General features: G+C 45.0%; 3 protein-coding genes across 3 annotated transcripts in view; 2 read left to right on the top strand and 1 right to left on the bottom strand.

Moving 5' to 3' along the window:
- Window positions 1–30074: 30074 nt before the first annotated feature.
- Window positions 30075–102096, bottom strand: CDC45 (cell division cycle 45). The gene is made up of 19 exons (XM_044289899.1): window positions 101961–102096; window positions 88666–88725; window positions 84134–84226; window positions 83586–83723; window positions 83329–83478; window positions 80948–81006; window positions 79488–79536; window positions 76802–76863; window positions 76426–76476; window positions 66647–66766; window positions 59011–59142; window positions 58763–58861; window positions 54418–54579; window positions 44020–44158; window positions 35543–35626; window positions 31851–31969; window positions 30984–31060; window positions 30558–30623; window positions 30075–30255 (listed from the first exon to the last, which is right to left on the bottom strand). The coding sequence occupies exons 1-18, from the start codon at window positions 102009–102011 to the stop codon at window positions 30559–30561; spliced, it is 1710 nt and encodes a 569-aa protein (XP_044145834.1). The 5' UTR covers window positions 102012–102096; the 3' UTR covers window positions 30075–30255; window position 30558.
- A 134-nt stretch (window positions 102097–102230) lies between these two features.
- UFD1 (ubiquitin recognition factor in ER associated degradation 1) lies at window positions 102231–127674 on the top strand. The gene is made up of 12 exons (XM_044275560.1): window positions 102231–102364; window positions 104208–104340; window positions 111328–111360; window positions 112826–112947; window positions 114388–114518; window positions 114745–114817; window positions 117680–117748; window positions 120474–120539; window positions 120723–120770; window positions 124771–124859; window positions 125171–125252; window positions 126440–127674. The coding sequence occupies exons 1-12, from the start codon at window positions 102362–102364 to the stop codon at window positions 126512–126514; spliced, it is 924 nt and encodes a 307-aa protein (XP_044131495.1). The 5' UTR covers window positions 102231–102361; the 3' UTR covers window positions 126515–127674.
- A 13291-nt stretch (window positions 127675–140965) lies between these two features.
- The window catches only part of C1H22orf39 (chromosome 1 C22orf39 homolog), an 8300-nt gene continuing 5086 nt past the window's right edge, over window positions 140966–144179 (top strand). Inside the window, exon 1 of the mRNA XM_044275558.1 lies at window positions 140966–141026. Within this exon, the coding sequence (XP_044131493.1) occupies window positions 141009–141026 (18 nt within the window). The 5' untranslated portion in view covers window positions 140966–141008. The remainder of the gene's footprint in view (window positions 141027–144179) is intronic.

Here is a 144179-nt window from a genome sequence, read left to right as displayed (position 1 = left end):
ACCCCTCAGTTATATTATATAACTGAGGGGTATCATGGTACATTATACTGGGGTAATATAACTGAGGGGTAGCTATCAGGGTACATTATACAGTGGTAATATAACTGAGGAGGGCTATCAAGACATAATACAGGGGTGAGGGGTAAGATAAGTTATATTACCCCTGTATAATGCCTGATAGTAGCCTAGCCCTCCTCAGTTATATTACCCCTCATGTTACCCTGATAACCCTAGTTATATTGCCCCCTGTATAATTTACCCTGATACCACTCAGATATATTATATAACTGAGGGGTATCAGGGTAATACAGGGGACAATAGAGAAGGCATAGCACTGTGGGACAGGGGGGTACAATGGAACATACTTATTTTTTATATGCCCTCACCTCACCAGCTAGCAGGCGCGCGAGGCTCAGGCACACAGATGCAGCGTGACGTGACGTCAACTCCTCCTGCGCCGCACAGCATGACCCGTACTGCTCCCTCTCTGCGTCAGCTGGGTCCAGGACTCCGCCCCCCTATGTGAATACTAGCCGCCGCCCGCCGGCAGCTCACAGCCAGGTATTGTAGATTAATTTATGTGCGGTGGGCGGCGGCAGCCAGCATAACAGACAGGGGACTAGGGCAGTGAGCACGGAGGTGACGAACCTATGCGCACGCCTATGTAAACATGTAATGGAGCGCCCTGATGGGGGCCCGGCATTGTCACTGTACTTCATGCTGGGCCCCGTCACAGCGCTTCATTACATGTTAGTACAGCGGGCCCCTCCCCCCGCCGGGCCCGGTCGCAGTCGCACTCCCTGCGACCGCGATCGTTACGCCCCTGCTGTCGCCTAAGTGCACCTGAGGAAGGTGTTTCATTTGGGCGTGTAGCTGGCACAGATCAACCATGTCCTTTCCCTGCAACAGGATCTCCACCAACACCAGCAGCACCACTACCAGGGCCACGTCCTTTATTTGATGCTCTCCTCATTCTTTGAGGTCACCCACCGAACTAAGGGTACTTTCACACTTGCGGCAGGACGGATCCGGCAGGCTGCTCACCCTGTCGGATCCGTCCTTCCGCTGTTTCGCCGTGCCGACGCTCTGTCCCCATTGACTATAACTGCGAACTACGGCAGTTCGCAGTCAGAGGCCGCAGGACTAAAAAGTCAGACATGCAGGACTTTTAGTCCGGCGGCCTTTTGCCGTGTACTGCCGTACTGCGCCGGAGCTCCGCCCCCATCCCCATTATAGTCAATGGGGACGGAGCGGCTGAAAGGATGGATCCGACAGGGTGAACAGCCTGCCGGATCCGTCCTGCCGCAAGTGTGAAAGTACCCTAAACAGACAGATAACCTACATTAAAATGGGTATATGTCACCCACCGAACTAACAGACAGATTAACTATTATATTTTTGTATCAGGGGTGCAAAGATGGTGCATTGCACCCACAAAGAAAATCGCTATAGGTCACCCACAGAATCAACAGCCAGATTAATTATTATATTTCTGTGTCAGGGGTGCAAAGCTGATATATTGCACCGACAGAATAAATAGCCAGATGAAATTCCTAACACTGTCTCTAACTTCAGCTGTCTGTCCCTGCACTACTCAGAGCTGATGGGCGGTGCTACACATGATCAGGCTTGTATAGAGGCTGGTTCACATGATGCACCAGCCAATCACAGCCATGCCATCACTAGGCTTCAAAGCTCGTTAATTGGCTGCTCTGCAGCCTTTCAACAAGTTTTATTAACTACCCGAACACCGAACTTTTGCTGCAAACTTCGGGTTTGGGTACCCGAACTTGCAAAGTTTGGTACGGATCCGAACTTTGCAGTTCGGGTTCGCTCAACACTACTTCCCACTCCTCAATGTACAGTTACGTTGTGGGAATGGTGTGGGCTCCTGCTGAAACCCGTGAGGTGCCAATGGTTGCTACGGAAGCCAAAGACCTAAAGACGGCCTCCATATCTGCCCAAGTACGGGAAGTCTATTAGGACCTGACCTAATAAGCTGCTTAAAAAACAAAAAAACACAGGTCAACTTAAATCTTATGCACCCCAAAACTGCAAAAATACAAACCACACACAGCCTTGTCATTTGAAAAATAGTTATGCTATTAGAACAGGGCGACAAAAGATTTAATTTTTTTTTGTAAAACAGTGGTAGCATGACTACTAAATTTTCATATCTTGTTAATCATATCAAAATTTACACTGCATGTAAGCACTGTAAATTAAAATAAGAATTCTAAGGCTACATGCACATGACCGTATGTGTTTTGCGGTCATCAAAAACAACGGATGACATTTCGTATAGCATCTGTTTTTCTTTGCGGATCCATTGTAATGCCTATCCTTGTACACAAACTAGAAAAAAATAAAAATAGGACATGCCCTTTTTTTGGCCGGGCAATGGAATGACATACTGATGTGGACAGCACACGGTGTGCTGTCCGCGTTTTTTTGCGGACCTATTGAAATGAATGGGTCTGCATCCTATCCTCAAAAAAATTACGGAACGGACACTGAAACAAACTACATTCGTGTGCATGTAGCTTAACACTGCTGTGTGGGCGACCCTCTGCAGAAAAATAAAATAAAAAAAAAATAAAATAAAAAATTCCTAAGTGCTTCACACAGCTCAGTCAAGCAAAAAAATAAAAAGTTAAAGTCTCATAATATATCGACATAACATAGTATTTGTTTTCTTTGCACAATAGTGAGGGGGGGGGGGTGATGGTGTGTCTTCTAGGCTGAATAAAGGGAGGAAAAAACAAAACAAAAAAAACACCTTTTTGCATGTGGCCGGCACATCGCAGGCTGTACTGCATAAGGTCAGCAGCCTACCAGCCTACGTCTTCCCATGTGACTGCTGCAGTGTACATGTGGCCTGTACAGTAGTAGTAATCTCTACAAAAGTGTCTATAATGTCTCTACAGTGAAAGGACCTCTTATTAAAGTGCCCCCCCCATAAGTGTGTCACTGGATACCCCCCAATAAGTGTCAGCCATCTCATAACAGTGTGGCAGCAGCAGATCCCCCAATAACTTTGCGTCAGAGCATGGAAACAGGGTAGCTGAGATCGCCTCCAAGCGAAAAAAAGTAAAGTATTCATGAATAGAGGAAACAAGAGGATGAGCTGCAAATAGACAATAAAAGTAAACATACTCATAGGTGTGCGGCAAAATGGCTGCAGATAGACGTGGAAATGAAAGTAGATCACGTGTCACAGGAACAATGGCTTTTCAGTCTCTACCAAAATGATCATTTATGAAGCCAAGCATCTTGCTGCAGAGAAAGGCATTGACTACTTTACTGGATCACCATCATGGTGCTACAGATTCATAAAGAGATGTGGCATTGCTATGCGCACTAAGACTAGAATTGCACAAAAGATGCCTAAGGAATAAGAATCCAAAATTGTGTCATTTCACAAATTTGTACTTGATGCAAGGAAGAAAAATGGCTATGAAATGGGTCTGATTGGGAACATGAAGTCCCGTTAACATTTGATGTTCCATCGAACAGGACTGTTGACGTCAGAGGTGCAAAAATCGTAACTGTGAAAACCTCAGGACTCAGGACTTGAGAAAACCCATGACAATGTTGTGCTATCCTGCTGCTCAGATGGCACCAAGCTGAGAATTAGGGAAAGTTCCCCATCTGATCACCTACAGCTGTGTCTACAGCACTGCCCTATCCTGTAATTTGGAGTACCGATTATTATATTAATTTACTTATTTAAAATAAATTAGCACTTATATTAAAGGCTACGTTTTAGATTAGGGAGGTAGTCTGTGAATTATTTAGAATTCACAGCATGTTCTTGAATCCACATGGAATTTTTCTGCTGATGAATGTGAATGGAGCTTTAAAAGCTCATTCATAGGCATTTTACAGTATTTTTGCTGACCAATCAGTCTGCCACCATCCAAACTAAACAACAAATTATGCCATGTGTGAATATGGCTTTATTGCATCTACTTAAAGCTTCACCCTACTGTCCTATACAAATCTAAAATTTATGAAACTGATATAGAACTGTAGGGTATTTTGGGTGCCACTCCATGGTTCTGCAATGGGCATGATATTTTATTTTAGATTTTAAGGACTTCTTCCAGTTACACCAAGACAGGTGATTATGTGACCCTACTATATATATTCACAATCTCTTTGTATAAAATGTATAATTACTGTACTTTACAGTGGCTAGGAGAACTTTCTTCACGGCTTAGCTTGATGAATAAGCAAGACTAATCCCCATTCTATTAGCTGTTAGCTCCAGGCACCAGGCTTGTTCTGTGCCAAATACAGGCACTTTAAGCCATTCATGCAACTTAATTAGTTGATTTAGGTTCTACAACCCACATCTCACATTCCAAATAGAGATGAGCGAATTTCATATTTTGAAATTCGTTCACACTTTGTTTGTTGGTAAAAGGTGAATTGCGTTATGGATTCCATTACCATGGACCATAACGCAATTCTATGACGGAATGCATAAAGGAATGGCTTTAGAGGCATTCCGTCATAATAGAAGACTATGGGCTGCATAACGGATCCGGCCCATGGAAATGACGGAATGAATAACGGAATGCTTCTAAAGGCATTCCGTCATAGAATTGCGTTACGGAATCCATAATGCAATTCACCTTTTACCAACAAATGATTTGTGAACGAATTTCATAAGCGGAAAGTCACTCATCTCTAATTTCAAACAGTAGTCAACTACAGCTCCATCCCAGACTTTTTTTTTAGACATAATAACAACCGATTAACTTTTTGGGAGATGGGAAAAAAGCATGACTTTTGTCAGTGTTCTTTTGCGCCATTCACACTGCAGCATAAATAATTTGCAACCTTTATTTTGCATTTCAGTACCTTGTACATGAATACTAGTAAAGGTTTTTAGCTAGAGAAAATCTTTGTATTGACAATAGTGGGTTGTGTAGTACACTGGTAAGGTGTCTGTCTCCAATACAAAAGGTCTTGGGTTCAAGACCCTGCAGAGACAATCTAGAAAAAAGAGGAATACATTTTTTTTAAATACACAGGGGTGTCCACCACTATTAGAATGCTGAAAGCCCATCCCTAGCTATATGGGGTAGAGAATGATTTTTATTATAACCCCTTCCTGACTTCCACAATAGATGTACAGTGGAAATTGGGACTTTACACATGGCGTTAAGAAGCTAAGCAGGCACCATAGGTGCCGGGTGCATGCTGTATTACACGGCAGACACAAAGGTATTGTCTTGTGATAGATGATAACGGCAGTCATGGACATTTAACCTCTCAGATGCTGTGGTCAATTTTGGCATATGAGACGTCTGTCCTCGGGAACTCTGTGCTCCTGAGACCCAAATGGCTCCCCTGTGCTGGAATCGAGGGAGCCTTTCAATTGCTTCTGAAGGCTCCAAGACCTGCCACAGCAATGCTCTATGGCCACCTGCCTAGGTTTTTAACAACATAAAAAATAGGAAATATCAAAAAATTTAAATCACCCTCATTTCCTCATATTAACCCTTTCGAGACCCTCGGCTAATTACCGCGATCGGCATTATTGCTGAAGAGGCTGAGGGCATTGAAGCTGCAATGCTGCAATTCTTATTTTGTCCACCAAGTAGCAGGCCAACGTAAGCATTGAGCAATCCAGAGCAATTACTGGATTTTAAAAATCCATGATTGAATAAAAATATTTTTTTATTTTTTATTTTGTATGCTCAAATACAAGCTTCAAAATCATTACAAAAAATAAAAAAAAACTGTTAAATATATAAAAAATTAAAACAATATAAAAGTTTAAATCACCCCCCTTTCCATATAATAAAAAAATAAATACATAAATAACTAAAAATATAAACATCATGGGTATCACCGCAACCGAAAATGCCCATACTATTAAAATCCAAAAATATTTTTGCAATTTTTTTCGTTGCTTCTCTTACCCACAAAAAATTAATAAAATGTGATCTAAAAGTCAAAACACACTCCAAAAGGGTATCAATAAAAACTACAGATTGTCCTGGATAAAATGACCCCCCATACAGCTCAGTAGATATAACTATATAAAAGTTATGGGGGTCAGAACATGGTGATGAAAGAATATTTTGTTATTTTTTTTTTTTCAAAGTTTAAATTTATTTTTACACTATTAGACATAAAAAAAACTATACATATGGGGTATCATTGTAATAGTACTGACCTCTTTTTCTTGCAGACAATTGAACCTCAACCCCGCTTCCGTGCATTCAAGCTGGACAAGATTGAAGCAGCAGAGGCCAACCTATTTATGTCACCAGAGGACAAGGCCATGTTCAGATGGTTTTCATTTCTCAACTAAAAAAACGTTCACAAGACACCAACTTGAAGACAGAAGAGCAAGCTGTGTACCTGAGCCTCGAGAAGACCAGAAGATGTCCAGCATTGACCAGGGACCACCTGGTCAATGCTGGACATGTGAAATGTGAAGACACCTGTCTGGGAAGAAACACCAAAAGGAGACAGTAGGGGAATCAGGCTTAGCCACCCAGCAGGTGGCAAGTAAGCGCTGTAACACCTGGACTATATATCATAGGCATTGGCAATACATTTTATACGTACAGGTAAATGGATTGATTTCACCAAGTTCATTATAGCACCAACTTATAGTGCTATCTTGAGCATGGGGGAAATACAACAATGTGCAATGGCTGGCTATTAAGGGATAGAGGAGGCCCGAATTTTTTTTTTTAGACATAACATCTAAGCACATGCCTATGATAATTTTACATTTACCAGTAATTAGATTTCCTCATCCAGTTCTGACATGGGTGAAAAGGTGTATAATGCCTGGCTAGTAAGAGATAAGGAGGAGGCCGGATTTTATTATTATTATTTTTTTTTTTTTAGACACCAGGTCAACAATGTCATCAGAGCAAGTGGTGTACCTGAGCCTCTAGAAGACAATCAAGAGAAGAAGAGACACCAGCAGATCCACCCAGTTCCTGGTGCTAAGAGTTGCAATATCTGTGCTATATGTCAACAGCATGTGTAACACATATTGTACTTACCTACATTCTAACTGAATTACACTAAGATCATGATAGCACTAGCTAATACTGTAGTGCTGACCTGGGCATGGAGGAAACACCAGTGTGTGCGGTGGCGAGCTATTAAGTTTCGTTAAAGGCTGGATTTTTTCCTTTTTTTTAAATAAATTTGGGAAAGCGCAAAGAGAAAGTGCGCTGGAGTATAACAATGGCTGGGTACGGCCGCTATACTTGTCTACGTACGTAGTCCTGTGGGATTTTAGTGAACATAAGCTTATCCACGTTGGCTGTGGACAGGCAGCTGCGCTTGTCTGTGATCACCCCCCCTGCTGTGCTAAACACTCGTTCAATACACTGGCCGCAGGGCAAGCCAGCACCTCCAAGGTGTAAAGCTCAGGTTATGTGCCCAATTTGGAGACCCAGAAGTTGAATAGGGTAGACCCATCAGTCAGTACGTGTACTGTTCCACCATGTTGCTGAAATGCTGCCTCCTGCTAAGACATTCTGTATCAGCTGGTGGTGCTGGTTGTTGTGGTGTGCTGACAAAGCTTTTCCACATTTAGGCCATGCTAACCCTCCCATCTGAGGTGCTGGCAGTGCCCCAGCTGCGTTGACTACTTCTTCCTCCTCCTCTGCCTTCGCCTTGTGCTTCCACTGAGCCCCCGCTGTCAGGTGGGAATGCCATCAGCAGCGTGTCTACCAGCGTGCGCTTGTACACGCGCAACTTCCGATCACGCTCCAGTGACGGAATTTAAGACAACACATTGTCCTTGTAGCGGGGATCCAGCAGGGTGGCCATCCAGTTATCAGCACTGGTTAGAATGTGGGCAACTCGGCGGTCGTTGCACAAGCACTGCAGCATGTAGTCACTCATGTGTGCCAGGCTGCCCAGAGGCAATGACAAGCTGTCCTCTGTATCCCCCCAGCCACGTTCTAAAGATGCCGATGAGCTGCTATAGGTGCCACCCTGCTGTGAACACGGTTCCTCCTCCTCATCACCATGATCCTCCATACAGTTACGTACCTGGCCTCTGTTGGTGCAGGAACCCACTCTCAGAGCCACTTGTGACTGGCCTGATAACCGTGGAAATGATCCCTCTTCCTCCGATGCCACATCCTCTTCCATCATTGCCCGAAGCGTTTTTTCAAAGAGACCTAGTGGGATAGTAACGTTGATGACGGCGTCATCGTCACTGGCCATGTTGGTGAAGTACTCGAATAAGGGCAACAAGGCACACACGTCCCGCATGGAGGCCCACTCTTTGGTGGTGAAGTGGTGTTGTTCAGCAGAGCGTGGTGCGTGCTGCAGCTGAAACTCCACTATCGCCTGCTGATGCTCGCACAGTCTCTCCAGCATGTGCTCGGTGGAGTTCCACCTTATGGGTACGTCACTTGTGAGGAGGTGAGCAGGAAGGTCGAAGTTATGTTGGAGCGATGACAGGCGAGCAGCAGCAGGGTGAGAACGCCGAAAGTGCGCACAGACAGCCCACACTTTCTGCAGCAGCTCTGACATATCGGGGTAGTTTTTCAGGAACCTCTGCACCACCAAATTCAGCACATGCGCCAGGCAAGGAATGTGCGTCAAACGGCAAGGCCCAGAGCTGCTATGAGATTTCGCCTGTTATTGCACACCACCATGCCGGGCTTTAGGCTCAGCAGCACTAACCACTCATCAGGTCTGTTGTTCCATGACCGTCCACAGCTCCTGCGTGGTGTGTTTTTTTCCCCCCTAAACTGATGAGTTTCAGAACAGCCTGCTGTCGTTTCCCCCTGGCTGTGCTGAAGTTGGTGGTGCAGGTGTTACACTGAACGGATGAGGAGGAAGCGGAGTAGGATGCAACAAGAAATGTCCTGCAATCCCCAGTGGCGGTAGAACATGCGCCAAACTGCTATCCGCCTCATGCCCAGCTGCCACTGTATTTACCCAGTGTGCTTACTGGTCCACGTATTTGTGGTAATGTGGACCTTGCTACAGATGGCTCTGTGCAGTGCACACCTGATTTTGTCCACCACTTAGTTGTGCAAGGCAGGGATGGCTCACCTAGAAAAGTAGAGGCGACTGGGAACCACATACTGTGGGACAGCCACCGCCATAAGGTTTTTAAAAGTCTCAGTCTCCACCAAACAGAATGACAGCATTTCAAAGGTCAGGAATTTTGAAATGCTTGCAGTCAGAGCCAGGGATCGCGGGAGGTGGGGGTACTTTCTCTCCAGGATTTGGGGAATGGACAGCTGAACGCTTCCATGGGACAGTGTGGATATGCTTGGTGGTGGTGTTGTGCCACATCCTCTATTTGCGGGGTGGCAGGTGCCACCATCACTCCAGAGGGGAAAGGAAGAGGCTGATACTGCAGCAGAAGAGGGATCAGGGGGAGCCTGAGATCTTTCATAGTTTTTCAGTTGTGTACTCCACTGCAGCTCGTGCTTTGCATTTAGATGCCTGTTCATGCAGGTGGTGCTCAGGATTAAAACATGTATGCCTCGCTTCAGGCTCTGAATGCACAGCGTGCAAAACACTCACGTCTTGTCATCGGCACATTGTCTGAAGAACTGCTACGCCAGGCAACTCCTTGGAGCTGGCTTTGGTGAGCTCAGTCCCTAGGTGCAGTGGGCAGCAGCAGGCGTACTGGCTAGGGGACGGCCACTCTGTTTTTGCACCCTTCTCCCTCTTTTGCTGTGCGGCTGGCACTGTGTGACCACCACCTCTTCCTCTGAGCTGCACAAGTCACTCGCATGACCTTGATTCCATGTGGGGTCTAGGAAAACATCCACTCTTCACCCCTGCCCTCCTTGCCAGTCTGCACACTGCAGAAAGCCACAACAGTTGGCACCTGTGTTTCGTCGTCATCAGAGATGTGCTGTGGTGGTCCTCCCCTGTCCACATCCTGAAACATAAGTGGTTGAACATCAGTACACTCAACCTCTTCCACTTCTGTGGTAGGGCTAGGTGGATGGCCTATGGAAACCCCGCCAGCAGAGTCATCAAAAAGCATAAGAAACTGCTGCATGACTTGGGGCTCAGACTGCTTGGCTGATTTGGAAGGGGGTGAAGTGAAAGACAGATGTCCATGGGCTGCAGGTGCCAATGTGAAGGAACTGGAGGCACTGTCAACCATCCAATCTACTACCGCCTCTACTTGTTCTGGCATCAAGATTTGTATACCGGTATTCGGGCCTACAAAATGACGCTGAACATCCTGTCGCCTAAGTGCACCTGAGGAAGGTGTTTCATTTGGGCGTGTAGCTGGCACAGATCAACCATGTCCTTTCCCTGCAACAGGATCTCCACCAACACCAGCAGCACCACTACCAGGGCCACGTCCTTTATTTGATGCTCTCCTCATTCTTTGAGGTCACCCACCGAACTAAGGGTACTTTCACACTTGCGGCAGGACGGATCCGGCAGGCTGCTCACCCTGTCGGATCCGTCCTTCCGCTGTTTCGCCGTGCCGACGCTCTGTCCCCATTGACTATAACTGCGAACTACGGCAGTTCGCAGTCAGAGGCCGCAGGACTAAAAAGTCAGACATGCAGGACTTTTAGTCCGGCGGCCTTTTGCCGTGTACTGCCGTACTGCGCCGGAGCTCCGCCCCCATCCCCATTATAGTCAATGGGGACGGAGCGGCTGAAAGGATGGATCCGACAGGGTGAACAGCCTGCCGGATCCGTCCTGCCGCAAGTGTGAAAGTACCCTAAACAGACAGATAACCTACATTAAAATGGGTATATGTCACCCACCGAACTAACAGACAGATTAACTATTATATTTTTGTATCAGGGGTGCAAAGATGGTGCATTGCACCCACAAAGAAAATCGCTATAGGTCACCCACAGAATCAACAGCCAGATTAATTATTATATTTCTGTGTCAGGGGTGCAAAGCTGATATATTGCACCGACAGAATAAATAGCCAGATGAAATTCCTAACACTGTCTCTAACTTCAGCTGTCTGTCCCTGCACTACTCAGAGCTGATGGGCGGTGCTACACATGATCAGGCTTGTATAGAGGCTGGTTCACATGATGCACCAGCCAATCACAGCCATGCCATCACTAGGCTTCAAAGCTCGTTAATTGGCTGCTCTGCAGCCTTTCAACAAGTTTTATTAACTACCCGAACACCGAACTTTTGCTGCAAACTTCGGGTTTGGGTACCCGAACTTGCAAAGTTTGGTACGGATCCGAACTTTGCAGTTCGGGTTCGCTCAACACTACTTCCCACTCCTCAATGTACAGTTACGTTGTGGGAATGGTGTGGGCTCCTGCTGAAACCCGTGAGGTGCCAATGGTTGCTACGGAAGCCAAAGACCTAAAGACGGCCTCCATATCTGCCCAAGTACGGGAAGTCTATTAGGACCTGACCTAATAAGCTGCTTAAAAAACAAAAAAACACAGGTCAACTTAAATCTTATGCACCCCAAAACTGCAAAAATACAAACCACACACAGCCTTGTCATTTGAAAAATAGTTATGCTATTAGAACAGGGCGACAAAAGATTTAATTTTTTTTTGTAAAACAGTGGTAGCATGACTACTAAATTTTCATATCTTGTTAATCATATCAAAATTTACACTGCATGTAAGCACTGTAAATTAAAATAAGAATTCTAAGGCTACATGCACATGACCGTATGTGTTTTGCGGTCATCAAAAACAACGGATGACATTTCGTATAGCATCTGTTTTTCTTTGCGGATCCATTGTAATGCCTATCCTTGTACACAAACTAGAAAAAAATAAAAATAGGACATGCCCTTTTTTTGGCCGGGCAATGGAATGACATACTGATGTGGACAGCACACGGTGTGCTGTCCGCGTTTTTTTGCGGACCTATTGAAATGAATGGGTCTGCATCCTATCCTCAAAAAAATTACGGAACGGACACTGAAACAAACTACATTCGTGTGCATGTAGCTTAACACTGCTGTGTGGGCGACCCTCTGCAGAAAAATAAAATAAAAAAAAAAAAAAAAAAAATTCCTAAGTGCTTCACACAGCTCAGTCAAGCAAAAAAATAAAAAGTTAAAGTCTCATAATATATCGACATAACATAGTATTTGTTTTCTTTGCACAATAGTGAGGGGGGGGGGGGGGTGATGGTGTGTCTTCTAGGCTGAATAAAGGGAGGAAAAAAAACAAAAAAAACACCTTTTTGCATGTGGCCGGCACATCGCAGGCTGTACTGCATAAGGTCAGCAGCCTACCAGCCTACGTCTTCCCATGTGACTGCTGCAGTGTACATGTGGCCTGTACAGTAGTAGTAATCTCTACAAAAGTGTCTATAATGTCTCTACAGTGAAAGGACCTCTTATTAAAGTGCCCCCCCCATAAGTGTGTCACTGGATACCCCCCAATAAGTGTCAGCCATCTCATAACAGTGTGGCAGCAGCAGATCCCCCAATAACTTTGCGTCAGAGCATGGAAACAGGGTAGCTGAGATCGCCTCCAAGCGAATTCATGAATAGAGGAAACAAGAGGATGAGCTGCAAATAGACAATAAAAGTAAACATACTCATAGGTGTGCGGCAAAATGGCTGCAGATAGACGTGGAAATGAAAGTAGATCACGTGTCACAGGAACAATGGCTTTTCAGTCTCTACCAAAATGATCATTTATGAAGCCAAGCATCTTGCTGCAGAGAAAGGCATTGACTACTTTACTGGATCACCATCATGGTGCTACAGATTCATAAAGAGATGTGGCATTGCTATGCGCACTAAGACTAGAATTGCACAAAAGATGCCTAAGGAATAAGAATCCAAAATTGTGTCATTTCACAAATTTGTACTTGATGCAAGGAAGAAAAATGGCTATGAAATGGGTCTGATTGGGAACATGAAGTCCCGTTAACATTTGATGTTCCATCGAACAGGACTGTTGACGTCAGAGGTGCAAAAATCGTAACTGTGAAAACCTCAGGACTCAGGACTTGAGAAAACCCATGACAATGTTGTGCTATCCTGCTGCTCAGATGGCACCAAGCTGCCACCAATGCTGATCTTCAAAAGGAAGAGCATGCCAAAAGGATTTCTTATATTAGCTTGCACTATTCAATTATAGGGAAAAAAAAATATTAAACAGCAGTTAATCTATAAAAGTGATGCTGGTGACAGCAGCTGAGCAACCGAACAATATTAGTAACTTCACCGATTTGCCTTTTTCCCCTGCTTTTCTATTTTATTTTCCAATAGAATGACATTCTGGAGGAGATTTACTAAGCATGCTGCACCTGAATTATGGCATAAAATGCACCAAATATATCAATGGTTTTCTCCAGAATTTTCACCATAAATAATGCATGATGCCAGAAATAAGTTATAAATGTCAAAGTGGGCGTGGCTATGAAACTGGTGGGTGGCTCAGTGGTTAGCACTGGTGCCTTGCAGCGCTGAGGTCCTAGGTTCGAATCCTACCAAGGGTAACATCTGCATGGAGTTTGCATGTTCTCCCCGTGTTTGCGTGGTTTTCCCCAGGGTACGCTGGTTTTCTCCCACACTCCAAAGACATACTGATAGAGACTTTAGATTGTGAGCCCCATTGGGGACAGTTGTCTTGATGCTAATGTCTGTAAAGTGCTGTGTACTATATAGTAGCGCTATATAAGTGCATTAAATTAAATAAATATTACACCTCATTTATCATCCTCTTATGGGCAGAAATGGCTCAAATTGTTGGACAATTAGGCCAGCTTATGTGTTGGTGGATCTACTGCATAAAGATGCAACTTTGTCAAAAAGTCACATTTGTGAAAAGGGAAACCAACTGGTTGTGGGAGAAAGTGATAGACAAGTATTAAAACAGGATGCAATTATTATTTTCTAATATGAGCTAAACAGGTTTTTGTCAGTAAACTGACATCCAACAAAAATGTCCCAAGTGTGAAACAAAAGTCGCAATTATGCTTTAAAAAAGTCTCAAGTGTAGTCTGGCAGGGGGGTGGCTAAAATGGCACATTTTGGTTTAAAAAGATGCATTTTAGTGCTGTTGGTGTTAAAATGTCGCAAATCAAGAGAAATAGGCGGTTAATTAAGTTGACATTTTAAAAAATGTCACATTTTACAAGTGGTATGCGCAAAACACTGGTTTTGATTTGTAAATTTAGTATATTTTTTTGGGAGCAAATTACACCATTATTGATAAATGTCCTCCTCCGAGTAATAAATAGCTCTACCAAAGACCCTCGCACTTAAAGCTTCTACCAGTCAATATGACAGCTCCATAGGTACTGCATTATGTCACTGTGTAACATCTATAGTATGACATGTTGATATGCCTTTATTTTGTTTCTCATGGATTTTTATGTACAGTCGTGGCCAAAAGTTTTGAGAATGACACAAATATTAGTTTTCACAAAGTTTGCTGCTAAACTGCTTTTAGATCTTTGTTTCAGCTGTTTCTGTGATGTAGTGAAATATAATTACACGCACTTCATACGTTTCAAAGGCTTTTATCGACAATTACATGACATTTATGCAAAGAGTCAGTATTTGCAGTGTTGGCCCTTCTTTTTCAGGACCTCTGCAATTCGACTGGGCATGCTCTCAATCAACTTGCTGACTGATAGCAACCCATTCTTTCATAATCACTTCTTGGAGTTTCTCAGAATTAGGCCTCATGCACACGACTGTTGTGTGCATCCGTGGCCGTTGTGCCGTTTTCAGTTTTGTTTTCGCGGACCCATTGACTTTCAATGGGTCCGTTGAAAAATCGGAAAATGCACCGTTTGGCAGCCGCATCTGTGATCCGTGTTTCCTGGCCGTGAAAAACATAGGACCTGTCCTATTTTTTTCACGGCCAACGGTTCATGGACCCATTCAAGTCAATGGGTCCGTGAAAAATCACAGATGCACACAAGATTGTCATCCGCGTCCGTGATCCGTGTCCGTTTTTTCTTATCATTTCAATGGCAAACTTGACTTAGATTTTTTTTTCATTTTTCATGTCCGTGGAGCCTCCAAAAATCAAGGAAGACCCACGGACGAAAAAACGGTCACGGACCTACGGACCCCGTTTTTGCGGACCTTAAAAAAAAAAACGGTTGTGTGCATGAGGCCTTAGTGGGTTTTTGTTTGTCCATCCGCCTCTTGAGGATTGACCACAAGTTCTCAATGGGATTAAGATCTGGGGAGTTTCCAGGCCATGGACCCAAAATGTCAACTTTTGGTCCCCGAGCCACTTAGTTATCACTTTTGCCTTATGGCACAGTGCTCCATCGTGCTGGAAAATGCATTGTTCTTCACCAAACTGTTGTTGGATTGTTGGAAGAAGTTGCTGTTGGAGGGTGTTTTGGTACCATTCTTCATTCATGGCTGTGTTTTTGGGCAAAATTGTGAGTGAGCCCACTCCCTTGGATGAGAAGCAACCCCACACATGAATGGTCTCAGGATGCTTTACTGTTGGCATGACACAGGACTGATGGTAGCGCTCACCTTTTCTTCTCCGGACAAGCCTTTTTCCTGATGCCCCAAACAATCGCAAAGAGGCTTCATCAGAGAATATGACTTTGCCCCAGTCCTCAGCAGTCCATTCACCATATTTTCTGCAGAAGATCAATCTGTCCCTGATGTTTTTTTTGGAGAAGTGGCTTTTTTGCTGCCCTTCTTGACACCAGGCCATCTTCCAAAAGTCTTCGCCTCACTGTGCGTGCAGATGCGCTCACACCTGCCTGCTGACATTCCTGAGCAAGCTCTGCACTGGTGGCACTCCGATCCCGCAGCTGAATCCTCTTTAGGAGACTATCCTGGCGCTTGCTGCACTTTCTTGGATGCCCTGAAGCCTTCTTAACAAGAACTGAACCTCTTTCCTTAAAGTTCTTGATGATCCTATAAATTGTTGATTGAGGTGCAATCTTAGTAGCCACAATATCCTTGCCTGTGAAGCCATTTTTATGCAACGCAATGATGGCTGCACGCGTTTCTTTGCAGGTCACCATGGTTAACAATGGAAGAACAATGATTTCAAGCATCACCCTCCTTTTAACAGGTCAAGTCTGCCATTTTAACCCAATCAGCCTGACATAATGAAATCCAGCCTTGTGCTAGTCAACATTCTCACCTGAGTTAACAAGACTATTACTGAAATGATCTCAGCAGGTCCTTTAATGACAGCAATGAAATGCAGTGGAAAGTTTTTTTTGGGATTAAGTAAATTTTCATGGCAAAGAAGGACTATGCAATTCATCTGATCACTCTTCATAACATTCTGGAGTATATGCAAATTGCTATTATAAAAACTTAAGCAGCAACTTTTCCAATATTTATGTAATTCTCAAAACTTTTGGCCACGACTGTACATCCCAGTACACTGAAGTACAGGAGGGGTCTAACAATGGGCACCATATTTAGGCTATGTCCAGAATAAGGATCAAGCTCAGATTTTTCCAACAGGAAGACGGGCATGTAGTCCATAACTGAAAACCAGATGTTTGTTAGAAATAGATTGCCGCAATCAGATATGCAATATCTCTTGTGATTCAAATATTAAGTGTGGCAATCGATTTCTGAGAAAAGTCTTCTTTGATATGCTAAATAACCCCTTCCCATTGAAAAAAAATGTGCCCTTAATACAATATGGCAGCTTTCAAGATGGAGGTCATGTTCTGGACATAGCCTAAAAGATGGGCTACTCACCCATTACTTGCTGGGGTATTCAGATATTACATTTTCCTTTTCGCCTCTGGAATAAAAATGTGTCTTGAGACTTGACTCACCCTGTATTGTGATTGCCCATATTGCTAGCTTGATATTTTTCATCATATTATACACTGATAGTTTCCAGGGTTTACAACCACCCTGCCATCCAGCAGCGGCTGTGCTTGTACAACTACAGGAAAAAGCGCTAGTGGCCAGGATCATGGACTGCACATTGGACGATGCTTTTTCCTAGTGTGCAAGCACAGCAACTGCCGACGGATTGCAGGGTGGTCATATCCCCCAGAAACAAGCAATGTATAATGTAATTGAAAATGAATCCAGCCAGCAAAGGAAGCAATATGGACAATCACTATACATTAGTAAGTACCGTGTATTAACTTTATCTACAGGATAAATGCCATTTCCTGAAGTGAGACAACCCCTTTAACCACCTCTCGACCGCCTAACGCACCGATGCGTCCGGGAGGTGGTTGATTTGTTCCTCCTGGACGCATCGGCGCGTCATCTCGCGAGACGCAAGATTACGTCACAGCCGGCCCGCGCATCGCGGGCCGGCATTTCGCAGCAAAATATTTCGTCAGCAACCTGCCGGCCATGATCATTGGCTGGCAGGTTGCTGATTTTTAAAAAATCCAATCAGCAGCCATTTAACCCATCATATTAGTAAATATGATGGGGTTATATGGCTGCTGTGCTCCTCTGCTCCTTCTTTTGGTCGGTTGGTTCCAGCAGAGGAGCACACATCACTGTGAGTACCCACTACACCACACTTAGCCCCCAGATCACCCCTATTAACCCTTTGATCGCCCCTGTCAATCACTAGTGAAAGGAAAAAAGTGATCAGTGCAAACTGTCACTTTTTTTTCACTGGTATTGACCGTTAGGTTTTAGGTATAGTTTAGGCCCCTTGGTTAGGTAGTTTAGGAATCAGTTAGCGCCCAGCCCACCGCACCGCAGTCCGTTATTCGCTGATTAGCGTATCGCTAATCAGCATTTGTACTTTTATAGTATCTGGAAGTGATCAAAACTGATCACGGTCAGATCTATAATTGTATAAGTGTCACTTTAGTTCGCCCTCCACCCAAAACGCAGTGTTTGCCCGATCAGGCCTGATCGGTCGCCCACACGTGCGTTCGCCCACGCCCGCTCCACCGCAGTGACCAAAAAAAATTTTTTTTTTTGATCGCTGCACATTCACTTTACACGCACTGCGGCGATAAAAAAATCAGTTTTGATATTTTTTTTTATCAACCGCAGCGGCCTCCGGTACTTCGCTAGCCTCCCATTTGTAAGACAGGCTTGCTTTTTTTTTCTTGGGTAGTCTCAGGGAATACCCCTAAATTTAGTTGCCCACATGTCAAACAGGGGGTATTCCTCTGAAGAGGCCTACAGGCTTCTGACCCAGTCGGGTGAGGAGTGGGAACCCTCATCTGATGAATCTAGCGGGTCAGAATACGAACCTGTAGAAAGCAGTGGCTCTCTGACCCAAAGTTCGGACGAGGAGGCTGAGGTCCCTGATCGCAGCAGGCGTACCCGACCCCGTGTCGCTAGACCGCAGGTTGCGCTTCAAGAGCAGCAGAGTGGGGCTGGTGCTGTCGGATTACGTGGTGAGGCATACACCAGCAGCCCAGCCCTTCCTGGACCTAGTACCAGCACTGCCGTAGAACATGGTGAAGTAGCGAGCACCAGAAGGGCAGTTGAAGCTGGTACGGTGGCACGTGCAGTAGTGACCCCGTCGCAGCCACCGCAAAGACGTGCCCGTAGAGCCCCTAGAATCCCTGAGGTGCTGGCAAACCCCGATTGGCAGTCCCCAACTTCAGCCGCACCTGTAGTTCCCCCTTTCACCGCCCAGTCTGGAGTTCGGGTTGAGACAGCTCAGATCGGTTCGTCCCTGGGATTTTTTGAGCTGTTCTTGACTGCGGAGCTCTTAGACTTAGTTGTGGCAGAGACAAACCGGTATGCCACACAATTTATAACCGCTAACCCGGGAAGCTTTTATGCCCAGCCTTTCCGGTGGAAACCAGTCCAAGTTTCCGAAATTAAAACTTTTTTGGGCCTCCTCCTCAACATGGGTCTAACTAAAAAGCATGAATTGCGGTCATATTGGTCCACGAACCCAATTCATCACATGCCCATGTTCTCTGCTGCTATGTCTAGGACACGACTTGAGACCATCCTGCATTTCCTGCACTTTAGTGATAACAGCACCTCCCGTCCCAGAGGCCACCCTGCTTTTGACCGGCTCCACAAAATTCGGCCCCTCATAGCAACCTGAAATTTGCAGATATGTATACCCCAGAGCAAAACATCTGCGTAGACGAGTCCCTTATACATTTTACCGGGCGCCTTGGCTTCAAACAATACATCCCAAGCAAGCGCGCCCGGTATGGGGTCAAATTGTATAAGCTCTGTGAAAGGGCCACAGGCTATACACACAAATTTCGTGTCTATGAGGGAAAAGATCAGACCCTGGAGCCGGTCGGTTGCCCTGACTACCTGGGGAGCAGTGGGAAGACAGTTTGGGACTTGGTGTCACCCTTATTCGGCAAGGGGTACCATCTTTATGTGGACAATTTTTACACAAGTGTGGCCCTCTTTAGGCATTTGTTTCTAGAATGGATTGGCGTCTGTGGTACCGCGCGAACTAGTCGCGCGGGCTTCCCCCAACGGCTCGTTAGCACCCGTCTTGCAAGGGGGCAGAGGGCCGCACTGTGTAACGAAGAACTGCTCGCGGTGAAATGGAGAGACAAGCGTGACGTTTACATGCTCTCCTCAATTCACGCAGACACGACAATACAAATTGAGCGAGCAACCCGTGTCATTGAAAAGCCCCTCTCAGTCCACGACTATAACCTTCACATGGGAGGGGTGGACTTCAATGACCAGATGTTGTCTCCGTATTTAGTTTCCCGCAGAACCAGACGCTGGTATAAGAAGGTGTCTGTATATTTAATTCAATTGGCTCTGTATAATAGTTTTGTTCTCTACAGTAAGGCTGGGAGAACTGGATCCTTCCTCAAATTTCAGGAAGAGATCATCGAGAACCTCCTGTATCCAGGAGGTTCCGTGGCCCCATCCACCAGTGTAGTTAGCCATCTACACGAGCGACATTTCCCCAATGTCGTTGCTGGTACCTCAACCCACCCGTCACCCCGAAAAAGATGTTGTGTCTGTAGCAGGAGTGGAATAAGGCGTGACACCCGCTATTTCTGTCCTGACCACCCTGCCCTATGCGTAGGGGAGTGTTTCTGAAAGTACCACACACAGGTACACCTAGCATAGGGATCATCTCACCAGGACAGGCACACAGGGCTATTAGGGCCCATTCACTCACTGCTGCTGCAAACGTCTCCTTTCACCTGGGACAAAGTGCATAACGCACTTCGCCACATCTTTGGGCGATTTGCACTTTGCACATTGACCCATGGGGAAGGAGAGGTTTGTTCTATAAAAGGTAAAAAAAAACAAAAAAAAACACACCAGTAAGCAAACACGTTAATGTTTAGTTAAAAAAGTTAAAGTTTACATGTTCTGTTCCAAAGTTAATAAAATTATTGCGTTGCGGCCTGGTTTTTTCTTTTTTTTACCTTCCAGGTGGACCAACCGATCTACTAGCTGCAGCACTGATGTGCATTCTGACAGAAGCATTGCGCTGCTGTCAGATTACACGCAAGTCGGTGTATGCGGCGCTGCAAGACGAGATTTTCTCCTCTGCAGTAACAGATACGTTTGCCGAGGCATACGAGCTGAGGAGGAGGCGGCGTTCCTATGCTTTGGCGAAATAAATAATATATATATATATATATATATATATATATATATATATATATATATACACATACATACACACACACACACACACTATATAAAAAAAAAAAAATCCCGGCAATGATTTATTCATCCACATCGATTGATGTGAATGGAGAAATCTGGTTTGCCAGGGCATACGAGCTAAGTGGGTATGGATGTTGGGCGGAGCTCCTTTTTTTTTGGCAGAGATTTTTTCATCCACATTGATCGATGCGAATGAAGAAATCTGTGCCGTTCATTTTTTTCTTTCAGTCCAGAGGCTGAACAGAAAAAAAAAAATCTCATTACCTGTATGCTCAATATAAGCAGGATAGCAGGAACTCCTAATGCTGGCCATACATGTAATGATTGCGGAGACCCTCAAATGCCAGGGCAGTACAAACACCCCACAACTGACCCCATTTTGGAAAGAAGACACCCCAAGGTATTTGCTGAGGGGCATATTGAGTCCATGAAAGATTTAAATTTTTGTCCTAAGTTAGCGGAAAGTGAGACTTTGTGAGAAAAAAAAAAAAAAAAAAAAAAATTCCGCTAACTTATGCGAAAAAAAAAAAATTCTATGAACTTGCCAGGCCCCTCATTGGATACCTTGGGGTGTCTTTCCAAAGTGGGGTCACATGTGGGGTATTTTTACAGCCCTGGCTTTTTAGGGGCCCTAAAGCGTGAGAAGTCTGGGATCCAAATGTCTAAAAATGCCCTCCTAAAAGGAATTTGGGCACCTTTGCGCATCTAGGCAAAAAGGTGTCACACATCTGGTATCGCCGTACTCAGGAGAAGTTGGGGAATGTGTTTTGGGGTGTCATTTTACATATACCCATGCTGGGTGAGAAAAATATCTTGGTCAAATGCCAACTTTGTATAAAAAAAAAAAAAAAAAAAAAAGGGAAAAGTTGTCTTTTGCCAAGATATTTCTCTCACCCAGCATGGGTATATGTAAAATGACACCCCAAAACACATTCCCCAACTTCTCCTGAGTACGGCGATACCAGATGTGTGACACTTTTTTGCTGCCAAGGTGGGCAAAGGGGCACATATTCCAAAGTGCACCTTTCGGATTTCACCGGTCATTTTTTTACACATTTTGATTGCAAAGTACTTCTCACACATATGGGCCCCTAAATTGCCAGGGCAGTATAACTACGCCACAAGTGACCCCATTTTGGAAAGAAGACACCCCAAGGTATTCTGTGAGGGGCATGGTGAGTTCCTAGAATTTTTTATTTTTTGTCTATGAACTCACTATGCCCATCAGCGAATACCTTAGGGTGTCTACTTTCCGAAATGGGGTCATTTGTGGGGTTTTTCTACTGTTTGGGCATTGTAGAACCTCAGGAATCATGACAGGTGCTCAGAAAGTCAGAGCTGTTTCAAAAAGCGGAAATTCACATTTTTGTACCATAGTGTGTAAACGCTATAACTTTTACCCAAACCATTTTTTTTTTTGCCCAAACTTTTTTTTTATCAAAGACATGTAGAACAATAAATTTGGCGAAAAATGTATATATGGATGTTGTTGTTTTTGCAAAATTTTACAGCTGAAAGTGAAAAATGACATTTTTTTGCAAAAAAATCGTTACATTTTGATTAACAACAAAAAAAGTTAAAATGTCAGCAGCAATAAAATACCACCAAATGAAAGCTCTATTAGTGAGAAGAAAAGGAGGTAAAATTCATTTGGGTGGTAAGTTGCATGACCGAGCGATAAACGGTGAAAGGAGTGTAGTGCCGAAGTGTAAAAAACGAGATTTTTGTATTACTTACCAGTAAAATCTCTTTCTCGCTCTTTCCTTGGGGGACACAGAAGACCTTGGGTATAGCTCATCTCCATAGGAGGCGTGACACTAAGTGAAGACTGTTAAGCCCCTCCTCCACAGCTATACCCTCAGCCTGGAGAGAGAGGCTGCCAGTTGCGTGTCCAAGCAGTGAGAAAAGGCAAAGTCCAACAAGGAACCAACAAGCCAACAACCCGACGGGTAACAAAAAACTCGGAAACCGTACAGAGAAAAAACAATGAATGGGTGGGTGCTGTGTCCCCCAAGGAAAGAGCGAGAAAGAGATTTTACTGGTAAGTAATACAAAAATCTCGTTTTCTCGCCCAGTTTCCTTGGGGGACACAGAAGACCTTGGGACGTTCAAAAGCAGTCCAAAAGGGGGAGGGACCACAGCCCAAGGTGAAGCACCCGAAAGGCATCAATGAACCGCCGCCCGCAACCCCAGGCGGGGCAAGGCAGCATCCGCCAAAGTCAGAGTATGCACCCTGTAGAACACGGCAAGGCGCAAGGTAGACCCGTGGCCGCCTTGCCCAAATGCATGGCCGAAGCCCAATGCCTCCGGCCCAGGAGGCCCCAACCGCTCTGGCGAAATGAACGGTGACACCAAAGACAGAAACCTGCCCTCGGTGCGGTAACCTCAGCAATAGCCAAACTGATCAAGCGGAGGAAAACCACCCTGGAGTCAGTCAACCCTATGCACAGACCTCCTGGAAACCCAAGAGGCCGAACGGCTACAAGAGTCGGAGATCCCCAAATAAAAGCGGCAAGGCCCAAACAGGTGAGGTGTTGAAGCGAAAGGCAAACACCACCTTCAGAAGGAAGGAAGGAAGGAAGAAACTGAACGTAGAACAGCCCTGCCCTGGAAAGGACAGAAGGCTTGGAACAAAAAAAGGACCATTCCGGCACCCGTCAGAGACACGACTGATACGGAACACAACCGAACAGGACAGAAGGGGTAGAGAGAACTTCTGTAACGGCTCCAAGGACAAGATTGGAGCACCGAGAGCTCAGTATAAAGTCCCCAGGGCGGTACCGAAGGACAGCACAGAGGAACCAAAGAGCCACTCCGAGGAAGAAGGTCTTGGCAGGCCCAGGGGGCCGAGAACGCTGGAAGAGGAAGACAGCGCCGACACTTGACACCTCAAGTAAAAGACCGAACCATGGGGAGAGAAATTCAGAGTGGGGAATGCACAGCTTCCCACAGAACCCCAGACAAAAAAACCTAAGCCCTACGACAGATCCTGGACGAAACACTGCCAGGAGTGGACAGTAGCGAACCCGCTAGAGTCGCCTGGCAAGCGGGCGAAAACCCAATGTGATCAGGCGCAGACCAGCAGCACAGGCAGAAGGGTCGACAAAAATAGCCCCATCGGCCCTCGAACAACGTTATCCCGTATCCACCCGAATGGGGAAGCAGAAGGACAGATGGAAAGAACCCAAACGATCCGCCAGATGCCAGGAGAAGACAGGCTAAAATCCATGCTGACGTAACCACGTCGGACCGTCCCGGTGTGGGAGATCAGGAGAATCTGGAATGAAAAGGTAGTCCCCCCAAGTTATCGAGAAGGTAAGTCTACAGCAGGACCATCGTCTTAGAATGGGCCACGCAATCTGCACTCAGCGGGAGAACAGAACGCGGTAGACTCGGTAAATAGGCACACAGCTAATACAGCCAGTGTGAACAAGGGAGACAGTACGAGGCCAAAAGGAACACCGGAACCACCCACATGAACAACCATGCTCTCCCCAGAAGGGAGGACAACGAAGAACAGCCTCTGAAGTCAGGCGGGAAGCCACATTGGAGCGATCTGTACCGAGCGGGAGCCAAACAAGGCCGGCGAGATAAGGCAGTCGAGACAGAGGCCGGCATAACACCCTCCCACCGAAAGGAGGAGGAGTGGGCAACAGGGAAGCCATAGGACAGCTCAAGCAGAACCCACTATACTGTGAGACGCCCGGTCCACCGCCTCGCAGAAGGCGAATACCGTGAAGAACCCAAGGCGAAGGTCCTCCGGACCCGGGTAATCGAGCACCCAAGAGAAGTCGGGTGACCTTCCCGAGAAGAGCAGCCCGAACCTGGTAGCAGATCAGACAGAAGCGTAAAGGCGCCAAGAGGAAGGACTCATACCACACTGCATCCGAAGAGGAGGGAATTGCAGCAGGCAAGGGAACCGCAGTCCTGCCAGAGCCAACGAAGAATTCGAGAGGCGCTGCAGACAACAGCACTCTCGACCATGTGACCACCAGCGCAGGGAAGCAATGCCGCAGAAGGACGAATGGGCATGCATCTAGGACCCACGAACACTCCCTGGAATGAAAAGCCCACGAAATGAATGAGCACCACCCAGCTCGGTGCAGCAGAGAGCAATAGAACCTGTTCGGTCAGGAGGACAGAATGAACTCCTTAGGGACGAGTGCAAGGCTTGCGGCAAGCAACGCATCCAAGAAACAAAGATATGCCGCAGGAAGCAGGTGAGGCATACGTACGAGCAGCCCCGTAAGCAGCGGGAAGGCCAACCCACCTAGAAAAAGGGGGGCCCGCCCCAGAGTGCCACAGCATGTACGGAATTGCAAGTGCAACCTGAAAGGGAGTTATGCACAAACCTAGCATAGAATGCGATGGAACGCAACCAGTCCACCCCGAAAGGGGGAAATGTACCAGGTCAACAGCAGTCGGTAAGAGTGCAAAGGCCCGTCCCAAAAGGAAGTGATGCCTAAGGCCGTACCTACTTCAGAGAAGCAGGACATACCCTATAAACCAGCCGGAACGCAGGAGGTCCACCTAGCGAAAGGGGAACAAGCACAGGGTATCCCAGCATTAAGTGAGTGTGCCACAATGCACCCAACACTGAACTCAGCGAGAGTGCAACTACTCTGCTAACGAAGGGGGACATGTACAAGTCCAGCACAGCCATATAAGGACAGCCGTGAATCTCATGAGCGTGTCAAATTCTGCCCTTGAAATGAGAGGTGGTCACGCACAAGGCCAGCACCGTATCCAATGGAAGTGCAAGCGTTCCACCCCTGTTAGAGGGCCATTCACATGGCCAGCAATGTATCCGGTGAGAGTGTAGCATGCCGCCCAGAAAAAAAGGGGGGTAAAGCACATGGCCAGCATCTCATCCAGGGAGAGTGCGAGCACACCGCCATGCATGGGAGTCATACACATGGCCAGCAACGTACTGGCGAGATACAAACACAGTCACTAAGAATGCGTGCATGTCGCCTGAGGAAGGAAGGCAAGCCCCTGGCTGGCAGCGAATCCAGCAAGAGTGGGTACACCGCCACGGAAGAGGGGTCATGCATATGGCCGACAGCGGATCCAGCGAGAGTGAAAGCACCCTGCCATGTATTGGGCACACGCACATGGTCAGTGACGTACCTGCGAGGAAACAACCACAGACAGGGGGATGTATGTACGCTGCCTGAGGGAAGGAGGCATACCCAAGGCCGGCAGGGAATCCAATAAAAGTGCAGCATACCGCCTAAGAAAAGGCCGGCAGCGAAACCAGTGAGAGTGCAGCATAATAACACAGCACCTAAGTACAACATAGCACATCATGCAGCCTTCCGCCTATAGAAGGGGGTCGTGCACATAGCCAGTACCGTATCCGGTGAGAGTGCAGTATTCCGCCTAAAAAAGGGGGTCATGCACATGATCGGCAACAGATCCAGTGAGAGTGCTGCGTTCCGCCCAGGAAGGGGGGTCACGCACATGGCCGGCTCACGCACACGGCCGGCAGCGAATCCAGTGAGTGCTGCGTTCCGCCCACGGAAGGGGGTCACGCACATGGCCGGCAGCAAAACCAGAGAGTGCAGCGTTCCGCTTATGGAAGGGGGTCGTGCACATGGCCAGCACCGTATCCGGCGAAGATGCAGTATTCCGCCTAAGAAGGGGGTCATGCACATGGCCAGCCAGGGAGAGTGCAGTAGCCCGCCTAGGAGGGGGGGGGGGGATGCACATGGCAGGCACCATAACTGGAGAGACGATGAATGCTGCCTACAGAAGGGCCGAACGCACTTGGCCAGCGCCGTACCTGGAAGAGGCAAGAAAACCGCCTAAAAGGGGAAAATGCCCTAGCAGCGACGCAGGCTGGGAGCGCAACACCATGCCGCCCGTGGAAAGAGGTCATGCCGACATGCAGCATTACTGATGAGGCTGCAGCGTCCTGCGCAGTCTAATAGAAATCATGATCTATTATTTAATTCATATATATTCTTCTTTTTTTTTTTAAATTTATTTATTGAAACACAGCCTCTGAGGCTAAAGGGGAGCCACCATATAGGGGCACCTGAGAGGCAGGAGAAAAAAGGGGGGCCCACTAAACAGACCCATTTTTTGGGGGCCGGCCTGTACCCAAAGGGTTAACAGGAATCCGGCCTGGAGGGCGGCGTGCGATCCCCTGGGGGCGGAGGAACCTCCAGGCGGGAAAAATTCGCGCCCGGAGAAGTTCCCGCCCCCTCCACCAGAGACCGGAATATTGCGGCCTAGTAGGCCGCGAAGCCGGGGGCTAAATTGCGGCGCCCGGCCCGTTATACCGCCGGGACCTGAGGCGGAATGCTGCAGCGACCTGCCGCGGGAGCCCACCCCGCGGGCCGGTCAGAAATGCGCCCAGCAGGCCGCGAAGCATGCGACCAAATTTGCGGAGCCCCGCCGACCGGCACCCGCTGGGGCATAGTCAAGCCCAATGCCGGCCGCGGGAGCCCACGCCGGCCGGAAGAGACAGGGACCCGGAATGGCGGTTTGCCGGCCGCGGGAGCCCACCCCGCCGCCGGACGAGACAGGGACCTGGAATGGCGTTTTCCGGCCGCGGGAGCCCACCCCGCCGCCGGACGAGACCGGGACCCGGAATGGCGTTTTCCGGCCGCGGGAGCCCACCCCGCCGCCGGACGAGACAGGGGCCGGAATGACGTTTGCCGGCCGCGGGAGCCCACCCCGCCGCCGGACGAGACAGGGGCCGGAATGGCGGCTTGCTGGCCGCGGAGCCTAATTTTCGCGGCGCCCGGCCGCACCGGAATATCAGTGCTGGCCGGAGGCGAGGCCTTACTCCACTGCAGCGTCCTGCACACTCCGGTAAGGCCCAATAGGCGAGATGGCCGTGAGGAGAAGGCAGGCGACGGCCGACAGCCACTAGCTGCATCGCCGTATCCTGGTCCTATGAAGGCCAGGAAAAAAAGGCAGGGAGCAGATTGCCGCACTGCGGCACCCCAGGGGCCAGCTTAGGTCCAGCAGGGGAAGGGTCCAGAGGCCCAGTATGGGGGGTCCAGAGGCCCAGTATGGGGGGGGGGGGGGTCCAGAGGCCCAGTATGGGGGGGGGTCCAGAGGCCCAGTATGGGGGGGGCCCACCCCTCAGGCGCGCAGAAGACCATTGGGTGGGGGGTGGGGGACGTAGGGCTGGAGAAGCCACTCTCTTACCACAGCCGTCTTCACCCTCGGTCCACTCCAGCAGGGTCGCCCCTTCAGCTACTGGCACCGTAGTGGCAGGACGCTGGAAGAGGGACTTGGCGTGCGGGCGACCCTTGCGCTGGCGGGATGTAGGGGAGCTGGGCTGCCCTGATCCACCTTGCCTTCTGTGGGGGAGGCAGCAGTGCGGATGACCGGCACTGGTGCAGCTCAACCCCGGGAGAAACAGAGAGGTCTAGTGCGTCTCTGTTGTCCCTGATGTTCTGGAACAAAAAGAAAAGAAAAAAGTAAAAATCAAAAATTTAAACAAGGAGAAAAGAGCCCTGCAGAGCAGGGAGTGTCTTGCCTCCTTGGACACTAAGCAAAAACTGGCAGCCTCTCTCTCCAGGCTGAGGGTATAGCTGTGGAGGAGGGGCTTAACAGTCTTCACTTAGTGTCACGCCTCCTATGGAGATGAGCTATACCCAAGGTCTTCTGTGTCCCCCAAGGAAACTGGGCGAGAAAGTGCTCTGGTCATGAAGGGGGTTTCAGCTAGCGGGGCTGAAGTGGTTAAGATTGTCAAAGCCATGTGTAGAAATTTTAAGGAAAAATAAAAATAAAAAATACCCCAAAGAAAGACTCTGGGTCACTATTTCCAGAGATCATGCCTTCACCAGACTAGAAATCACCTGGTATTACGTAAAGCTGTCATAAATGCCAGTCTTGTCACAGACCAGTATGGATACCTTATTTATACATGACTGTGCTGCTCCTTACCCCCTGCTTTTAAAAGAGTCACCACAAAATTCAGGGCGATCAGCAGGCAGCATGTTATAGAGGAGGAACTGAGCAGATTCATATATAGTTTGGGAAAAGATTTGGCTAAACCTCTCAATTTATACACTTAAATCTCTGCTCTTTTAAACAGAGAGCTTCAGTTTCTACACTCTTGTGTAGGGGCACAAAACAGTCTTCTTGATAGCTTCAACATCAAGATCTACTGGTCTCAGCTGTGAGGTCAACTGGTAAGCATGAATATAACACTAGGCAGCCTTAGAGGCACCAAACTTGTTAAAATGGCAAAAACACTGAATGAGAAATTTACAGCATTTTTAGTGATTTGAAACTACCTATTATCGGTCACGCCTCCTATGGAGATGAGCTATACCCAAGGTCTTCTGTGTCCCCCAAGGAAACTGGGCGAGAAAGTGCTCTGGTCATGAAGGGGGTTTCAGCTAGCGGGGCTGAAGTGGTTAAGATTGTCAAAGCCATGTGTAGAAATTTTAAGGAAAAATAAAAATAAAAAATACCCCAAAGAAAGACTCTGGGTCACTATTTCCAGAGATCATGCCTTCACCAGACTAGAAATCACCTGGTATTACGTAAAGCTGTCATAAATGCCAGTCTTGTCACAGACCAGTATGGATACCTTATTTATACATGACTGTGCTGCTCCTTACCCCCTGCTTTTAAAAGAGTCACCACAAAATTCAGGGCGATCAGCAGGCAGCATGTTAGAGGAGGAACTGAGCAGATTCATATATAGTTTGGGAAAAGATTTGGCTAAACCTCTCAATTTATACACTTAAATCTCTGCTCTTTTAAACAGAGAGCTTCAGTTTCTACACTCTTGTGTAGGGGCACAAAACAGTCTTCTTGATAGCTTCAACATCAAGATCTACTGGTCTCAGCTGTGAGGTCAACTGGTAAGCATGAATATAACACTAGGCAGCCTTAGAGGCACCAAACTTGTTAAAATGGCAAAAACACTGAATGAGAAATTTACAGCATTTTTAGTGATTTGAAACTACCTATTATCGGTTGACATACTTGTCTAAAAGTCATGAATGTGGGACAAAGTATGTACGCCACATTTTGGCAGTAACAGACAGAATTTCCCCAGTGCAGAAATTAGTGGTTGCCAAATAGAAAACTGTAGTTAGAGGTCTATATACTATATGCATATCTCACAGACCAGCACACAGTGTACACAGTCTGAAAACAGCAGCACTGATTGAATAGAGTGAGTTTGTGCAGGTACCCCACACACACACACAAACTACTTACTACACCTCTGTACCCTTACTGCAGACTGCTAGCAATTTACTCATAACTTCTAGTAGAAATTATAAAGGAATGGCACAACATAGAGCCATAAGAATAGATGCTCCAGAACGGTTATTATATGGGGAATGCATGAATCTATTAAAACAGGCATGTCAGGAGTGGGGACAGGTTCTCTTTAAAGCTAGAGAGTTCAAACACCGTGAATTATGTCAGTCTGCCCTAGGTTCCCTTTAAAAATAAAATAAAGGTTAGAAGATAGAAAGCCACCGCCCAATTACATAATTTAAAAAGATACAAAAACAGTGTCTGTCAAGTAAGTTGAAACATTAAAGCCACAATAAAAATGAAAGGAAAACCAGAATTCTTGAAGGCTTCAAAGTTTTATTTACATTATTAGGGACTAGTAAAGACGCTAAAATATTATTGCTGAAAAGTCTCAGCCATAATTTAAAGTTTGCACATAAAAAACACGTTAAATATAGATAAAACAGCACATTTACATGGGGACAAGTGTGATATGACATCATGGTCCACTTGAAAAGCACAAATTTCTGGAAAGAAAGAAAAATGTTACAATTTATTTTTCGCAGATTAAACGATTGTATGCATATGTAGCGCATTAAATAAAAACTTTTGAAATACTGATGATTACAAACATCCTACCATTTTGCATATACAGCGCCTATGCATTCTGTTTTATTTTATATGTATTTGTGCAATAACAAAATGAAAACTTAATATGAACTCACTATTTCCAATCACATGTACAACTTATCATAAAAAAAGTTATACTAAAAATTAAGATAAAGATATGACTCGTTACTGATTATTAAGTTTTTAATTTATGACATACCTTATGAGAGGAGGGAAATGAGAGCATCTAGGAATTTGCTGCGGTCTTCGGTCCGAAGTTCAATTACTAAAAGCAAATTGGACAAAAATTTTCCATCAATTTTAAGCATTTTCATGTTCTACTGGAAAAGGATTTTGAGAATACATTAGTCAAGAGGAGCTGTATATTCTAAGAATGGTGAAGTGCCTCTTCTAAACAAAAAGCAACCCCCCTCCTTTCCTCTCTGCAGTGTAGCTGGTACAATTCCAACCACTAAAGACATGTTAAGAGGGACATGGGTCAACCTGAACCTCCAGCCTGACCTCATTAAAGCCAATGCAGCGGCTTCTGTGCAGCCAACCAAGTTCAAAAACAAATCTGAAAAGCCCAACTTCCATCATCTTGCTGCAGATTTTAACTCAGATATACATAATGGTTGTCACTTACTAGACATATCAAATTGATTATGAAGTGTCCGAGAACTAGTACTCTCTGCAGCTTTCTCAAAGGCGCGACCAAAGAAACTATGTAAAAAAAAAAAAAGTTACAAATAAAAAAAAAATACAATTGTGCACAAGTATACTAATACATAGGAGATTATGGCATTATGCATATATAAATTACACCAATGTTTTTTTTTTTTAACTCATGCCTGCCCTTTAAAGGGGTTGCCCATTACAACTACTTATGCCCTTGGCCAAAGGAAGAACATAATACAACAATCAGGTATCTTTGACAGCCCCATAGAGTTGAATGGAGTGGCATGCTCATACACGTCTGCAGCCCTATTTATACAGGAGGAAATGATCCCCTGTTCAAATAATAAGGGCTCATGCACACAAACGTATTTTCTTTCCCTGTCTGTTCCGTTTCTTTGCGGACCATTTACTTCAATGGGTCCGCAAAAAAGAAAAAATACAACGGCAGTTACTCAGTTTGCATTCCGTTTCCGTATTTCTGTTGCGGACAATAATAGGACATGTTCTATTTTTTTGCGCATTACAGACAATGATCGTACACAGTTCTATGAAGGGCCAGCTGTTCCGTTAAGCGAAACACAGAATGCACACTTATATCAGCTGTATTTTTTGCGGATCTGTTTTTTGCGAACCACAAAATACATGCGGTCATGTGCATGAGCCCTAACCTCGAGTGTGTGCTGCTCATGGAAGAAGGGGTTAAACTTTCCTGAAGAATCTAGTGGGATGGGGGAACCCAGGGCGGACAGCTAAGCCAGCAGATCGGGTAGTGCAAGGGGCATGGCTTGTCACTACAGCAAGTATAAATCGGGAAATCTGTACCCCAATAGCTTACTTCTTTTTGTCAGAACTCTCCACTTCTGGAGGAATTCCCACCATAATCACCGTCCCCTTCTCAACATCCAGTGGAGCAGCCAGTATCAGGGGGAGCAGCTTACAGCGCTTGTTTTTAGTCTTTAAAAAAGACACAAAATAGAATTAGTTATTCCATACTCCAGTGTCATCATATTCAATGTCAGCATCCTCCATTTAGAAACACAAAGGGCGATATAACCACAAAAAAACTAATTTGGGAAACCATTCACCAAAACTGAACTGCAGTTCAAGATCCAGGATGTGAAGACTCAAACATTGTATATCACCCTAACAGAACTTTTGAACCCTTATCATGTACAGATGACAGGAGGATATCCCTTAAGACTGGAGGAAATATGATTTTCCAGCCAACGGAAAGAAGGCTTCACTGTAGAGACAGGCAAGGAAAAACTAAACAATTAAAGGAGAGAGCAGCGCATTTCTTCAAAGTTGTACAGTTTGAGAAAAATGAAATTTGTAAAGCTGGAGGAGCAGCAATAAATCACAGAGTCCGGAAAAACCTCATCCTCTTTCTGACAAAACCAGTAATTGTCCTCCAAGTTTACTATGACTTAAAATCTCATAGGGATAAAACTTTGCTACTGCAGCACACAATTTTGTAGATAAGAAGCTCTGCCCTTAAATTCAAGGGGTTATGTGGATTTTTAAAATTTGACCATGCTCAAAGAAAAATATTTGATCACCACGGGTACCTGGTGATCAGTTCTCTTCACTAACTGTGGCAGTGCAGTGGCCGTATCTGGCTCCTGTTCACTGTAACCTTTTGCCAACTCCATTACACACTTCACCCTGCATTGTGTATACATTTTTCTTTATGTACCATCCCCATAATGACCATTTTTCTGTGCAATTTTTTATGGTTTACTGAATTGGGTTTAACTGTATTAAAAAGAGCAGAAATATTAACTAAGGGTACGTTCACACTAGCTTTTTTATATTCCGGCAGGCAGTTCCGGCAATCCGTGTAAAAACTGAAAGCTTGTTTTTCCAGATCAGTTAGACGAATCCTGTGAAACACTGGATCCATATCACCCACAATAACTGACCCGGTATTTAAAGATCAAAAGCGAAAATAGCTCCTCCTATGTCCCGATGCAGGCGCAGACTGGAAAACAGTTTCCAGCATTTTCTTGAACACTTGGTACAGAACCCGGCATTAATATATCTCTATGGAAGTTAATGCCGGATCCGGCAAGTGCGGTACTCTGAGATTTTGTCCGGAAAAAATACTGCAGCATGCTGTGGTATTTCGTCCAGTCAAATACCATACAAGGGACAGAACGGAAGACATCCTGATGCATACTGAACGGATTGCTTTCCATTCAGAATACATTAGGACAAAACTGAAGTGTTTTTTTCCCCCAGTATTGAGACCCTTTACCGGATTTAAATACCGGAAAAGAATAACGCTAGTGTGAAAGTACCCCGACTTCTACTATTGGCTAATGTAGGTGATGTGATGGATAGGAACAGTACGTGCTAGAGAGCTATGACCGACAAGATTTCTTTCCAGGAATGTGTTGAAAATCAATGGTTGCGTTTTTGAGTGATCATGGAAAAAAATAAAAAAATTTATATATATATATATATATATATATATATATATATATATATATATATATATATATATATATATATATATATATATATATATATATATATACACACACACACACACACACGTCCTTCTAAAAAAAAACATATTGTGATAAAGTTCATTATTTTCTGTAATGTACTGATAAACATTAGACTTTCATATATTTTAGATTCATTACACACCAACTGAAGTAGTTCAAGCCTTTTATTGTTTTAATATTGATGATTTTGGCATACAGCTCATGAAACCCCAAATTCCTATCTAAAAAAATTAGCATATTTCATCCGATAAATAAAAGAAAAAGTGTTTTTAATACAAAAAAAGTCAACCTTTAAATAATTATGTTCAGTTATGCACTCATTACTTGGTCGGGAATCCTTTTGCAGAAATGACTGCTTCAATGCGGCGTGGCAGGGAGGCAATCAGCCTGTGGCACTGCTGAGGTGTTATGGAGGCCCAGGATGCTTCGATAGCGGCCTTAAGCTCGTCCAGAGTGTTGGGTCTTGCGTCTCAACTTTCTCTTCCCAATATCCCACAGATTCTCTATGGGGTTCAGGTCAGGAGAGTTGGCAGGCCAATTGAGCACAGTAATACCATGGTCAGTAAACCATTTACCAGTGGTTTTGGCACTGTGAGCAGGTGCCAGGTCGTGCTGAAAAATGAAATCTTCATCTCCATAAAGCTTTTCAGCAGATGGAAGCATGAAGTGCTCCAAAATCTCCTGATAGCTAGCTGCATTGACCCTGCCCTTAATCAAACACAGTGGACCAACACCAGCAGCTGACATGGCACCCCAGACCATCACTGACTGTGGGTACTTGACACTGGACTTCAGGCATTTTGGCATTTCCCTCTCCCCAGTCTTCCTCCAGACTCTGGCACCTTGATTTCCGAATGACATGCAAAATTTGCTTTCATCTGAAACAGTCCAGTGCTGCTTCTCTGTAGCCCAGGTCAGGCGCTTCTGCCGCTGTTTCTGGTTCAAAAGTGGCTTGACCTGGGGAATGCGGCACCTGTAGCCCATTTCCTGCACACGCCTGTACACGGTGGCTCTGGATGTTTCTACTCCAGACTCAGTCCACTGCTTCCACAGGTCCCCCAAGGTCTGGAATCGGTCCTTCTCCACAATCTTCCTCAGGGTCCGGTCACCTCTTCTCGTTGTGCAGCGTTTTCTGCCACACTTTTTCCTTCCCACTGAGGTGCCTTGATACAGCACTCTGGGAACAGCCTATTCGTTCAGAAATTTCTTTCTGTGTCTTACCCTCTTGCTTGAGGGTGTCAATGATGGCCTTCTGGACAGCAGTCAGGTCGGCAGTCTGACCCATGATTGCGGTTTTGAGTAATGAACCAGGCTGGGAGTTTAAAAGCCTCGGGAATCTTTTGCAGGTGTTTAGAGTTAATTAGTTGATTCAGATGATTAGGTTAATAGCTCGTTTAGAGAACCTTTTCATGATATGCTAATTTTTTTAGATCGGCATTTGGGGTTTTCATGAGCTGTATGCCAAAATCATCAATATTAAAACAATAAAAGGCTTGAACTACTTCAGTTGTGTGTAATGAATCTAAAAATATATGAAAGTCGAAAGTTTATCAGTACATTACAGAAAATAATGAACTTTATCACAATATGCTAATTTTTTTAGAAGGACCTGTATATATCTATCTATCTTAGGACTAATGTGTGTTTCTGAGCCTTTCGTTGAAGGTATATGCTTTCAACATATAGCTCCGATGGATGGCTCTGAGGTGGGGCATATCTCCCATTAAAAAAACTAAGGCCATAGTTTTGTTATGGCTCTGTATAGAAAGTACAACGTACAGTTTTCTTTTCTATATAAAAAGAAGAAAAAAAAGGTATGCCAACACATATCGAACATGAGTAAGCCAAAAAGGACACTTTTGGCTTCCATTCGGTGAACGGATCTTTCCGTATACATTTAACATATATGCTGGAAGCTTTTGCCAGTTAATGCTTGAAACACAAGGCTCAGATGTGTGGTGCATCGTACCAGAGTAATATTTTTTTTTTAATATAATATCAGCGATATACTCACAGAACTGACAAAGGATTTTAATAAGTATTTACAGAGCAGACTCAAGGACACGGGCTTAGAAAACATCTTGACATCTGGAGTTCCCTAGAGATAAAATAAAGAAGCAATCTTAGGTTAAAGAGTAACGCATCCTACACCACAACCTCACATTAAGGCCTCATTCAGACGGCCTCAAATTGCGGAACGCACACGGCCGCAACCATAATAGAAAATGCCTATTCTTGTCCACGGACAAGAATAGGACATGCCCTATCCGTTCTGCAGAGCCGCGCAACTAAACCACACATGCGTACAGCATAATGTGTGCTGTCCGCATCTTTTGCTGCCCCATTGAATTGAGTGGGGTCGCACCTGTTCATACGGCTGTCTGAATGGGCCCTTAAACTAAACTAATGCTTAAACTGCACCTAGCAGGAGAGTGGGGGTGCTGGAATGGTCACTGCTGACTCTGGGTGTGCATATACACATTTATAGTGTTCATATACTAAAAGGAGGGACACAGTATGCATGACTGACAGTACGTGTGATTCTTTGTCAATTTTGATGTAATTTGTCACTGTCTACTGTGGCCATCTCTATTTGTTTGCTATAGTTCATTTGTTGAATCTTAAAATGCAAAAAGACTTCACACTAGGGGTGGGCGGTATAGGTGATATGCAATATAAATTTGTGCCACGATATGGATTTTGTGCATATCGCCGGACTGCGCCACACAGACCTATGAGAAGAAGCGCCCGGCGGCCACGAGCTATAAGCATTAGCAATGCACCGCACGGACAGAAGGAGCGCCCGGCAGCCACGGTGCACGTGAGCTATAAGCATTAGCAATGCGCCGCACAGACAGAAGGAGCGCCCGGTGGCCACGGCGCACGTGACTATAATGCTGCTCACTGACATACCATGGCAGCCAGGACTTCAGTAGCGTCTTGGCTGCCATGGTAACCGATCGGAGCCCCAGCATTACACTCCTGGGACTCCGATCGGAACTGATGCTGCCACCAATGATCAATACTGGGGAGGGAGGGGGGGCAGATCAGAGGCTGGGGGGTGGATCAGAGGCTGGCTGCTATGGTCAGCTCCCTGCTGTTGTGTGCACAAAGCACAGGGCAGCAGGGAGAGTGTAAAGTCCTATTCACCCTAATAGAGCTCTATTAGGGTGAATATGACAAGGGTTCTAGCCCTTAAGGGGGCTAATAGTTATTAACCACTTAAGGACCACAGGTTTATACCCCCCTAGTGACCAGGCCCTTTACAAATCGGCACTCCACAACTTTAGCGGTTTATTGCTCGGTCATGCAACTTACCACCCAAATGAATTTTACCTCCTTTTCTTCTCACTAATAGCTTTCATTTGGTGGTATTTCATTGCTGCTGACATTTTTACTTTTGTTATTAATCGAAATTTAACGATTTTTTTTCACTTTCAGTTGTAAAATTTTGCAAAAAAAAACGACATCCATATATAAATTTTTCGCTAAATTTATTGTTCAACATGTCTTTGATTAAAAAAAAAAAAAAAGTTTGGGTAAAAGTTATAGCGTTTACAAACTATGGTACAAAAATGTGAATTTCCGCTTTTTGAAGCAGCTCTGACTTTCTGAGCACCTGTCATGATTCCTGAGGTTCTACAATGCCCAGACAGTAGAAACCCCCCACAAATGACCCCATTTCGGAAAGTAGAAACCCTAAGGTATTCGCTGATGGGCATAGTGAGTTCATAGAACTTTTTATTTTTTGTCACAAGCTAGCGGAAAATGATTTATTTATATATTTATTTTCTTACAAAGTCTCATATTCCACTAACTTGTGACAAAAAACAAAAACTTCCATGAACTCACTATGCCCATCACAAAATACCTTGGGGTGTCTTCTTTCCAAAATGGGGTCACTTGTGGGGTAGTTATACTGCCCTGGCATTCTAGGGGCCCAAATGTGTGGTAAGTAGTTTGAAATCAAAATCTGTAAAAAATGACCGGTGAAATCCGAAAGGTGCTCTTTGGAATGTGGGCCCCTTTGCCCACCTAGGCTGCAAAAAAGTGTCACACATCTGGTATCGCCATACTCAGGAGAAGTTGGGGAATGTGTTTTAGGGTGTCATTTTACATATACCCATGCTGAGTGAGAGAAATATCTCTGCAAAAGACAACTTTTCCCATTTTTTTATACAAAGTTGGCATTTGACCAAGATATTTATCTCACCCAGCATGGGTATATGTAAAATGACACCCCAAAACACATTCCCCAACTTCTCCTGAGTACGGCGATACCACATGTGTGACACTTTTTTGCAGCCTAGATGCGCAAAGTGGCCCAAATTCCTTTTAGGAGGGCATTTTTTGACATTTGGATCCCAGACTTCTCACACTTTCGGGCCCCTAAAAAGCCAGGGCAGTATAAATACCCCACATGTGACCCCATTTTGGAAAGAAGACACCCCAAGGTATTCAATGAGGGGCATGGCGAGTTCATAGGAAAAAAAAAAAAAATTGGGCATAAGTTAGCGGAATTTTTTTTTTTCTCACAAAGTCTCCCTTTCCGCTAACTTGGGACAAAAATGTCAATCTTTCATGGACTCAATATGCCCCTCACGGAATACCTTGGGGTGTCTTCTTTCTGAAATGGGGTCACATGTGGGGTATTTATACTGCCCTGGCATTTTAGGGGCCCTAAAGCGTGAGAAGAAGTCTGGAATATAAATGTCTAAAAAAATTTACGCATTTGGATCCCGTGAGGGGTATGGCGAGTTCATGTGAGATTTTATTTTTTGACACAAGTTAGTGGCATATGAGACTTTGTAAGAAAAAAAATATATATATATATTTCCGCTAACTTGGGCCCAAAAAATGTCTGAATGGAGCCTTACAGGGGGGTGATCAATGACATGGGGGTGATCAGGGAGTGTATATGGGGTGATCACCCCCCTGTAAGGCTCCATTCAGACGTCCGTATGTGTTTTGCGGATCCGTAAAACACATACAGACGTCTGAATGGAGCATGACAGGGAAGTGATCAATGACAGGGAAGTGATCAATGACAGGGAAGTGATCAATGACAGGGAAGTGATCAATGACAGGGAAGTGATCAATGACAGGGAAGTGATCAATGACAGGGAAGTGATCAATGACAGGGAAGTGATCAGGGAGTCTATATGGGCTGATAAACCCCCCCCCCCCCCGTCACTGATCACCCCCCCCCTGTAAGGCTCCATTCAGACGTCCGTATGCGTTTTGCGGATCCGAGCCGTGGATCCGTAAAACACATACGGACATCTGAATGGAGCCTTACAGGGGGGTGATCAATGACAGGGGGGTGATCAGGGAGTCTATATGGGGTGATCAGGGAGTCTATATGGGGTGATCAGGGGTTCATAAGGGGTTAATAAGTAACAGAGGGGGGGGGGGGGGGGTGTAGTGTAGTGGTGTTTGGTGCTACTTTACACAGCTACCTGTGTCCTCTGGTGGTCGATCCAAACAAAAGGGACCACCAGAGGACCAGGTAGCAGGTATATTAGACGCCGTTATCAAAACAGCGTCTAATATACCTGTTAGGGGTTAAAAAAATTAACATCTCCAGCCTGCCAGCGAATGATCGCCGCTGGCAGGCTGGAGATCCACTCGCTTACCTTCCGTTCCTGTGAACGCGCGCGCATGTGTGCGCGCGTTCACAGGGAATCTCGGCTCACGCGAGATGACGCCAATCGGCGTCGGTGTAGCCTGGGAGAGCCGCCGCAATGATGCCTTTCCCCCAAATATAGAAAACAATATCGCGATATACATCGCATATCGCAAATGCTTAAAATTATATCGCAATATAGATTTTAGGCCAAAAAAAAAGGGGGGAAAATTTAAATACATGCAGACTGAGCGTCACATGCAGAAAACCCATGCACTTAATGCCTTGGCATGCTATTAATGAGGTTATTAATGATTGTCTGAGTAATGTTCTGCCATGCAAATAAAGATCCAAAGCTGGCAGCTCAGTTTGCAACTGACAACTGTGAAAGAAATGAAGTGGTTAATTATTAAGCACTGTCCATTTTTAAGTCTTTGTGCTTAAATAATCTGCTTATGAGTTATGCAAAGCGTACAATTTTTACAAACTTCAAGGTTTCTGTATTGTGCAAGTGAGGAAACTGCTGACATAGGCAGATCATTAAATTTCGAAAGGGGCTTTTTGCAAGAACATTAATCACATGCACAGATGATGTTGCTGACGTAATTATAACATTCGTATGTTGCTATACAACTTTTTCCATTTTGATATACATCCACGATTGATCATTTTGGTCCTTTGTCTGAAAAGGGGTGTACCCCCAGGCTTTATGGCAAATAAAAAAGGTATTTGTGTCATCTTTGTTGCTCCCTCTGGTGACAGGGGTCTCCCTCCATCACTAGGGGAAAATACCAGCTAGTGAAACTAAAAAGCTTTACAGACCACAAACCAAAAACATTCCAGATGTGCTCAATGGGAGACCAGTCTGGAGATGCTGCAGGCAATGATAATGAAGGCTGCTCACAGTAGCACAAGCAACCTGGAGTTTCCCTGCTAAAAAATGGTTCCTGGGACACTCTGGAAATGGAAAGATTTAACAACCAAATCAATGTAATGTCAAGCTGTTAGTGTACCTAAAATGAAGACTAGAGGGGTCCAGCTACTGTACATTATGCCACCACACCACAATCCCAGGGTAGGACTTGTGTGACGTTCCCTTGTAAAGGCCTCTCTTCACGGTGTTGTCCACATTGAGTCCAAAACAATCTCCAGCTGTCATTGAGGACAGACCTCCATTACAGCCTCCACTGCCATCTTGCTGTGCACCATGATAACCTTCCGTGGAGGGATGACAATGAAACACCTGTAGCGGAACATCTGGCTCGTAACCCAATGTCGTGCAAACACCTGTTTGCCGCCCTAGGTTTGGGATGTCAATTTCACTTGCCGTACAGAATGGATCACTAAGCACCATTCTTCTAATCAGACGACCTGTCCCTGCAGAGGTTTGCCTCTGTGCACCTCTTGCTGTAATTTCAGCTAGTCATTCTTTTAACCACCATGACACACAAGGTTGAACAATGCTGACATATCGGCTTAGACACAGCCATCTTCTGGAACGATAAAGCATGGTCTCTCACTTCAAGGATTCTTTTTGACGTTTCATATGGCTAAACAAAACTTTGCTTTCGATCCTCAATCTTGACAATCTAATCATCTGCAGATCTTAGCAACACCAACTACTTGCCTTATATAACCTTATAGCTTGTCCTTTTTGGTTTTGTAATTTCAATGTTAAGTGTAAATTCTTATTGGTTTAACACAAATTTAGTTTAAATGGGTGCTTATGAGCTGTTAGCAAAGAAATAAAAATAAGGGCTACAGATACACCCAAGCCGTCAGAGCAACTCTAAGGCTCCATTCACCCGTCCGCAAAAATTTACTCTCTATGGGCACGGACATGAAGCAGAGAGCACACTATGAGCTATCCACTTACACATTTGCAGAGCGCGGCCCTGAACTTCCGGTCCGCAGCTACGCAAAAGATAGAACATGTCCTATTCTTGTCAGCAGTTGCGGACAAGAATAGGCATTTCTATAGGGGGGGCCCGACCAGGTGTGTTGCGGATCTGCAATTTGGGGGTCCGCAACACACCACGGACGTGTGAATGGACCCTAAGACTGTTTTCACTGAGAAAGAACAGTCTGCAGATGCAGTGAACTAAATGCTGTTAAGTGCGAAAACCCTCATGTTGTCCCACTTATATCGACATAGGACTTCTCATTACAATCTACTTACCCGCAGCATTAGTCAGTGCCCACCGAACACCACTTCCTCCCATTTCACCACCCCCCCCCCCCCCCTTAAAATTCTCATTGCTCAGACTAAGTTGGGCGAGTCTATTAACCTGGAATAAGATTAAGATCTTCATACATATACATACATACATACATACTATATATATATATATATATATATATATATATATATATATATATATATATATATATAATCTTCTGACTGGCAAAAATCCTGATATTTTCCTACATGATGTACTAAATGTGACCCTTCTCTTCATTTGGTCCAGTGTATTTGTGTATATATATTATATGTTAATTGGAGGGGGGGACATTTCCACTGTAACTAGGGTTACCAAGTAAGCCCCTGTTACAGGAGAAAAATCAATAGTGGGGAAAAAAAATATATATAATAATTAAAAAGTGTAAAATCCAAAATTTAAAAAAAAAATATTTAAAAAAGTGTTTTGAAAAAATAAAAAAAAAATAATTCCCCCCCTTCAAATCAGTTATTTAAAAAATGTTCAGATATATTTGTTATCGCCACCTCTGCAACAACCGGCTCTATAATATATGATCTACCCCAGGGATGCTCAACCTGCGGTCATATGTACCCCAAAATGGTAGCAATAAAAACCTCACCTGATCCCGCAAAAAATGAGCCCCCAGACGAGACCTTAGCCAGAAAAATAAAAAAAATATGGCTCTATAAAAATTGCAACACAAAAACATGTTTTTTCTGATATGCTCTTGTGTAAAATGTAAAAAAAATAATAATGATATTCGTATTGCCGCATCAGTTACAATTGGCTCTACAAAAATATATCTACCCCACAAGTCAATGGTGTAAAAAAATAAATTAAAATAAAGCCAAAACTTTTGTCACCTCACAAAAAAAATATCAATTAAAAAGTCATGTACCCCAAGGCTCTAAGAAAATGGCAAAACAAAAACATGAATTCTTCTTCATTGTGTAAAACTAGACCTATTTGGTATTGTTGCGTCTAATGACCAGATCTATAAAAATATCACATGATCTACCCCAAATGAACAGTGTAAAAAAAAAAAAAAAAAACACACCAAATAGCTTTTTGTTACTTCACCTCCCAAAAATTAGATAAAAAGCAACCAGAAAGCCAAATGTACCCCAAAATGGTGGCAATAAAAACTACAGCTCGTCTCACAAAATAAGCCCTCACGCTGCTCATTCAACAAGAAAAAAAAGTTACTGCGCTTAAAAACCATGACAGAAAATTCCATGTTAAATAATCCAGATGCCACTCCTTCCCTTCTAAGCCCTGGCATATCCCCAAATAACAGTTTACGACCACAATTGGGGTAATACTGTATTCAGGAGAAAGTGGGTAGCAAATTGGGGGGCCATTCTCTTGTTATCTTTTGTGAAAAAGAAAGTTTGGGCCTAAAGCACCATTTTCTTAGAAAAAAAAAGTTATTTTTCATTTTCACACCCAAGTATTACAAATTCTATGAAACAGCTGTTGAGTGAAGTGCTCGATACATCCCTTAGGGCTGTTTCACACGAGCAGATGCCGTGCGTGACATCCGCTGCGTGAATGACAGCCAAGACCTGATGCGGACAGCAGAAGCACGGAGCATTAACATGATTCATAATACTCCGTGCCTCTCTGATCTCTTTACTAGGAAATCACAGTGAGACAAAGTTGTCACTGATTTCATAGTAAAGAGATCACAGAGGCACGGAGCATTATCAATATCATGCGTGCTTCTGCTGTCCGCATCGGGTCTTGGCTGTCAGGCACGGCATCCGCTCGTGTGAAACAGCCCTTAAAGATTCCTTGGGTGGTGTAGTTTACAAAATGTGCAGAATCAAGGTAATAAATATTGAAGTTTGTTTTGTTGCTAACACTTGATGTGGAATACCTAAAGGGTTAACAACATTTCTAAAACCAGTTTTGAATAGTTTGAGGGGTGTCATTTCTAAAATGGGGTCATTTTTGGGTTGGTTCTATTATGTAAGCCCCACAAAGCGACTTCAGAACTGAACCTTAAGAAGTGGGTTTTGGAAATAGTCTTAATTTTAAGAATTGCTTCTAAAATTCTAAGCCTTCTAACGTCCTAAAAAATAAAAATAAAATGACATTTCCAAAATGATGCCAACATAAAGTAGACATATGAGGAATGTTAATAAATATTTTATGAGATATCACTTTCTGTTTTAAAGGGCAGAGAAATTGAAATTTTGAAGATTTGGGATTTTTGCCATAAATAAAGGCGAAATATATTGACTCAAATGTATGACTATCATGAAGTACAATGTGTCACGAGAAAATCTCAGAATGGCTTGGATAAGTAAAAGCGTTCCAAAGTTATTACCACAAAGTGAAACATGTCAGATTTGCAAAATTAGGCCTGGTCAGTAAAGGGGTAAATGGCCTGGTCTGGAAGTGGCTAAACACAATTGCCACAAAAGGAGTCCAAATCCTTTAAATAGGTATTCCAGTTAAACAATGGATGAAGTTGTGTATTAGTAGTGACAGAGCTACTTCCGATCAGCAGGGATGCCAGGTACCCACCGTTCTGATATTGATTACTATCCTGAGGATAGGCCATCGATATCAAAATACTTGAAAACCCTTTTAAGAAATAGTCTAGAAAATTATGGACTTACATTAAAAGACTAATCATGCTGGAAACCCCATACCAACCTCCATAAGATAACAGTAGAGGAAAGGGCCCTGGGATAGAATAAGATTAGTGCATATGCAACTGGCTACAGTCTGTTGAATGGCACGCAATAGCTTCTTAGAGAGATCCAGGCCATGGTGCAGTTTAGCAAGGTTGCTCCTGTAAATTAAAGAGAAGGATATCTTAATGTTACAAATGGTAATTGCTATATGTTGCTAATACACAAATCTTTATTAAAGGGTGTTTCCAGGCTCCTCAGGATAAGTCATCAATATCCGGAGCCTGGAAAACCCCTATAGTGTGAAGAAGCCTTAAAGGGGTTGTCCGAGTTATGGAAAAAAAAAAAAAAAAAAAATATAGCACTGAAAATCTGATATAACCGAGCTAAGCAAGTTTTATGCAAATTTATATTTATATATATATATATATATATATATATATATATATATATATATATATATATATACACACACATATATATATATATATATATATATATATATATATATATATATATATATATATATATATACTATATATATATATATACATATACACACACACACACACTCATTTCCCTGGTTCTTTTCTGGCCCTTTGTTTACATGCAATAAAAACAATCTCTGCCCCTTCCCCTGCTCTGCTAAGGGAGTGAATACAAGTGCTGCCCTGAGTGACATGTCTGCCTGCTGGGAGAGACTGCAGCATGTTGTATGTGTAGGACTACAAGTCCTACCTGTATAATGACACTGCTAATACACACAGGATCTTCCCCCTACCTTCTTGTGCAATTCTCTCTAGTATGTATTGTCTCCTCACTGCCTGCAGAGCTGTGCAGCTGAAGGGGTTAAGAATCCTAGCAGAGAGTAGACGACACAGCACAGTGACGTCTCGTTTACAGGCTTGTAAACGACCTTTAGCAGCAGCATGTGAACCTCAGTGAAATCTGAGAAACCAGCCACTGGAGATAGTGAATTGGAAAGCTGTTACATTTGCTTAGTTAGGGACATAGAAAGAACAAAAAAATAAACTCGGATAAACCCTTTAAAAACACAATTTATTATGACCATTACCAATTGACGAACTATTAAAAAGGTAGAGCACAACTATTACATTTTTGGACATACCATAAATATTACCATGGGAATTCAGTGTTAGGGAATAGAAACAGAGTGGTGGTAAATAAAACACTAACAAAAGGAGTGGGTTACAAATGAATACCTTTTGGATCAACATTTGACCCAAACCTGGTTAACATTCTTTGGCGGCATCTTTCTTTTCAATTATCTTTTTTATGGGTTTTACATTGTGAAAAGATAAACAGGCGATACAAATATTGAATGGTACAATACACAGTAATGGTCAGGATGAAAGCTTGCAGAGCCCGAAAACAGACTCGTTATACATTTAGTTGCCTAAATACAGTTTGACCACTGATATTATGATACTTTGGTTGAAATTCCTTCATTGTATACTTTAACCACTGTGATAACGTGGGGGCTGTCAGCTGATTCCAATGCTGTGGAATCAAGGATTTTGCAGCTGAGGTCAAATGTAGTACAGGTTTGTTTGGCGTGGGGCATCTCATGCAATCTGATGTTCAGTAATACTGAGAGAGGGGAGAGGGGTTTACGTAAGGAACACATTTGTTTGATCAACCTTAAAACCTCTGACCAAAAAGTCTGTAGTGTTGGGCAAGTCCACCACATGTGGAAGTAGGTGCCCTGGGAATTGAGCGCACTTCCAGCATACATCGGCGCTGAGGCACTTCATTTGTTTGAGACATACCGGGGCAAGAAACCATCTAGTGAGTATTTTATAGGAATTCTCTTGTAGTCGTGTGCATCTAGAAATGCCATGTGATAGTCGGTACATATGTTAGATACAAACTGGACAATATCGAATATCCAAGTCCCTGCTTCACTCCTGAGTGTAGCCTCTGTCGAGAGGGTATTTTAACTGTTGGAGGAGGTTGTATGTGTGTGAGAGCAGGTGTTTTGGGGGATGTTTGGTTGCCATTAGTTTTTCAACTTTAGGTAGGAACATAGGTAAGATCAGATATGTGCTTTCTGTAGTGAGCGTAGGGAAGTAGTCTAATGGGTTTGCATTCTCTTCCATGACTAGACAGGAAGTCATAGGAACTTGTTTTAAGTCTGCTACCTTTAGTGGTGTATTTGCAAATTTTGAAATGGTACAAATCTGGTATGTCTACAATTGACATTAGTGGAGAGAAATTTGACCTAAATTTTCATTTTTAAGGTGCGGGCGATAATCCGCCCTCCCTCCCTCTCAGGATGGCCGAGCGGTTAGAGTGTCAGCACATTGCTAACACACTGCTTGAAACGGCTGACATCTGTGCTCAGATGTCAGCCATTTAACCCCTTCCATGCTGCGGTCCATAGGGATCGCTGTATGGAAAGGGTTAACAGGGAGGGAGCTCCCTCACTCTCCCATCGGGGGTTGCTGTGCCATTTCAGCCACCGATTCTTGACGGGAGCACAGAGGGAGGGGCCCCCCTCCCTCCCCATCACCTGCTGCTCTGTTGTGGCAGCAAGTAATGTTACCATGGCAACCAGATGCCTTCACAGGCTTCCCATGGTGCTGATCAGACTTCTGCTAAAGGCAGAAGACTGAGTGTAAAGTGAAAATACAGTACAATACACTATCGTGTACTGTACTGTATTATACAGACATCAGACACACTGAATCTTCAAGACCCAAGTGGGTCTGGGTCAAAGGGAGGGAAAAAAAAAAAAAAAAAAAAAAAAAAAAAAAAAAGTTACACATTTATCACTGAAACTGCTCTATAAAAATATCACATAACCTAACCCCTCAGGTAAATACTGTGTAAAAAAAATAAAAATAAAATAAAAGTTAAAAAAAGCAAGTGATCAACAAATCATGCGCACCCCAAAATAGTGCCAAACAGTCATCTCATCCCGCAAAAATCATACCCTACCCAAAAGAAATCGCCCAAAAACTGAAAAAAAAAAAACTATGGCTCTCGGACTATGGGGAGACAAACAATATTTTTTCATTTAAAAATGAAATAGTGTAAAACTTACATAAATAAAATAGAAAAAAAGTAGACATTAGGTACCGCCGTGTCCGTAATAACCTGCTCTATAAAAATACCACATGATCTAACCCTTGATTTGGAACTAGAAAAAGAAAAGAAAAAAAAAAAAAGAAAATCTGCCAAAAAAGTGAATTTTAATTGTATTCTTGTGGAACACCTAAAGGGTTAACAAAAGTTTGTAAAATCAGTTTTTAACATTGAGGGGTGTAGTTTTTAAAATGGGGTCATTTTGGGGTGGTTTCTATTATGTAAGCCTCACAAAGCAACTTCAGACCTGAACTGGTCCTGACAAAGTGGGTTTTAGAAATTTTCTGAAACATTTCAAGATTTGCTTCTAAACTTCTAAGCCTTGTAACATCCCCCAAAAATAAAATGGCATTCCCAAAATGATCCAAAACATCAAGTAGACATATGGGGAATGTAAAGTAATAACTATTTTTGGAGGCATTACTATGTATTATAGAAGTAGAGAAATTGAAACTTGGAAATTAGCAAATTTGTACACATTTTTGGCAAATTTTGAAAAAAAATTTACTCCATTTTACCAGTGTCATGGGAAAAAAAAATATAATAAAAAAAAATCTCAGAATGGTCTGGATAAGTAAAAGCATTTTAAAATAAAAGTATTTACACATGAGACACTGGTCAGATTTGCAAAAAAATGCCTGGTCCTTAAGGTGAAAATGAGCCCAATCCATAAGGGGTTAAGCATGGATCTGGTGAGCAGATTTTGTGCGTTTAGGATAGTTTGTGGAATCTCTTCCCCAGACTAGTAAGAGCGATGGAATGTTTGTTAGGTGTTCTTCTGATGTTAACCATAGTTTAATGCCATTCCTTCTCACTTAATGTATTAGTCTCATGAGGTGTACTGCTTCGTAATAAAGCTGCCAATCTGGGAGGGCCATACCACCGAGTGATTTATGCTTGGAGAGGAGTGTGCGGCTGAGGCAAGGCCTTTTGCCTTTCTATAGGTACTTGTGTGTTATTTTCCTGATAAAGGAGAAGAAAGAGTGGGAGGAGAATAGGGAGAGTTTGGAACAGGTAGAGAAGCTTTAGTAGAAGTACTGCTTTAATTAGGTTTTTCCTACCCATCCTGGAGAGAAATGGTAGAGACCACAAATCTAGTGTGGACTCGAATAAGCTAGGTAAGGGAGCATAATTGAGTGTATATAGATCCTTCCAAGATGAGCTTAATTTAAGACCCAAGTAGGCGATACAAGAAGGGGGCCACTGGAAAGGGTAGTTTGCCTGTAAGAGCTCTTGTTCTTTTTCACTAATGCTCATTCCCAGGGTTTCTGATTTGGAGGCATTAATTTTGAAGTTGGATATATGTCCATATTCCTTTAGTATGGACTGTAGCGCTGGGAAGGCTGTCAGAGGATTTGTTATTATCAGGATGTCATCTGCCGCTACTCTGTAAATTTTCCGCTTGTGTAGCCTACTATTTCCAGATGTTCCCTTATGTTTTGCATCAAAAGGTTCAAGGGAGAGTACAAATAGTATTAGAGAAAGAGGGGCAGCCCTGTCTGGTACAGTTACGAATTTGAAATGGGGACGTTAAAGAATGGTTGATGCGTAGTCTAGCAGTTGGAGACGTGTACATAGCGAAGATTGCCTCTATGAAAGGAGAGGGGAACTTGTAGTGATATAGTACTTGCCGCATATTTGTCCAGTCCACCCTGTTGAAGGCCTTCTCTGCATCTGTCCCCAGTAATACCAAGGGTTTTTTCTTTTGAGAAGCCCTCTGTAACAAGGACAGAATTCTCGTATTATCTTTTCCTTCGCTGCCCGCCACAAACCAGACTTGTTCATTAGAGATTAGATTTGGCACTAGAGGTCCCAGTCTACCAGCCAGCAGATTCGCATATAGCTTCAAATCTGTTGCTCAGCTCGGAGATTGGTCTGTAACTACCACAATTTGCAGGGTCTTTCCCTTCCTTTTGATCAATGTGATATATGCTTCTAACAATTGCTTGTGTATAGGGACTCCAGATAGGTAAGCATTGAATGTTTCATTCAATTGGGCGAGAAGGGCGGAGGTGGTTTTATAGGTACATGGGAAACCATCTGGGCCAGGTGCTTTGCCTTTCGGGCACTGCGACAGGGTGGATCAAATCTCCTCTATAGAGAACGGTTTGTATCTGGTGGCTTAATCTGATAAAAGGATGTGTAAAACTTTATGAATTCTTGTTCTTTCTGCTGGATTTGTTGCCAGGGAGCCTTCATTTGTCCGTATTTCAGAGATGTGTACAGGGTTTTTATCTCTTGATTAGGGACATCAATTTTGATGCCTTCTCAGTTAGCATAAAAGGAATGTTTCACAGGCATGAACAGTTTAGCGAGATTTTTATTTATGTCGCGTAACTGTAGACATGCCGTAGTGAGCTGCTGGAGGTGAGATGTAGCTAGGGAAGTTTTTGCAACTTGCCAATCTCCTGTTGAAGGTGTTGTATTTGAGTCTGTTTTCTGATATGTGCCCATTGATATGAACGCTACTCCAATAGTGTGGGAAGCACACAAGACCACAATAAGAGGAGAGACTTAAGCATTTGTGTTGAAAGTAATGGTCTAAGGATTTTAGAACTTTGGCGTGTATGTTTGGTATAGATAGAGTTTTGTTGAGGCGCCATGGTGATCTGGAGGGTCTGTGTTCAGATAGTTCTAGTACCAGTTCTACCAGGAAATGATCTGATTGAACACTAGATCCTATGTAATTTGACTGTACTTTATTCAGTGATGTGGAAGAAAAAATAAAAAATAGTCCTGTGTGTGGTATGAGTTGAGTGGGATGGAGTGAAGAGTAAAGTCTCTATAGGAGGGATGTGAAAAACCCCAGGCAATCTTTAAGGCCGAATGCACACGGCCGTGAGTGGTCCCTGGAACCGCGGCCTGGATTCCTGCTGAGGGCAGGAGCACACGGCGTCATTGGTTGCTATGACGCCGTGCCCTCCCTGCTGCCGCCACAGTACAGTAATACACTGGTATGATCTATACCAGTGTATTACTGTGCATTCGGCCTAAGGGATAGAAGTTGTAGGGATTTATGTACTTGAGTGCCTTGTATGAGAGGGAGGATTTCCCAGAGGAAGTGTCTATTAGAGGGTTCAATGCCATGTTAAGGTCGCCTCAGACAATTAATTCCCCCTTTCTTAAACTATCTATTAAAGTTATTGTGGACTGGATCCAGGACAGCTGTTGAGTGTTTGGGGGCAGATAAGTTGGCTAACGTGATCAGAGCGCCAGTTTTCCAGTTATCGCCTAGGTCCGAATACACATCTGACTGCTCGAATGACAGATGTTTGGCAATGGCGAGTTTTTGGTGTTTGGGTGCGAGTGATACCACTGATTAAAGTAATGTAAGGAGGGGGTTTTTGGTTCTTGGACATGTGTTTCTTGTAGTAAAAGAATGTCAACTCTGTCCTTTTTAAAGAGGTGTAGAATTTGACTTTTTATAGCAGGAGTTAAGGCCTTTCACGTTATAGGAGATAAATTTATAGTTGGCAATGGTTGGTCTTAGGCCTATTGCACACGAACGTATGGCTTTTTCAGTGTTTTGCAGTCAATTTTTTATGGATCCGTTGTTTTCCTTATGGCATATACAGTAATTACATAGAAGAAAATGGGCTGGGCATAACATTTTCAATAGATGGTTCCGCAAAAACAGAACGGATACTGAAGACATACGGAGTACATTCCGTATGTGTTCCTTTTTTTGCAGACCCACGGAATGCAATTTGCGGGCAATAATAGGACATGTTCTATCTTTCAATGGAACGGAAAAACGAAAACGGAATGCATACGGAGTACATGCATTTTTTTTTTCTTTTTGCAGAACTATTGAAATTAATGGTTTAGTATACGGAATGCAAAAAACACCCCGTAAAACAAGGGGAAGAGGGAGCTGAGGGTTGTGTTAACCTGAAACAATAACATACAAAATAGAAATTCAGCCAGTAAAGTTGACATGAGAACATTTAGACTAATCATCCAGCCAGCATCAGGGCTAGTTCTGGAAATCTCCTCACTTTATCGTGGGAGAGGGATAACAGGCAAGACACGCTTGTTCAAAGTGCTAAAGGCACTTGGGCCCGATATTGCCTGTTAGTGACAAAGGTAATGACAGGACAGGGTTGTCCCAACGGGGCCCGTCTGTGTCAACCGTGAAGCTGATCTGTTGCCCCCTAGTTAGACACATCGAGTCGAGCCGACCCCGACAACAAATACTTTTAACTGCTTACATTCTTACTCGTAATAAGAACATATAAAAACATCCCCGAAAAATGGATGATAACTTTAAAGCTACCGGTATTCTCTGCTGAATGAATCCAGTGGGATCCTCTTCTGTTCTCCTGGAGGTCTGTTTCCCTTGACATCTACGAATCTTGTTTAGTTTTTCTGTGCCCACCGTTTCTCAGGGAGTAGGCGGTGGTATAGCAGGCATGGTATCAAGATACTGTATGGGAGAACACTCCGGACTGTCAAGATCTTTGATCTTCAGAAGCTGTAAAAGTTCTGGTAGTTCCGAATGTTCTCTCAATGTGTATCTCTCCTTCCACTGTGAGTGAGAGCCCAAAGGAGAAGAGCCACCTGTAGGGAATATTCTTGTGCCGAAGTACCTCTGTCAAGGGTCTCAGGATGCTTTGTAAAGTGTTATTCTTGCTAGATCCTGAAAGATGGTGATGTTTGAACCTTCCACTGGTGAAGGTGGATTATTTCTTGCTCAACCTACAGATAACATCTCTGGGAGGTTCTGAGGGGTTCGACTTGGTTCAGAGAGCTGTGTGCTCTTTCAATGTTAATTTCTAATGGATACAATTCTCCAAGTATTGAGATGAAGATCTGTTTAATGGCATCTGGTAGAGCTGGATAGATTCAGGTTCCCCTTTTAGACAGAGGTTGTTTCGTCTTGCTCTATTTTCTTGGTCTTCCATACAGTTTACCATTTTGTGCATGTGTTTTTTTGCAGGATGTGAGGGCTGTGAGGACTGATGCCCTACACTCGCCTCAGTGTAGGGCATCAGTTGGGATTGAGTGGATTCCAGTTGCTCTACTCTATCTTCAATACTCTTCACATCCTGTTTAATATCTTGAAGCTCCTTCCCCACCGGTTCTAACGCCTTTGAGTGCCTTGCTGAGGAAGGACCGTGATATGGAGAGTCCTCTGTCCTCAGTGATGATCTCCATTTCCTGTATATTAGGTGAAGGCTCTCTTTCTGCACCTCTGCTTGGAGAGTTATGAGGCTGGGTAGGCTTGATTGTGCTAGATAATTGGCCCTTCTTTATAAAGTCGTTCAGGGATCCTATTTGGCGCTGAAAAGCGTTGCTGTTGGGTTTTTGCGAGCCGATTTTTTTCCAGAACTTTTGAGGGGAAAACTGTCCCTCAAGGATGAGTATTTGAATGTAATTTTCTGGGCCTCTCCACTTGCTTGCCCTTTTATGCTGAATTAGGAAGGTTTATTATAGCATGCTGGAGGCCTTATGTTGGGCTGGAATTATGAATAACTTGGTGGCCCGGTATATGGCCTGGAAAAAAAATTGGGTCACTGGTCCTTTAAGTGTTTAAGCAGACAAGCAGAATTCTGAATACTATTTGTGGCTAAGCCTTCAAGTGTATCAGCACTGGGGTATCTGAAGGAAGAATGAAGGGCTGCTGGAGATGAAAATAATGTACCTGTAGAGGCGCGCCAACAGTCCTCCGCAGATCCCATTGAGCATCCCAAGATGGCGCCTTATAGATTTGCTGCGTTTCTGTGCAGAGGCGACACTGAGCTGCGGGCTGATCTAGGTCCCTGCTTGCCATCAACGTTTGGAGGGGGGTTCCTCTGTGTTCCTCCTGTTGTCTGGGGTTTAAGGAGTGTTGAGCCTGGGGTGCACCTCGCAATGGAAGTTGTAGGTGAGGGCCGGCAAGATGGCCAACAGCCTCTAGGAGATCCGACCGGCAAGGGTGCAAGCCCTATGGGGGGGGGGGGGGGGGGTCCCACTGTCACAGACCTCGTAGGTGGATCCATGCGGGTGTCTGACATCTTGGCTTGCCGGGACTCCACCTTTGTGTAAGATGCTAGTCTTTCTTTTGCGCCGGTATTCGATCGGTGCGCTCATTCAAAATAGAGGTCGGCGATCAGAGGGCCTCGCTAGGGCGCAGTGGTATCTCAGACGCAGAGTGTCCTTTTTGACTCAGGGAGGTCTCTACTTGCTGCGGGCGGTTTGCAGGTTCCACCCGTAGATAAATAAGGCTTTTTTTTACTGAGTGCCAAGTCAATGGCTGGTGATTAGATTTGGTGGTGGAGAGCTCGCCAGACAGACCCTCAGCTGCAGGCCACGGCCCCTCTTTGGCGGTATCTGAAAGACTATTTAGAGAAGACACGATAAGAAGCCAACAGCAATGTTTTCAGAAACGCAGTGCAAGGACTGTTATCCCAACATTGACATCATAGCGTGTACCCAGTGTTGTCCCATTTGTTACAGTGGTAGACATAAAATAGCAGTGCCACAGACATCACTGGGGAAATTTTCCATCTAGGTATACAGTGTGGATCCATTTAAATTTCCCTGTATGCCACTTTTGGGAAAAGACTGCCAGTGGATTACTACTTCATCAAAACAGACTGACTGCTAGTACTCTGGATGTCTTCAGGAACGTACTGGCTATTAACCAGGTTAGTCCTCCGCATTTAGCCTTTCCGGTGGTCTAAAGAAGAAAAGCATTAACAGTGATAAAGTGGGCCAGAATAATGATACACCACCTGATACAGGGTGAAGAAAAAAAGCTGCCGACTGCAGTACTGGTATATAGCAGCGCAGCAGTAGCTGTATTTTGTTTGAAAATAGAGGACAGTCCACTTTTTAAACCTACAATCCGGTGGTGCACATTACTATGGATTTTAGGACTGCCACATAACTCCAAAGACATACTGATCAGGACCTTAGAGTCTGAGCCCCATTGGGGACAGTTGGATGCTAATGTCTGTAAAGTGCTGCAGAATATAGTAGCGCTATATAAGTGCATAATAAAAACAGTATTCAGCATCCCTCAGAAAGAAAGAACTCCAGCACCTTTCACCACCCTGTATAGGAAAAGCTAGCCTCCTGTTCCTATGAGGTTGCCCATCCTAATTTTTTCACACACACACAAACACTGTAGTGTACATTCCAACAATGGTGGCTTTCAGACAATCTAAGCATATGATGCAGCGTTACACTCACTTCATACATCAGAAGAAATTCCCGGCGTGTGCGCCACGCAAAGCCAGAACAAAATGCGAGTCTTATAATACAAGAAGAAGCACTAGGCAGTTTTAATCTTGGGTACAAAAGGCAGCAATATGCCAACGTTATCTACCTGGACAAGCTGTCTAAAGCCTTGATGAAGTTATCAGTCCCATGCTCATCTCTCTCCGTGTTCTCCAAGAGAGCAATTACAGCAAACACAATGTCACTGGCCAGAAACTTATTCTTGAAACCAAACTGAACACTGAAGGTCTGCACTCTGATGTCTTTCATCCTGTCAGGAAATAGAATTGTTAGACACCTATGTAGAACGGAAATAAACAAGTTTTTAAAAAAGGGGACTTTCACCCCCCCACCCCAGTACTGTAACATCTGGATACAAGAAAAGTTTCCATGTACGCATTTTTATCTACTCATTTTTATTCCCCCACCATAAGCCTGCAGACATACTCCAGATCCCAAAGCTTAAAAATAAAAATCCCAGCACAATGGGCTCAAAGATACTTCACCAGCATACAGAGCACAGTCCATTTGCACCCTTATTGTGAGCAGTGTAAGTCACCTAAAAGACTACATGTATAGAACCTTGCGCGTGTTCATGTATGCACACATTCAAATAGTTCAGGGGGTATTGGGAGTTACATTCCTTGAAACTATGTCTTCTGCCAACATGGAAAAAATGACCACACTTTAAATCTCTACATTTACCATGCAGTATGGCAGCGGTAGTGGTCTTACTAAAGACACTCACTATGTTATCTAGATGTTTAGTATAATTTGTACATTTTACAATATCTCAGCATCTTTAACTCCTTACTGATGTTTTCCTGCATTCATTCTCTTAGGAATGTGATACAACTCACAGCAACAGCGACACCTACAGGTGTAGAATTAAACCTTCAAAACTAAGGTGAAGAAACTAACTAAAATAATACTTCCTTAAATCAAACTTCTATTTTTTGTTCATTCTAAGCCGGTAGATAGATCTGTTTTATACATTAGACAATGGTTTGTCAGTCTCAGATGTGAATGCAGCAGTGAACCGGTTTGGGGGACCACTATTCTCAGGATCACTTAAAATGCTTCACCATGAATTAGGCCTTCATTATACGGCAAAGTAAGCCAACCAATAGAGGTGTCCAAAAATAACCTAATGAATGAAATCATACAGAAAGAACCTCTGATCAATCTTCAAACTGTCAGGATTAGGCTACTTTCACACTAGCGTTCCGGGCTCCACTTGTGAGTTCCGTTTAAAGGCTCTCACAAGCGGCCCCGAACGGATCGGTACTGCCCCAATGCATTCTGAGTGGATGTGGATCCGCTCAGAATGCATCAGTTTGGCCTCCGCTCAGCAGGTAGACACCCGAACGCAGCTTGCAGCGTTTGGCTCCGCACGGCCAGGCGGACACAAACGGATCCGTCCAGACTTACAATGCAAGTCAATGGGGACGGATCAGTTTGACGTTGACACAATATAGTGCAATTTCAAACGGATCCGTCCCCCATTGACTTTCAATGTAAAGTCAGGAGTCCCTATTAATAAACCATCAGATCGGAGTTTTCTCCGATGGTATATTTTAACTTGAAGCGTCCCCATCACCATGGAACGCCTCTATGTTAGAATATACCATCGGATTTGAGTTACATCGTAAACCTCAGATCCGACAGTATATTCTAACACAGAGGCGTCCCGCTTCATGTTAGAATATATTGAGAACTGTGTACATGACTGCCCCCTGCTGCCAGGCAGCAGGGGGCAGACCCCCCCTCCTCCTCCTGTAATTAACTTATTGGTGGCCAGTGCTGCCCCCCCTCCCTCCCCAGTATTAAATTGTAGCCAGTGCGGCCCCCCTCCCTCTATATTCATCTGTGGCCAGTGCAGATTCCCATTATTAAATATGACCAGTGCGGCCTCCCCCTCCCTCCCCAGTATTAAATATGACCAGTGCGGCCTCCCCCTCCCTCTATATTTATTGGTGGCCGGTGCGGATTCCAAGTATTATGACCAGTGAGGCCTACCCTCCCCCCCCCCCTACCTAAAATCACCCCAAGACGCTATTGCAGTCTTGGCTGCCATGGTTACTTGGCAATAAATACAAGCATTATACTTACCTGAAGAGCTGCGATGTCTGTGTCCGGCTGGGAGCTCCTCCTACTGGTAAGTGAAAGGTCTGTGCGGCGCATTGCCTATAGCACAGACCTGTCACTTACCAGTAGGAGGAGCTCCCGGCCGGTCAGACATCGCAGCTCTTCAGGTAAGTATAATGCTTGTATTTATTGCATTTATTGCCAAGTAACCATGGCAGCCAAGACTGCAATAGCGTCTTGGCTGCCATGGTAACCGATCGGAGTCCCAGTTTAAATCGCTGGGGCTCCGATCGGTACTCTCCGCTGCCACCAATGATGGGGGGGTGATTTTAATTAGGGGGGAGGGGGGGAGAGGGGAGGCCTCACTGGTCATAATACTTGGAATCCGCACTGGATTCCATACAGGTCTGTAGCCAAACAGACCTGTATGAAACTTCTGAAAGGGAATGTGTCACCTAAAACTTAATTTTCTGCCAGTTAAAAACTAATGTATGTATGTTCTTTCTTATTGCCATTTTAAGCTACTTATTGCTTAAAAACAATAAAAATTGTTGATCACACAAAAAAAAAAAAAAAACAGACAGTGACACTTTTTCTTATCGACTTATTTTCTGACTGTAGATTTTTTTTTTTCATTCTATTTCCTGAACAGGATCACGTGGACACCTAGTTAGGTGGACAATGCAAAAAAACTTTTCATGAGGATTTTTTTCTGGATAAATAATGACATGGAAAATTAAATTTGGCAACAAGTTGTTTAAAAATATGTTTAAAAAGAGGACCTTTAATGGGTTCAGACTTTATAAACTAAGTATAAGGAGATTAAAAAAAATAATAAAAATAAACACCTCACCTTCTCCCTGGCCCTGCGATTGGACAGCTCACAGCCAGGGAGAAGGAGAAGCCCATTGAGAAACAGGGCAGTCTCCTCCTCCCTGTTCAGATGTGAAAATTAGCATACAGGGCGGGAGAATTTAATGGGGGCGACAGGGGGTGAACGGATTGTAAGAGCTGTTAGTATATAAAGTCTGGACCCATGAAAGGTCATCTTTAAAAGGATTTTCCTCTGGACAGATCATCAGTATCTGATCGTTGGGGGTCTGACACCCAGAACCCCCACCAATCAGCTGTTTGAAAAGGCACCGGCACTCCTTTGTGCACCCAAGGCCTAGACTGCTTACCAAGCACAGCGCCGTACATTGTATTGTATAGCGGCTGTACTTGGTATTGCACGCAGCCCCATTCACTTGAATGGGGCTAAGCTGCGCCTAGGCCACGTGAACAATGAACATAATGTCACATGGCCTAGTGAAAGCTGTAAGAAGCTTGCAGCGCTATTGCCTTCCCAAATAGCTGATCAGCGGGTGTCCCAGATGTCAGACCCTCAGCGATCAGATACTGATGCCCTATCCTGAAAAAGTCTCTGAAAACCCCTTTAACATACCTTGATTTAAGAAATGGCTCATTTTCTGATGACACATCAGTAAGGGTAAAATATCCCTATGTACAGATTATACATAAAGGGGCTGTTCATAAAAACAGTTCTTTCTAATGACCTAAGTACGATAGTTAGGTCAATGCTTACCAGTCCCCCACTCTGTCAATGCCACCATGCCCAATGTGCTCACAGAGGCTGCAGGCTCTTGTGCTCTGGCCCTGGCTGGATGTGTTCGCTTCTTTTCCTATTCAGCTTCCTAGTAGATTATGCGGGTGAACAGCAAAAGAAGCAAACACATCCAGTCGGGACCCAAGCAGAAGAGCCTGCAGTCTATGTGAGAAGCAGACAAGCTGGTACTGGAGCTCAGACCCAGTCAACAGAATGAAGCCTACTTGTGTCTGATGGAGAGCTGAATGGGTTTGAAGGATAACAAAGGCTGCATTCACGCAGTGTGGCAAATCGTAGTGTTTGTAATGATTTTTGCAAAAAAATAATAATAATCACAGGAGAAATCAAGATTTGACTGCAATGTGTGAACCCTTGCAGGGCTGGGCTCCTAGGTTTGAATCCTACCAAGGACAACATCTGCATGGAGTTTGTATGTTCTCCCCGTGTTTGCGTGGGTTTCCTCCGGGTATTCCAGTTTCCTCCCACACTCCAAAAATATACTGAGAGAGAACTTCGACTGTGAGCCCAATGGGGACAGCAAGCAATGATAGTGTGATAGCGAATAAAATAGATCTGACATTTGTTGCTCACTATAACTTAGTATTCCTGAATACACAAGGTGGATCTAAACATCTTTTTATTTGGAATGATCTGATAAAACAGATCACAAGATGATTGCATGATGTCCTGTTCCTGTGATATCCATCAATGTGCTCTCCTGCCTTTTGACAAAAATATTTAAAAAGACATTAACATTTACCCAAATTTGTTAGCAGATTCTTCAATCATTTCTCTGAGATTTTCCTTTAAGGAAATGTCCATGGAATTAAACTTCTGTTTCACTTGTTTCAAAGGAAGCCTGGGAAAATATGGTAGTATATTTTACTACTGAGAGGACAATAACATATTTAAGGATTACTTGGGAAATGGGCGCTGAAAAATATTGCTGTAGATACTAAACTTGCCCACTACAGGGACTGGTATAACAATTGTCATATGGTCACTTACCCCATGTCAGCCAAGAATTCTTGAAGCTTTTTTTGGCCATGCACAGACCAGAGTTTGAGAATGGAGGATGTATAGCATGAGTTACAGATGCTTTCATATAATGACCAGTGTTGGTATAATGAAAGACGCACACTAGCATAAACGTTAAAGAAAACTAGTTTGGTTTAGATGGCAAACTGCTTATTTTGTCACCCCTCAAGACAAGAGCAAAAACATGACAAATCCATAATATCTCATCCCATCAGGAAACAAGGCTTGGAAAAAAATAAAAATTAGTTTACTAATTATTATTTTTTTCTTCTTCAATATGGCAATTTTTGTTTCAAGGGGTTCACCACTGTTTATAGCTGCATGTGATCAGCACATAATGGCACCCAGTGAATCACTGTTATTAAACCATCAGCGCTAGGGATGAGCAAATCGACAAGGTACCACTTGGAACCGAACCAGAGTTCAGGAAATTATTTTTTACAGTACAAATTGATTTATGAAGTTATTACCCAAAGTCTTACGAGACTTCAGGAAGCAATAACTTCGGCTCATCTGAGCCAATACATTCTAATACTGTACAGCGCTCCTGCTCCATACAGTATTGGAACAAAGTTTCATGCGAATCGGCTTTGGATGTTTCATCAGCACCTATGTCCTATAGTTTAAGATGCTTAACCCCTTCAAGTCCAAGCCAGTTTTCACCATAAGGACCATGTTTCACTTTATGAGGTAATAGCTCTGGAATGCTTTTACTTACATAAGCGATTCTGACTGTTTTCTCGTGACACATTGTACTTCATGTTAGTGGTAAATTTGAGTCTATATTTTTTTTATAAATAAAAAAGGTAAAACATAATTAAAAGCACAATTTTTGAAATTTGAATGTCTCTGCTATTAAAGCAGATTGTGATGTTTCATAAAATAGTTGCTACTGTACATTCCCCATAGGTCTACTTCATGTTGGCATCATTTTGAAAATGTCATTTTATTTTTCAGGAAGTTAGAAGGCTTAGAATTTTAAAAGTAATTCTTAAGATTGTTAAGAACATTTCCAAAACCCACTTTTTATAGGACCAGTTCAGTTATGAAGTCACTTTGTGGGGCTTACATAATATAAACCACCCTTAAATGACCCCATTCTAGAAACTACACCCCTTAAGGTATTCAAAACTGATTTTACAAACTTTGTTGTATGGAGGTGAAATTTCTAAATGTCACTTTTGCAGATTTTCCATTTCAATCTATTTTCCCCTGTAACACAGCAAGGGTTAACAACCAAAGAAAACAATATTTATTAGATGCTGCAGTTTACAGAAGCACCCTATATGTGGTCGTAAACTGCTGTAAGGGCACATGGCAGGGTGTAGAAGTAAAGGAGCGCCATATGGATTTTAGAGGGTAGATGTCGCTGGGATAATTTTAAAGTTGCCATGTCACATTTGAAGACCCCATAGAAACTCCCAAAAAGTGACCCTATTCTGTAAACTACGTGATGAGGTGACAGATTTGTTGGTACTATTTTGGGGTACATATGATTTTTGATTGCTCAATATTATGCATTTTGTGAGGCAAGGTAACCCCAAAAAATGGCTGTTGTGACAGTTTGATTTTTTTTTTTTTTTTTACGGACTTCTCCTGACAGGATAGATCATGTGTTTTTATAGAGCAGGTTGATACAGACACAACCTTACTAAATGTGTATTTTTTTGTTGTTTCAGTTTTACATAATAAAGCATTTTGAAAACAAAAATGTGTTTGGAGTCTTCATTTCCCGAAAGCTACGTTTCTTTTATTTTTCTGCCGATTGTCTTTTTGCAGGAAGAGCTGACATTTTTATTGGTACCATTTTTGGGTACATATTTTTTGATCATTCTGAATGACACTTTTTGGGGCAAAATGACCAGAAAATTGCTATTTTGTATTTATTTAATTTATTTTTTGACAGTGTTCACCTGAGGGGTTTTATAAATGTGACATTCTTATAGAGCAGGTCATTATGTACGTAGCAATACCGAATGTTTATTTTTTCATTTTTATTTCAGTTTCCTACAATAAAAGCATTTGTGGGGGAAAAAAAAAATATATATTATATATATAAATATATATAATCTCATGTTTTTTGTGTCACCATTTTCAGAAAGCTATATTTTTTTTATTTTTCTGCCGATTGTCTTAAAGGGGGGCTCATTTTGCGGAAAGAGTTGACTTTATAGGTACCATGTTTAGGTACATTTTTTTTAAAACGCTCAATATTACACTATGTGGCAAACAAAATTGGTTGTTTTGGCACAGTTTTTTTTTTTATGGAATTCACTTTAGGAGTTAGATCATGTGATATTTGTATAGAGCAGGTTGTTAAGGACAGTGATACCTAATATGTCTACTTTTTTTTTTACGTACATCAGTTTTACACAAAAGCACTTTTGTAAAAATAAAAAATAAATATAATTTCAGAAAGTCATATTTTTTGGGCGATTGTCTTCTATAGGGGCTCATTTTTTGCAGGAAGAGACGATTGTCTGATTAGTACCATCTTGGGTTGAATATGACTTTTTGATTGCTTGGTACTACACTTTTTGCAATGAAAAAGGACAAAAAACTGCATTTTTATTTATTTATGGTGTTCACCACTTTAGGGGACAAGTCATTTTTATAGAACAGGTCATTATGGACATGGAGATACCTAATAGGTCTACTTTTTTATGCATTTTAGTTTTACACTAAAATTATTTTTCTTCAAAAATTATTTTATAGTGTCTCCATTTTCTGAAAGACTATCATCTTTTGGGCGTGTCTTATGTAGGGTCTCTTTTTGCGGGAAGAGATGACCGATTGGTACCATTTTGGGTTACATAGGTCTTGGATCGCTTCGAATTACACCTTGTGTTGCAAGGGGATCAAAAATATTGCATTTTCTTCATTTTACTTTTTATATTTGTCCCACTGTAGGACTTCACCATTTCAGGGTTTGATCCCCGTTTCAATTCAGTACAATACTTTGTGATGGAGTCAGAGGGAGCCCCCTCCCTCTGCAAACCCCGCACCTACCGCAGTCACCTCCTGCACTTGCCCGATCACATACATGCACATGATGGAAAAAAAAAAAAAAAAAAAGCTGCCATCTTGCCTCAGCTGTTAACAGCATTTAGAAAGCAAAGTGGCTGTCTCACTTTAGCAAGTGGCATTTATTATCTAGAGAAAGTTAATGCATTAAAGCAGGGGTGTCAAACTCAAATTCATCGGGGGCCGCATCAGCAGTTTGGTCACCCTCAAAGGGCCGGTTGTATCTGTAGGATGTATACGGTTGTATACTGTATGGGGGCAGGGGCCACAGGGTGACGTTATACTGTGCGGGGGCAGCCGCTTGGTGACGTTATACTGTATGGGGGCCACAAGGAGACGTTATACTGTATGGGGGCAACAGGGAGACAGTTTATCACCTGCCACGTGCAGTGCAGATTGCAGGCAGGGCCAGAGCCTCAGAGGACAGCACAACCTTTATTTCTGACACCCCTGCAGATGAGCGTTCCTCCCGGAGCCTGTCCACATCGCAGCTCCCGGCCTGACCTGCAAGCGCTGACTGGGGTCACATAGCATTATACTGATTTATGCTGCTATGTAACCCTTACAGTTCTGGAATGTGTTGGATAACACTGACATAATGCTGTCAGTGTTATCCAACACATTCCAGAACTGTAAGGGTTACATAGCATCAAAAAAAGGTGAAGGCTCACGGCGGCTACGCGGGTCACATGACTAGGTCTGGCGGGCCAGATTCGGCCCGCGGGCCTTGTGTTTGACACCCGTGCATTAAAGGGTTCTGTACAGAGCAAAAAGTGGCACCTATTAGGCTTAGTGGCCAGTGCAAAAACGACAGGATTTTAGGATTTGTTTAAATATATTCCCATGGGATTTTTTTTTAAATATGATAAAAATATAAAAACATGATTTAAACAAGTAATTTTCTGATACCAATTCCCTTAGATTATTTTTTGTGTTTATGAGCATTTGAGCACATATTTGGTGTAGGCCGTCACATTCTTTAATCTCTCTTCTTCTCTCCCACCCCTCCCCCCCTATTGGCTGGCACTTTATATTTATATTAGGCTACAGATAATGATGACCTGTCAGATCGACAGGTGTCAATTTCCCATCAACCCTAACAATCACCTGTTCAAAGGGGCTGAAGCAGACGGAACACTCGAACAAGTGCCACAGCCCTTTCAAACAGCTGTAGTGATTGAGAGAGGGGGGGGGGGGGGGGAAACATTTTTACTCCACTCGTCTTACTATTGGGTTAGAAGTTATAGCTAGTCTACGCCAGCCCCTAGCCGACACTGAGTTTCTAGCACACAGAGGATCAGAGATGTGAATTTATTAAAAGGCATCTGCATCAATAAATTAGACACACAGAAATGCCAGTCTTGATAAATCTGTCCCAATCTGCGCTTAAAGGGGTTATGCAATCCTATAAACTGCCCCCCTCACAATGAATATACTTACCTGGCTCTGATCCTAGTCCCCGCACCGCCACTTATCTCTCCCTGTGCGCAGATGAAGACATCCGGTGCCGAGGAGGATCAGACATTGACAGATGTGGGACGAGCCTCCCTAGCATCGCAGTTGACGTATATTTACTGCGAGGGGCCCAGCATATGGGGGGAGGGAGCAGTTTATAGGATTGGATAACCCATTTAACTCATAACCAAAATGTATGCAGAGATGGCAGGATCAAGAGTTTAAATGGAAGCACGATGACTCCTTTGGTCACATGCTCCTTCATCTGCAGCCATCTTCTGGACGGAAGCCCTGTCCAAATGTGACAGTACATTGGCCAATCAGGGGGCACAACTTCAATAAGACGTCCCAGAAGTTGAATTAAAGAAGTGACATAATTGATAAGGATTTATTGGTATATAGCTAAAATTAAGTGGCCAACCCATTTAAAGGGGTATCCCAGTTAGATTAACCCAGCCATTTCTCACCTTTTTATTTGCTAGTTTATTAGAGCTAGGCATGTATACATGAGTTAGTCTGTCAATGATTGCCAAAAGATCTGTAATTACCTTATAATAACAGCTTTCATTAATGTCTCCTGTCCCTTTCCACTGCTCCCTTAAAAGACCAGTGCTATGGCTTGTCTGTCTCTGGTTAGGAAGACAGAGGGGCGGTCCTTCACACTGCATGCCTGCATTAGGCTTTAGAGTGAGGAGGCGTGTCTCAGAAATCCAATCTGATTTGCTGTAGCCAGCAGCTCCCTGCCAGCCAGTGTGTATGGAAAGTGGGGGAAAGCAGTGTTGGCCTCAGAACTGGCAGAGGAGCCATCTTGAGAAGATCCTCATAATGTAGGATTCAAAACAGCCGTAACCAAGGGGAAAACTCAAGGAAAACAGTGGTAAGTGAAGAAACTAAAGATTGTTTTATGCATAATGCTGCTGCAGCAGTAACATATGCTAGAAAAAAAAAAAAAATTGATGAAAATATGACAGTTATATTTTAAGGACCAGGCCATTTTTAGCAAATCTGACATGTGTCACTTTATGTGGGGATTACTTTAAAACACTTACTTCATGACAGTGGTAAAATTGATTATAAAAAGAAAATGGTTGCACACCATTATACATACAAACAATAGAGCTAAGAAAAGTGGATCATTCTAAATAAGTGGTATACCACCTACTATAAAATGAGTCAATGGAAGCTCTTAGCGCACATATTTGATCAAACGTGTGTCCGGCCCATCTACCAGCCGTCAAGGTGGCTTCTGCAGATGGGTCTCTAACACGGCGATACCTAATATGTTTTTTTACACATTACAATATTAAGCATTTTTGGAAAAAAAATAATCATGTTTTAGTGTTGCCATAGTTTATTTTTTGGGCAATTGTCTTAGGTAGGGGCTCATTTTTGTGGGATGAGGTGACCATATGCCTTTTTGATCGCTTGGTGTTGCACTTTTAGTGATATATGGTGAGAATTGTTTTTATTTTTTTTAGTGTTCATTTGAGTTAGGTCATGTGATATTTTTAGAGCCAGTCGATACAGACGCAGCGATACCCAATATGTCTACTTTTTTCCCCTATTTTTTTATTTTTACTTTACTTTGGGAAAAGGTTGTTTTGTTTTTACTTGAACTTTTTTTAACTTCTTTTTTCACTTTATTTTTTGTCCCACATTTTTATTGTGCTGTATTGAACGGTCAGTGTCTTACACTGCAAGGCCCCATTCACATGTCCACAATTTCGTTCCGCATTTTGCAGAACGGAATTGCAGACCTATTCATTTCTATGGGGCTGCACGACGTGCGGCCCAGCTCCGGAAATGCGGACCTGCACTTCCAGGTCCGCATTTCCGTTCCCACCAAAAAAATAGAACATGTCCTATTCTTGTCCGCAATTATGCAGTTTCTATTAGTTCCGATGATGTGCGGTCCGCAAAATGCCGAACACACATTGCCGTGTCCATGTTTTGTGGATCCGCAAAACACGCTACGGACGTGTGAATGGAGCCCAAGACATGAACAGTTGCCTAGGAGACCCAGCCCTGGATCTCCTGGGCTTCCGTAGCTGGCAGTCCCAATGCCTGTTCAAGGCATCGGGGCTGCCATAGCAACCATATCGGTTCCCCGTCACCACAGAACAGGTATATACAAGCTGCCGCAAACCCCCTGTATGCTGCGGTCAGCGTGACCGTGGCACACAGGTGTTAATCTGCCTGCATTGGTGTTTTCACAGCAGGTGCCAAAAATACTATCAGTATCAGCCGGCCCCTGCTGCTGAACGCGTTAACCCTAGAACGAGAATGCTCGTCCTAGTGCCTGAAGTACCGGCCAGTTTGGACGAGAATGCTCGTCCTAGGTCCTTAAAGGAGTTCTGCAGTTTTTTTAAACTGATGCGGATGATCTATCCAGAGAGTAGATCAGCATCTAATCAGCAGGGGTCCGACACCCAGGACCCCTGCCGATCAGCTGTTTTAGAAGGCAGCAGCGCCGCGACTTTCTCGCTGTTTACCGCAGGGCCAGTAACATCACAACTAGTATCAATGGCCTGGGTGGGGCTAAGCTCTGTTCACTTGAATGGAGCTTAGCCACGCTGCTACCTACTGAAACAGCTGATCGGCAGGGGTCCCAGGTGTTGGACCCCCGCTGATCAGATGCTGATGACCTATCCAGAGGATAGCTCAGGTTAAAAAAAAACTGCAGAACCCCTTTAATGTGTTAAAAAAAAAAGAAGTTCAACATCCACAGTATAAGGATTAGATTGATGGGGGTCCTACCGCTGGGACCCCCACCGATCACAAGAATGGGGGCTCCGTATCCCCCTGCAGCTCCCTTGAAATGAAGGTAGTGGCCTGTCACACAAGTGCATGGCCGCTCCATTCATTTCTATGAGTGTTCTAAAGATAGCCAAGCGCTTTACTCGGCCATTTCTGGAAGTCTCAAGGAAATAAAATGAAACGGCTGCACACATGCACAACCGGCCTTCCATTCATTTCAGAGGAGCTGCAGGGGGTACGGGGCACCCCATTTTAGTGATCAGAGAGGGTCCCAGCGGTAGAACCCCCACCAATCTTTTCATCATCCCCTGTTCTGTGAATAGGGGATAACTTTTAACAACCGGAATACCACTTTATGTTAAAAGGATACTCATACTCAAAGGCTATCCTCATACAATCGATGGACAGGGAATTCTCTTCATCTTCATTGCGGTGGTTGTGTCTGGAAACATGTCGTTGGAGAGTACCCACATCAGTCACATATTTCATCCTGCAAAAATGGACAATTACTGTACTTTACTTTCAATTTTTTAAGAAAAATATGCAGGTCACTTGCAAAGTATTCCTCAGTCTTTAATCAGTGGCTCATCAAGGAGACAAATTTAAGGCTGGAATCACACTGTTGGAACAGCAAAGCCCGTCCAGCTGGGCACTTAGGAACATTTTTTTCAGCAGAATAAAAGTGCTTTTGCAGGAGATGGAATAAAGACAAAGTACACACAGGTATGTTTGCAATGCATTTGCAATCTTCGGTTAATTATATTGGTGAAAATGACATGACAAATTCCATTTAGGGCTCATGTTTTTTCTCTCATTTTCAAAGCTATGATTTTTATTTTTCATACGAGACCTTGTTTTACATAGGACAAGTTGTATTTTTTTAGTGGCACTATTCTGATGTACAGCTTCTGTACTGTTTAACAAAAAAAATTTAAGCAATTAGCAAGACAGGAGGAAAAAAAATAAAAATAAAAAAAAATAAAAGTATAGTTTTGTAATAAAATTTTTTGTACAGCCACCAAGTTATTCAATAAAATGCATCTCTATAGCACCACCTGCTCTTTATTATTTTTCTCTTTTCCTTGTCCGGCTCACCGACATGGCTGCACATGCTCAGTTTCATCCTTAACTGCCCCCTGAGCTGTGATAGGGAGAGAGCTCCAGCAGAAAGCTGGAATTAGACTTACCGGCAATTCATTTTCCACGAATCCACCATGACGGCCCAGAGAGATTGATCCCTGACCTCTGTAGGGGCAGGAACAGAGATAGGTTTAAAAGGACCCCTCCCACCACCATTCACCAGTGAGTTCCAGATTATAGTGCCACAATCACCAGTTAATGAGTGAAAAATCACAAAGTGTTTTTTTTTTTCCTTTTCTTTTTTTTTTTTTTGGTATTAAGTTCATACCAAATTTTGGAGTAAAATGTATTTTCGGGGTGGGATATCATGCAGTCATGGTGGATTCGTGGAAAATGAATTACCGGTAAGTCTAATTCCGGCTTTCCACTTCACCACCATGACGGCCCAGAGAGACATAACAAATTATATACGTCTTAGGGTGGGGCAACGGCCTGAAGGACCTTGCGACCAAAAGCCAGGTCAGAGGACCTGGATAAGTCAAGTCTGTAATGTTTAGTGAAGGTATTTACACTAGACCAGGTTGCAGCCCGGCATATTTGGTCTAGGGAAGCTCCTGCTCTTTCAGCAAAAGAGGCCGACATGGCTCTCGTAGAGTGAGCCCGAATGACCTCTGGACAACTGATGCCCTCGATCCTGTAGCAGTCTGTAATAGTCTGTTTTACCCACCGGGCAATGGTAGATCTGGAAGCTGCCTTCCCCTTATTTTTACCGCAAAATAGCACTAGTAAGTTGTCCACTTTCCTCAGGTTTCTAGTGACCTCTAGGTACTTTAGCACTGTTCGTTTAATGTCCAGGGTATGGAAGCGTTCTTCTCCAGAATTCTTAGGGTTTTCACAGAAGGAGGGAAGAATGATCTCCTGGTTCCTATGGAAGTCGGTTACTACTTTTGGTAAAAACGTCGGGTCTAGCCTCAAGGTGACACGGTCGTCCTGAATTGTGAGGTATGGTTGTCTTATTGACAATGCTTGGATCTCGCTCAATCTTTTTGCTGATGTTATAGCAATAAGAAAGGCCGCCTTCTGGGAAAGATGCTTCAGAGAACTTGAGTCCAGGGGTTCGTAAGGCGGACCTGTGAGTCCGTTAAGGACGGTGTTTAAGTCCCAGGTAGGCACCTTTGATTTGAGAGAAGGTCTTAGTCTGGCTGCAGATCTCAGGAATCTTTGGATCCATCTATGGTTGGCTAGTTCGGAATGAAAATATGCACTAAGTGCCGAGACCTGGACTCTAAGGGTAGAAGGACTTAACCCCGACTCTAGGCCCTTCTGCAGGAAATCCAAAATCTTCAGTATATTCGGTCTGGTTTGATTTGGGGCTGTCGCCCGACCAGGTGCAGAACCTCTTCCAGATCTTTAAATAAATGGCGTTTGTCACCTTCTTTCTGCTGGCTTTCAAGGTAGAAATAACCCCCTCAGAGAGACCTCTACGTCTTAGAAGGTTGGACTCAGGATCCAAGCCGAGAGACTGAAGATTTCCGGATGGGGATGGAGAACCGGCCCCTGGATCAGGATATCCTTCCTCCTTGGGAGAATAAAAGCTTCCTGAGAGGAGAGTTTGGTTAGAATTGAGAACCAGCTCCTCTTGGGCCAGTACGGAGTGACCAAGATTACTCTGGCTCTGTCCCTGATGATTTTCTGGAGGACTTTTGGGATTAATGGGAACGGAGGGAAGGCATATGCAATGTCCCAGTTCCAGTGTAGGGAGAAGGCGTCGATCGCTAGGGGCCTGTCCCTTGGGTTTAGGGAGCAAAAGGTTGAAACCTTTGCGTTTATTCTTGTAGCAAATAGGTCTACCAGAGGGAGGCCCCACCTCTGGACAATCAGATTGAAGACGTCCCTGTTTAAAGACCATTCCCCCTGGTCTATGGTAGTCCTGCTGAGGAAGTCTGCTGCACAGTTTAGGCTTCCTTTTAAATGAATTGCAGATATCGACTTTACGTTCTTTTCCCCCCAGAGGAAGATCTTTTTGGACAGACCTTCTAGCTTCTGAGATCGTGTGCCCCCCTGATGTTTGAGGTAGGACACGGTCGTTACATTGTCTGAATAGACCTTTATATGTTGGTTTCTTAATTTTGGAGCGGCTACCTGTATTGTCTCCCAAACTGCCCTGAGCTCCCTGTAGTTTGAAGACTGGGCTGCAATACTTTGAGGCCAGTCTCCCTGGTAGAGGTCGGAAGCAATTTTTGCGCCGCACCCCTTTACGCTGGCGTCGGTATGGATAAGCACTGCTGGGGTTCTGAACCAGGCCATGCCCTTCGTTAGGTTTTTTGTTTGAAGCCACCACCGTACTGAGGATTTTATGTGGCCCGGGATCAGGATTTTCTTGTCCAAAGAAGATAGGTTCCTGTCCCACTTCCTGAGAAGCCAGGACTGAAGGGTTCTGTAATGGGCCTGGCACCAAGGGACTGCTACTATGCAGGCACTGATCCACAGAGTTGGAAATTAGTAGAAAATCGTCTAAATACGGGACGACCGTCACCCCCTGAGGTCTCAGGGAGGCGACCATCTCCACCACCAGTTTCGTGAAAATCCTTGGGGCTGAGGCCAGCCCAAAGGGGAGAGCCACGAACTGGAAGTGGTGAACAGACCCTCTGTGATCCCTTATTGCGAATCGCAGGAATCTTTGAGACTGGAGGTGAATAGGAACATGATAGTATGCGTCCTTTAAGTCGATTGTACAGAGGGACGCATTTTTTTGAATTAAAGGAATGGTGGAATTTAGGGATTCCATCTTGAATTTTTTGTAGGTAACGAATTTGTTTAGCCTTTTGAGGTTTATGATCATACGGAAGGAACCCCCGGGTTTCTTTACCAAGAAAAGGCTGGAGTAGAAACCCTGCCCCCGCTGAAGCTCAGGAACAGGAATCACCATTCCTAAGTCCCGGAGATTCTGAACCTCCTTCCAGATCTGGCTGAGCTGACAAGGAGATGGGTGGTGAGAAACCAGAAACACATTTGGAGGGGGGGGGGGGGGGAAGATAACTATCCTGTAACCAATTCTGACAAGATTTTGAGCCCAGGGGCTGGAAGAAGTCTGTTGCCACTGAGCAAAAAACTGGGATAGTCTTCCCCCTATCCTGGCGTCACTGCTTCTCACCTCCCTTGTTTTGGGGATTAAGGAGGAAACCTCTACCCCTCCCCCCTTTTGGGAAACTCCAACGTACGGTTTTACCCCTGCCACGAAAGGAGCTATTCTGGGAAAATTGACCACGAAAGGAAGTCTTCCTTTTAGCGGTCTTCTTTTCAGGGAACCCCTTTTTTTTTATCTGTAGCCTTCTCAAGGATCCTGTCCAGAACAGGACCGAACACGTATTCCCCTGAGAAGGCTATAGAACATAACTTCATCTTGGAAGAGATGTCCCCCGACCAAGATTTCATCCAAAGTGCCCGTCGGGCAGCATTGGACAAAGCGGCGTCCTTGGCTGAGAACCTAATCGTCTCTGCGGAGGCATCCGCCAGAAAGCCTGTGGCAGATTTTAGTAGGGGAATAGTATCGAGAATCTGGTCCCTAGATGTCCTGTTAACTAGATGATTTTCTAGTTCATTCAGCCATAGGTACATAGACCTGGCGACTGAAGTAGCAGCTATGTTAGTCCTGACGCTAAACATTGCTGCCTCCCAAGACCTTTTTAACAAACTGTCAGCCTTCCTTTCCATAGTGTCCCTTAACTGACAGGAATCCTCAAATGGAAGTGAGTTTTTTTTTATTAACCTTGGCTACCTGGACGTCAATTCTAGGAACCTCATCAAAAATCTTAGAATCTGACGGGTCAAACACAAGGCGGTTCCTGAACTCCTTGGAAATTCCCAGTTTCTTTTCAGGATGGGCCCATTCATCCATCACCATTTCCTTAATGTTTTCGTTTATGGGGAAGACCCTGGAGCGTTTGACCTTCAATCCACCAAACATCTCCTCCTGAATTGTATGGGGTTGCTGGATATCCTCCACCCCCATGGTATCCCTGACGGCCTTTAAAAGGTCACTCATCTCGCTGGAGGTAAAGAAATATTTCTTAGTGTCCTCAACGATCTCGCCCTCAGATAGGGGGTCCTCGTCCTCTTTTCTAGGGGATGAGGCATTGTCCTCTAAATCCTCTGAGTCAGAAATATCCACCATTCTGGGTCGTTTAGAGGGGCGAGACCCCCGGATATCCTCGCGGAGGGAGGTCAGGGAAGACTTAACCTCTTCCTGAATCATGGATCTGAACTCCTGCATAATTGAGGGCTGTTCCTCTCTCACTATTATAGCGATGCAATCCAAGCAAAGTTTTTTTGTATAGCCCTCAGGAAGCTGGACGGAGCACTGGAGGCATCTGGCGGTCTTCTTTAACTTTTTTAAAAGGTAGTTTGGCCTAAAGTGAGAGAGGCAGCCCATTAAATTATGCCAGTCAGGTATAGGAGCATAACTTAGTGCAGTATACCCGCAGACCCCCAGGGAGAAGGGACAGTGAATACACAAGGGTGTGCACACATACGGACCCGACCCCCCCCCCCGTCTGTGAAGCTGCCAGCTGCCCAGGTGGGCTACTCACGCAGGGGCGCTCTGAAGCGGTCTGCTACTTCAGCTGTGGCTCCTTTTGCTGCGGCTCTTTCTCCCTCTCCTGGTCCGACATGTCTGCGAGCGATCGATGCAGAGAACGCCGCGGGAAAGAGTGCTGGGAGCGCTTTATTGAGAGGCCCCGTCTACTTCCGGGTTTCGCCGGCAACCCGGAAGTGACGTCAGACGCGCGCGACTATGCAGAGCGTCCTTCCGGTCGGCTCCCCCACAAGGAGGTAGGCGACCTGCGGCAGCTCAGGGCAGGCTTCCCACCTGTAGGGAGCGTGACCCCGGCGTCGCCCTGCCAGCTTTGGATTAGTCCGCCGGAGAGCAGGGGATGATGGATGATGGACCCGTAAGGGAGGCCACAAGGACCGCCGATGCGGTCATCCAGGTACCTTTGAAAATAAAAAACGAGGTCCACTTCACCTCCCTGAAGCCAGAGAGGACTTTTCTCTGTCCTGGCCGCTATAGGGGCAGGAACACACTGGTGAATGGTGGTGGGAGGGGTCCTTTTAAACCTCTGTTCCTGCCCCTACAGAGGTCAGGGGTCAATCTCTCTGGGCCGTCATGGTGGTGAAGTGGAAAACAAGATTTTTGTGAACTCACCTGTAAAATATCTCGTGTGGTTCATTGTGGGACACAGAACAGTGGGTATAGCTTGCTGCTGCCGCCACTAGGAGGCGGCACTAGGCAAAAAAAAAAAAAAAAAAAAAAAAAGACTTAGCTCCTCCCCTGCAGGCTATACCCCCTCCAGCCTGGAGAAAGCATGTCAGTTTGTGCTCAAGCAGTAGAAACATGTGCAAAGTAAAGGAGAACGTAACAAACGCCGGTGGAAGCGAACCCGCTAAACACCCGACCGGCAACCAAACATCACTATAAACAATAATAAATACTGGGTGGGTGCTGTGTTCACGTCCTAAAGCAGTCCACGGGAGGGGGGGGGGGGGGGGGAAGCCCATGGAAATAGCACCCTCTAGAATGCTTAATGCACTGCTGCCTGTGAGACCCTGCGGCCCAGAGCAGCACTGGCAATGCCTAGGAAACACCTGGCAAAAAACTTGGTGAATGCGCACCAGGAAGACCAAGACGCTGCCTTATACAACCGCAAAGCTGATGCAGGGTGAAAAATGAATCACAAGAAGAGCTGACCGCTGGTTAGGTGTCTCGAACTCCACTGGGCGGTGCCTTGACCCAGGAGCGAAATGTGTAAGCAACTGCCAACAGATCCACCTGGAAACACCCCTTGGAGACCATCGAGCCCCCAAGGACCTCCAGGAATGACCAGGTAAGAATCCGCACGGCAGTAAGAGCCAATTATGGATAAGCAAACCTCCGAGCCCGAATCCATTCTGATGGAGAGCTCACTCTCGAGTGTGAGGGAGAAAGAAAAAGTGAAAACAATGTCCTTGTAGACATGGAAGGCAGCGACTACCTTCAGCAAAAACGAAGGCATTGGGCGGAGCACTGCCTTATGTGGGTACCTGACAAGAAAAAACGTATGTACAAGAAAAGGCTCCCAACTCCCAAATTGGCTGGGTGGAAAAGCCCACCCCCAGAAAGAAAAAAATAAAAATAAAAGAGGAGGGGGGGACTTGCAGAGAGGGGTCAAGTTCCTTACTGAAACGCCACCAAACGACCCACCGGTCGTATGGACGAAACCAGGTACCTGGCCCTAACCCTGGAAGCAGAACCAAAATCCCAGGGCACAGGATACATCTCTGCTAAAGAGAGACGCTCCACGGAAAGCGGTCAATTGGCAGACTGATGCCCCCACAGCTGTAGAGGCTTGCGGGGAGACTGAGAAGCTGGTTGATAAACCACAGAGAAAAACACCTGGATCAGGCACACCCAACCGCAGGCCAAAGAACCAATGCAGAGAAAGTTAGAAGTAAAACCGATGTGAGAATCACTGACAGTGAGGAGCTCCGTAAGCGAATATATATTGACAGTGTGGCAACACTGCTCGACAGAAATTTTGCCCAGACCAGGATAAGAGAGACTCCTGCAGGATGTAGTGCGATGACTACATCCAATGCCCCACCCGTACCTGAGAAAACACTGGTCACATAGGAAAATAAAAATAAAAAATAGCGATGGGATTCCAGAGCAGTGCCAGGCATGGCTACTGGCCATGTAGACCGAAGGGAGAGACAAGCAACATTCAGCTCAGGAAAAGGTGTTCGGTTCCAGGAACGAAACATCTATCAGCGGTGGTAAGGCGTGACAGCACCCCTGGACTGCCTGGCGAGTCTCGTAGTCTACCCACAGAATGGGCACTGAAAAAGTATGACCACCATCGGATTGACATGACAGTCATTACTCATATCGTAAGAGGTAATTGCAGATACAGGTAGCACCCCCAGGACCAATGGGAAGGCTTCACCTGTAAAAAGAGGGATGTGGTAGGCATCACAGCTCACCAGCCGGGACCGGAACCAACACCCTGCGCCAATGCAGATGAGTGAATAGTAACGTAGGAGCCACCAAGCCTTGCAGGGTGGCCTTGAACCGAGCCAGAAAAGGAAAAAGGACAGAAGAAAATAGGCCAGGGCTAAAGCAGATTCTCCATCTGAGACTGGTACTATACCACAGGATGATAGTGACTGCGCCAAACTCTGCCTAAGGAGGAACCCATGCAAGGGGAGCCCCAAGGCTATGGCTAGCACCATATTCCAACTGATGAGGGGACCACGTGGCAGAGGTCACGGAATGCGGCGCTAGAAGAATCCGCCACAGACGAAGGAGCTGTGGAGAGAGAACCATAGTATGTTGTGACAACGCAAAGACCCCTCGTACCATAGTAGCCACAGCATGCTCTGTCAGCGCAAAACTGAGGGGGAGGCCTGAGGACTTGACGTAGAAGTCATAGAACCATTTGTTGAGGACAAATATGGTGGAGACTTATGGAGATGTGGGTCTCTAGGACACTTAAGTGTTACCGGGTAACCCCCTGAGAGGACAGAGGGTGACATTCATGCCCCAAACCAGCACCTGCAAGAAAAGAGGATACAACGGGGAAATAGCCACGGTATCCACTGGCGACACCCATATACCACTAGGTGAAGAGTATAGGGCACCCAAGTAGCTATTGCATCTAGAGCCATGGCGTAGTTGAATTTCATCCCAAGAAGCTTAGTTATCCCCCCGTTAGCAATTACTAACTAAAGGGTAATGTAACAGTAAGCATGGAGATGTCAATGTGACTGAAGAAATAACCTCCAGTGGTAGTGCGATACTCTGCATAAGGAAGAGGGTAGCGCGGCAGTTAGAACCGTACCCAACAGTACTGGAAGTACTATGGAGTTTGGCAATGCCTACGTCGAGCACTGCCTCAGTGGTAGTGCAACCACTCCGCCACAAAGACAGAAAAACGCATATGGCAGGAACTGTATCCCAAGGAAGTGCAAGCACACCACCTAAGGAAAGGGGTGATGCATATGGTAGGAACTAAGTCCAATGGCAGAGAAATTACACCGCTTATGGACAGGGATAATAAATATTGAGAGTCCTGTACCCGGTGAGTAATGATGGCCACTCGTTTTTCTTTACTTAGCTGCTTTTTTCCTGCCCTAATACAAATTCTAACAGTCTATTCAGTAGGACTATCTGCTGTGTATCCACCTGACTTCACAACGCAACTGATGGTCCCAACCCCATTTTTAAAGGCAAGAAATCCCACTTACTAAACCCGACATGGCACACCTGTGAAGTGAAAAACATTTCAGGTGACTACCTCTTGAAGCCCATCAAGAGAATGCCAAGAGTGTGCAAAGCAGTAATCAAAGCAAAAGGTGGCTACTTTGAAGAACCTAGAATATGACATTTTCAGTTGTTTCACACTTTTTTGTTATGTAGATAATTCCACATGTGTTAATTCATAGTTTTGATGACTTCAGTGTGAATCTACAATTTTCATAGTCATGAAAATAAAGAAAAGTCTTTGAATGAGAAGGTGTGTCCAAACTTTTGGTCTGTACTGATAGATAATCTCTCTATCTATCTCTATCACTGTCACCCATTCTGGCACTTAACTGATAAACTACTCTGGCATTTTTTTGCCTACAGGGTTCTTTTTTCTGCCTTTTTACATTTTTAAAAAAGCTTTATTGAAATGTTAACAGTTTTTAGTCCCCTTAGGGAATTTTAAATCCCACCAGAGGTAGCTGGGTGATAGGGTATAGAACATGACTGGTCTGGACTAAGTACTCAGATGCCATGGTGACAACCATGATATCTGCAGGGTTAAACTACCAGGACCAGAGTTCTCTGATCCTAAAAAGTCATGATTCTAATGTGAATAGAGTCTAAAATGATGAACATACAGAAACAGATTCAATCGTTAATCATTTTTTTCAGGCAAGAAGAAAGCTCTGTCAGCAGTAGTATTAGAGACTTGTCAGCAGGTAGATATAAATGTATCTATTTTTAAGGTTTCTATTTTTTTTTTTTTTTTTTAGAGAGAGAAAACTTACTGAGTGATTCTGTCTTGAACCCACTGGTCAGTCAGGCCAACGATGGCCCACCTACAAGAGGGAGAAATAAAATCATGCTTAAAATCAGCTGTATCGATAGAGCTGACAGGAGAGCAGAGAGAAAGACTACGCACCAAGCAATCAGAGTTAAAAAAAAAAAAAAAAAAAAGGGTAAGAATCCAGGAAAACACATTCTAATATGCAAAGTACATAGAAGTAAAATCAATCCTATTTGACAAGCCCTTATGTAAATCCCATCATATATAAATACACTGAAATGACGGAGGAAAAGGCTTGACAAAAACTCCTTGACTTTTGTTTTGCAGTATTATTTATATATTGCTTAAGTCATAAAGACACAAATTTCACCACTTACCATAACATGTCATTAGAATCCTTTGACATGATCCAGGCCAACTCAAACATCATCATTGCAGACTGGCAAAGCAAGAGAACAACATACATTTAAAGCACAGAATGATATAATACACAAAATAAAAACCACCAATATGAAGACTGTCAGCTTTTAAAAAAACTAAACAAGTGAATCTCTAATGTTAACACGTATTCCCAACTATGATTTCTAGTGGAGATGGAGATTTCCTGAATATTTACTGGTTTTGAGTTGTTGCTCATCTAACCAAGCTCCTGGGGCTATACAGGCTGCTTGTTGGTCCATAGAGTGATAAGTTGCACCAACCACTTGCAATACACAAATATATTTGAACATTTTTCTTTGTAATATTTTCATTAAACAAGTGAGATGGAGAGAGGATTACAGAAATTTACACCCTCTTTATTCAAGTCTGTACCCAGTCTTTAGTCCTAGCCCTGACCGCTAGAAGTGAATGGGGCTTCAGTGAAAAACGCATTGCATCTAGAAGAAAGTGCGCATTGTACCCGTGTGGAAAAAACTGAAAGCATTCGAGGACAAAACTGACTGAACTTGCTTACAAAATGATGCGAGTTTCCCTGAACGCACCCTGACAATCCGTATCGTTCATGTGAAAGAGGCATAAATCCCCACGGAAAGTCACAACACAAACGAGACATAAACCAGGTATTTACTAGCTACGTCTGAAAAGTCTCAACATGGTTCCAGCAAATATATACGGGAGTTAAAGATTGTTACTGCTCCTCTGAATCCACACTGACGGTGGAAGAGAGCAGGCCTCATTCATTTTAACTGACGGAGTGCTGCCCTCCCACATCCCATACACTGTTGCCCCATATACTGGTCACCCCACAACAGTAATCAGAGCTGCACCAAATCACAAGTAGATCTCACAAACCCCCCCCCCTTCCCTACAGACTAATCACATTCCGACTCGCCATCCCCACTGCACCCCCCCAAAGTATTCAGAGAGCTTGTTCCCTATCCCCCACCCAGCAATCATTTTCAGTCCCACCACTCCTTCACCTAAATTAGTTAGAAAGCAGTTTTCCCTCCATAACCAGCCTCCCCTATGCCCCCAGCAATCATTTTCAGGCTCACCATCTTCCCCCTACCCCCAATCTGGTCACAGCGCTTGTTCTCCTTTCCTCCCTAGCCCACCATCCTTCTCTCATCCCAAATTCATTAACATGACCTATTAAATGTGTGGCAGTCTTCAGGACGGGGAGGAGGGGAAGTGCAGGGGTAACAAGCAGCCAGTAGCGTAGCAGTCTCATTCTCTGTTATTGCTCCTCTTTGGCGGGAAGAGTGTGCAGAGACGTAGTGTATGACATACCTGAAGGTTTTTTCATTAAAAGTTCAGCGCAGCAACAGCCGGGCATCTAACAAATGGCAACAAGACTGAAAAGTCTTCTTGTCATCATTTAGCCACAGCTGGCGTGCCAGCAGAAGGAGGCCTGCGTGCCACAGGTTGCTGACCCCTGCGTTAAACACTAAAGTCATTTCATTCAATGATTATCACTAGAGAAGAATATCCAATACATTTCTCGCCAATGGAAAAGATTTGACAGAAATGAACACAATCTGTCAGCAGATTGTACCAATTAAACTAGCTGACTTGTTGCATATGTGTTGGCAGCTGACAATCTGTGTTGGTTCCATGTTCATATGTACCCACAATGCTTAGAAATAAGATGTTTTAATATATGCAAATGAACCTCTACGAGCAAAGGGGGGCGTTACCGTTACACCTAGAGACTCTGATCTCTGAAAGTGCCGCATCATGACTGCTGCCTGGCCCTGTCATTAACTCTTCTTAAAAGGGGTTGTCCCATCTCAGACATCGCTAGGATATGCCCCCAATGTCTGATGGATGCGGGTCCCACACCCTCACCTACCTCGTAAACTGAAACAGTCCCGTAGAAGTGAATGGAGAGGTGGGTGCGCTTCCCATTCACTTCAATGGGACTTCCGAGAATAGCCAAGCATGGCCCACCTCTGGGACAGGCACCTATTAGACATTAGGGGAATATCGCTAGAATATGCCCCCAATGTCTCAGATGGGAGAACCCCTTTAAACATTTTAATGCATTTTTTTTTATACATGCTTTGTTGCATTAAAGTGATGATTGACACTTAAATTTACATGGGGTTATTAGGTTTATACTGAGAATTATATAATGAAATGCTTGCTTCAATCTGTTCCCTACATCTTGCTAACCTACCTAGTGTATATTACAAAGAAGCAGAGGACAGATCAATACACCAAGGCTGCAAGATGAGACTACATAGGGTTTGATTGTAGTCCGTTAGCTCAAAGATGCATCAGTCTATATAGAAGAAGTAGTTAATAAAAGATGGTAAGGCCTTTTTAATACAAAATGTTTTCCCTAGTTGCTTTATTTCGATGGATTGAAACAGCGTAAAAATTATTTACGCACATGGAAATAGTCTATGACCATCACTGCTGGTTGGATCATTCTGCAGCATAATTGAGGTTAATGTGATAACTATCATTCATTATTGTAACTTTAGGAAATTGTGCATCTTTTACACTAAAATAACTAAACAGGCCTTACAAAATATCAAAATAGAAACTAGAGAAGTGCAAACAAATGAGTTTTTACAAAGAAAGGGGTGAAAACTATATAAGCCATATATTACTCACAGACGTTCCATGGTATTCATACTGTTCATAGTCAAAAAGGATCTCTCTCCTGTAGGATAGAGGGGATAATGTGAACAAAAAATATAAATCTTTGAAAAGGCTAAGAGAATGCACATAAAATAAAAGCTAATATTTATGACAGATTTGAAAAAAGGATACAGCCTAACAGCCATTCACATTGCACGTATTAACAAGTAATGACCCATTACCTATTTTATCTATGTACTACAAATGTTCAACGTGAGCTCCATTGGTGACTAGATGTCTAGACACTTGCCAGTATATCCTCTGATATGGACACCACTTTTTCAGATCCTGAGGCTGGGGGCAGATTTAACAAACTGGTGTAAAGTAGAGCTGGCGTATAGCAACCAGATTCCACCTTTCATTTTTCTAAGAAGCTGTGAAAAATGAAAGGTGGAATCTGAATGGTTGCTATGGGCAACTAAGCCATTTCTACTTTACACCAGTTTGATAAATCTCCCCCAATGAGTTTTTGATGTAGCCACGGAGAAAGAAATTGCAGGGTGTTAGATCTGGTGATCATGGGGGCCAGCGCAACAATGGTTGAGCCAACATTCCGGTATCTATGAACATCCAACTGGAAATGAGGATGAGCACCATCCAGCTGATATGTTATGTTTGGGAGATCTCAAGCCATTCCCATAATATTTCCAGGTAGTAGTGGCCAGTGATCATACACAAAAGGAGGACAGTAGACTTTGCTCCTGGTCATTGAACAGAATACATTTACTTAGGGAGAGTCTCTCATTAGCTTGTTAAGGGCAGGTGGCTATTCTAAGCCCCGGATCCTTACTTTACGGCAACTGACCTTCCCACTTGAAATTTCTCCTTTTCCAATAGGCCTTGCAAGACCATGTAAAAGTCCTGGTGTTCCAGTCTGTCATCAGTTTTCAGCTCCTCAAAAATCTGTAATCTGTATGGCTTACAACGCAGGCGTTCTAATAAGATACGCCATATTGCGGTTTGTGCCACTTGTAGCTCCATACTAGTCAGCTTGGTCGACTTTCTAGGACTCTCACGCAATTTGAATCCTGTTCACGGTGTCTTCTGAAGTCTTTAGGTGGCCCAGACTTTTCCCATGACAAACAGCCAGTGGTTTCAAATTTTTACCCAATGCAAAATGTACTTTCTATTCGGAGCACATTTACCAAATTTATTCTGAAAAGTATGCTGTACTGTCACAATAGACCCCGTTCTAGCAAATTCCAACATGCAAAAAGCTTTTTCTTGCTGCAATGTTACCATATTAAACCTGCCCTTCTGTGTAAAAGGTTTAAACTACCTAAAAGGGACAGATTTGTGACAAGCGTCTAGAAGAAAACTGACTGACTATTACCCATAGTAAAACTTTCATTTTTCAAAAGCAGAATTTGCTTCATTTAACTACAGGCACCGTCCCCTTTTTGAATCACCCTGTATATAAAAACGTCTCTTACCTACGTGCCTCCCACTCTCTTCTCTGTCGTCTTCTCTCAATTCTTCTTTCTACAGCTCCCTAGGAAGGAAATCACGAATATCAAATGACAGATTTGATATGTTACACTTGAATCCTTAACCTCTTTATGACAACACAAGGTAAATTAACGGGTTGATGAACTGGGCTTTGTACCTACAAGCCAATTAATATGTGAATAATTTGATGGCACTACACGCTCCTGCATGCCGTGTCACTGGCAATCGCTTAATCCAAAGCAGTTACACAGAACTGAAATAATCAGTTTCCAAATCACACAAAACCAATGAAAACAGTGCTCATATCATATGCTCCCTGCTACACCACATTGAGTGCGGCCCCCCCAGTATAATAATGAAAAGCCTAAGGCAATATTCAAAAAAATTAAATAAAAATTCTTTAAAAAGCATCCCCAAAGTGCACAAACCGACACCCACCAATTTTAAAGGGGTTCTGCAGTTTGTTTAAACTAATAACAAAATAGCATGAAATGCTTGAGCACCTGATACCCATGAAAAAAACCTGTGTGCAACATGCTGCTTAAAGGGGTTCTGCAGTTTGTTTAAACTGATGATCTATCCTCTGGATAGATCGGCATCTGATCGGTGGGGGTCCGACACCCAGGACTCCTGCTGATCAGCTGTTTGAGAAGGCAACAGCGCTCCAGAAGCCACGCCGATCAGATGCTGATGATCTATCCAGAGGATAGATCAGTTTAAACAAACTGCAAAACCCCTTTAAGCAGCATGTTACACACATGGTTTTTTCATGGGTATCAGGTGCTCAAGCATAAATTTCATACAATTTTGTCATACAGAATAGGTCAAACATATGATTACCCCTGGCCACCAATTTTTATACCTTTACTGATAAATTTCTTTACTTTGATGCTTACAGAACATGTACAGAGGAGTTGTCTAAAGGTAAGGGAGAGCTATACATGTAAAGATAAACTAGGGTATTTGTTTTTAGCGCTATGTGCGCTGCGAGCGTGGTTGTGCCAGATACTCCTCATCCCGCTAATCACCTGTCTTGTGCTCAGTGCCCCATGGTTATAAATTATCTCAGGGCCATAATTGTTAATGATTGGATTGTGTGAAAGGTGAAGGCCTGAGTGTCAGGAGAGGTGTGCCCGCGCTGCCGATATGACTGTGTGAGGAACATCCCCCTGACAGCAAGCATCAGACACATGGCCATCATCCCTGACAGAGCCTTAAAGTTCATACCACCAAATGTCCAAGTCTGTCTAATGTGCAGAAATATACTGGTATATGTGCACATACATCCACGCTTAGTTACATTGATAAATAAAAAGTTATTGCAAGAATAAAATAAGCAGAGAAGTCTCAATCATTCTTACATTGAAAATTGTATATTTTTTTGGCAAAAACCGACCAGCCCTATGCTATGATGACGTCACACATATTTGACATTGCTATTTATGGGAGAAAAAGAGGCTTGATTTTGAGGGTAAATATTAATTGAACAAACTACCTTAAAAAGGGCTGTCTAGTATTTCCTTTAGGCCTCATGTACACGGCCGTGATCCGCGGCCGAGAGCGGACCGTGGAAACCCGGCCGGGATTCCTCCTGACAGCATGAGCGCACGGCGTCATTGGTTGCTATGACGCCGTGTGCTCCCTGCTGCCGCCGCAATACAGTAATACACTGGTATGATCTATACCAGTGTATTACTGTACTGTGGCGGCAGCAGGGAGCACACAGCGTCATAGCAACCAATAACACCGTGCGCTCATGCTGTCAGGAGGAATCCCAGCTGGGTTTCCACGGTCCGCTCTCGGCCGTGTACATGAGGCCTAATATTGATGGCTTATCCCTAGGACGGGTCATTAAATCTGACTGGCAGGGGTCTGACACCCAACAACACATCAATCAGCTGTTCTGGAATAGTTCCAGTTCCAGAAAAACTCAGTGGACCAACATGGCTCTGATGTTGGTTACTGCAGCGCCACTCCCATTCACTTAAATAGCAGCAGTAACCAGCTTCATCCAGTACACAATGAAAGGAGCTGTGTAGTTCGGGTGCCGAAGCTATTCCGAAACAGCCAATCAGGTGTGGGACCCTTTCTGATCCAATATTGATGGCTTATTGTAAAGCTATGCCATCAATATCAAGATACAGAACAGTTTGAAACGCAGCCGAAAAACTGGTTTCCTATTTATGACCATTATTCCAGAATAAGATCAGTAAATTTTAGTATATACACTCCAATATTCTATAAGAAAGCTGCTGTGTCCTTAAAAAAAAAAAAAAAATTTGAAATTTTCCTTTGGTCGTGAAGGCCCAAAACAGCCCTGGTTATGAAAGGGTTAAATAGCAGACCTATTTTGGACAAACTGTACCTCATCAAAACGTCTCCTTTTTCCAGAAGGCTCAGAGCCTTCACTTTCATTCCCAGAATCGTCTTCATCCTCGTCATCTTCATCATCTCGGAAAATGTCATCATAGGCCGGTATTTCCAGATCATCGTCCTGTTTAATAAGCAACTTTATCTGTAGAAAACGCAAGGAATGATTATTCATGATGATTATGATGATTGTGATACAAAAAGAACGTGCTAAAGATATCCATTATCAGCCATTCCAGATGTCAGACATACCTGGGTGTCATTGTATACATTTACTACATCTATCGGTCTGTGGGTGTCACATATGAAGAAGACTGCCTCTTCCTGTGGTTGCAGAGTCTCCAAAAGATCAACATTTGCACCACAATTGAGGAGAGCAAAATAACGAAACTGAAAAAAAAAAAAGTTACAAAATAAATAGTTACCACAAAGCCTTTTACAGTCGTGACTTATGCTTCTAAAGATGGATTCTGTAATAACAGTCATAACACTAATAAGGGCATTGTGCATAAAGCCTCCAGACAAGGACTCAAACTTTTATTAAAGTACTATAAATTTTAAATCAATTGAGGCAAGTCTGACAAAACAGATTTCTGGCCAGTAAAGTTTCAGATTTTAAATGGAAATCAGCAAATAGATATTTTTTCTTGAAATCTCAAACAGTGTCTCGTGTACTTTATGCAATGCCTTTCTTTACCTTTCAGGCAAGAGCCAGGGAAGGCGATTTTCCTGAAGATCATATCTGGGTCTAATACTTTGGTGAAACATACCCTACATTTCTAATTGTACAAACAACGTACCTGTTCTTTGTGCTCAAGGAAAACTATTTCAAGTTCTTGCCAAGTAGAAACTGGAACTAATGTATACTGGACATGGTCACACTGAAATAAAGCCTGATGAAAAAAAACATTTTAATCAAAATGCCATGGATCAGGCGTCTAAGGGTACTTCCACACTAGCGTTATTCTTTTCCGGCATTGAGTTACGTCCGAGGGGCTCAAATCCGGAAAAGAACTGATCAGTTTTATCCTACTTCATTCTGAATGGAGAGCAATCCGTTCAGGATGCATCAGGATGTCTGCAGTTCAGTCTTTTTGCCTTTTCAGGACGGAGATAATTCCGGAACCCTTGATAGCATTTTTCCCATTGACATGCATTAATGCCAGATCCGGCCCAGAGTGTTCCGGAATAGCAGTCTGCGCATGCTCAGACCGCAAAAATGAAAAAAAAGGGAAAAAATAAAATAAAAATTATGCCGGATGACACGGAGAGACAGATCCGGCATTTCAATGCATTTGTCACACGAATCAGGATTCGGCTGACAATTGCCATCAGTTTGCATACGTTTTGATGGATCCGGCAGGCAGTTCCAGCGACAGAACTGCCTGCCGGAATTCTCTGCGTGTGAAAGTACCCCAACATCATAATATAAGCTTCATCTGAGTAAGGGCTCATTCACATGACCACAAGCAGTCTGTGCCCATTTGAGTACTGCAAACTGCAGTCTGCAATGCATGGGCACCGGCTGTGTGAATGTCGCATTGAGGCATGGACCCTTTGACTTGAATGGGACCACGATCTGCAACATACAGCAAAAGATAGGACATGTCCTATCATTTGAGGTGTGGAGGAATGGACCCTTAAAGGGGTTGTCCCACTTTGCTTTTTCAATCTTACCAGCAGTAAATGTCCTGATAACTTCCTGGTTTGGCTCCGGCAGTTGAGTGAAGGCCGGCCACGCCTCCTCATGACTCACCCTGAGAGCTCAGTCCTTGCGTGCTCGTTCATGTGGATGAGTCATCCTTCTGGAGCCGACAATGTATGTGAGGCCCCCCCCCAGTATAATAAACATTGAGTGCGGGGCCCCCCCCCAGTATAATATACATTGAGTGCGGGGGGCCCCCCCCCCCCAGTATAATATACATTGAGTGCGGGGGGCCCCCCCCCCCCCAGTATAATACACATTGAGTGCGGGGGGCCCCCCCCCCCCAGTATAATATACATTGAGTGCGGGGGGCCCCCCCCCCCCCCCAGTATAATATACATTGAGTGCGGGGGGCCCCCCCCCCCCCAGTATAATATACATTGAGTGCGGGGCCCCCCCCCAGTATAATATACATTGAGTGCGGGGCCCCCCCCCAGTATAATATACATTGAGTGCGGGGCCCCCCCCCAGTATAATATACATTGAGTGCGGGGCCCCCCCCCCCCAGTATAATATACATTGAGTGCGGGGCCCCCCCCCCCCAGTATAATATACATTGAGTGCGGGGGGCCCCCCCCAGTATAATATACATTGAGTGCGGGGGGCCCCCCCCAGTATAATATACATTGAGTGCGGGGGGCCCCCCCCAGTATAATATACATTGAGTGCGGGGGGCCCCCCCCCCCAGTATAATATACATTGAGTGCGGGGGCCCCCCCCCAGTATAATATACATTGAGTGCGGGGGGCCCCCCCCCCCAGTATAATATACATTGAGTGCGGGGGGCCCCCCCCCCCCCCAGTATAATATACATTGAGTGCGGGGGGCCCCCCCCCCCCAGTATAATATACATTGAGTGCGGGGCCCCCCCCCCCCCAGTATAATATACATTGAGTGCGGGGGCCCCCCCCCCCCCCAGTATAATATACATTGAGTGCGGGGGCCCCCCCCCCCCCAGTATAATATACATTGAGTGCGGGGCCCCCCCCCCCCAGTATAATATACATTGAGTGCGGGGGCCCCCCCCCCCCAGTATAATATACATTGAGTGCGGGGGCCCCCCCCCCCAGTATAATATACATTGAGTGCGGGGGCCCCCCCCCCCCCCAGTATAATATACATTGAGTGCGGGGGCCCCCCCCCCCCAGTATAATATACATTGAGTGCGGGGGCCCCCCCCCCCCAGTATAATATACATTGAGTGCGGGGGCCCCCCCCCCCCCAGTATAATATACATTGAGTGCGGGGGCCCCCCCCCCCCCCCCCAGTATAATATACATTGAGTGCGGGGCCCCCCCCCCAGTATAATAAACATTGAGTGCGGCCCCCCACCAGTATAATAAACATTGGTGGCGGTGGGAAGTGCCAATGAGGGTTATAAAAAAAAATAATTAACTCACCTCCACCAATTGATCGCGCAGCTGACGGTCTCCTGTTCTTTCTTTAGGACCTGTCAAAGGACCTGTGGTGACATCACTGTGGTCATCACATGGTACATCATATGATCCATCACCATGGTAATGGACCATGTGATTAGCTCAGTGACGTCACCACAGGTCCTGAAGCAAGAACAGGAGACCGGCAGCTGCGCGATAAATTGGTGGAGGCGAGTTAATTTTTTATTTATTTTTTTAACCCTCATTGGCACTTCCCACTGCGCCACCAATGTTTATTATACTGGGGGGGGGGGGGGGGGGCGCACTCAATGTTTATTAGCAGCACATCATGTCATCATCTCTTATAGATCATAGCAGTGTATCACTGTATTCCGGCAGCAGGATGGAGCGCACGGCGTCCTCGGTTGCTATGACGCAGTGCGCTCCCTCCTGCTACAAGAAAACAGTAATACATTGATATGATCGGGCGCCCGCGCATGCGCAGAACTATGTGACGTGCGCGCTCACAGTGTGAGTGAGGCCGGCTGTAGGATCGCAATAGTTACCAGTGCGCAGGTGCGGCATGGATGCGGCCGGCAAGATGCGGCCGTATCCATGGGATACCAGCACAAACAAAGGGGAGTGAAAGTAGTGTTTTTAGGCTAAATGCTATGTTTTTTTTTATGACATGTATTAGAAGAAATATTCAGTGGGGGGCAATGATTTAATGTAACCCTATTTAATGAAGTGGGACAACCCCTTTAAGCCCATGGAAGCACTTAGTAAGTACGATCCGAGCTTCTGCTCTGCACCACATCTTGCAGACCAAGTCAACAGGTCAGCATCAGTGATTCACATGGCTGGTGTCCATATATATGGGCACAGACAGCCTACGGTTGGGTCAATGAGCCCTTATTTCAGACTCACAGTTCAGATTGACTGAGCATTCAGATCAGTGCCACCTTCTTGCCAACAAAAGTCACAAGGGGTAACAGTGATTTAAACATAACGAGGGGTTATGTACAAAGACTGTTGGCTTATGCTGGTCCTTGATTCCCCCCTGCACTGCCAGAGGATGCACATAATTTATGTAGAGGCATGCGCCTCATCATAAATTAGGTGCATCTATGGCAGTTTGTGCACGTAAATGATAGTAAATTCGCCGGGGCCGATGTGGGTCCCTGACACTTACAAGTGGAAAGAAGGTCAAACACACCTGTGCGACAAAATACTGTTGCACAGGCAAAAAGGGTCACAAGAAGGGGTCTTGCAACTTCTTTATGTAAAAGTGATCTTTGGTAATGACCCCCATCAAATATAGAAATGTCTAAAGGAAAGAAAAACTTGCTAGTCAAATACAGAACATTGTCATACCTGCAGGAAGACACAGGAAAGCTTCAAGTTATGTGAAGATGCACTCATAAGAGTCTGTTAACATACAAGTCAATTGGGTTTGTGGGACGCAGTTAGGATTTCCTGTACAATGGATCTGATCAGAAGCCAAGATGCATATGTGCATAGGAAGTGTGGAAAACACATCCCACAGACACGCTATATTTAGGCCCCTTTCACACAGGCGAGTTTTCTGCGCGGGTACAATGCGTGAGGTGAACGCATTGCACCCACACTGAATCCGGACCCATTCATTTCTATGGGGCTGCGCACATGAGCGGTGATTTTCACACATCACTTGTGCACTGCGTGGAAAAAAAAGAAAAATAAATAAAATCTATATTGTGCGTTTTTCACGCAAAGTGAAAAGGGCTGCATGAAAATCGCAAGCATCCGCAAGCAAGTGCAGATGCGATGTGATTTTCACGCATGGTTGCTAGGATGAAAGTCTATCCACTTATAAAGGGAAAATCTTCTACTAAGCATTCTGTATTAAAGAATGCTATTATTTTCCCTTACAACCATGTTGTAAGGTAAAATAACATTTACAGAATACTGATCTCAAACCCGAACTTTTGTGAATAAGTCCGGGTCAGGGTACCAAACATGCAGATTTTGCTCATGCGCGTGCAAAACGCATTAAAACGCTTTGCACTCACGGGGGGAAAAAAAAAATTGCGCATGCTCCCGCATCTTTTCCCACAATGCCCGTGTGAAACCAGCCTAAGAGGTTTTCCCTGGATTCCTCTGCTGGAATCCAACCCAGCTTATTGATGCCAATTATACAGAATTCAGGCTGCGATGTGATATGTTCACATGCATAAAGCCTAAAAAGACAGGATTCAATAAATGCACTTACCTGCAGTATTTTACATGCACACAAAGCATCAACATCAGGAGCGACGAGAAGAAGCACGCGCTGGAAAGTGTAAAGAAATGGAGCAAAAAAGTTAAAGATAATTGTACTTTATATCTGCTTACACACAGACTTAAAGGGAACCTGTCATGTGGATATTTGATTATAATCTAACTAATTATATACAATCATTAACTACTAAAAAGTACCTTAGATGTATTCACTTACTGGTGTGACAGATGGTTACCTCATAATATACACACAAAGATGCCGCATGCTAATGAGCCGATTCGAGTCCGGCGTGATGTCATTGAGTCCAGTGTATATTTAATTCAGAGATATAGCCACTCCCCTGCCCACCTGCTGCTGATTCCTATGGAAACAAACTGTCAATCAGCAGCAGGTGGGCGGGGAGAGTCAGGAGCTCATGAATATTCATGACTCATCATTATCAGCTGGAGCTTTTACATACAAGATGTTGGCAGATTGACTGGGTCAATTAAAGAAAGTGCTAAAATAATCAGTCACTTATTTATGTTGCCCTTAGTTAGGACACCATAAAACCGGTGACAGGTTCCCTTTAAAGGGGCTTATCCAAGTTATTCAGAAAGCTCCCTAAAGGCAGGAAGTGTCATAATATAATAAAAAAATGTTACACTCTCATGTCATCCGCCTCTGCACCCAGCAGTATACCTTGGTGCTCCCCACTGGGATTTGTTTGTGGTATATGTGCATGCCACCCTGTTTGTCTATCAATTGTGACAAGTCCGACAACCCGCTGCAGCCAAGTAAACAAATCCCAGCAGAAAGGACAGAGGGGGAATGAAATGGTTAAGTAAAGATTGTATTTTATTACACTTTCTACCTTTAGGGAGACTCCTGAACAAATTAAAGAAGCTTTGTAAATTGGTGAAATAGATTTTTATTAATATAATGACAAACATGTACAAATAAGGCAAATATATAGAAACAAAACAGGAAGGGTTGGTCAGTCAGTAACAATCAAAGTGATAAGGCGCAAATGAACACTTGTAATTTAGATCACATTTTACTTGTAACATGAAAGGCAAAAATAGTTTGAGCAGCCTAAAACAATAAAAATTAATCTCTTTCCACAATACACTTATTTTTCAGACCATCTTTCTGGCCACAGCTTTGGTTTACCGCAATGAATCCACCCTCCGTGTGGGGCTCTATCACCATGTGACGATGTATTGTTCCTCATTTTTCTTTTCAGCACACTGTGGGTTTTTTGTATTCTTCATGAAATTAATTAGTGATGTTTCTATTGCGTTTCCTGAGAATTTTTCACTGATGGCTTTTTAGCCTACGTAAATGTCACGGTCACTCCCAGGCTAGGTGTTAGAAGGTCGGAGAGGCTGTCTGCACGTGATGTCATCCGACAGCCTCTTTTAATTTCACATTTTTTGTTAATGGTAATGACCACACCTCTAGTCAAGTGCAGCATAGTGGTCATTACTATTCAAGTCTGGCTACTCCCTTCACTCCTTGCGGTGTATAGCTTCATTTGCAAGTGGAAGAACTGGTGTGTGTTGTCTCCTCTTTTTTCTACTTCGGCAGTTAAGCGTCTCATTTCTTTGTATTTGTATTGTGTTTTCCCTGCCTTCTGGTATCTGGTCTGAGTCAAGACCCATGTTCCTTCAGCTTAAGGAAAGGTTCATCTTTGGGCCCTATCACTACCTCAGGGCATTACAGGGTAGTCAGGCTTTAGGTTCTAGGGAATGAACGGTCCTACCACTGAGGTCCATTCATTCGGTTAGCAGTCAGGGCTAGGGTCAGGATTCATTTCCTCCCCCTAGCTTCTTGGCCAGATACCTTTCCCACCCTCTTGTGTTTGGTGTGGTGTTCCCTCCCACACCTCGTCGTGACCGTAAACTCTGAGATAAAAAATGATACAAGCGGATTGCCTCTTCAATAATAGCCCCCCCCCCCCCTCCAATTTTCTAGTTGTAACGGCACTACGGGCATAAAAGGGGGTAAATGCTGTTTAAGAGATATTCCCTTTCCAGATGCAAAGGCAGCTACTAAAGACACCAATCTCCCGAACTAGAAACCACTGCATAGAGCCAAATAGGAAAAACGATATGAAAGGTTTACACTCCTAGCAGTCGAACTGGAACAGCATACAATAAATCTCTCCCCCCAAAAAAAAAAAAAGACCAAGCTCTGTGTTGAGGGTAAATCAGAATCTCTATTTACTGAGGGCTACCCGCCCGTATTTATGCAGGTCCCCATCTGGTGGACACTCCCCTAGGGGGACCAGATGGAGGACTGACACAGGACAGATAAGGACACAGGACAGACAATACATCCCCACAATGCATCCTGGTTTCCTCCTCTCTGCCCTGGAGACAGGAGTAATTCAATTATCTCTCAGGACAAAGGGAAATCGCCACCATACACATGGGGACAATAGGACAGAAATCACTATTCAAATACACAACCATTACAGTAGGGGTGGGCGATATATGCGATATGGACGATATGAATCTGTGCAACGATACAGATTTTGTCCATATCGTCGGACCGCGATATGACCACGGAGCGGTAGTGAATAGACTAGAATTCTCACCGCTCCGTGCCTCCGACTCCGCGCTGAACTGTAGCGGCCAGGGACTGGCGTGCACACAGCGTCAGACCGCCGAGCACCTTGCAGGAAAAGTAAGTATAGCGATGTCACTGGCTCTGGGGGACATGGCCAGGTATGGGATATGGCCGGCACATGCAGGCTACGTTTGTATTTAGGCATATTAACTATATTCATTGGGGGGCGCAGTGGCCACAGCCCCTCCCTTCTACTCCCCCTCTAAGTATATTAATTGCGCCCCCCCCCCTCCACACGATGAAATCATTGGTGGCAGTGGCCTCTGGGTGGCAGCTTCTGATCGGAGACCCAGCAGTGTAATCGCAGGGTTCCGATCATCTGTTACCATGGCAGCTAGGGCACTACAGAAGCCCTGGCTGCCATGGTAAGCTCCCTGCTGCCGTGTGCACAGAGCACAGGGACATTGTGAAGTCCTATTCACCTTAATAGAGCTCCATCAGGGTGAATAGGACAAGGGTTCTAACCACTAAAGGAAGCTAATAGTTATTAAATAAAAAGTTAAAAAATAAATAAAGTTTAACCCCCAATCCCGAAATATACAATATATCGTGATATATATCGCACATGCTTAAAATTATATTGCAATATAGATTTTAGGCCATATCGCCCACCCCTACATTACAGTAAACAGACATATAACATCCCCAGATAGCTCAGGTCTGAGTGCATATTAGTAGGTGAATGGCACTCAAACTACACGAATACAGAAGAATTGCCATGGAGCCAAAGTCTTTTGTTAGCCGAATGGGCTCCATGGCATAGCTATCTGGGGTATCACTGTTCAAATAGGGCAAGTACCAAATGACCCGGCTCTCATGTCTTTGCAGGGGAAAATCAAGAGTTTCAACATGGGGCCATAGTCTAAAGGGAGCAGGCGGGCAACCAGGCTTCTCCAATGCAATGTGGCGAGAGTGTCTCGTCACACTAGTGTTCTCTTTAGAAGTGTCTGACAGCACTGAGCACACCCTAAGGTGAAATGCACGACGTGAACGCATAGCACCCACACTAAATCCTGACCCATTCATTTCAATGGCTCTTTGTACATGAGTTTTTTTTCACGCATCAGTTCTGCGTTGTGAGAAATCGCAGCCCTTGCCCCACAGAAATGAATGAGTTCAGTGAAAAACGCAATTTTCACTGATGGTTGCTAGGAGTAGTTTGTAAACCTTCCGTTTTTTTTTATCACGCAAGTGAAAAACGCATCAAAAAGCATTGCACTTGCGTGGAAGAAACTGAACGCAATTGCAGACAAAACTTCCTTACAAAATGGTGCAAGTTTCCCTGACCGCATCCTGACCTAATCTGTCACACTCATGTGAAAGAGGCCCAAGGCCCCTTTCAGACGAGCGGGTGTCACACTGCGGACTCACAGTGAGGCAACTGGCCTGAACTCCCAGCACTGCCGGGGGTCACATAGCATTATATTGATTTATGATGCTATGTAACCCTTAGGCCCCTTTCACACGAGCGAGTATTCCGCACAGGTGCAATGCGTGATGCGAACGTGCGTTGTGTGAAAATCGCAGTATGTTCTATATACTGCGATTTTCACACAAAGCTTGGCGCATAGAAGTAAATGGGGGATGCGTGAAAAATCGCATCCTTAAGCAAGTGCTGATGCGATGCATTTTTAACGGATAGTTGCTAAGAGATGTTTGTAAACCTTCAGTTTTTTGCACGTTTTAATGCAAAACTCATTCAATCACATTGCACCCGTGTGATAAAAACTGAACACGATTGCATACAAAACTGAATGCACATTTTTCACTGAACGCATTTGGATCTAATCCACTTACGCTCATCTGCAAGGGGCCTCACAGTCTGGAATGTATTGGATAAAACTGACAGCATTGTGTTAGTGTTATACAACACATTCCAGAACTGTAAGGCCCCTTTCAAACGGGTGAGATCCGTCTATCTTCATTCAGCAGGACCTGCGCTGACGTCACCACATGGGGAGCACGATTACATCAAAAGGTCCTTTTGCAGGTCCTGAAAGAATAAGAAAGAAGGTGATGATGGCTGCGAGATCAAGAGGATGAGGCGAGTTGTGTTTATTATTTTTTAACCTTCAATTGACATTACCATGTTATGATGAAATATATAATACAATTTACAGAAGCCAAACTTCAGTGAAGTCCGGGTTCGGGTACCACATTCAGTTTTTTTCTCACATGCGTGCATAACGCATTGCACTCGCGTGGAAAAAATTGAAAGGAACGCAATCACAGTCAAAACTGACTGAAATTGCGTGCCTACTAGCATGATTTTCCCTGAACGCACCTGCATCTCTCTTCCAGCCCTCACCCGCGACACCCATGTGAAGGGGGCCTAAGGGTTACATAGCATCAAATCAATATAATGCTATGTGACTCCGGCAGTGCTGGGAGGTCAGGACAGGAGCTGCCGCATACTCACACTGCAAGTCCAGAGCGTGGAAATCGCTCGTCTGAAAGGGGCCCAAGTCTATGTTCGACCCTTTTAAATAGGCATTGAGACAGGACTTGGATTATATGTCTCAAGGCCCGTTTAAAGGGTCAAACACTGACTTATAGGATCGTTGCCTTACATCTGGTGGCATCCGAGGCAGAGCTTGTTAAGAGCTCATTTGCATCCCTTTCTTCACAGAATTCCAGAGGAGCATGTATGGTCTAAGTCTCCTTACACCGATTAAGGCACTCTCCATAAGGAGAAATAATGTCCCCAGAATCCTCAACTAGGCCTCTCACCCAGTTAAAGCCAGTACGCTCTGCACTGATGAGGGGAAATCACCCCGAAACAGCAGTCTGCAAGTAAGACGCTGATTTATTATCAGTAACGGCTCAAGGGCTAGTTAACGGGTTGAACATTGACTTCCCGCCGACTAAGGCACTCTCCGCAAGGAGAGATAATACCCCCCAAATCTTAACCACATAACTAGCTATCGATTATTTTAGTGATTAAGCAAGTATTCTACAGATTAATCCAATGATTAACCAAACTAATCAACCGTTTTTTTTAATAAAAACTCAGACCCCCCTGCCATTAGTCCCACCCCAAGTGCCACCAGCTCCTCCCCCAATGCCATCAGTTCCCCCACTCCATCTCCTAGCCATCAGTGCCCAGCTGCAGTACCAGTGAACTACAATACTAACCTTTCCTGTAGGGCTGCTGCCAACACTCTAGAGATCTTCCATCCTCTTCTTCACGCGCTGCACTGAGACCTGACATACCAGAGCATCAGGTTATAGTGCGCACTTATCAAGATCCAGTGCAGCGCTGTGCGGGCGACCAGGGAGCGCGAGTTATAGCAAGCTCTTTACTCACACGGCACAAACAAATCGATGTAAAAAATTTGCATGGAGGATTTTTTTGTGTCGAGTTAATCGATTACAGTAATCGTTTCAGGCCTACACGTGACCGTATCTGTTTTGCGGTCTGCATATTGCAGATCAGTACGTACCACCATTCGTTAGAAATGCCTATTCTTGTCCTCAAAATGGACAGGAATAAATCACGTTCTAATTTTTTGAGGAGCTGCAGAACGAACAGATAGCAGTGTGCGGTGCACCCCTTTTGCAGCCCTATTGGAATGAATGGGTCCAAATCTGGTCTGAAAAAAATAATAAATGCAGATCGGATGCGGTACAAAAATTCTATCATGTGAATGCCTGTGTGCTGTCCGCATCTGTTCCTTGGCCCCACAAGATATATGATATGATAGATAGATAGATAGATAGATAGATATATATCTATATCTATCTAACATGTACCATTCTTGTCCGTTTTGCGGACAAGAACAGGCATTTCTATCAGGGCAAATTGCAGAACGCACACAGCCAACATCAGTGTTTCGTAAATCCGCAATTTGCGGACCACAAAACACATTGCATTCGTGTGCATGAGACCTAACTGCCACGGTTGCTATTAATCACAGCATCAAAGACGGAATCACAGTTATCTCTAATGCCAGCCATTACAGCAGGAGACCAACATCAGTGCCAGGCACAGTTTTTTTTGCTGGCCGATTTCCCAGCATATTTGCCATATTGCAGCCGGATCTAATTAGATAATGGGGCTGGACGGAAACTTTCAAGCTTCCGGTAATGCAGAGAGATCCGGCAGGCTGTTCTGTGCCCAATCTCTAGCGCTCCTGTGAAACTAGCCTTAGGGCTCATGCACACGAACGTATATTCTGTGTCCGTTCCGTTTTTTTTTTGCGGACTGTATGGGGAACCATTCATTTTAACGGATCCGTGCAAAAAATAAAATAAAAAAAACACGGAAGGTAGTCAGTGTGCATTCCGTTTTCCGTATATCTGTACTATTAGTGTCCGCATTACGGTAGGGCTGCAACGATTAATCGATGTAATCGATTACTGGCTTCGTTGTCGACGAATCCAGTTATCGAATAAATCGCCGATTCGTTGCTATGCGGGCGGTTTACTTTAAGTCACTGCATCTTTATTTTACCTTACAATGACGCTCCAGTAATAGGCAGAGCGAAGGGCGGCGTAACGTCACTTACTCATGTGATGCGCCTGCTCCGCCTCCTTCATTCATAAAGTGGGCGGAGCAGGTGCGTCACGTAAGTGACGTTACGCCGCCCTCCGCTCTGCCTGTTAGTTGTTACTGGAGCGTCACGATTGTAAGGTAAAATAAAGATGCAGTGAGTGATTAGTCTGCTGTGAGCAGCAGGGCCGGGGCTGTTATGGGGAAAGGGATATGTGCACTGTTATGCCCATTACAGCGCCACCCACAGGTCCCCCTCCCCATTACAGCGCCACCCACAGGTCCCCCTCCCCATTACAGCGCCACCCACAGGTCCCCCTCCCCATTACAGCGCCACCCACAGGTCCCCCTCCCCATTACAGCGCCACCCACAGGTCCCCCTCCCCATTACAGCGCCACCCACAGGTCCCCCTCCCCATTACAGCGCCACCCACAGGTCCCCCTCCCCATTACAGCGCCACCCACAGGTCCCCCTCCCCATTACAGCGCCACCCACAGGTCCCCCTCCCCATTACAGCGCCACCCACAGGTCCCCCTCCCCATTACAGCGCCACCCACAGGTCCCCCTCCCCATTACAGCGCCACCCACAGGTCCCCCTCCCCATTACAGCGCCACCCACAGGTCCCCCTCCCCATTACAGCGCCACCCACAGGTCCCCCTCCCCATTACAGCGCCACCCACAGGTCCCCCTCCCCATTACAGCGCCACCCACAGGTCCCCCTCCCCATTACAGCGCCACCCACAGGTCCCCCTCCCCATTACAGCGCCACCCACAGGTCCCCCTCCCCATTACAGCGCCACCCACAGGTCCCCCTCCCCATTACAGCGCCACCCACAGGTCCCCCTCCCCATTACAGCGCCACCCACAGGTCCCCCTCCCCATTACAGCGCCACCCACAGGTCCCCCTCCCCATTACAGCGCCACCCACAGGTCCCCCTCCCCATTACAGCGCCACCCACAGGTCCCCCTCCCCATTACAGCGCCACCCACAGGTCCCCCTCCCCATTACAGCGCCACCCACAGGTCCCCCTCCCCATTACAGCGCCACCCACAGGTCCCCCTCCCCATTACAGCGCCACCCACAGGTCCCCCTCCCCATTACAGCGCCACCCACAGGTCCCCCTCCCCATTACAGCGCCACCCACAGGTCCCCCTCCCCATTACAGCGCCACCCACAGGTCCCCCTCCCCATTACAGCGCCACCCACAGGTCCCCCTCCCCATTACAGCGCCACCCACAGGTCCCCCTCCCCATTACAGCGCCACCCACAGGTCCCCCTCCCCATTACAGCGCCACCCACAGGTCCCCCTCCCCATTACAGCGCCACCCACAGGTCCCCCTCCCCATTACAGCGCCACCCACAGGTCCCCCTCCCCATTACAGCGCCACCCACAGGTCCCCCTCCCCATTACAGCGCCACCCACAGGTCCCCCTCCCCATTACAGCGCCACCCACAGGTCCCCCTCCCCATTACAGCGCCACCCACAGGTCCCCCTCCCCATTACAGCGCCACCCACAGGTCCCCCTCCCCATTACAGCGCCACCCACAGGTCCCCCTCCCCATTACAGCGCCACCCACAGGTCCCCCTCCCCATTACAGCGCCACCCACAGGTCCCCCTCCCCATTACAGCGCCACCCACAGGTCCCCCTCCCCATTACAGCGCCACCCACACCCCTCCCCATTACAGCGCCCCCACAGGTCCCCCTCCATTACAGCGCCACCCACAGGTCCCCCTCCCCATTACAGCGCCACCCACAGGTCCCCCTCCCCATTACAGCGCCACCCACAGGTCCCCCTCCCCATTACAGCGCCACCCACAGGTCCCCCTCCCCATTACAGCGCCACCCACAGGTCCCCCTCCCCATTACAGCGCCACCCACAGGTCCCCCTCCCCATTACAGCGCCACCCACAGGTCCCCTCCCCATTACAGCGCCACCCACAGGTCCCCCTCCCCATTACAGCGCCACCCACAGTCCCCCTCCCCATTACAGCGCCACCCACAGGTCCCCCTCCCCATTACAGCGCCACCCACAGGTCCCCCTCCCCATTACAGCGCCACCCACAGGTCCCCCTCCCCATTACAGCGCCACCCACAGGTCCCCCTCCCCATTACAGCGCCACCCACAGGTCCCCCTCCCCATTACAGCGCCACCCACAGGTCCCCCTCCCCATTACAGCGCCACCCACAGGTCCCCCTCCCCATTACAGCGCCACCCACAGGTCCCCCTCCCCATTACAGCGCCACCCACAGGTCCCCCTCCCCATTACAGCGCCACCCACAGGTCCCCCTCCCCATTACAGCGCCACCCACAGGTCCCCCTCCCCATTACAGCGCCACCCACAGGTCCCCCTCCCATTACAGCGCCACCCACAGGTCCCCTCCCCATTACAGCGCCACCCACAGGTCCCCCTCCCCATTACAGCGCCACCCACAGGTCCCCCTCCCATTACAGCGCCACCCACAGGTCCCCCTCCCCATTACAGCGCCACCCACAGGTCCCCCTCCCCATTACAGCGCCACCCACAGGTCCCCCTCCCCATTACAGCGCCACCCACAGGTCCCCCTCCCCATTACAGCGCCACCCACAGGTCCCCCTCCCCATTACAGCCCCATTAACAGCGCCACCCACAGGTCCCCCTCCCCATTACAGCGCCACCCACAGGTCCCCCTCTCCATACAGCGCCACCCACAGGTCCCCCTCTCCATTACAGCGCCACCCACAGGTCCCCCTCTCCATAACAGCGCCACCCACAGGTCCCCCTCTCCATAACAGCGCCACCCACAGGTCCCCCTCTCCATACAGCGCCACCCACAGGTCCCCCTCTCCATACAGCGCCACCCACAGGTCCCCCTCTCCATAACAGCGCCACCCACAGGTCCCCCTCTCCATAACAGCGCCACCCACAGGTCCCCCTCTCCATAACAGCGCCACCCACAGGTCCCCCTCTCCATAACAGCGCCACCCACAGGTCCCCCTCTCCATAACAGCGCCACCCACAGGTCCCCCTCTCCATAACAGCGCCACCCACAGGTCCCCCTCTCCATAACAGCGCCACCCACAGGTCCCCCTCTCCATAACAGCGCCACCCACAGGTCCCCCTCTCCATAACAGCGCCACCCACAGGTCCCCCTCTCCATAACAGCGCCACCCACAGGTCCCCCTCTCCATAACAGCGCCACCCACAGGTCCCCCTCTCCATAACAGCGCCACCCACAGGTCCCCCTCTCCATAACAGCGCCACCCACAGGTCCCCCTCTCCATAACAGCGCCACCCACAGGTCCCCCTCTCCATAACAGCGCCACCCACAGGTCCCCCTCTCCATAACAGCGCCACCCACAGGTCCCCCTCTCCATAACAGCGCCACCCACAGGTCCCCCTCTCCATAACAGCGCCACCCACAGGTCCCCCTCTCCATAACAGCGCCACCCACAGGTCCCCCTCTCCATAACAGCGCCACCCACAGGTCCCCCTCTCCATAACAGCGCCACCCACAGGTCCCCCTCTCCATAACAGCGCCACCCACAGGTCCCCCTCTCCATAACAGCGCCACCCACAGGTCCCCCTCTCCATAACAGCGCCACCCACAGGTCCCCCTCTCCATAACAGCGCCACCCACAGGTCCCCCTCTCCATAACAGCGCCACCCACAGGTCCCCCTCTCCATAACAGCGCCACCCACAGGTCCCCCTCTCCATAACAGCGCCACCCACAGGTCCCCCTCTCCATAACAGCGCCACCCACAGGTCCCCCTCTCCATAACAGCGCCACCCACAGGTCCCCCTCTCCATAACAGCGCCACCCACAGGTCCCCCTCTCCATAACAGCGCCACCCACAGGTCCCCCTCTCCATAACAGCGCCACCCACAGGTCCCCCTCTCCATAACAGCGCCACCCACAGGTCCCCCTCTCCATAACAGCGCCACCCACAGGTCCCCCTCTCCATAACAGCGCCACCCACAGGTCCCCCTCTCCATAACAGCGCCACCCACAGGTCCCCCTCTCCATAACAGCGCCACCCACAGGTCCCCCTCTCCATAACAGCGCCACCCACAGGTCCCCCTCTCCATAACAGCGCCACCCACAGGTCCCCCTCTCCATAACAGCGCCACCCACAGGTCCCCCTCTCCATAACAGCGCCACCCACAGGTCCCCCTCTCCATAACAGCGCCACCCACAGGTCCCCCTCTCCATAACAGCGCCACCCACAGGTCCCCCTCTCCATAACAGCGCCACCCACAGGTCCCCCTCTCCATAACAGCGCCACCCACAGGTCCCCCTCTCCATAACAGCGCCACCCACAGGTCCCCCTCTCCATAACAGCGCCACCCACAGGTCCCCCTCTCCATAACAGCGCCACCCACAGGTCCCCCTCTCCATAACAGCGCCACCCACAGGTCCCCCTCTCCATAACAGCGCCACCCACAGGTCCCCCTCTCCATAACAGCGCCACCCACAGGTCCCCCTCTCCATAACAGCGCCACCCACAGGTCCCCCTCTCCATAACAGCGCCACCCACAGGTCCCCCTCTCCATAACAGCGCCACCCACAGGTCCCCCTCTCCATAACAGCGCCACCCACAGGTCCCCTCTCCATAACAGCGCACCCACAGGTCCCCCTCTCCATAACAGCGCCACCCACAGGTCCCCCTCTCCATAACAGCGCCACCCCACAGGTCCCCCTCTCCATAACAGCGCACCCACAGGTCCCCCTCTCCATAACAGCGCCACCCACAGGTCCCCCTCTCCATAACAGCGCCACCCACAGGTCCCCCTCTCCATAACAGCGCCACCCACAGGTCCCCCTCTCCATAACAGCGCCACCCACAGGTCCCCCTTCTCCATAACAGCGCCACCCACAGGTCCCCCTCTCCATAACAGCGCCACCCACAGGTCCCCCTCTCCATAACAGCGCCACCCACAGGTCCCCCTCTCCATAACAGCGCCACCCACAGGTCCCCCTCTCCATAACAGCGCCACCCACAGGTCCCCCTCTCCATAACAGCGCCACCCACAGGTCCCCCTCTCCATAACAGCGCCATCCACAGGTCCCCCTCTCCATAACAGCGCCATCCACAGGTCCCCCTCTCCATAACAGTGCCATCCACAATTTGTTTTAATATGGCCTTTGAATATAATTTTTTAAGTAAAATCATAAACCGCTTTGTTTTGTAATTTTGTCGTTTTTCTGCAGCCCTACATTACGGACAAGGATAGTACTGTTCTATCAGGGGCCAGCTATTCCATTCCGCAAAATACTGAATGCACACAGATGTCATCCGTATTTTTTGCTGCCCGCAAAATACATACTGTTGTGTACATGACGCCCTGGCTGCAGATAGTCATACATATTCAAGGGGTTGCCATCACTAGCTGATCAGAGGGGGTCCAACTCTCCATAACCCCAGTGGTCAGCTGTTTGGCTATAGCTTTCTCACCGTGTAACAGACAGCACCCAACACTGCAGCGCCCACTGATGTCAATGGGAGTAACGCTGTAGTACGGAGCTCTATGCACTACATGGGTGACAGAGGTATAACCAAACTGCTGATGGGGGGGGCCTCAATCCTTTTTACAGTCATACAACCTTGCTGTGTTTTGCGGTCTGCCTTGCAGAACACACTATATAGAAAATACCTGTTCCTGCGGGCAAGAATAAGACATGCTCTATATTTTTTTTGCAGGACTGCGGAACAGCATGCTGTCCGTATCTTTGAAATGAACAGGTCTGCAATGGGTCCATTCAGTGGTGTGAATTGACCCAGGGGCGTAGCTATAGGGGAAGCGGCTGCTTTGGAGCCCTGACCCAGAAGGGGCCCATCCAGGAGGAGGGCTAGAAGATTTGGTCAGGGCCCCCTCAACAGTATTACATGATGAAATTCTGTACAGTGACAGTATAGACGGAAGGAACAGCATTTCTAGCAATGCCACTGAATGGACCCTCTTTATTGGTAGGAAATCCCCTATAGTCTACGTCATGAAAACATGCCAAGCAAATCTGTCACCGGCTCTAGGCCGTTCATGTACGGCACACAGCCTGACAGCGTTCCATTCTGGATTTGGGTCACCCCTTCCAGAACCCTGCATTCAGTGGGCTAGGGTGGTAACCACAGCTGGACTAGGCCCGGTTATTCTGCCCTCTGACGGCACAGTGCAGCACGTCACAGCCTCCGCTCACCTGGTTTACTATCACATCGTAAAACTCCTTACGGAGGTCGCTGACGAACATCTCTGCGGCTGGCGGCGTCCTCGAAACTGGCGCTAAAAGCCGAATTGTCTCTGACCAATCACAGAGCGCGCTCTCCGCTGACGCGACTGTGCACGCCTACCAGTGGCAGCTGCCATAGCCCCGGGTGTATCCAGACATTCGACTGGAGTGGCAGCCAATAGTCACACAGCACTTCCGCTCTGGGCGCGGTGGTTGATGGTTATTGTAGTTCTATAGCCCTATACACGGTCATTCTGCTTCTGCGCTTTGCTATGTATTGACTAGACTCCTATTCGAACACTTCCGGGAAGGGAGAGTGACTCAGTTTGTGATAGAGCTTCTGAACTGCCTGGGTGAAAGCAGGAGACAATATGGTAAGAAACTTATGGGCAGCTCGTCCCCTCACATAGCTGCTGTAGATGGCTTAGATATGCAGTTCACTGAAGGGTTTAGGTGGTGTACTCATCTGGGATAGCCTGCAAGTGACAGTGGGGTAAACCTGAGAGGGTGGCACAGCAGGGGCAAGGTGGATGTGGTGCCCAAGTGCTGTCATAGGCTGGTTCACACAGTGGATTTTGTCACCAGATTTCAGTGTGGATTGTCCCCCGAAAACTGCACAGCGCCCACGACTAACCTGCGCCACATTGTTTTCAGAGAGCGGATCACAGGAGAAACTGGAGGGCTTCTGCCCCGGAATCCACAGCGGATTTCGATTTCTACCATGTGAACATAGCCATGCCAAGTAATAACGCTACACAGTGCCCAAATAACGGAGCCATAACAACATTTCCTTACAGTAGCCAAATAAAAATATAACCATGCGGTTACCATAACATTACTGCTAGAGCTAAAATAATTTAAAGGGGTTCTCCAGTTTTTATGAACATCTGTTAAAATAATCATTTATGAAGAAAGCTGTAATTATGTAATGTATTGCTCTTATCTTATCTGGTCACATGACCATGTCCATGCAGCTCTTTCTTATTTCCGGTGATAGGGGAGTGTCTATGTAACAAGCTGGTGGGAGGAGCTATAAACTAGCTGGGTGATAGGGGAGTGTCTACATAACTAGATGGGTGGGAGGAGCTATAAACTAGCTGGGTGTTAGGGGCAGTAATCAGGGAGTGTCTATGTAACAAGCTGGTGGGAGGAGCTATAAACTAGCTGGGCGTTGTTAGGGGCGGTGCAGGAGCTGTGGCAGAGAATGGAGAATTGCATCATGGGTTTGGTTGGATACAGGAACAGAATGTGCTACATACAAGATGGAAACAAACCAGAGCGATTTGTCTACATGGGGAAAACTGGTTAGAAAAGTAAAAAAAAAAAAAAAAAACCTGCGGCCCTCCAGCTGTTGCAAATCTACAACTCCCATCATGCCCAGACAGCCTACAGCTATCAGCCTACAACAGGGCATGATGGGAGTTTTAGTTTTACAACAGCTGGAGGGCCACAGGTTGAGCATCCCTGATGTAGATTATGTAAGCAGCTGTATGAGCATAAATACCATAGTAATCCTGGAAAACTTTCTTAAAGTGGGATGTCCACTTTAGAATACTATGTATAGATATAATCTATAAGACAAGTTCAGTAACTTTGTAAATACAATACATTACTTATCTTGTAGTGATCCTGAGTTACAGCCTGTGTAATCTTCCAAGTTTATACAGCAAAGAATGCTGGGGGATTTTAGTTGTGAAGCCTGTAGAATTGTGAAGTGCAGCTCTGGGTTATAAAACAGGCAGTTACAAGATCATTGTGGGATAAACAATGCAAGTGAATGGGATGAAGGTGTAATTACTGGTACTGTGTAGCAGCAGTGCTCACACGGGAGCTGCACCCTCTGATTGGTGAGGATGCAGGGATTGACCATCCATATTGTGAAGCCAGAATACCCCATTAGTAAGGCTCCGTTACATCTCTGTTAAGACTACCCATTCTCACAAATCTGTTCTTAATGCATCAATGATTAAGGGTCCCATAGACTTATATATGGTCCGTCAAGTTCCATCACAGTGTTCTTTGTTTTACCAGAAGAAATAGCGTTGAATACTGCACTGTTATTTTCCATCAAATGTGACAGAATCTGTGACGCTCTCCAACACTGATGTAAACAGGGCCTGACACCGACGACGGGCTTTATTAGTTTGCTAGTATTATATTATATGATTATTTTTGTGATCTTATTGATTGCGGAAGTTTGTGTTCTTTCTCTTTCAGTTTGCCTTTAACATGTTCGACCATCCGATACCTCGCGGTTTTCAGAACCGCTTTTCCACACAGTACCGCTGCTATTCGGTTTCCATGCTGGCAGGACCCAATGACCGCTCTGATGTGGAGAAAGGAGGAAAAAGTATGCTATATTAGAAAAGCTACAATTTCTGGGGAAGTGTTCTTGCCTCCACCAGTAGTCTACAACTGGAGTGGGATGAGTAACTGGGTGGAGTGGCTTGAGTAACTGTTGTGTGGTTGGAGTGGCTGGAGTAACTGTGGAAAGGTTGGACTGGGCAGAGTAACTTTATGGAGTGGGCAGAGTAACTGATTGGAGTGAGTACAGATAGTAAACATTACACTAACCAATTGATCAAATTTAAAAAGTGCACATGGCAAGCTTGATAGAGTGAGAAATGCATTTCAACTTTTATTTATTTATATAGCACATTTAATTGCAATGTTGTTGCCCAAACTGCCTCACAGTTACATTAAAACATACATTTATAAAAAACATTAGCAGCCGATTTGTGTAGGTGGGCTTGAAAATGAGGGAGTGGTGGCAGTTTAGAAATCATGTCCTGATTTTTCAGCTCACACTCTAGCTTTTGTCACTGCTGGCTGCTCACATACCTGGGTTCCTATGGGAACTCACTCTACAGCAAGGACAGAGAAGAGCGGTTAAAAACAAACTGCTCCAACTTGCTCACTTCACTGGCGGTTGCCATCTTCAAACGGTTGTAGTTTAAAGATAATACATCCTTCAGCGAACATATTGTGAGAATCACAAGACCCAGACCTACATTTTGATGCATAGTATGTCTCTGACATATTAAAAATGAAGGCACAGTCACAGTTTAAAAATTGCCCTTCAAATTTGAGATGGCTAGAGTGGAGTTTCAATGAATGTCAATGGGCGGCGTGAGTTGCAAACAAGCGGTCATATTGTGAAAACTATCAGGACTATGGCTTAGCCGGCATTTTACTATGTCTTAGCCAGCATTTTAGTGGCAGCAGGGATAGCTGAACGTTTTGATATAAGATTTGTGTAGGTGGGCTTGAAAATCTGTGGTGGCAGTTTAGAAATCATGTACTGATTTTTCAGCTCGCACTTTAGCTTTTGTCTGCTCCCACTCTAGATTTAAACATTCCGCCATTCATTCCTATGGAACCAATTTCGCCACAAAAACGCTGATATTTCGTGAACCATTTGGCGTTCCACATTTTGGTATATTACTATCTATGTAGTGTAAAAACTGTGGGAGGAGTTAGGGTGGTAAATTTGGCTATAATAATAATATATATGTGAGATAACAGATCCGTCTTGCGCCGCATACCATGACGGAAAGAAAACCGCAAGTTGCTGCGGTTTGCTCTCCGGTATGAGAACGGAACAGAATACATTTTGGAGCACTCCGTTCTGTTCAGTTACGTTTTGTCCCCATTGACAATGAATGGGGACAAAACGGAAGCTTTTTTTCCCCCCTGATATTGAGACTCACGGATCTCAATACCAGAAAATAGTAATGCTAGTGTGGAAGTAGCCTAAGCCAGTTCTACTTTACACCAGTTTAATAAATGACCCCAATAGTGAGGACTCAAAAAAGATAAAAAAGTAGCAGCACTTACGAATCTATAGCAAAAAGTCTCTATGGTGGTTGTGCCCGCAGTGTTGGATACCAGTTTGTAGCATCCCCAAATCATCCAGAATAAATAAATAAAAAACTGCAGTACTCGCCGGTCTTCAATTCATGCTGATTTATTAACCAAAGATTTTGCTTGAGAAAGACCGAGAGGTCGAAACATCGCAATTTTGGGTCCGGCGAGTGCTGCAGTTTTATGGAATTGTTAGTTTTCCATGTACAGTCGTGGCCAAAAGTTTTGAGAATTACATAAATATTGGATGAATTGCATAGTCCTTCTTTGCCATGAAAATTAACTTAATCCCCAAAAAAACCTTTCCACTGCATTTCATTGCTGTCATTAAAGGACCTGCTGAGATCATTTCAGTAATCGTCTTGTTAACTCAGGTGAGAATGTTGACGAGCACAAGGCTGGAGATCATTATGTCAGGCTGATTGGGTTAAAATGGCAGACTTGACCTTCACAGATGGCTTCACAGGCAAGGATATTGTGGCTACTAAGATTGCACCTCAATCAACAATTTATAGGATCATCAAGAACTTCAAGGAAAGAGGTTCAATTCTTGTTAAGAAGGCTTCAGGGCGTCCAAGAAAGTCCAGCAAGCGCCAGGATCGTCTCCTAAAGAGGATTCAGCTGCGGGATCGGAGTGCCACCAGTGCAGAGCTTGCTCAGGAATGGCAGCAGGCAGGTGTTAGCGCATCTGCACGCACAGTGAGGCGATGACTTTTGGAAGACGGTGTCAAGAAGGGCAGCAAAGAAGCCACTTCTCTACAAAAAAAACATCAGGGTCAGATTGATCTTCTGCAGAAAATATGGTGAATGGACTGCTGAGGACTGGGGCAAAGTCATATTCTCTGATGAAGCCTCTTTCCGATTGTTTGGGGTATCAGGAAAAAGGCTTGTCCGGAGAAGAAAAGGTGAGCGCTACCATCAGTCCTGTGTCATGCCAACAGTAAAGCATCCTGAGACCATTCATGTGTTGGGTTGCTTCTCATCCAAGGGAGTGGGCTCACTCACAATTTTGCCCAAAAACACAGCCATGAATAAAGAATGGTACCAAAACACCCTCCAACAGCAACTTCTTCCAACAACAGTTTGGTGAAGAACAATGCATTTTCCAGCGCGATGGAGCACCGTGCCATAAGGCAAAAGTGATAACTAAGTAGCTCGGGGACCAAAACGTTGACATTTTGGGTCCATGGCCTGGAAACTCCCCAGATCTTAATCCCATTGAGAACTTGTGGTCAATCCTCAAGAGGCGGGTGGACAAACAAAAACCCATTAATTCTGACAAACTCCAAGAAGTGATTATGAAAGAATTGACCCAGAAGTTGATTGAGAGCATGCCCAGTCGAATTGCAGAGGTCCTGAAAAAGAAGGGCCAACACTGCAAATACTGACTCTTTGCATAAATGTCATGTAATTGTCGATAAAAGCCTTTGAAACGTATAAAGTGCGTGTAATTATATTTCACTACATGACAGAAACAACTGAAACAAAGATCTAAAAGCAGTTCAGCAGCAAACTTTGTGAAAACTAATATTTGTGTCATTCTCAAAACTTTTGGCCACAACTGTACATTACAATTTCCTCTCTGGTAGCGCCCCCTTCTGTTTATGCTTCTGGTCCACCTTCTCCTGCATTCAGTGGTCGGCTAACCTGCTTCTGTTCCTCTCTCCTCAGTGCTTGCATATTGATCTCATAATGACGCGACCCAGACACCTTAGGGTGGGTTAACATCACGTTTAACGTATACAAAAAATGTATACCTTAAAGGGATGCCCCAGACTGATGTAAAACAGTGGCATTCGTTCACTGTAGAGTTCTTAAACGTATCAAATGGAGGCATAAAACGTGATGCGAACCCACCCTTAGGCCTCATGCACACGACCGTGCCGTTTTTGGCGGTACGCAAACCGCAGATCCGCAAAAAAACGAAGCCGTCCGTGTGCCTTCCGCAATTTGCGAAACGGGCGGCCCATTGTAAAAATTCCTATTCTTGTCCGCCAAACGGACAAGAATAGCACATGCTATATTTTTTTTGCGGGGCCACGGAACAGTGCAACGGATGCGGACAGCACACGGAGTACTGTCTGCATCTTTTGTGGCCCTATTGAAGTGAATGGGTCCACATCCGAGCCACCAAAACGGCGGCTCGGATGCTGACCCGAAAAACGGTCGTGTACATGAGGCCTTAGAATCCTTCATTTATCCCTACTGCTAAATTCAGAGAGGGATATATAGCTGTATCTCTCTCTACACAGTGGAGAAGTACAGGGAGTGCAGAATTATTAGGCAAGTTGTATTTTTGAGGATTAATTTTATTATTGAACAACAACCATGTTCTCAATGAACCCAAAAAACCCATTAATATCAAAGCTGAATATTTTTGGAAGTAGTTTTTAGTTTGTTTTTAGTTTTAGCTAATTTAGGGGGATATCTGTGTGTGCAGGTGACTATTACTGTGCATAATTATTAGGCAACTTAACAAAAAACAAATATATACCCATTTCAATTATTTATTTTTGCCAGTGAAACAAATATAACATCTCAACATTCACAAATATACATTTCTGACATTCAAAAACAAAACAAAAACAAATCAGTGACCAATATAGCCGCCTTTCTTTGCAAGGACACTCAAAAGCCTGCCATCCATGGATTCTGTCAGTGTTTTGATCTGTTCACCATCAACATTGCGTGCAGCAGCAACCACAGCCTCCCAGACACTGTTCAGAGAGGTGTACTGTTTTCCCTCCTTGTAAATCTCACATTTGATGATGGACCACAGGTTCTCAATGGGGTTCAGATCAGGTGAACAAGGAGGCCATGTCATTAGATTTTCTTCTTTTATACCCTTTCTTGCCAGCCACGCTGTGGAGTACTTGGACGCGTGTGATGGAGCATTGTCCTGCATGAAAATCATGTTTTTCTTGAAGGATGCAGACTTCTTCCTGTACCACTGCTTGAAGAAGGTGTCTTCCAGAAACTCCATCCTCAACCCGAAAAGGCCCCACAAGCTCATCTTTGATGATACCAGTACTCCACCTCCACCTTGCTGGCGTCTGAGTCGGACTGGAGCTCTCTGCCCTTTACCAATCCAGCCACGGGCCCATCCATCTGGCCCATCAAGACTCACTCTCATTTCATCAGTCCATAAAACCTTAGAAAAATCAGTCTTGAGATATTTCTTGGCCCAGTCTTGACGTTTCAGCTTGTGTGTCTTGTTCAGTGGTGGTCGTCTTTCAGCCTTTCTTACCTTGGCCATGTCTCTGAGTATTGCACACCTTGTGCTTTTGGGCACTCCAGTGATGTTGCAGCTCTGAAATATGGCCAAACTGGTGGCAAGTGGCAAAACTTCATTGAATAACCCCTTTAAAGGGAGTTTACTGCCAGGAAATGTAGGCATAATGCCTTGAAGGCCCAGATCAGCTGAATGTGGTCATACCTTTCGCTTAGTGATCCCTTGCTTCATTCTGGAGAAGTGCTTGTGCACCCTTGCTTCTGCTGCTTCCTCTGCCTGCATAGTCATCTCCCTGACCCCGTCAAACAGAGAGGGAGGGGCTGTCAGGAAGCAGGAGGAGCAAGGGTGCACAGAATGGTTTGGGCCGCCCTCGGTGCACTTAAAGGGATTCTGTCAGTTAGGTTTAACCTATAGATCTGAGGACATGTGCTGCTAGATTGCCACTAGCATGTCCACAATATACATTCCCCATAGCTCTGAGTGCTTTTATTCATTAAAAAAACAATATTTATATGCAAATGAGGTTAGTAAGGAGCCCAAGGGGCTGTTACCAACGTTTCAGGAGCCCACCCATGCCCACTGTGAAGGAGCCCAGCTCTGCCCCGCATCCTCCTCCCCCGACATCACACAGTTGAAGTGTCGTAATCTCGCGCATTGCAGCTAGCGCATGCGCAGTTCATTCCCCTTGGGCTCCTTGTTAGCCTCATTTGCATATATCTAAAATAGTTTTTTTTTACTTATTAAAAGCACTTAGAGCTATGGGGAATGTATATTGTGGACGTGCTAGTGGCGATCTAGAAGCACATGTCCTCAGCTCTACAGGCTAAACCTAGCTGACAGGGTCCATTCACACGTCCGCAATTTCGTTCTGCATTTTGCAGAATTGAATTGCAGACCCATTCATTTCTATGGGGCAGCACGATGTGCTGCCTCAGCACAGAATTGCAGACCTGCACTTCCGGGTCCACAATTCCGTTCCCGAAAAAAAATACAACATGTCCTATTCTTGTCAGCAATTGCGGACAAGAATAGGCATATTCTATTAGTGCCAGCAATGTGCGGTCCGCAAAATGCGGAAGGCATATTGCCGCTGTCCGTGTTTTGTGGATCCGCAAAACACGTTGTGGACGTGTGAATGGACCCTTAACTGCACATTTTTATATGGATTAACAGTACCTTTTCTCCAGAATGAAGCAGTAGATCACTGAGTTAATGGTATCATTACATTCAGCTGAACTCGCCCTACAAGGCACTGTACCTGGTTTATGAGTGCATTTCCTGGTGCCAGATTCCCTTTAGCTGGTTAGGTGAGTGGTGTAACTATAGAGGGTGCGGAGACGGCAGTCACACCCAAGGCCTGGTGCCTAAGAAGATCCACAGTATATAGAATAAATTACATACTTTAGGTTGGGGGCTCTGTTACAAATTTTGCATTTTGGACCAGAAGATTCATGTGAATTTTTTTATATTTTTATTTATGGTAAATCACTAATATAAGCAATAATGTGAAGATCACAAGGGGCCGACCTTTGAAGTGAATTGGTTTGTGCTGTAGTTCCCTGCACAACAATACTCAGAGGAACTACAACAAACCACATTCACTTCAGAGGTCAGACTCCCCTGAACCCATGAAAGAGGATCAGTGGGGGTTCTGATGAGTAGAGCGGGTTGCAGCAGTTACACTCTTACCCCAAATATGTGGATAGCTTTTTGAAGGTTATATTATGAAATGGGTACTACCCTCTAAACAAATGTTGCATAATTCAATAGTGCAGGTGAATATAAGAAACTTTGCAGTATATCTTATACTTATCAGCTATTTTCTACCCCTTCTAAACTAACATTCTCTCCTAAATCATCTCAGGAGACTGAGATGAAATGTCTGTTTACTAAAGGATCAGATTGATGAATGATGCTTACAGACGTCTATGGGAAGGGGAAAGGGGGGTAGGAGTGAGCTGCTAGAGGGAAAAAGAGGCATTTTTCTCTGATAAGCTATATTGCAAAGTTTCTCAGTTTGTTGAAAGGTTAGTGGCCATTTAATTTGTACATTGTATTTTATATGTGGATTGTGTTTGATAGCTATGTATAAAAGAAGGATAGGGAAGAGGAATGTTGGAAGTAAACTGGAAAGTCATACGTTCTGTGTAGCCCATAAGAACTTGCGTTTTGTAGTGATTATCTGTAGGTCTGCTATAACATAGCTTATTTTCTATGTTTTTTGTTTTTTTTTCCTCTTAGTTATCATGCCTCCATCTGCTCTGGATCAATTAAGTAAGTGCAGTTTACATATAATATTAATGTAGCAAATATTGTAAATGTAAATAAGGATTTTGAAAATTGATATAAAATAATTGTTATATTTTTTTGAGTTTATACGTGTGTTATTTCATATTCTGCAGCAGACTGCCTACACTCAGCTATCGAATAGTCACAGATTTTGCGTAGTAATTTGAATGTTCTACCGCACTGAAGACTAATCTGATTATACCCCTGTTTCTGGTGCACTGCAGTTGACATGTACAGCGTCAAAAAAAATTGGATTTTTTGTACTCACCGTAAAATCCTTTTCTCGTAGTAGGCATTGGGGGACATAGCACCATGGGTATATGTCCAACTACCACTAGGAGGCGACACTAGACATAAAAAGTGTTGGCTTCTCCCCATTGGGCTATACCCTCTCCACAGGCACTAGGCTAATCAGTTTGTACCAAAAGCAGTAGGAGAGAGAAGAAAGGCAAGGAACCAACAACTCCCGTACCAGTAAAGCTCAAGAGACCAGCCCGGAGAAGCGGAAGTAAAAAACATAGGGTGGGATCTGTGTCCCCCAATGCCTATTACGAGAAAAGGATTTTACGGTGAGTACAAAAAATCAAATTTTCTCGTGCATGGCATTGGGGGACACAGCACCATGGGACGTCCCAAAGCAGTCCCCGAGGGTGGGAATTGAACTGCCATGCCACCGGTTGGGCATACAGGTGCAGGAGAACCATGTGACCCAACAGGAGAAATGCACGGAATAGGCAAGAAGCCTCATAACCAGGGAGAAACCCCAAGGGAGCAACAGCGAAGACTGCCAGCACCCCAGGACAAATGCCTGGCAGTAGGTCCCAAATACAAGAAGAAGGCAAAGGGGAACACCCAGCTCATCCAAAAGCTGGAGAGAAGGTAGGACAGCACCGCGTATCGGAGCTACCTAACATTCTAATTGTCTCAGGCTAAAGCACAAACACCCTGTGGCCAACCCGTGACAGGTCAGGGGAGCAAGGAAACATGGAATTGAAGAAAAAATAAAGTAAAAAAGTAGCAGGATGACCTGCACAAAAAGCAGGTCAGGTCTGCCTCCTACGGACACTAGAACAAGACTGATTAGCCTAGTGCCTGTGGAGAGGGTATAGCCCAACGGGGAGGAGCCAACACTTTTTATGTCTAGTGTCGCCTCCTAGTGGTAATTGGACATATACCAATGGTGCTGTGTCCCCCAATGCCATGCACGAGAAATGTCTTTATTATCCATTTTGTTATATACTGAGCCCCTGTAAAACGTCTTTTAATTCATATGCAAATTAGTTGAAAGGAGCGCAAGGGGCGGACCCATCGCTAACTGTGCCTAGCTGCTCCCAACTGAATGGAGCCCTGCTCCTCCCCTCATCAAGTTTTTTAGTGAAAATTTAGATGATATTTAATGTGTTTTTTTTTTGTGTTTTTTTTTTTTTTTTTTTTTTTTTTTTATCTTCAGGCAGATTGAATATCACTTATCCAATGCTCTTCAAGTTAACCAACAAAAATTCTGACAGGATGACGCATTGTGGCGTTCTTGAGTTTGTAGCAGATGAAGGCATTTGTTATCTCCCACACTGGGTAAGCGAACTCTCTATTTTACAGAGGAGTGTAAATTACTGCATTGCCTTCCACTGTTGAAGGAGTTATCCAGCCTTTTGAAACTGACGGCCTACCCGTAGGGTAGGATATTAATATCATTCAGACGACCGTATCAGTTTTGTGGTGCAAATTGTGGATCCGCAAAACACAGACACCGGCCTGTGTGTTCCACATTTTGCAGAACGGAACGACCAGCCCTATGATAGAAATGCCTGTTCTTGTCCGCAATTGCAGACAAGAATAGAACATGTTCTATCGTTTTTGTGGGGCCATGGAATGGAAGTACGGATACAGACAGCACACGGTGTGCTGTCCGCATCTTTTGAGACCCCATTGAAATGAATGGGGCCACATCCATTACGCAAAATTACGGAACGGATGCGGACTCAAATATACGGTCGTCTGAATGAGCCCTTGGAGCAGTGGATGGGATAGGTCTTCAATAGCAGTTCCACAGGGGTCGGACTCCAGGCGATCAGCTGTTTACACTTGAATAGGAGCAGCGCTGCAGTACCCAGGCACGGCCACTACACCATTGAAGGAGCTGTGTGCCTGATTCTGGTGTTGGAAATTGTGAAAAAAAGCTGGTCTCCAACAGTAAGTCCTCCAAAGAATTCTTAAAAGGGGTTGTCCAGACCACAGCTATTGATAACCTATCCTCAGCGCTGGAGCCGAGGCAGAAAGCTCTGTACGCTGTAGTTTCCGGGGTCGGTGTACTACAGCACAACTGCTCTTCATTTGAATGGGATCTGAGCAGCAGTAGGCTGGCATAGCCACTACACTGTCTACTATCTGTGCTCCGTACACAGTATTGTTTCCGACCATACACTGCTAGGCATCAGTACCCACAGCCTGGATAACCTCTTACATTTTTGAGAAAAATGAGTAAAAGAAGCATGTTTTAAAGGGGTTTTCCAAGATGTTAATTTTGGAAAACATCATCTTTATTGTGCTAGATGAGGGAATATAAAAATTATTTAAATATACTTACAGGCCTGAAAAAATATATATTTTCCTACATTAAACACAGTAAAATCCTTTTCCAGATCTCCGAAATCCCCTTTAATTGTAATCGTCTGACAGATTTCTATACGCTAGTGCATTATACGTCTGTATGGATCTGCGGTTTCTGTAGTCTGATTGTGGTGATCTGCTGTCTATTGTAATTGCTGAGAAAAAAGTTTTAATATATGCAAATTGGCCTCTAGGAGCAACAGGGGCGTTGCCATTACACCTAGAGGCTTCGCTTTCTCTGCAACTGCTGCGCTCTCTCCTATTTTTTATTTATTTTTTTAGACAGGTTACAGGTTAAGTGCTGACATCTCAACAGAAATATCAGTGTTGGGATGGTTTTCTTCATTTAAGACACGTTTGCTGACTTATTGTTAAACTTTTATGTTCACTTACTCTTCCTAACAGATGATGCAAAACTTGCTTTTAGAAGAAGGAGGGCTGGTACAAGTGGAAAGTGTCAACCTTCAAGTCGCCACGTACTCCAAATTTCAACCCCAGAGCCCTGACTTCCTAGACATCACGAATCCCAAAGCAGTGTATCCTTCCTTTGTATTAATTATTGTGGATTGTTTGATAGCAGAGTTTGTATTACTTAAAACCCTCATATTTTGAGGTGCAAGCCGATGGTAAGATTTTTTTTCTGAGCTTTGAAGTACAGTGAGAGCTGATCTCAATGATTTGTTTTCAGTGGCTTGTAGGATTTCTAGAAGATAACTTGACCCACCTATACTAGGTTTTGTTTTTCCTTGACTTTATATTAAGATTGGAGAATGCATTGAGGAACTTTGCCTGTTTGACCACAGGAGATGTGATTGCCATTAACTACAATGAGAAGGTAAGGTTAAAACATTGACAGCTTAGATAATATAACACATTGTCAACTATTTACTACATTTTCCTGCTTGCTCATTGTAATTGTTTCCTCCGTATCTGATTGGTAGGTTTCAGACCCCTGCCCATCAGCTGTTTGAAGATTCCGCAGCTCTCCGATGAGTGCTATGGCCTCCTCAAAATATACCAGACACAGTTCCATCCATTGGATAGCAGTTGTACATGGTATTGCAGCTCAGGCCTATGCCTTCGAATGAGCCTGAGCTGCATATAGGCCATGTGACGTCACTGGTCTAGGAAGAGGCCGCAACACTAACCAGAGTGCTATGGCTTCTTCAAGCAGCTGATTGTCGGGGGTCTCGGAAGTCGGATACCAACCAGATATTGATGATCTATCCTATGGATACATCATTAATATTGTACTCCCAGAAAACCCCTTTAAGGCCAAAAGTGGCACTGTATTTTCAATAAACTTTTAATATGTTATAGGGACATCACAAAAGCTTAGATTGGTGGGGATCTGAGCGCAGGGACCCCCACGATCTCTAGAACGAGGGGAGAGAAGCGTGTTCTTAGTGCTCTCTCACTCGCTGCACAAGACAAGAACGCGCTAAGCGCATGCTTCTCTACCATCATTCCAGAGATCGGAGGGGGTTTCAGCGCTCACACCCCCACCAATCTAAACTTGTGATATATCCCTATAACATATTAAAAGTTTAATGAAAGTACAGTGCCACTTTTAAATCTGCCACGTGTCACTTTATGTGGTAATAACTTTGAAACTCTTCTACATATCAAAGCTGATTCTGACATTAGTGTTTATGCGAAATATTGGTTTGGATTGGTAAGTTTTGTGTGTTGTTTATTTTTTTTACTAAATAGAAATCCAAAATGTAAAAAAAAATTGGGAAAAATTAGCAACTTTCAAACTTTTTTTGCAAAGTTATGCTTTTAAGACAGATGGTCGTACCACACAAAAAAGTTTTTTCTTTTAACCTTTTCCATGTGTCTTCTTTATGTTGGCATCATTTTTGAAAACTACTTTTATTTTTTTGGGTCCTATTGTGTTTTAGGGATCAATTTACTTCTGAAGTGGCTTTGAGGGGCCTATATATTAGAAACCCCTACACTTCACCCTATTTAGAAAACTGCCTAAACTAACACACAGGGATCGTTGGGAAATGGGAGATATTAGGAGGTGAGCAGGGGATTTTTTTTTTTTTCTAACGCACAATGGAATCGCACTTCTTCTGAGCTCACACTCTAATCTCCTCGCACAGAATTGAGGCTGTTTCAGTGCAAACACAGTAGAGAGCCTGCCTTTTTTCTGCTACGTCGCTGCTATTGGTCATTCAGCGATTGTTTTTTTGGGACTGCTGAGATTGGACCGCTGGCAGTTAGCAGTGATGGTCTGCCAGAATGACAGACTGAAAATAAACGGCATAGTACATTAACGTTCAGCTTGTCAAGCCGTATATTTACAGCATTGTGCAGGAAGGGGTTAAGGGATGGCTACCAAATGGTGATACCAGATTTTATTGTGGAAATTATTGCAGAAATACTGCTTGTCCCACATATTTTATCCGCTACATTGTGAAGGGTGAAATCAGCGGCAGGTATCCACAATATAAATTGAAACTTATTTAAAATACGCATCACGTGTCAAGTTTATTTTTTATTGTTTTAGTAGCTTCATAAAATCTCATTCACTTAGTTGCTGCTGTAAATGCTGCAGATTATCCGCACACAATTCTGCTCCGGAACATTTGCAGCGGTTACGCTACGTGTTGGCGAAGTCTAAGGGTACGGCAACAACAGGACATAAAATACCACGAAAAGGTGGTCTGTGGAGTTTGCTATGGCTCTGCTGGAAAAACACAACAAAAACTGCATGAATTGCATGCAGTTTTTGCAGCAGAAATGGCTGTGAATTTCACCCTCTCCATTGCAAAGGAATCCATGCTGGAGTTCTGCAGCCTAAATTGACATGCTGTATATTTCAAATACACACTGTAGGTTTAATTATGCCGCAGATTTTTCTTTTTAACCAGGGCGTAGATGAGATGTCTTCGAAAATCTGTGACGGTAAATCTGAGGCATATCTGCCAAGTGTGAAGTCGCCCTAAAGTTTTCTTTCCATCATTGATAAATGTCTGATTGCTGGGAGCCCTGTCACTAAGGCACCAATTTAACTGTCACCAGTCACTGCTGTATTCATTATCTATGGGGCTGAGTGCTGTACTCATCTGTTTCCATCAGTCCCATAGACGTTGAATGAATGAGCACTGCATATGCCCGACTGCTGTTCCATTGCTGTGTTTGTGCATTGAGGAGCAAAGGAGGAGCTCATAACCCCCGTTCTTGTGATCGTTCCCCCAGTGATCTCACATTTATCACCTATCCTGTGGTTTTTGTTTCCCCCTGAAAAGGCTCTTTATTACAAAATAAAAATTAGCTGAAAAGAGCCCAAGGGGCAGTAACTTTGGGCATCAGAGCCCACCACTCCCATTAGAATCGAGGCCTCCTCCCATCTTCTCTACACCTCCCTCCACTCCTGATGTCAGAAACCCAGCGCTTTAAAATCTCACGCAGGCTTAGCACCCATCTGTTATGAAGCCTGTGGCATTGGTGTCATCAACCCTTCCGGTGCATGCGCTGCACAGTTGATGGCGCCAATGCCCCCAGAAGGCAGTATACAAAAAAGATATGTCTGAATACAATAAATGTGATCTACAGGGCACCAGGAACAGTTTATAAAGGAAAAAGGTGGTGAACGTATTCCCTTTTAAAAGCTTTATGCACAATCATTATGTTCCATGACGGCAAGATGAGTTATTCTGCTTTGAACTTAAAACCTATTTTCCAGATTTATGAGCTTCGCGTCATGGAGACAAAGCCAGACAAAGCTGTATCCATTATAGAATGTGACATGAATGTAAGTTAATTTGAATATGTAGTTAGACTTTTAGTATATTGTTTATATTAAGTGTTTTTGTTATTTATATATGTCCGTATAGATTTGTCAATGTCCTTGTGTGATATCAAACACTTCTTGTCTTTTGTACCTCCCCACTACATATGCTATTTTTCACTTGGAATATTATATCATGCAGTGTATGGCCAGTTTCTACTTGCCTTCTGTGCAATACTGTAAGGACAATTTGTAGTGGAGATTCACACCGCAAAAGTAATGCACGATAAACCCTTTGATTTAGGGGGCTCTTGATAGCCTGTGCCTGAAGCTTAAAGTGGACCCGTCGCCTCACCTGACATGTCTATTTTAGTAGCTTTTTGCATGTTGCATTAAAAAGTCACACTGTGCAAGGACACACCACCAATTGGCAATTTATTCATAAACTTCTAGTAGGAATAAGGCCTCTTTCACACTTGCATTGTTCGGATCCGGCGTGTACTCCATTTGCCGGAATTATACGCCGGATCCGAAAAAACGCAAGTGAACTGAAAGCATTTGAAGACGGATCCGTCTTCAAAATGCGTTCAGTGTTACTATGGCAGCCAGGACGCTATTAAAGTCCTGGTTGCCATAGTAGTAGTGGGGAGCAGTATACTTACAGTCCGTGCGGCTCCCGGGGCACTCCAGAATGACGTCAGAGCGCCTCGATCACGTCATCCATGAGCGTGGGGCGCCCTGCCGTCACTCTGAAGCGCCCCGGGAGCCGCACGGACAGTAAGTATACTGCTCCCCCGCTCCCCACTACACTTTAACATGGCTGCCAGGACTTTAGCGTTCCGGCAGCCATGGTAACCATTCAGAAAAAGCTAAACGTCGGATCCGGCAATGCGCCGAAACAACGTTTAGCTTAAGGCCGGATCCGGATCAATGCCTTTCAATGGGCATTAATTCCGGATCCGGCCTTGCGGCAAGTGTTCAGGATTTTTGGCCGGAGCAAAAAGCGCAGCATGCTGCAGTATTTTCTCCGGCCAAAAAACGTTCCGGTCTTGAACTGAAGACATCCTGATGCATCCTGAACGGATTTCTCTCTATTCAGAATGCATTAGGATAAAACTGATCAGGATTCTTCCGGCATAGAGCCCCAACGACGGAACTCTATGCCGGAAGAAAAGAACGCAGGTGTGAAAGAGCCCTAATAGAGAAATGGCACAACAGGCAGTCATAAGAAAAATGCATTAGATTTGTTACTTCACATGGAATATGAGTGGGGAGAAGTCCTCTTTAAAGGTTACCTGTCAGCATAGTGTACATAGTGTAGTGACGGACATGCTGATTTTAGCAGTGTCGCTTAGAAGCTGACATGAAGTAGTTTTCCATGACTCACAGGGTAAACTGTGCAGCTTGCAGCCAGTGATGCAGCACGGAGACCAATGTATTCATGATATGTGGGGTTAACCCTGCGCTCCAGTTGATGAATGACAGGTGCATATGGAAGTAGTGGTGTAATGTGCCTGATGAAGAGACCTGGGTCATCTTGGAAACTTGCTATGTAACATCATTGCATTTATTCTTGTTAATCATTATCCCCTCAGCGACTACCATACGCCTTTTTACGGCGGTCACTAAGGGGCCTTAGGCTGGACCGCCGCTTTTTTACAGATGCTCAGTCTAAGCGCTACACGGCTGTTTAACGGTTTACATGCCGTGGGCAATGGCGCCCACCGCATGTAAATCACTGACAGAGGGAGCGAACTCCCTCTCTCTTCCGTCGGCACCCCGCCAATGCAATCGCAGGGTGCCGATGTGTGTAAATGCTGGCCGGGGTCTGATATAGGCCTCAAACCAGCCTTGAGTGTTTTCCAGCAGGTTGTACCTCTCTTGGAAGTCGATGATGAAAAAAGAAATAAAAATGCTTGGTCAGTAAGGCCCAAAACAGGCTGGTCACAAAAGGGTTAAAAGGTATCATACCTGCCGGACTCTTATCTTGATTTACTTAGGGCTCATGCACAAGACCGTGATCAGACCAGGAAACACGATCCATGTGTTGGACAGATCTCCTGGGCCGACCACTGCTCCCCTGACCTGAACCGATTGTATTATAGTGTTTTATAGTGCAGTCAGTACATGTCTGATCACGGATCTCTTGTACTGAACTCACAGATACGAACGGAATGCATCATAAATCACTGTGATACAGTCGGTTCACTTCAGGGGAGCCGCTGATGGCCTGGCAGATCCGGCAGACAAATGGACCATGTTTCCCAGGCCGATCACGGTTGTATGCATGAGCCCTAAATGACGGCGATAAACCATTGCTTGTATGGAGAAACATGTCAAACAATGGCTGGAAGGCAGGGTTAACCCCATATATAATGAATACATTGGACTCCTTACTGCATTGTTGTCCATTTGCCATATGGTTTGCACATGTCAGTTAATAACCATTGGCCACCATTCACCTGACAGAGGCCACACGGGGGGGGGGGGGGGGGTCTTTTTCACTGCTATCAGTCTTTTTACTTGTGTGTGGAATAGCACAAAAAAGCATACAGTGCTCCATAATTTATATATTTATTTTAACATGGGGACCTATAGGCGATGTGTGTTATTATATGGTTATTAATTGGCATATATCAGAAGCAACAGTGTGATGGACCCTAAATGACAGAACCGTTGCAAAGGTATTGTCATTATAGAACATACACTTTAAACAAACTAGCGTTCCTGATGGATTTTGCCATTTCAGGTGGATTTTGATGCTCCACTCGGTTACAAAGAGCCAGAAAGACATACGCAACATGAAGAGCCAACGGTAAAAAAATACATTCTTCACCTTGTTTAGTATGATGTGTAGTACGTGCGCAATGAATGGTGATGTATGGATATATTTACATCCATTTGTAATACATTTTATCCAATAGTGCTTGGAGCCTATTACTGAAAGGAAAACGCCTCTAATCAGCCATATCTTACCGAATCTTTAATTTCTTTCTAGGATGTTGAACCAGATCACAGTGAATATGTAGCAGACGTAGGGTTCAGGGTGAGTCTGGATCTTTGTTGCTTTGCTTATGTTACTATAGCCATATACAGACGTGGACAAAATTGTTGGTACCCTTTGGTCAATGAAAGAAAAAGTCACAATGGTCACAGAAATAACTTTAATCTGACAAAAGTAATAATAAATTAAAATTCTATAAATGTTAACCAATGAAAGTCAGACATTGTTTTTCAACCATGCTTCAACAGAATTATGTAAAAAAATAAACTCATGAAACAGGCATGGACAAAAATGATGGTACCCCTAACTTAATATTTTGTTGCGCAACCTTTTGAGGCAATCACTGCAATCAAACGCTTCCTGTAACTGTCAATGAGACATCTGCACCTCTCAGCAGGTATTTTGGCCCACTCCTCATGAGCAAACTGCTCCAGTTGTGTCCGGTTTGAAGGGTGCCTTTTCCAGACTGCATGTTTCAGCTCCTTCCAAAGATGCTCAATAGGATTGAGGTCAGGGCTCATAGAAGGCCACTTTAGAATAGTCCAATTTTTTCCTCTTAGCCATTCTTGGGTGTTTTTAGCGGTGTGTTTTGGGTCATTGTCCTGTTGCAAGACCCATGACCTGCGACTGAGACCAAGCTTTCTGACACTGGCTAGTACATTTCTCTCTAGAATTCCTTGATAGTCTTGAGATTTCATTGTACCCTGCACAGATTCAAGACACCCTGTGCCAGACGCAGCAAAGCAGCCCCAGAACATAACAGAGCCTCCTCCATGTTTCACAGTAGGGACAGTGTTCTTTTCTTGATATGCTTCATTTTTTCGTCTGTGAACATACAGCTGATGTGCCTTGGCAAAAACTTCGATTTTTGTCTCATCTGTCCACAGGACATTCTCCCAGAAGCTTTGTGGCTTGTCAACATGTAGTTTGGCATATTCCAGTCTTGCTTTTTATGATTCGTTTTCAACAATGGTGTCCTCCTTGGTCGTCTCCCATGTAGTCCACTTTGGCTCAAACAACGACGGATGGTGCGATCTGACACTGATGTTCCTTGAGCATGAAGTTCACCTTGAATCTCTTTAGAAGTCTTTCTAGGCTCTTTTGTTACCATTCGGATTATCCGTCTCTTAGATTTGTCATCAATTTTCCTCCTGCGGCCACGTCCAGGGAGGTTGGCTACAGTCCCATGGATCTTAAACTTATGAATAATATGTGCAACTGTACTCACAGGAACATCTAGTTGCTTGGAGATGGTCTTATAGCCTTTACCTTTAACATGCTTGTCTATAATTTTCTTTCTGATCTCTTGAGACAGCTCTTTCCTTTGCTTCCTCTGGTCCATGTCGAGTGTGGTACACACCATATCACCAAACAACACAGTGATTACCTGGAGCCATATATATAGGCCCAATGGCTGATTACAAGGTTGTAGACACCTGTGATGCTAATTAGTGGACACACCTTGAATTAACATGTCCCTTTGGTCACATTATGTTCTGTGTTTTCTAGGGGTACCATCATTTTTGTCCATGCCTGTTTCATGAGTTTATTTTTTTACATAATTCTGTTGAAGCATGGTTGAAAAACAATGTCTGACTTTCATTGGTTAACATTTATAGAATTTTAATTTATTATTACTTTTGTCAGATTAAAGTTATTTCTGTGACCATTGTGACTTTTTCTTTCATTGACCAAAGGGTACCAACAATTTTGTCCACGTCTGTATCTATAGGCATTGCACTAATAGTGTACACAGTGTGGAGTATTAGAGTTCCTTCGTACTTACACACATACACTTAAAGAAGTTTTCCAGGCTCCTGATATTGATGACCTATCCTTAGGATAGGTCATTAATATCTGATTGGTGAGGGGCCGACACTGCACCCACCCACCGATTCGCTGTTCCCTGCAGCTTCCAGTGCTCAAAGTAGCACTATGAATGGAACAGGAAGCTCCATTCATGGTGTAGTGGTCGTGCAAGGTTACTGAAGCTTAGCTCCCATTCACTTCAGTAACTTAGCACGGCCACCGCACTTTGACTGGAGCTGTGCTTCCTGTTCCATTCACAGTGAGGCTGCAGGGAACAGCTGATCAGTGGATGTGCCGAGTGTCAGACCCTCACCAATCAGATATAAATAGCCTATCCTGAGAACAGGTCATCAATATCAGGAGCCTGGAAACCCCTTTTAATGCATATGGTTCAGTGGTCAGCACTGGTACCTTGCAGCGCCGGGGTCCTAGGATTAGATACAATCAAGGACACCACCGGAGGATGTGCTTAATTTATGGCAAGGTGCAGGCTTCATCTTAAATTAAATCTGCTACAAAATGCTCCCAAAGGGAACAAGAAATAATTACCATAAACAATATGTAGTAAAAGATATGATTGTGTTAGGGCTGCAGCTATCAATTATTTTAGTAATCAAATATTCTATCGATTAATCGAGTACTCTAATAAGAAAAAACATATTAATTAAAAGAACATTTTCCTTTATAAAAACTTATCAGCCCCCCTGTGCCATCATCAGACTCCCCCCCCCCCTGCCATCATCCCCCTCCATGCCATCAATCCTTCCCAGTGCCATCAGGTTCCCCCAGTGCCATAAGTCCTCTGTGCCATCACCCCCCATGCCATCAGTCCTCTGTGCCATCGCCCCCCCATGCCATCAGTCCTCTGTCCCATCAGTCCCCCATGCCATCAGTCCTCTGTGCCGTCACCCCCCCATGCCATCAGTCCTCTGTGCCGTCACCCCCCCATGCCATCAGTCCTCTGTGCCGTCACCCCCCCATGCCATCAGTCCTCTGTGCCGTCACCCCCCCATGCCATCAGTCCTCTGTGCCGTCACCCCCCCATGCCATCAGTCCTCTGTGCCGTCACCCCCCCCATGCCATCAGTCCTCTGTGCCGTCACCCCCCCCCATGCCATCAGTCCTCTGTGCCGTCACCCCCCCCATGCCATCAGTCCTCTGTGCCGTCACCCCCCCCATGCCATCAGTCCTCTGTGCCGTCACCCCCCCCATGCCATCAGTCCTCTGTGCCGTCACCCCCCCATGCCATCAGTCCTCTGTGCCGTCACCCCCCCCTCATGCCATCAGTCCTCTGTGCCGTCACCCCCCCCTCATGCCATCAGTCCTCTGTGCCGTCACCCCCCCCTCATGCCATCAGTCCTCTGTGCCGTCACCCCCCCATGCCATCAGTCCTCTGTGCCGTCACCCCCCCATGCCATCAGTCCTCTGTGTCATCAGTCCCCCCTCCCATACCATCAGTCCTCTGTAGGGGCACCGCTGACACTCCACAGCTCTTGAGCCTCTTCTCCGCGCGCTGCACTGTCGTCCTGACGTCACAGAGCGTCAGGTCATAGTGCGCACTTACGTGCACTGTGTCCTGACAATGTGTCAGGATCCAGTGCAGCTCTGTGCAGGCTGCCGGGTGACCACAGAGCGTGAGTAAGAGCAGGCGCTTCACTCATTCTCTGTGGTCACATGACACAAACTAATCCTCTATGCAAAAAATTTGCATTGAGGATTTTTTTTATGTTGAGTTACTCTATTTAATTGAGTAATCGCTGCAGCCCTAACTATGATTAGAAAAATATACTGGGTCACAAACATATTTACATGCCAGAGGTATTGCTTTGAGGATGTTTTTGGTTTTCATCATAAATTAGGTACATTTCAGTTGTCGTCTATTAGAGTAAACTGGTGTAAATGATACTGAATGTCCCAGAGCCAATTGTCCCACTTCCCTGCCACTCCCCCTTTTCAGAAAGTCGCGGGGTGGAAACGCCATTTGCACCTAAATTAAGGTGCAATGGTGTTTAAAAAGTAAGTGTTTTTTTTTTTTTTTGTTTTTTTTTTTTTTTGTTTTTTTTTTAATGCCAGTTTTCTGGCGTAGGGCATCATATTAATTGACCCCCAGTGTCTGTAAAGCGCTGTGGAATATGTTGCCAATATATAAAAGCAAGAAAAATAAGTAAAATAAATTCTATATTTCCGTTCTCAGTATTGCACTTTTCATATTGTTGTGCTTTATTCATGTGTAGGCGTTCTCAGGATCTGGTAATAGATTGGATGGGAAGAAGAAGGGGATTGATCCCAGTCCTACTCCACTAAAACCAGAAGATATTCGAAGGTCAGTGTGTCACAGGTTCTACTTTTAATAGTGGAATAGTAAAAATACAATTTTAGTCGTGCATTTATGTTTGAGTATCATGTTAGTGGTTGTATGTTCTTCATAGTATTGTAGTGTAAATGACAGTAACTTGAAGAAAGTATGTATTTGTATATTTCCAACAAGGTTCTACATTATCAACAGATGCTGTCCAAATGTTGTGGTGAATTACTGCAGCAAGTGCTATAAAGCCTCCAAAATCTTTGATTGTAGAGCGATGAAGATCCTTGAGTCATCTGCATTTCACGTACTATTATATTTCTTTGTTGCAGAGGAATTCCTAACTATGACTTCAAGATTGGCACAATTACATTTATTAGAAATTCCCGACCACAAGCAAAGAAAGTAGAAGAAGTAAGTATGTGTTGAAGTACCCCAGAATACCTAGAAGTGTTTTTCCGTTTTATGTAAAACGTGGACCAGTGACACAGAGAACACCATTGAAGAAAGGGGTGAGTATTATTTTTAGACTATTGCAGAGCTTGTCCAAGATTTTTAATTATCTTGGTTAACCCCTGTAAACTAGCATTTTAATTGTTGAGGTGCAGTGCCAGTGATGTGAGGCTGGAGTCCATATTCATGAGATAAGGGTCCCCACCACTCATCCATTGTTGATTTGACCGCTTTCTCCCTGTGCACAGTAATAGGACGGAAACAGTCATTCAATGCTGGGTGGGTGGAAGTGAGCCAGTATCATGAATGCATCTTATTGCTTCCTCATCACTGGCATCACCCTATCGCCCTGCAATGATTAAAAAAAAAAAAAATTGAGCTTAAACACTCCGAGCCTGCACTGGAAAATCCCTGTAAACTGTGAGTTTAAAGGGGTTGTCCAGGTGTTTAATATTGAAGACCTAGTATATCCTCAGTATAGGTCATCAATATCTGATCGGTAGGGGTCCGTCACCCGTCACCCCTGCTGATCATCTGTTTGAAGAGTCAGTCTCTTCTTAGGCCAGTGACGTCACTTTAATTGGTTACATAGTCTAGGCGCAGCTCAGCCCCATTTAAGTGAATGGGGCTGAGCTGCAATACCAAGCACAACCACTGTCCAATGGGTGGCACTGTGCTTGTGAGGAAGCTGTGACGCTCACTGAAACGCTGCAGTATCTTCAAACAGCTGATCGACAGGGGTGTTGGACCCCCACCGATCAGATATAAAATATGTAAAGAATCTGGCAGAAAGTGTGGACCGCGGTTTTCTGGTGCAAATTCTGGCGCATCTTCTACTTATATGCACAGAATAATAAAGAAGTGTTTGTTCTTATGACATCTATGTAGTGTTCTGGTAAAATGATAGCCCATAAGTATTTTGTGAGCCACAGACAAGACTAGTAAAACGTAAATGGGAATTTATTCACAGGAAAAAGCAGCTGCGTTGCAACCATTTGAATTTCAGCTCTCATTTTCCAAAGGTCTTTCGGAAAATGAAAGCAGCGACCTGATTGGAAGATGCAAATGGGGCAGTGTTTATTCTATATGAAAAGTTACAATACTCCTTTAACTGAGTAGTAATCCTTGTCTTGTTTCTTTGTACATAGGATGATTCTATAAATCGCTTTATCGCATTTTCTGGAGAAGGACAGTCTCTGCGGAAGAAAGGCAGAAAGCCCTAGAGTGACGTGCAAGTAGATAATAAAATGATGCAGCTCATTTGGTTGTATTTCTTCATGTGGAGTGAGAAAATACATTTGGATGCTCTTCATTTGGGGCAAGCCTCAGGATGCTGGGGAGGCTCTGACAAATCTGGCAATCTGTACACAGGTTACTCATTCTATCAACCTAATATCAGTGTTTCCTAGCTGAGCTGCAGATGAAAGATGTACAAATTATCGCAAGAGATGGATGCAAGGTACAGTAGAAGGAGGCGTATATGACGGATAAAGGCGTCTCGGTGCAATGTTTCTATAAATTACCATTCCCTTGTTAAGGATCTTTGTTACCCTGTCACACTTACATTTATAGCTGTAGGCAATCCTTGCGATGCAGTGTGCCTTTTGCAAACAATATAGAGCAGCAGAATAGAAATTTTGGTATAAATGAGGAGGGGACTAACACAAAAGGGGTTTCCCACAATACAAACTTATTTCAGATAAGTATCTGATTGGTGCAGGTCAAATCGCTGGAATCCTCAAGATGACCAGGCTCCCGTTCCTCTGGAGCATGTGTGCTACCGCTCCATTCACTCTAAAGGATTGCTGGAAATATCCTAGCGCTGCTCTTGACTATCTCCAACAGTCCAATAGAGAGTTAATGCAACAAGAGCAGCACCATTCATCCAAAAAATATGCCCTAGAGGCCTGAGGGACCCTTACCTGTGGAAAGGAGGGGTCTGTCCCAGATTTTCTTCATACACTTCAGTGGAGAACGTGCAGCCCTCACCATTGAAGTCTATGAACATTACAAAGAGAGCCAAAGCTGTATATTTGGCTTCTGTAAAAATGTGGTATATGTTTAAGATGGAAATAGCCCTTTAATTACTTATTAGGTGTTCTTGGTGCCTCTCTACTTGCAACACAGCATTGACATGGACGTCAGGCACCAAATGCTCTGTAAAGGAATTAATTTGTAAAAACTGTCCTAAGTGTCAGTCTTACCTATGGTACCCAATCATATCACTTTTTTTCAAGTATGGTTTTGCTAAATGGAAGGTTGAATCTGATTTGTAGATCAGTTTTCATACATAAGTAGTATTTTCTTGACCTATTCATATATACATACACTCCAGATGCAGTAATATATGCAGCTTTTCTGTGTAATAAACTGCTCAATACTGCCATTCTGTTTTCTTCTGTTTCTCTCTTATGCGGTTGTTAAGCCTTCACTTGTGGGACATCATAAAGTTCACTTAACCTCAACCATTTAGCTTAAACCAAAGGTGAAATAGAACAGCAGTTGGGAAAACATGGGAAATTTCAAGTATGTCCCTGAATGAGATCTACTAGAGTTCTATGTTAATAACGTGTGAGGAGGTGTCAGGGCAAAGACCCCTACTCTGATTTTTGCTGAGTTCCAAATTAGTATGGCAAATAGGTAACGAGTACTCGGGAGAATTGAATGACACAAACATCAAGGTTGTATCTAAGCAAGTCTTAGTTTATTACTTATGGAAAGCAAATACTTATACCACATTGGGGCCAGTTCCAGTTATATACCCACGCACTTTACATTAAAGTCATGAAACATCTGGACATATAGAAATACTTATAAAGCAGAAGGTATAAATGTCAGTTAACCACAGACTTTCTATACAAAAATGAGACATACATTGATCAGAATAGAGGAAGTAGATACGGCACATCAAGCAGTTGACATTTCTCGAGAATAGCAAAGGTGGGGGCTAAGTTACTCCTTCTCTTATCTAAAAATGGCTGCTGTAGACACAAAGATGGAGTCTCATCCCTCACATCTCCTCCATTTGAGACCATGGTGAGCCCGTAAGATCCGGCCAGACGTACCCAAAATATTCCACCTCATGGATGAAATATACATCTGCTGGTAGCCGTGGAAAGTTCAGTTGCAGCGGGATTTCCGAGCTCATCCATAGTCTCACTATGGAATTGGTAAAAAGTTACTTCAGTCTTTTCAAGCAGTCTTCTAATACATGGCAGAATACAATATACCACTATTACAAGCAAGATTATGGCAACAATCAGTGAACTCTGGCTCAGGACGACATGGAGTCCTGATCCAAACAGGTATGCAATTATTCAACATGGACCCTCCATCTTTGAGACATCTGTGGACTGTCACCGCCCAGAAGTACTTCAGAACAAGCTAATCTTATTCTGCCCTTTGGGATCCCTTTTGGGGAAGGGGGGGACTTTCATTAATCTTGATATTGTTTCTTCTTCTTACAAACTTTATTAATACACATAAACATAAGCTTGATTATAATGTAAATGACTAATATAATTAGCACTACTTGTACTACTGTTTGAAAAAAGCCCTATTAATCAGCCACTCCACCCTTTGAACCAGTTGGCACAATTGAGAAAGGAAAAGGTGTTTCTCATGGTTTTCACCTTTTTCTATTTCAGCTTTTACCTGTAGGTTACCTTGGAGATCTATATCATGGCAACAAGTAGGTCCTACAACCTGACACATACCTCCTTTGCTGTCAGGTAGTCTAAACCCAAGGTGTGTTGATTGGTGACAATGATTATCTGATTCTGGACAATGTTAGAGGTGTTCATGAGTTTTAACACCTCCCATATCTGATCTTCCAAATAATCAGTTGCCACCACTAGCTTGTCCCACATCTGCATTACCATGGGTTACAAGAACAAGGTACTGAAGAACTTATTGGTGATGCTCAGCTCTACTACATGGGGTTTACCATTTTGGTCTGGGTATCTCGTCCTTAGCCCTTCGATAAAGAGTATGTTTAGGTACAGCTTGCGTGTCGGAATGGGGTATTATAAAGGTTGCAGGAGTAAGTCGGGCAATTGTACATAAACCAGTGACATTTCTGGGCAACCACTTATATGCCTTATGCCCACAGACTAGGAATATACTTTCTGGGACTGCAACCACCGTACTATTAAACAACTGAGTTATCAATTTGGCCAGTAGGACACCTGCTGCCAGTTTTGATCCCTTTTCCTGACTCTCTGAGGTTATTCCAGCAATTAAATCAACTAAACTATGGTTGCTGCAGGCCAGATTCTCACCCTTTACAGGCTCTACACCAACACACTGCACCAGGCTGTTCGGGTTAGAGTCATTGCAGCCAAATTTGTCATGAGGACTAAAAAACATACTTTTCGACTGTATCTGCAAACAATAACAGTGTGACCAACTTGGAAAACATGACACATTGCACCACATGTTCTCGTTCCAGGGGGGTAAAGCTATAATCAAATGGTGGCCCTGATCTGTTTACCATGAGCCAGGGGGCTCAGCCCATCCTGCAATGGGTAAGGGTACCTCCTTGTTTTCAGTTTTGGACTTGACCTGCTTCATGCCTGTGAAAATAGTAGAATTGGCCAGTTCAGTCAGTTCTGAAAAACTGGGGGGCACAGCGAAATAGGGCATACTGGCCGAACTCACGGGAATGTGAGTACAGATCCAACAGTCTCTCAGTTTTTCAATGTCATTCAGTCCTTCAAACAGCAACTGATGGTGCCGTATCAAAGCATTGTCCCATTCATCATTTAGTGGACGAAACACTCCTGACCTGCTCAAGGTCGGAGTCACTGCCAACAGAAGGACCCTCATCCTGTGGTTCCAAGACTTTGTTGCAGTGAGAAGCGTAGACCCAATTCATTCTTCCTTCAACTTTTACAGCAGTCTCAGTCTTTAGTAAAACTTGGAAAGGATTATCAAATCTGGACTCAAATATCTTTCTCATGTGCCTTTTTATGTGAACCCAATCCCCAGGCACCAGGTGGTGTGTCCCTTCCACTGAGTCTGGATCTGGAATGGAAGCAAACACTTGTTTATGATTGTGCTCCAACCTGCCCGTGAGGGCCTTCATGTAACTGACCATGCTATCAGTCTGGAGCTGCAACTGTTGAGGAAAATACAGTCCTTGTCTAGGCACAGATCCAAATAATATCTCAAAAGGGGATAAACCAGAACTTTTTCCAGGGGTGGTTCTGATGGAGTACAGGGCCAGTGGGAGGCACTCTGTCCAGGGCATTCCAGTCTCTCTCATGGCGTTCTGTATTTTTAGTTTTATCGTGCCATTAAATCTTTCGACACGGACGCTGTTTTAGGGATGATAGGCCATGTGGAAAGCCTGAGTGACTCCCAGAGCTCCCATTATCTCCCTCATCACCTCCCCAGTGAAATGGCTTCCTCTGTCTGATTCTATGACCTCTGGAACCCCATGCCTGCATACAAGTTCATTCAGAGCACAGATCATGCAACCCTGTACAAACCTGCTGGAAGTTTTGGAGAAACCCGGTGCAATCCATTTCTTCATCACAGTGTCCACCTTTTGGCCAGGTGTGTAGGACCATGGGCCTCTTGTGCCATCATAGGGTAGAGAGGCCTGGGGAGGCAGATTTTACCTGAGACCTTGCTCAGTCAGGGCTGCTCCTTTCTGTACCCAAGTCTCTCTCTCTCTCACTCTCACTCTCTCTCTCCTCCTGTACATGAGAAAATCTAATCTGGCAGAAAACTAGGCAACCGGACACTGCCTGTCTCCATGTTTCTGTGTCAGGACTGAGGTGTTATGGCCACTCAGCTCTGAGCAGAATAGATTAAAAGGCTGGTCATAGTGGGGTATGCCCAGTGCAGGTGCTGACAAAATTGCCAATTTGAGAGTGTAAAAAGACTCTTCTGCCTGGTCACTGAGAGAAAAAGGTTCAGTACTCAGGCAGTTGTACAAAGGCTGCATCAACATGGATGCATTTCGAATCCAGGATCTGCAATAAGACACCAGTCCCAAAAACATTCAGAGGGGTTTTGGCCCCGATGGAGTGTGATGTCTTTTACAGCCTGTTTTCTTTCCTCGGTGAGGCGACGGGCACCTTCTGACAAACAGTGACCGAGGAAAGTAACACTGGATTGGCAAAATTGCAGTTTGTCCTATGCAGATTTACAACCACTTTCTGCCAGAAAGATCAACAATGACAATTATGCATTTTTACATGTTTCATAACTGGGGGCACAAAGCAACAGATCATCAACATATTGCAAAAGGACTATACCATCTGGAACTGACCACCCTGTCAATGCGGACTTAAAGGGGGGGGGGGGGGGGACTCCACACTGAACACCAGAGGGAAGGGGAACAGTAACTGGGCCTGGAAACTAGGGAAGAAACAGGTCACCTCCTAGACAACCCTAATCCGGGCCCTGACTCCCTATCAATATGAATAGACCTTAAAGGTAGGAATATTCATAAGCAGCATACCTAGGCCCTGATTTCCCTATAGGGAATGGAATAAGTATAGGACCAGAGACAACCCATTTCTCCCCAGATGGACCAATGGAAGTCTCTATCTCAGGCCCAGATACAACAACAGGGAGTATAACAAATACACAACACTTAACTTCTGTAGAGATGGAAGAACAGGAACACCAGAGAGGATCTCACACCAGCTCAGCCAAACCCAAATGAATCTATCAACCGCATAGTCAGAAGGGTGGGGTGAGACTATAAAGGGTAGAAGTGATGACCACTGAGCAACAGCTGAGAAAAGGGAAGTGGTCATTAACCCTATCAACACCAAATCAAGAGAAATCAAGGTGGTTGTTAGATTCCGCCACGCTCAGCCAATCTCCTTGATTTCCTGACATCAGTCACCTGAAAGACCATGACAGTACCCCTCCTTCTACGGGTGACCTCCGGGCACCCAGGACCGACCTTATCAGGATGGAATCTGTGAAAGGCCTTCACCAGACGATTCGCATTAACATTGGCCACCTGAAACCCACATCCTCTCCTCTGATCCCTTCCGGTGGACGAGATACTGGAGGGATCTACTGAGAACTCTGGAGTCCACAATCCTGCTGATTTGAAATTCTAAATTACCATCAACCATGACATGAGCGGGAGGCAAGGAGGACGGCTCAACAGGTTTGACACATTTCTTCAACGACTTATGAAATGCATTATGAATTTTCAAAGCCTGAGGAAGTTCAAGACGGAAGGCTACAGGGTTAACAATGGCTGGTGATCTTATATGGACCAATAAATCTTGGGCCCAACTTCCAAGAAGGTACCTTTTATGCTTAATGTTTTTTTGTGGACAGCCACATAGAATCACCCACTCTCAGGTCCGGACCATTCATACGTCTCCTATCAACCACATCGCTACCCATCTTTTTCAGGTTATTTTGAATTTTACGCCAAATCGAAGACAAAGAAGAGGAGAAAGCGTTCCTCCTCAGGAATACCGGAAGTTTAAGAACCAGAAAATGTGCCAAACTGTGGATGGAATCCATATGCTCCAAAAGACAGGGACTTATCAGTGGACTCCTGTATACGGTTATTAATGGCAAACTCAGCTAACGACAATAATGCAGACCACTCCTCCGGGTTCTCCGAAACAAAACATCTCAAGTAAGTCTCCAGATTCTGATTGGTGCGCTCCGTCTGTCCGTTCAACTGAGGATGAAAAGCCAAAGAAAAGGACAATTGTACCCCCAGTTGAGTACAGAACGCTTTCCAAAATCTGGAAGCAAACTGAGTCCCCCGACCAGACACCACATCAGAGGGAATGCCATGTAATTTCACAATGTTATCGACAAACACCTGTGCAAGAGTCTTGGCATTAGGTAGAGCAGGCAATGCTATAAAATGCGCCATTTTGCTAAACCGATCAACTACCACCAGGATCACGTTTTTGCCCGAAGAATTCGGTACATCCATGATAAAGTACATGGACAAATGCGTCCAAGGTCTGGACAGGATGGGTAACAGAAGAAGAGATCCAGAAAGCCGAGTATGTGTCACCTTAGCACGAGCATAGGTAAAACAGGCTGACACATAGTCCTCAACACACGTACGCAGCCCCGGCCACCAAAATCTGCGTGAGATGAGATCGACAGCGGATCTACTCCCAGGGTGTCCAGCCAAGACAGTACAGTGATGTTCCTCAAATACCTTATGACGTAAGTCTGAAGGAACAAACAATTTCCCTGGAGGACAAGAGTCCAGAACATCCTCTTGGGCCTCCAACACCTTAGCCTCAAGATCAGGATATAGGACAGATATGACTACCCCTTCAGACAAGATAGAACTAGGATCTTTAGAATCACCCCCCCCCCCCCCCTTGCCCTCCCAGGAAAGCAGCGCGACAAAGCATCTGCCTTTCTGCCTTGACGTTCCTAACCCCAGAGCGGTAGGTGACAATGAAGTTAAATCTGGTGAAAAACAGCGACCATCTGGCCTGCCTTGGATTCAGTCGTTTAGCCGACTCAAGGTAAGCCAGATTTTTGTGATCAGTAATTACCGTAATAGGCTGAATTGCTCCTTCCAACCAATGGTGCCATTCTTCAAAAGCCAACTTAATGGCCAGCAATTCCCCATTACCAATGTCATAATTTCTTTGAGCAGTCAAAAGTTTTTTTAGAGAAGAAAGCACATGTGCGCCATTTACTAGGTGAAGGACCTTGCGACAAAAATGCTTCCACCCCTACCTCGGATGCGTCAAACTCTACAATGAATGGCTGAGACAAGTCTGGTTGCACCAGAATAGCGGCTGAAGCAAAACATTCCCTGACAGCAGAAAAGGCTTGTAATGCCACCTCAGACCAAACAGAGAAATCGACCCCCTTCCTAGTCATGTCTGTTAAAGGTTTAACCACAGTTGAATAGTTCAAGATGAATTTATGGTAGTAGTTGCTGTGTAGAATGGCGCATTCGCACAACACTTTTCTTTTTCATCCCGATGAGCAAAGATCTGGGTTCAGTGACGTGAAGGGCACATGCTCAGTATGCATCTTCTCTCATTGGAATAAAGCCGATGTGCGCACACGACATTCTAGAAAGCGGGAGCGTAGGCGCGAGATCTCAGCGCTAGACCAGAGATCTAACGCTGTCAATCCATAGGGAGGGGGGCATCAGTTGCTGGAGAGGTGCTCGAACAGCTTGTGCCCAAGCAGTTTCCTCAAGAAGACACACTATGGCTTATTTTCAGGGGATGGCTTATTTTTATGAAGTATGGTACAACAATCTACATTTATTCAAATACAGTTAAGGCTACTTTCACACTGGCATTTTTACTTTCCGTTTGTGAGATCTGTTCAGGGCTCTCACAAGCGGACCAAAATGGATCAGTTTTGCCCTAATGCATTCTGAATGGACAAGGATCCGCTCAGAATGCATCAGTTTGCCTCTGTTCCGTCTCCATTCCGCTTTTTTAGGCGGACACCAAAACGCTGCTTGCAGCTTTTTGGTGTCCGTCTGACGAAACTGAGTCAAACTGATCCGTTCTCACACACAATGTAAGTCAATGGGGACAGATCTGTTTTCTATAACATAATAGAAAACTGATCCGTCCTCCATTGACTTTCAATGGTGTTCAAAGCGGATGCGTCTTGGCTATGTTAAAGATAATACAAACGTATCCTTTCTGAACGGATGCAGACGTTTGTATTATTATCTGAACAGATCCACACTAAACGCGAGTGTGAAAGTAGCCTTAGTCGTCGTCTTCTGGAACATCGTCATAACTCTCCAAACCCAGAATTTTTATTTACAATAATACACTGCGGGTGGAGGCTTTGTTTTACAGGCTAGGGCAGCGCTAAAGCCCGCCCATCAGTGCCAGTGACGTCACCGAGCTCACAGCTGGGTGGAAGCCTCCATGTGGCAGCCCTAAGAAGAGACCGGTTAGTCACCGGAACTCCTGAAAACGCCTTTTCCCTGCGCGATTCAGCATCGGAGCTCTTGTCAGTGCAGAATAGGGTGGTCGGGACAGGAGCTGATGTGCATGCATGCCTATGCGTGCTCCCTGTGCTTTTTCCTACAGTGTGCTAGCACAGCCACTGCTGCTGGATTGCAGAATGGTCGTAAATAGTGTTAAGCAAACTTGTGTTTTAAGTTCGCGTTCAAAGTTTGGGTTCAGGTTATCAAAGAATCCCGTTATGGATTCCGAATTCCAATATGGTCCATGGTAGTGAAATCCATAACGGGATTCTTCAAAAAACGGAACTTTGGACGCAGAATTTAAAACAGAAGTTCGCTCAACACTAGTATTAACCCCTAGTTCTCAGCAGTGTATAATGTGATGAAAAATGACTCAAGCCAGCAAAGGTGGCAATATGGACAATCACAATACATGTATTAACTTTCTGTACATTGTAAGTGCCATTTGCTGAAGTGAGACAACCCCTTTAACCCTTTCGCTACCAGCGCCGTACAAGCATGACGCCCACTTGACGCCCAGGCTTACAACAGGGCAAAGAATACAGATAGAGAAGGCCTCCTTGTTGAAAAACAAAGATATGCTGAGAAAGTGATCAGGTGTATAGGAACGTTTGATGTCCAAAATAAACAAGTATATAACATCTTGAAGAAACATTGGCATGTTCTGAAAGCAGATAGGGATTTGGGACAAATACTCCCAAGAGATCCCAGTATTGCATACAGGCGTGGAACAAACTTAAAGGAGATGATGGTAAGGAGTCATTTCCAAAGAAATATCAGGAAAAAAGAAACATGGTTAAAAACCAAAGGATCGTATCCATGCGGGGCATGCACGTTCTGCAAATATGACCCCTAAAAAAGAGTTTGTCAATCCAGTGGATGGTAAAATATATAAAATTAGAGAATATATGAATTGCAGAAGTATGGGCCTGATATATGTAATACAATGCGAATGTAACATGCTATATATTGGTAAAACGATCCAGGAACTTAGGAGGAGGATCTCCAAGCACCTCAGCGCCTTAAACACAGATGAAGATACACACTTAGTCCTCATGCACACGACCGTTGTGTGCATCCGTGGCCGTTGTGCCGTTTTCCGTTTTTTTTCGCCAGTGGGCCCTCTCCCCTCCCTCCCCCTCCTAATTAAAATCGCCCCCCCCCCTATCATTGGTGGCAGTGTAGAGTACCGATCAGAGTCCCAGTTTAATCGCTGGGGCTCCGATCGGTAACCATGGCAACCGGGACGCTACTGCAGTCCCGGTTGCCATGGTTACTTAGCAATTTGTAGAAGCATCATACTTACCTGCGAGCAGCGATGTCTGTGACCGGCCGGGAGCTCCTCCTACTGGTAAGTGACAGGTCTGTGCGGTGCATTGCCTAATGATCTGTCACTTACCAGTAGGAGGAGCTCCCGGCCGGACACAGACATCGCAGCTCCCAGGTAAGTATGAAGCTTCTACAAATTGCTAAGTAACCATGGCAACCGGGACTGCAGTAGCGTCCCGGTTGCCATGGTTACCGATCGGAGCCCCAGCGATTACACTGGGCGATCGGTACTCTCCACTGCCACCAATGATAGGGGGGGAGATTTTAATTAGGAGGGGGAGGGAGGGGAGAGGGCCCACTGGCCACCAACCAGTTAACTACAGGGGAGGGAGGGGGGGGGGGGGGCGGCCGCACTGGCCACCAATGAGTTAAAAACAGGGGGGGGGGGGTTTGCCCCCTGCTGCCTGGCAGCACCTGCAGGCAGCAGGGGGCAGTCATGTACACAGTTTTTCAGTATATTCTAACCTGAAGCGTCCCCATCACCATGGGAACGCCTCTGTGTTAGAATATACTGTCGGATCTGAGTTTCACGATCTAGCTCATATCCGACAGTATATTCTAACATAGAGGCGTTCCCATGGTGATGGGGACGCTTCAAGTTAAAATATACCATCGGATTGGAGAAAACTCTGATCCGATGGTACAAAAGGGACTCCAGACTTTACATTGACAGTCAATGGGGACGGATCCGTTTGAAATGGCACCATATTGTGTCAACGTCAAACGGATCCGTCCCATTGACTTGCATTGTAATTCAGGATGGATCCGTTTGGCTCCACACGGCCAGGCGGACACCAAAACAACTTTTTTTTTCATGTCCGTGGATCCTCCAAAAATCAAGGAAGACCCACGGACGAAAAAACGGTCACGGATCACGGACCCCGTTTTTGCGGACCGTGAAAAAATACTGTCGTGTGCATGAGTCCTTATCCAGACATTTGCAGAGATTCCATAGGAGATTCCATGGGGGATACAGAAATTGAAAGGAAGCCCTAGACAAGGAAGTATTGACAAAAAATTACAGCAAGAAGAGACTAGGTGGATATACCGTCTCAGCTCTCTAGCACCTAACAGTCTGAATGAGGGATTTACGTTTGCTCCTTTTTTGTAACCTGGAGAATAAAGGCATTTATAAAGTTGGAATATAAAACGGGAACATAAAACAGAAAGAAATTGATGATACTCTAAGAGTGATTTTAGGAGGGAACCCCTAAAAGAATAAAAAGACTTACCAATAAGTGTGGGCATCATGGATAAAAATCCACCTGGAATGGAAGAATAACACAATAAATATGACAAAAAGAAAATGAATTGATTTAGTTATATAAAAAATAAATAAAATAAAAAGCATCCAAGTACAGAGAGGAGTCTCTGAGAGATAAAAATTAAGTGGACTCGGCCATAATAAAATATAAAGGGAAGCAACCATTCAATCATCAAGAAAAGAAATAAAGAAGGAAAAAAGTGGCAACAAAAAAAACTTTATTGTGGAGGATGTATAAGAAGAGAGATGAGTCAGTAAAAATATACATAAAAAAAAAGATCAAAAAGATAAAATATAGACATCTAAGAAGGATAGAAAAACATATATAGTGAGAAGGTATTCTGGAACAGTGGAAGATGAGGGATGGTTTAATAGAAAGAAACTATAAACAATTTTAATTTTAATATAAACAAAAACAAAAAAATGAATAAAATAATGAGATAAAAATAATAAAAATAAAAAACAAAATAAATATAAAAAATAAAAATAGTAAATAAATAATAAGAATAAAATATAAATGACACTCAGAAATAGTATAATCATGGAAGTATAAGTATATCATGATTATGTAGAATATGAGATATAAAGAAGGAGCAACAGCACTGGTATAGTAGATTATTGCACATAGTATGGGGTACTGATCGCACAATGCATATAGGCAGTGTTCACAAAAACATGGCAATATATAGGTACACATATAATAGAATGGGAGAATGTGAGACCTGTTTATAGAAAAATAGAATTTTTAGTATACACTCATGGGTTTCTATATAACATCTTGCCCCTAATCCTCCTCTAATAATGAAGGTAGAAGTCTCATACCAGATAGATTCCAGAAATTTGTTTAAAGGGAACCTGTCACCGGGATTTTGTGTATAGAGCTGAGGACATGGGTTGCTAGATGGCCGCTAGCACATCCACAATACCCAGTCCCCATAGCTCTGTGTGCTTTTATTGTGTTAAAAAATCGATTTGATACATATGCAAATTAACCTGAGATGAGTCCTGTATGTGAGATGAGTCAGGGACAGGACTCATCTCAGGTTAATTTGCATATGTATCAAATCGATTTTTTAACACAATAAAAGCACACAGAGCTATGGGGACTGGGTATTGCGGATGTGCTAGTGGCCATCTAGCAACCCATGTCCTCAACTCTATACACAAAATCCCGGTGACAGGTTCCCTTTAAGTACTGGCGCAGGCACAATACCAAGGCACAACAATCCTGAATACCGGACCAATCATTGAAAAATTTCCCGACGCAGGCGCAGAAGAGAGTTGTGATGACGGTAAGAGTCCGACATCATCATAGAGCGCCTGACAGAGAAGAGCGAGACATCATAGGACATCGACGAGACGTCACTGGTAAAGGACGAGTGGCGCAGATGGTGAGCGCCGGAACTGAATAGAGATTGGTTAAAAGAAGTGCCACATACAGAGATTCCAGTGATGATTGGATGGCTAAAGTCCGCCCACAGGAACTGAGGGTATATAATCTAGGGACCGCCCCCTCCAGCCACAACCTGCACGCTATCCCCTGAAGACGCCGGCAGTACGGCGAAACATGTAGGGATGCAGGCGCATTTTTAGTTCAGATTTAGAGAGGCAGGGCCCCCACTGTGGGGAACTATACACAGCTAAATATACAGCTGTTGTTGAGACATTCAATAATAGGAAAGAGGGTATGTCCTGAGACAATATCAGGCGCCCTCTAGAATTCAAAGTGCACCTGGAAAAGTGATACACAGGATGAAAAAACTACAGTCCCACCTCTCTAATTCTGGGGAATTTTAGTCCTTTTGAGTTAGAGTTATAGTGTTTTTAGGTGTAATAAATAAAAGCATATGTTTTATGAAATAAAAGTAAAAAGACAGTCAGAGAGGTGAATCAAGCCACGCTTCGGTCCTAGTGACCCTTGAAACTTATATATCATGGCCGGCAAGTCTCTGAATTAAATGACTGCTTTAGATCACGGCACCTGAATGCGCAAAAACCCAGAAGCTCACGCTTTCGTGTTTATTACTGAAGCCCCGTGCGGCCAATCGGGACTTCAGTACGTGCACTGAATGCTTCGAATCTCTATGAAGAAATTCAGAGCATTAATGCTACAATTCTTATTTTGGCCACTAGATGGCAGGCCGACATAAGAAATGAGCAAAATGCTAAGAAATTGTCATTTTTTTAATCGCTAAAAGATCAAAATAAAAAACATAATTTATAAAATAATTTATGAGCCTTAAAATGATGATAAAAAAAATATATGAAAAGTTTAAATCCCCCTTTCCATATAATAAAAAAAAAAAATAACAATAAAATAAATATCCTGGGTATCACCCCGACCGAAAACACCCATAATATTAAAATCTAAAAAAATAATCCAATACGGCAAATGGCGTAACAGAAAAAAGGGTCAAAATGGCCGATTTGCCATTTTTTCATTGCTTCTCTTAACCAGAAAAAATGAAATAAAATGTGATCCAAAAGTCATGCACACTCCAAAAATGGTATCAATAAAAACTATGAATTGTCCCGCAAAAAATGAGCCCCTAAACAGCTCATTAGACATAAGTATAAAAAAGTAATCGGGGGTCAGAATATGGTGATGTAAAAAAAACCCTCAAAGTTTAAATTAATTTTTACCCTATTTACACGTAAAAAACCTATACATATGGGGTATCGTTGTCATCGCACTGACCCAGAGAATGAAGGGCATGGGTCAGTTTTGCCATAAACAAAACGCTGTGGGAACAAACCCCGTAAAACGGTGGTGGGATTATGTTTTTTCTCAAATTCCACCCCATTTGGAATTTTTTTCCCGCTTTCCACTACATTTTATGCCATAATTAACGGTGGCATTAGAAAGTACAACTTGTCCCGCAAAAAATAAGCCCTCAGACAGCTATGTGACCGGAAATATAAAACAGTTATGGCTCACGGAAAATAGGGAAGAAAAATGAAAACCTCCGGTATCCTAAGGGTTAAGCCACTGTCAGACAACCCTGAAATCTGTATACACATCGAAGATTTGTTGCAGAAATGTCTCCGTTCCTTTTCATTCATGTAGCAAGCAAATGACCTTCTGCAAGCGATAAGAAGGGGGCGGCACAGAGCCTGACTCCTCCCAGACATGTGACTGATCACATGATCATGACATCATGAAAGGTCCTTTCCTCCTGCAGTATGTGCCATGGCTGACGCCTGGAGGGTGAGTGTGGTCTCTGCTGTGTAACTTGTATGTGCTGAAGGACACGTGACATGCTAAGGCTATGTGTCCTGCCTTGTGACAATCCGTGGCAGTGCCCACAACGAGATGGATGCATTTTGCTCACACGTTCTCGGCCCTTGCTGTCCCCAGTGAGGTCACACTACACTGCCTGTCAGGGTGGAAAGTGGCAATACCTGGAGGAAACCCATACAAACTCCATGCATAGTGCTGACCACTGAGCCCTGAGCTGATTGTTGGTAGTCTGCCCCTGCCCATCCTGAGGATAGGCCATCAATATTGTATAACAGGAAAATCCCCTGCAGCTCCGGTGGTCTCCTCCGCAAGACTGCTGAGGCCAGTGACTGGCTGCAGCGGTCATGGGCACGTCATCACTGTGGGGAGTTAGAGATCGGCAGGGGCCAACATTTTGGTGATGCTGGAGCTACAGGGGGTTGATTAAATTTTTTTTCTAAGCAACTTTCCTGATGTTAGCCCAGTTTATAATTTGCCAGACAATCTCTGCACTGCCTGCCACTCCTTTAGACCCCAAGCACACAACCGTGCCTGTGTTTCAGTCCAAAAACCACAGATCCGCAAAATTCTGATATCTTTTGGGTGCGTTCTTAATTTTTTTTTCACCCGCTTCAATAGAATGGCTATTCTCAGTCAGTGGAAAGCGCACGGATCCTGCAGGGAACAGCCTACCACATTCGGAATTGCCGGACTCTAACATTCACCACTGGATCCCATTTAGGGTTGCCACCTTTTCTTCAAGCCAAACCCGAACAGAAGGGAGGGAGGGCCCCCTTCCAGGCCCCGCCTCCAGCCACGCCCATGTCCCGCCTCCAACCATGTCCCGTCTCCACCCCTGGTCGCTGTCGCACCGCAATCGTTACGCCCCTGATCCCATGCCTGCGCTGTCCCTTTTAGTATTCGCTGCAGGCGCGGGATTTACGGGACGAAGAGGAGAACTTGGACGTCAATCAACTGGACATGGGCGTGCCACTGACAAAGGGTGAATAGACTGAGCCTCTAGGTGCTGCAGGAACGCCCTCATAGCACCTATAGGCTCATTAGCATATTATAAGTCTTTATTTTAAGAGAACGGCGGCAGCGGCAGGGAGTTATAAAACATACTGTTATGTAGTATTAGCACATCACTAACCTCAGTCAGCTACATAACATAACGTTTTTTCTGATGATTGACAGATTCAGAAACCTGTTTAAAGGGCTTCTGTCCCCCCACTAAACTCTTTTTTTTGGCTTCTTATAATCCCTATACTGCGATATATGAATACATAATGTTATTAGTCATTTTGGTTTAGTAGATAATGAATAAAACAGACTTTTATAATATGTAAATTACCTGTCTACCAGCAGGTAGGGCGGTTACTTGCTGGTAGCAGCCGCATGCTCTTTTCATAATGACGCCCCCTCCTCATGTCGATTGACAGGGCCAGCGAACGCGATCGTTCTCTGGCTGGCCCTGTCTGGTATCAAGATCTCGCGCCTGCGCCGTAACGGTCTTCAGTTGGTGCAGGCGCACTGAGAGGAGGACACTCGATCGGCCGCTCCATCCTCAATGCGCCTGCGCCGATGACGTCACATCTACACCCGGCGCAGGCGCACTGAGGATGGAGCGGCCGAGCGAGTGTCCTCCTCTCAGTGCACCTGCACCAACTGAAGACCGTTACGGCGCAGGCGCGAGATCTTGATACCAGACAGGGCCAGCCAGAGAACGATCGCGTTCGCTGGCCCTGTCAATCGACATGAGGAGGGGGCGTCATTATGAAAAGAGCATGCGGCTGCTACCAGCAAGTAACCGCCCTACCTGCTGGTAGACAGGTAATTTACATATTATAAAAGTCTGTTTTATTCATTATCTACTAAACCAAAATGACTAATAACATTATGTATTCATATATCGCAGTATAGGGATTATAAGAAGGCAAAAAAAAGAGTTTAGTGGGGGGACATAAAACATTTGAATTGTGTAATTGTATGTAACAGTTTCTATGTATACCTTTTTAGAAGTGAGTGACAGACTAGGACAGGTGTCAGGACTCAGGAGTTAGGACTGTCTTGGTCAGGTTGTCTGCATGTAGGGCACAGTGGGCACTTGGCTGGCCACTACATGGGCAGGCTGCTGGAGCTGGGCTGGAGAGGAGAAGTAGAATGATTTCTCCCACGGAGCTCCCTCTGCCTCTCTCTCTGATGTCATCACTTCCTGTTCCTTATCAGAGAGAGAGGGAGGGAGGGACTGGGAGGCAGAGGAGGAGCCTGAACAGTGAGTGAACACACAGCGCTGCCTGGCATCACTGGAGGATGGAGGAGGAGGAGGGAGGAGGGAGGAGGAGGGAGGAGGAGGGAGGGGGGAGGCTCGGGAGCGCTGCGCTCAGCTGATCACCCGGAGTGACAGCTTAAATATGCGATCGGAGTCTCGGTCGGACCACACTGCAGTTTGAATGAATAATCCTGTGCCCGGGTCTAAGAAAGGCTTGTACCCGGGCACAGGATTACAAACCCGGACTGTCCGGGTGAATCCCGGACGGGTGGCAACCCTAATCCCATTGACTATAATGGGATCCGGCCACTTTCTGGCATAAATGCTGAGTTTCGGATGGAGAAATGATGCTGCCTGCAGCAGTTTTTGCCCAGCCAGCATTTATACTGGAACAGGCGCCTCCTGGATTTAGAAACTCAGATGTTAACGTACCCTTATTTTCCAGCAGATAGTTGTTTTTCCTGCATTTAAAAAGTACAGGACCACAGGTCATTGCTTGTTCTACTAAAAAGGAAGAGCAAGCAACTACCACTGACACTACATTGCCACCTCCCTGCTGCCAGGTAAGAGCCATGCCTGGAGCTCACTGTGGACCTGGCTGGCATATAGGACTAAGGCTACTTTCACACTGGCGTTTTTGTTTCCATTTGTGAGATCTGTTCAGGGCTCTCACAAGCGGTCCAAAACGGATCAGTTTTGCTCTAATGCATTGTGAATGGAAAAGGATCCGCTCAGAATGCATCAGTTTGCCTCCGTTCCGTCTCCATTCCGCTTTGGAGGGCGGACGCCAAAACGCTGCTTGCATCATTTTGGTGTCCGCCTGACAATACGGAGGCAAACTGATCCGTCCTGGCACACAATGTTGAAAA

The sequence above is a fragment of the Bufo gargarizans genome, chromosome 1 (assembly GCF_014858855.1).
Source record: "Bufo gargarizans isolate SCDJY-AF-19 chromosome 1, ASM1485885v1, whole genome shotgun sequence".
Lineage (NCBI taxonomy): Eukaryota > Metazoa > Chordata > Amphibia > Anura > Bufonidae > Bufo > Bufo gargarizans.
The sequence above is the reverse complement of the archived record's forward strand: the minus strand, read 5'-3'. Positions and strand labels throughout refer to the sequence as shown.

What these genes read in the sequence shown, in the direction of transcription:
- CDC45 (XM_044289899.1), bottom strand. Translation starts at nt 102,011, where the DNA reads ATGTTCGTCAGCGACCTCCGTAAGGAGTTTTACGATGTGATAGTAAAC. An exon ending in TCCTTGAGCACAAAGAACAG is followed by an intron (nt 83,724 to 84,133) that starts GTACGTTGTTTG and finishes TTTTTTTTTCAG; the next exon opens with TTTCGTTATTTTGCTCTCCT. An exon ending in AAAGGAGACGTTTTGATGAG is followed by an intron (nt 81,007 to 83,328) that starts GTACAGTTTGTC and finishes TTTCCTTCCTAG; the next exon opens with GGAGCTGTAGAAAGAAGAAT.
- UFD1 (XM_044275560.1), top strand. An exon ending in TGTGGAGAAAGGAGGAAAAA is followed by an intron (nt 104,341 to 111,327) that starts GTATGCTATATT and finishes TTTTCCTCTTAG; the next exon opens with TTATCATGCCTCCATCTGCT. An exon ending in ATCTGCTCTGGATCAATTAA is followed by an intron (nt 111,361 to 112,825) that starts GTAAGTGCAGTT and finishes TTTTATCTTCAG; the next exon opens with GCAGATTGAATATCACTTAT.